We start from the raw sequence: 144,179 nt of genomic DNA, 5'->3' as shown, positions 1-144,179 counted from the left end.
AAAAATTAATAATTTTAGACTGCAAAATTTAAACAAAGCTACTTTAAATAAACTATTCGGGAGAATTTAAATTGGATACCGCATGTCAAATTGATGATGGTGAAAACTTCTAGGAAACCGATTTCACCTAGTTTCTCACTATGCTTTACTCATTTAGCTAATTCAACTTCATTTTCTCTGTTTGTTAGCAAATCGCCAATTTTTCCAAAAGCCTCTTTCGATAGTCAATCAGAACCTATTCTTGTTTATTATTTAACATGAGAGTATACAAATTAATAACGCAAGAACACAGTAAGACCTCGATTTTTAATGCTACACAGGTTCATACAAGTCTTTTGATCTCTATATTTACCTACGCTGAATTATCCAAGATCTATCCTATAATCCCCCCTTTTGGTAGCAAATCATAAGACTAAAATCATTTAATTAATGGCCAGTTAATTAAAAGCATTAGGCACAAAATAACTCAAACAAACATTAATGAAAACTACTTCAGATTAGCATCAAAGAGCAAGCATAGTTTGAAACTGGCTACATTGTTTTCCTAGAATTCAAAATTTTAGTTCATTCCGAAAATTAAATCCAACATAATAGATTTCACCATATTTTCTTCAATTTGGAGCATACGGAAAAGATCAACACTCGCCGCACCGTCGTCGCGCGTCATGAACACCCCAAACACCGCCGTTGTTCGCCGCCTTTCGATTCTAAAAAGATCGTATTTTTGCGTGCTTCCAACTCTCCTTTGCTGGCTGTGTGTGTATCTTCACAGTACCCCCAAAATAAAACCACAAGAAAGCTCCCAAAAAAGTAATTTTTCCCAGAAACTTTATGTGGTTTGGCCTCCCTTGTGTTTCTCCACAAGAAAAATCAATTCTTCCCTTTTTTTGTAAGATGCAGCTTTTTTCTCCAGCCCAGCGCACGCTTCCCCCCTCTTCCTTTCTTGCGCACCCCTCTCTCCCAAGGAAACCCTCCTTCCTTTGACTCTTCCTCTTTCCTTTCCTTTTCGCTTCCCTTTCTTTTCTTTTCTTCCCTTTCTTTTGTCTTTCCATTTTTTGTCTTTCTTTTCTAAAAACCCAGCGCCTCACCCTTCTGAGATGACCAGGCTGCATGGCTGGGTCACATCTCATTTTTTGATTTTTTTTTTCTTTTTTTTTTTTCAAAGGTACATGAACTGCCCTCCTCTTTCAAGCGCACTTTCGACCCTCTTACAGCTCGTAACTCTCAAAGCTTAAAACACAAAAGATGTAGAGCTCTTTTTTAGATTTTCCCAAAATTTTGAATCATCTTGATCGGAGCTCGGATGAGAAAGTTACGCTAAAATTACAAAGAATTGTCGAAATAATCCATAAAACGGCGTATGCTAACTTCACGTCTGATTTCGATCTTGATGCATCCATTATTTCGCAAAATTCAAAACATGAAAATTGTATAAAATTTTCTTATCTTTCTATGGCATCCTGAATCATCTGAATCAGAGGTTGGATGAAAGAGTTACACATAGATTAAAAAGTGTCGTTGGTTTTTGGCTTCCGATGGTTGCCCTATAAAAAAAATACCAAAATTTCATAAATTACTTAATAAAACTCAAATATTATAAATAGAACATAATGTTAAAATATTGAGAGTAATTAGGCATTTAAATACAAAATAAGATTCCCAATGCATGAATTAAAGCACCTAATTAAGCAATTTAAGCGCGTAATTAGGAGACTCAAAAATCACCTAGGAATACTTGAAAGACTTGATAAAAAGGGAGGAGGGGGAAGAAACCCATTTGCATTTGTTTGCACAAGCCATCTACAACCTACTTATATTTCCAAAGGAGCTGGGGACCATTGACCACGCGACCATTGCTTTCATGGCATAGGTAAAGGAGGGAGCTAACCTGGTCCCTAGAATTCTGGTAGAAACATTCCGATCTCTTAACAAATGTTGAACCAAGGGGCACGCTAGGTTGACTTGCTATGTGCCATTGTTGTATGTCTGGATAATGAGTCACTTGCTGTGTATTCAGGGGCACTTTCGTGCTTCCTTCTCAACAATCAGGATCCCTTTGGCAGAGTTTGAGGCAGCTCGGTTGGAAGAGCATGCTAGCAAGACTAAATGGAAGGACAGGCTGCAACATCTGGTTAACAAGGGGATCGTATGGCAAGCACCGTGGATGGACCAGTAGAAAGTGGTACACAGATGTGGAAACCTCCCTTGGGTCCCACTTTTAGGCCCCTGGGGAGGAATATCCTACGCACCCCTCATGTTTAAAAGATAGGTGGGTGCAATGCAGTTCACACCCATGACCCACAGGTTGGTAGATGCTCAATTCGCATACGAGGACATTGATAGCCAAAAGAAGGTTTGAGAGTTTGTTGAATCTTGGAGGCAAGTGCATGTGGTAGAATCCAACAATCAGAACTCTGGAGCCCAGGAAAGCTATGGACTATGGAGGTTTAATAGAGTAAATCCTCGGGTTAGGCAGATGACAAAAGCGCCGATAGCAAAGAAATGGCCAAAAGAAAGCATGCATCCTCCTGAAGGAAAGGTTATGAAAATAGCAACCAAAGAGCCGTCTCCAGAGCAAAGGAAAGAAAATCCAGCTGATCCTTGACACAAGTCAAACAAACGACAAAAGATCCAGAGCTTGCAGCTAGGGGAGGAAGTGGCAGTTCTGAGAAAGGAGAAACAAAAACTTTAGATGGTGCTTGGTCGAAAGACCTAACTGCTAAGGGAGTCTAAAGCGGAAATTGAAGAAAAATACATATAGGAACTAGAGGAATGGTATGACAAGCAGAGATACCATTATAAAAAATTGCTGGAAAAGCTAGAGCCTTACATCACAAAGGCCAATTACTAGGAAATCTGATACAAAGCATTAAAACAAAGGTAGACAATGTGGCAATCAGAAAGCCGGAACTAGCTTTAGAAGATTTGAACTGGCTTAATAGGATGGGACCAGGGAATCAGAATCCAGCATCCACTTAGACTATTCAGAAATTTTTTGTATTTTCTGCTAAAAATTGTATAAAAAGTTACAATGAAATGATGATGATTTTTTCCGAAACCTTGGTCAAGGCACATAAGGGTGCATAATTGTATGTGTTCATCCACACACTCATACGTACCTACATAAACATTCATTACATGCACTTTTCCTAAAAGATGCGGGTTTCATGTTCAGGGAACAAAAGGCGTGATTGAGATCCAGAAAAATTGAGACAAATACACACCCCTACAACACTCGTAGAAAAGCCAAAGCCATGCCAGAACAATCGGAAAGTTGTGTTTTGGGGATCAAGTAAGAGCAAAAGGAACTGAGCAATCAGATAAAAAGAATATTATACTTGTTGCTAAACAAAGGAAAGACAATCTAGGATCAGGATCATGAAGAAGAAACATATCCTATCCATCCGCCAGGCTTCACGCATGTTCATGGGCAGTCATCAGGACTGCCACCATTCATCTCGAAGAGACCACCGCCTGGTGTGCCCCTCTTTGTCCCAGCAATGACAATTCCAAGAATGGGAATGCCTGTGTCAGCAACGGCAGTTATGGGAACAAGCAAGACTGCGACAAAATATCGTTGCAATGAGCTTGAAGAGCAGTTAAGAGCCATAGAAGGGACCTGAGCCTCCAATTCCACAAAACCTTTAGATTATTTCTTAGTGCCCAATGTAGTGCTCCCTCCAAAGTTTAAAATTCCCAACTTTGAGAAGTTTGATGGGACTACATGCCCCTAGACCCACATGCGCATGTATTGCCAGTCCATGGATGCTTATGCTGATAATGAGAAATTGATGATACACTGCTTTTGGAGCAGTCTTACGGGAGCAGCGCCTAGATGGTATGTCCAACAAGACAAGGCCCGGATCCGCACGCGGGGGATTTTGTAGATGCTTTTGAGGCACAATACCACCATGTCTTGGTACTCGCTTCTGATAGAATGACCCTCTTCAAAATGGAGAAGAAGCTGACAGAAACTTTCAGAGAATATGCGTACCATTGGAGGGATGCGGTCATCCAAGTAGATCCCCCAGTGGGCGACCGGGAAGCAATCACATTGTTCATAGGGACGTTAAAAGATCCCTACCGTTCACACCTGGTAGGATCTACCCCCCACAACTTTATGGACATTGTGGCAGCGGAGGTCAGAGTGGAGGTCGATGTTAAGGTCGGACGGATAAAGGTTAGCAGTACCAATAGTGGCCCAAGCAAGAAATGGGTCAAAGGGAAGAAGGAAGAGGAGACCCATATGGTACAGGGGTCCATCAGGAACCAAAATCAGACAACCCCGACCCGCCACGTGGGCCCAAAGTGCTACTTTAGTGACGTCAGTGTATCTAATACCTTATTCATCAAATATAAACACACATACACAACGAAAATAAAATATAAAATCTTCAAATTATATTACCAGAGTTCTATCTATCTTTATACACCAATATATCCATTTTCACATAATTACATCCCATTAAACTAAATGCAAATAAAATCTCTATCTACACATTACCTACATAAAATTTACACCACTAGCCCAGCTCCTCTAGCCTGTTACACCCGATCTCTAGCATTCCCTGAAAAGACAGTTTGTAAAGTAGGGGTGAGACACAGCTTAGTAAAGAAAAGACTAAGTTAATGTTAGTGTGTAGCCAACTTGCATTTAGTGTCTAGAAAATAACCAGTTCACTAAGAAGATAAACACATTTATGAAAATATTCTTATTTTACACTCACACACAATTATCTGAGGATAGGAAAGATTACCTGCCAATACAAGTAGCTTCCCTCTGCTTTGGTACCATTACTGCTACCAGGGCACTCACCTTTCTCAATAAGCCCTCAAAGTTATCTTATTAATTAACCATATTCACATAAATTAACAGATATGCATATAAGACACTCCCTGTGACAAACACGTCATTTACTTCCCCATGGCACGGGTTGTGCGGCCCGAAGGCTGGACTATTGTCTTGGGGGATCCACCCAAACAAAAGTCATCTATACTCTCCGCTAACACACTATGCGGGTCTATGCATCTCCAACTACTTGTCTGATTGCCCTCACCCAGGGGGGGCATTCACCTCACTTAGGCAAATCGGACAAGGTCACCCTGCACCTCTCAGCACAGGTGTGGGCGCACACGGCCACATAACAAATCTCTAGAAATGGTATCTGTCGCGATGTCCCGAGAGCGCGTGTGCCCTGGGCGGCGAAATAAAAATCATGTTTTAAATTTTCAAGGAAAAATATGGACTGTTGGAGTCGCCACTAACCTTTTAGTGTGGTTAGAACACATGATTACTACCCCGTTAGGGGTAGAATGGGTCTACGTTTCCAGAATTAGGCTCGGGAGTTCGGTTACGCGAAGGGAAGGTACAAGTACCCCCTACGCACCCGTTCTTACAAACGGTACCTAATTAATTTGAAATTATCTCTAAGTTAATCTAATAAATCTTTAAATTACTCCTTCTTATGAATTTATAAATACATATGAAAAATAAATAAATAAATAAATATATACATATATATTCGCTCAGAGCTTAAAGGTACGTGAAGCCCAAAGGCTAATACCCCAGCATTAAAATCATAGGAATAATAATTAAGAAAATACACCCCCAATTTTTGAAATTGTATTGAATTTTTTATAGGAAAATACTAATATGGGAGGTTTTTAATATATGGTAATGGAGTAATAAGCCACACATACCTACTAAAATATTATGAATGTCAAAATAAGTAACTAGATACTATATATATTAATACTAAGAATACTTTCAAAATAAGTAACTAGATACTATATATATTAATACTAAGAATACTATAAAAAGTAATACTTTATATATTAAAAGGCTAGAAATGCCCTAATAGGTAATATTAGATGTCCTAAAGATACTATATTAAATAGTTCCCTATTTGTTAAAATTCTAAAAAAACAATACCCTAATAAGTACTACTAAGTATAAATATAGTAATAAGATTATACTAGATACCATAATAAGAATACCTTAACGCACCAAAATACCAAATGATATTATATATACTGTCATAATAAAAAATTATACTATAGTAGTAATCCACCACAATAATAGTGCAAAATCCACACGATGATAATCCAAAACCCTAAGTTTTAAACCTACAATTTGAATGTTGCCCATTTAAATAGCCAAAATCCTAAATATTCAATCTGCCATAATGATTAACATCCTTTTATATGAACATGATAAACTGTGAAGATATCAATACTAAATACTTTACAATGCTAATATATATATTCGTACACTAAACCTAAACACCAGCCATAAAGAACACTCATACATCAAAAATGAAAACCCTTCCTGAAAGACCTGAGTACGAACACTAATTACAAAGACAAACATAATAGTATATGCATAAAAAAGAAACATTGATAAAAATAAATAAAATTAAACGTGAAGATATATTAGAAGAACAAAAATCCTGCAACAAGAAAAATAGACTAGTTAATATTTACCATTGTGAAAATTTGAACATGAATATTAAGCACTAAAGATAATAATACTACATTACAAATCCTATGACAACAAAATTGAGGGATATATATACAATAGTTTAAACACGAATATTACATTAATTTTCCTTTCTAATTATCTGACAAGCTTACTAGTTAACAAATAAAATGAAATAGATGAATAAATAAAAACTTAACAAACTAATAATAGACAAAAATCCGTATGTGTTTAAATAGCATGATGTACTGATGGGAAAATAAAAGAAAAAAAAAACTAACTTTACGTACTGAAATCCACATCACACCAGTATACCTATGTACATATATTTATATATTTGTGTGTGCGTATGTATATAGACAATGTGCAGCAGAAAAAAAACAGAGGGAGGCAGGGGACTCACCGTGGGTTCTCGTGGAGATTCTGGAGAACAGGGGGCTGCCGGAGTTGCAGCAGAGACCGGGGATGGAAGTTGTTAGTCTCGGTGGGGCTTCAGGCTGTCGTGATGGGTGGCCGGAGTCGTAGCTGGTGCGTGGAGAGTGGTCGGGTTGCTGCTCTGGTGGTGGACCGCCAGCGACGGCGGTAGCGTGGCAGCAGATGGCTCTCGGTTGGTGCTGTTGGCTGCTGGTGTGGGGCGTCTCGGTTTCCTGTGGCTGTGTAGAGAAGCAGAGGAGGGCCTGGAGCAGAGATGGTTGCAGCAGGGCTAGGGCTGAGGTTACTCTGCTGGCTGTGGAGCTTGGCTGGAGCTGCGGTGGCCGTGGAGGACTGTGCTGCCGTGGAGGGCCGCTGCTAGTGTGGGGTTGATGGGAAGGAGAAGAGGGAGCAGAGGAAGGTCACCGGGGTCGTGAGGACTGGAGCAGCTGGTGCCGGCTCGCTGGCAAGGGAGTCCCTCAGGTGGAAGGAGAAGAAGAAGAAGAAGAAGAAGAATTGGTTTTTTTTTTTTGTTTTTGGCTCCCCTTGGCCTTTGTCTTTGGCTACCGGAGTTGCAGCAGAGACCGGGGATGGAAGTTGTTAGTCTTGGTGGGGCTTCAGGCTGTCGTGATGGGTGGCCGGAGTCGTAGCTGGTGCGTGGAGAGTGGTCGGGTTGCTGCTCTGGTGGTGGACCGCCGGCGACGGCGGTAGCGTGGCAGCAGATGGCTCTCGGTTGGTGTTGTTGGCTGCTGGTGTGGGGCGTCTCAGTTTCCTGTGGCTGTGCAGAGAAGCAGAGGAGGGCCTGGAGCAGAGATGGTTGCAGCAGGGCTGGGGCTGAGGTTACTGTGCTGGCCGTGGAGCTTGGCTGGAGCTGCGGTGGCCGTGGAGGACTGTGCTTCCGTGGAGGGCCGCTGCTGGTGTGAGGTTGATGGGAAGGTGAAGAGGGAGCAGAGGAAGGTCACCGGGGTCGTGAGGACTGGAACAGCTGGTGCCGGCTCGCTGGCAGGGGAGTCCCTCAGGTGGAAGGAGAAGAAGAAGAAGAAGAAGAAGAAGAAGAAGAAGAATTGGTTTTTTTTTTTTTTTTTTTTGGCTCCCCTTGGCCTCTGTCTTTGGGTTCGTGCGCCCCCCCCCCCCCCCCCCCCCCCCCATATAAAAAAAAAATTTGGAAAAACCCTAAAAAAACTTCCTTTTTTGATTTTATTTTATTATTATTTTTTTTTATGCTTTTATTCTTATGGTAATAATGAAAATAGAAATAATAATAATAATAATAATAATAATAATTATTATTATTATTATTATTATTATTATCATAATAATATAAGTATCAATAAGGTAATAATAATAATAATACTACTACTAATAGTAAATAATAATAAATAATTATAGTAAAAAAATAAAAATAAAAATAATAAAGATATTATTAGTAAAATAATAATAATAATAATAATAATAATAATAATAATAATAATAATAATAATAATAATAATAAAGTAATAATACAAATATTAAAAGAAGTAATTAATAATAATAATAATGATAATATTACTAATAAAGATACAGATAATAAAAATAATAATACCCAAAATAAGATACTAATGCTAATAATAATAATAAAAATAAAAAAAAAATAATAGCCAACTAATAATAATAATAATAATAATAATAATAATAATAATAATAATAATAGTATATCAAAAATAATAGTAGTAAAGTAATACTAATAATACTACTAGTAATAATAATTACAAGAAAGTAATAATAAAATAAAGATAAAAAATACTAATACTAATAATAGAAATAAAAATAATAAAATAAATAAAAATAATAGTGATAATAATAATAATAATAATAATAATAATAAGGTAATACTAAAAATAATGAAGAAAAGAATAGACCCTTTCTTCTATCTAGTTAGGGCAAAAATAGGGTGTCTACAGTACCGTACTCACAATTTAGATAATAGAAAATAGTGGTCCCTAGGGTTCCTAAAGCATATCATGCAATTTAGATAATAGAAAATACCATTTAAAATATTAATTCACATATATTCCCTGTTATTCCAAAACGTGACCCTTGGCCACAAAATACAACCTGGCTCAAATCCGTTTAAACAAAACCCTGGCCCTCGGCCATCAAATCAAAGTCCTGCATTTTTCACAAGCAGTTCTAGTATTTTTCATAACCATACCAGTATTTCTCAAACAATCCATTATTTCAAAATCCCAAATCTAGATATACAATAATCCATACAAATTAAATCATTTGCCACACAATTTTCCACATTTTAACATATCCATACAAACAACCAAACTTTCCACCGTTCGTTTCATTTCAAAAATATCATACCATATATCCTAGGTTTGTAAAATCCATTTCGAATGGTTAGTTTTCAAAATAACCTTTAAATTCCCAAATAAATAAATAAATTTATATAAACATAACAATTAAATTGATTCAAATTTCATAAAATTACTGACTTAACTTAATCCCCTTACCTGATTCCTGAAAAAATCAGATAACACCCCGGCTTACGCCTCAGGCATTCAAAAACCCCTGAAACCCTGAAATTCAAACTTCTCTACATTACTCATCACAATCCCTAGAATAATTTTTCTTAAAATTTCACTAAACTCTGAATACCCTAAATAGCCTAATAAAGCCTAAATTATAAAACTTACCCCCGATTTAGGATTGGTACCGCAGAGCTCCAATTCAAAAACCCGCTCTAGTTAGATTGTAGAGAATCTCCCTATGAATCTCCTGGAAATTTTCGTTCGTTAATTGGGCTTATAGTTTAAGAGAAATTGAGGTAAATTTGAGAATTGACCTTACCCCAGGAGATATGCCTACGCCGCTCCAACGACAGATCCTCTCCAGTAGAAGTGTTGGTGGCAGCGAGCAGAGCCCAATAGTATTTTTGAATTTCCAATCATCCGAATATCGGAAACAAGATGGAGGAGAGTGGGAGAGAGGAGACGGAGGAACAGAACGCTGTACAGTAAGGGGGCAGCGGCTCTCTGAATGTCAATCTTGAGATTGAAATCTCAAGATTGAATGGCTTCCCTTATCTATATGTTATATATTATTATTATTATATTATATTATTATTATATTATATTATTTAATTAATAATAATTATTATTTAATTAATTAAGTTTATTATTTATTTTTTTAAAATTTAAAATTTTATTTAATTTAATTTTTTTAAAAATAATTTTTTTTTAGGATCACTACAATTTCTATGTTGAACCAATGGTGAATCAGAAACTGCATGTGGGCGCAAGGCCCCAGTTCGCAGTTCCCCGACCAAGACCAACACCGATAAACGATCAAGTCCGGGAGGGAAATATACCCCAGAATACCAGGAGGATTGATTCGATCCCAATGCCTTATGCAGATTTATTTCCTTAATTGCGCGAAAGGGGAATGGTGACAACCGTACCAGCCATCCTTGTCACCAACCCACCCCCATGATGGTTTGATCCTAACGCCCATTGCGCGTACCACGAAAACTCTCTGGGTCACTCCATCGACCAATTCTGGGCGTTGAAATATAAAGTTCAGTCATTGAGAGATGCGGGGTGGCTCGCCTTTGATGACAAACCAACTAGGATCCAAGGAAACCCCTTGCCAAACCATGAGGGGGACCATGTCGGAATGATTGAGGCAAGAACCTGAGGGACGCAGGAAGTGAATCTGGATCAGATAACTTTGGACTAGATATACAAAGGGGGCTCAGGGAGGCAGACCTAATGGAATCAAAAATCACCTGCCCTGAGGGTGCACACTATAAGTGCTAAAGTCTTGTAAGAAGGACCGTCCAGGGCTGTAATACCTTCAAGATGTTTCTATACAAGATGATGGATGACAAAATTATAGAGGTCGGCTTTACTTAAAAATATGGGGAAGTCTTAACCATAGGAGACAAGGAACAAGAACATCCCCTATGCATGCGCTGACCTTGCATACCCTCGGCACAAGGAACCAACTATGTCCCTAAGGTGCCAACTCGGCTGATTATTTCAATGCCCCAGCCATTCCCTTACCAAAGCAACAAGGCGGTGCCCTGGAGGTATGATTGTAAGGCCCAGGGCGCGAAAGGTACAAACGATGCCACAAGGAAAACCCGCAGTGGCCGGGTATGCTCTCCAAAACAGTCAGAGAATCCGAGTACGGAACAAATGGGGGAGTCAAGCAGGAGTATTAAGAAGCCCGTACAGCAACAAGAGGCCGAAGAGTTGTTGAAGCTAATCAAATATAGCGAATACAGTGTGGTTGATCAATTGAACAAAATGTCGGCACACAATCCATTCTATATTTGCTTTTAAACTCAGAAGTCCATAAGGAGGCACTGCTAAAACTTCTTAACTAGGCATACATCCCTCAAAATATCAATGTAGAAAAATTCAGCCACATGATTGGGGGCTTGGCCATAACTAATTATGTTACTTTCAGTGATGAAGAAGTTCCGCTGAAAGGGAGAGGGCATAATCAGGCGCTGCATATATCAGTCAAATGCAGGGATCATATGATAGCGCGGGTGCTAATTGATAATGGATCATCCCTCAATGTCATGCCGATGGCCACTCTTCAGAAATTGTCAATGGATTCCTCATATGTCAAGCAGAATAATCTGGTAGTAAGAGCTTTTGACGGAACCCGTAGGGAGTCGATAAGGGCGATCGTGATTCCTATGCAAATCGGGCCAGTTATTTTTGACATCACATTCCAAGTTATAGACATCACACCATACTACAACTACTTGTTGGGAAGTCCATGGATCCATAACACCGGGGCGGTCGCATCTTCATTACATCAAAGGCTAAAGTTCATGGTAAGAAATCAGCTGGTCTACGTGTATGGCGAGACAGACGTAATGATAACTAAACCCACTTCCACTCCTTACGTGGAAACCATAGAAGAGGCGCTGGAAGACTTGTTCCGGGATTTTGAGATTGTGAATGCCACAACCATAGTAGAAGGATCTCCCATCCCTCGTCCCCGGATCTCCGCCGTAGCATGTATGATGGTGTTTGAGATGATTAAGTAGGGGTACCATCCGGAAAAGGGGCTCAGGAAGTACTTGTAGGGAGTCTGAAAGCCATTAATGCTCAAAAATGTAAAAGACAGATATGGTCTTGGCTACGTGCCCACAGTAGCAGACCGGAAAAAGAAAGCTGAAGAAAAGAATATGCAGAGGGTAGAGAGGCTTACTGGCGAGGCAAGTTCCAAGGGGGGTTTTGTTGTCCCATCCATCAACCAAACCTTCGTAAAAAGCAGCCAATCCAACCTAGAGGCAGAATTGCGACAATTAAGTATACCAGAATTTCTCACCAAGTAATTGACATTAACTTTGAAAACATAATTCTTGAAACTAAAGTTGAAGATCGAGAAATAAATTTATCCCCTGAAATGGAAAGAAAGTTAAAATCAGATGAAAAATCAACCCTGACCAGTAGTGACCCCACCGTCATGATCAATTTGGGGACCAAGGAAGAGTCCAAGCAAGTAAAAATTGGCGCACCACTAAAGGGTGAAGAAAGGAGCAAAATAATTGAGTTACTAAGAGAATACCGAGATGTGTTTGCCTGGTCGTACCAGGACATGCCAAGTCTATACATGGACTTGGTAACCCACAAGATTCCCCTTCATCCCGACTCAAAGCCGGTAAAGCAAAATCTGAGAAGAATGCAGTTGGAGATGTTGCTCAAAATAAACGAAGAGGTGCAGAAACAGTTCAAGGCAGGATTCTTGGAGGTGGCGCAATATCCTGAATGGATGGCCAACATTGTCCCAATAATAAAAAAAAAAAGGGCAAAGTACGAGTCTGCGTCGACTACCAAGATTTAAATAAAGCAAGCCCTAAAGATAATTTCCCACTCCCGCACATCGATGTGTTGGTGGACAATACTGTAGGGTATGCTTTATTTTCATTCATGGACGGATTTTCGGGAAACAACCAGATCAGGATGGCACCTGAGGACAAGGAAAAGACAACCGTCATCACACTATAGGGGACTTTCTACTATAGGGTCATGCCATTCGAACTAAAAAACGTTGGGGCCACTTACCAGAGGGCTATGGTAACCCACTTTCATGATTTAATGCACAAGGAGATTAAGGTTTACATCGATGACATGATTGTTAAGTTACTAAATGAGGGAGACCATGCAGTAAACTTGGAGAAATTATTCAGGAGACTCTGAAATTGCCAATTAAAGTTGAACCCTGAAAAATGCACCTTCGGAGCCACTTTTGGAAAACTATTAAGGTTTATAGTAAGCGAGAAGGGGATCGAGGTGGACCCTGACAAGGTTAAATCCATTCAAGAAATGCCTAGCCCAAAGTCCAAAAAAGAGGTACGAAGTTTCCTAGGTAGGCTCAACTACATTGCCTGGTTCATATCTCAACTGACCGCCACTTGTTAACCCATCTTCAAGTTGTTAAGAAAGAATTACCAAGAAAAGTGGAACGAAGAGTGCCAAGTGGCTTTCAAAAAGATAGAGGAGTACCTTTTGAACCCCCCAGTGCTGGTGCCCCCGATGCCCAGAAGGCCGCTGATTTTGTACCTAGTAGTCTCAGGAAATTCCATGGGTTGTATGTTAGGCCAACATGATGAGATGGGAAGAAAAGAAAGGGCCATTACCTAAGCAAGAAGTTCATGGATTATGAGTCTAAGTACTCCAACTTGGAAAAAACATGTTGTGCTTTGGTATGGGCGATCATTAAGTTGAGGCAATACACATTGTACTACTCCACCTAGCTGATTTCCAAAATGGAACCGATCAAGTACGTATTTGAAAAGCCCACAGTAACAAGATGAGTAGCACGATGGCAGATGTTGCTGACCGAGTACGACATTTCCTATGTCACCAGGAAAGCCATCAAGGGAAGTATCATTGCAGAATACCTAGCAGAGAGGGCGGTGGAGGACTACCAACCTATGGAGTTCGAGTTCCCAGGTCAGGACATTGACTCCATAACCCGAGAAGAAGAGGACCCCGAAAAATGGATGATTTTTTTTTTTTGACGTGGTAGTCAATGTTTGGGGACATGGAATAGGAGTCGTGCTCATATCACCAGAAGGGAAACATTATCCTATGGTTGCAAAGCTCGTCTTTCCTTGCACTAACAACATAGCAGAATACGAGGCATGTATATTGGGATTGCAGGTCACTATGGATCGGGGTATCAAGCGATTAATGGTAAGAGGAGACTCGACTTGGTCATTCACCAGCTGACTAGGGAATGTGAGACTCAGGATGCCAAGCTGATACCATATCACGAGTACATCCAAAATATGATCGAAGGGTTTGATAGTATCAATTTCTCCCACATGCCAAGAGAGAACAATGTGATTCCTGATGCGTTGGCTGCACTGGTAGCTTTGTTCAAGGTAGAAGAAGGAGTGGAGATTAAGCCTATTCAAATCAGAATATAGTTATAACCCGCCCACTGTACGGTGGTAGAAGAGGTCGATAGAAAGCCTGGTTTTATGATATCAAAACATACATCCAAAAAAGTGAGTACCCCAAAGGGGCAATCAGTAATGGTCGGAAGACATTCAGAAGGTTGGCCATGGGTTTCTTCTTGGATGGCGAAGTATTGTACAAAAGAAATCATGATATGACCCTCCTACGGTGCGTAGAAGCGTAGAAGGCCCAACGAATGCGTGAGGTCCACGAAGGAGTTTGCGGGACTCACACTGGGGGCCACTCATTGCATGAAAAATACTCAGGAACGGATACTACTGGATGACCATAGAGAGAGATTGCATTGATTACGCTTAGAAGTACCATAATTGCCAAGTCTACAGTGACCGAATACAAGTTCCACTAGCCCCACTTCATGCTCTTTCCGCACCATGACCTTTTTTAGCCTAGGGCATGGATGTGATCGAGCCAATAAGTCCAAAAGCCAATAATGGGCACCGTTTCATTTTTGTGGCAATTGATTATTTTACTAAATGGGTAGAGGCCGCCTTATTCCAGTGTCACACAAAACGTGGTAATTCATTTCATCAAAAGAGAGCTGATCTACCGATACAGAATCCCTAAAAGAATAATTATAGATAACACCAAGAACCTGAACAATGCAGTAATGACAAAGTTATGCAACCAGTTCAAGGTCAGGCACGACATTTCAGCTCTGTATAGGCTGCAAATGAATGGGGCAGTGGAAGCAGCCAACAAGAACATTAAGGACATCCTAGAGAAGATGACAGAAACTTACGAAGATTGGCATGACAAGCTTCCCTTTGCTCTGATGTCTTGTAGGACTACAGCCAGAACCTCCAAAGGTGCTACTCCTTTCTCTTTGGTGTACGGAATGGAGGTAGTGGTCCTAATAGAAGTTGAAATCCCGTCTCTGAGAGCCTTGAAAGAGGCAGAGCTGGCTGAGGCAAAATGGGTACAATCTCGATATGACTAGTTAAACTTAATTGAGGAAAAAAGGATGGTCGTCATAGCCCATGGACAATTGCATCAAAGAAGAATGATAAGAGCATTCAACCAGAAAATGCGGCCCTGACAGTTCTAGGAGGAGGACTTGGTGTTGAAGAAGATTTTACCAATCCACACAGACCCTCGCGGCAAGTGGACATCGAACTATGAAGGGCCTTGCATGGTGAAGAAGGCATTTTCAGGAGGGGCCCTACTGTTGCCAAATATGGACAGAACCGACCTTTTGCATCCTATTAATTCTGATGCTATAAAGAAGTATTATGTCTAATGGTTGTGCACATCCCTAAAGAAACTAATAAAAGGATCATATTGTTATTTCATGTGTTCTCTCTTTGCTCATCATTTCGATTAAATGACGGATGGCCATTTTTGGCTCGCCAGTTTCCCCTTAAAGAACCCAATGTCTTTTAGTCACTTGAAGAACCTTTTTGAGCTTTAAAATTAAACCATTTTCTTCAAAAATTCATTTCCCAAAAATCAAACTGAGTCGGGGTTTTTCAAGGGTTTGGCAAATCTTGTGAGACAACAATTGGCTACCAAAGTGATGGCAAGCCATCTTTTCTACTACCAACAAGAAGATCGAAGAAATCCCTTGCAAGCCCCCTTGAGCCTAAAAGAATTTAATTCTTAATTAACCCGTCAAATGATCACACCCCACACTGGGGCAGTTTTAAAAACATTAGTCCCAATTAAGCTCTCAATGAACATGATGCTCAAAAATCCTCCATAAAAGGGAAAGCAAAAAAAGAAGAAAATGCAGAAAAAGAAAAAGAAAGAGAATGAAAAGGGACATGCTTAAGATGTGATCTTTGATCAAGGATTACCCTTTTTAAGACCAGCAAAGTTTGAGCCATATTGTACCATTTTCTTCTCTAACCAATACCCTAAGCCTACATTATAGTCTAAATGAAAGTCTTGAACGAATTGGCACTCATTGTTGTCTCAAATGATTTATTAGACTCAATGTTGAGTCTGAACTACGTAATGACCTTATCTTGAAAAGGTACGTAGGCAGCTTGTTCAAAATTAACAAGTTCGGTCAATACCTAGCAGAAAACCCCAAACTGGGGCAGTAAACTTTACTAGGGGATGGGGTTTTGGAGCCTAAGTTTACTTTCCTTCTGGTAGCCCACAACCCTAAGCTTGCGCTTCGTCCCAAGTATTGAAGACCATCTAGAGGTCGAAAGATGAGCAAAGCCCCAAATGAACCTTGAGCAAACAATAGAACTAAGGGCACCACTCAGCCTCACAGCATCAAGAAGGGTCGGTTTCCTTTTGACAGAAACTGGGGTAGTTGCCGCAAAAGGGGAGAGTTAGTTTTCATAAGTTAATGTCGATACCATAAGGATAGGAAACGCTGGTATAAAATTTACCCTTTTCCTGGAACAATTTTTGAACATAGCAAAACAACTATATTGCATAACCTGATATCTTGATTTAGCACGTTAAGGACATAAATGCATAATCATTTTCATTATCATGAATCCCCCGTCTGTTAAAAAATCCAAAAAGAACAGGCAAAAGAGTCGAGAGTCCTATGTACCGGGGTAGTTTTTGGGCACCGGTGAGAACTTGAAGCATGTTTAGGATCAGTGATAAAGAAACTCTGGGGCAGATTTTGAGCACTTTCTGGGTTTGAAAATCACTGAAAGTACTGACTGCCGGACACTGGGGCATATTTTAAGCACCTTCTGAGTCTTGAAAATCACTAAAAGTATTAACAGACAGACACTAGGGCATATTTTGAGCACCTTTTGGGTCTTGAAAATCACTAAAAGTACTGAGAGCTAGGCACTGGGGCAAATTTTGAGCACCTGCTGAGTCTTGAACATCGCTGAAAGTACTAGAGGATAAACACTAAGGAAAATAACTGGGATGCAGCCTCAAGAACTTCACGCATCTTCATGCACTCCATGTATTCATGCATTTTAGGGAAGGCATTTGGGGACGCGTTATGCGACATGCATCCATGCATCCCAACATGCACACATGTAATAAAAAATCATGCATTCATACTTGTCTGGTAGGATAAAATTGTGAATAATCCTCTGGTGTTGTTGACTATCCGACGTTTGAAACTAGGGGAGCTGACCCATCTGGACATTGGTTTCTGAATTTCAGGTCAGGTGATTTAAAGACAGCCAAAGAACCTGGGAATTTGGCTCCCAATTTATCATCCTTAGTAGAGCAACCTCTTTCGAGACCTAGAATCCTACACTTGAATGCTTGTGGCCCAAGAGATCTCGGGATTTGGCTCTCAATTGATCATCCCCTAGTGGAGTAACTCTGAACCCTACACTTGAAAACATTTTCCAAAAAGAATCTCAGAATTTCACACCCGATTGATCGTCCCCAGTGAAGCAATATTTTAGGACATGAGCTTATTTTCCAAAGAGTCTCTGGATCTTGCACCCAATTGATCATCCTCAGTGGAGCGATTTCACAGGGACTTAGAGCCTTACCTTTGAGGACATTTTCCAAAGGATCTCGGGATTTTGATCCCGATTCATCATCCCCAGCAGGACAACTATGTTTCAAACCTAAAAAGACATTTTTCCAAAGAACCTCAGGGTAGCCTACACATAAATGATCATTTATCACTCATGGTTTGGCCCGAGATCCTCTTGTGATGCGCAAGCCCGGATTGAATATTTCGAGGCACGTTACCCTCTTGTGATGCGTAAGCCCGAATTGAATATTCTGAAGCATGTCATCCTCTCATGTGCTGCGCAAGCTCAGATTGAATAATCCGAGGCACTTTACCCTCTTGTGATATGCAAGCCCGAATTGAATATTCTGAGACACGTCATCCTCTCCTGTGGTGCGCAAGCCTAGATTGAATATTCTGAAGCACGTTACCCTTTTATGATGTGCAAGCTCGAAAAAAATATTCTGAGGCACGTCATCCTCTCCTGTGATGCGCCAGTTCGGATTGAACATTCCGAGGCACGTCATTTTCTCCTATGATGCGCAAGCCCGGATTAAATATTCCAAGGCACGTCATCCTCTTGTGATGCGCAAGCCCAGATTGAATATCTTGAGGCATGTCATCCCCTCTTGTGGTGCGCAAGCCCGGATTGAATATTCCAAGGCACGTTACCCTCTTATGATGCACAAGCCTGGATTGAATATTCTAAGGCACGTCATCCTCTCCTGTGATGCGCAAGCCCGGATTAAATATTCCAAGGCACGTCATCCTCTCCTGTTATGCCCAAGCTCAGATTGAATATTCAGAGGCACGTCATCCCCTCTTGTGGTGCGCAAGCTCGGATTGAATATTCTGAAGCACGTTACCCTCTTGTGATGCACAAGCCCAGATTGAATATTCCAAGGCACGTCATCCTCTCCTATGATGCGCAAGCCCGGATTGAATATTTCGAGGCACGTCATCCTCTCCTGTGATGTGCAATCCCGGATTGAATATTGCGAGGCACGTCATCCCCTCTTGTGGTATGCAAACCCGAATTGAATATTTCGAGGCACGTTACCCTCTTGTGATGTGCAAGTTCGGGTTGAATATTCCGAGACACCTCATCCTCTCCTGTGATGCGCAAGCCTGGATTGAATATTCCAAGGCACTTCATCCTTTCCTGTGATGCGCAAGCCCAGATTGAATATTCTGAGGCATGTCATCCCCTCTTGTGCTGCGCAAGCCCATATTGAATATTCTAAAGCACGTCATCCTCTTCTGTGATGCGCAAGATCAGACTGAATATTCCGAGGCACGTCATCCTCTCCTGTGATGCACAAGCCTGGATTGAATATTCTGAGGCATGTCATCCCCTCTTGTGGTGCGCAAGCCCAGATTGAATATTCCAAGGCATGTCGTCCTCTCCTGTGATGCGCAAGCCCGGAATGAATATTCCAAGGCACGTCACCCACTCTTTGTTACGCAAGCCCGGATTGAATATTCCGAGGCAGGTTACCCACTCTTTGTTGCGCAACTCTAGATTGAATATTCTGAGGCATGTCACCCACTCTTTGTTGCGCAAGCCCAGATTCAATATTCTGAGGGGCGTCCCTTTCTCCTCGATGCGCAAGCACGAGTTCAACATTTAGAGGTCTCCTCACCCGCGCAGCTCGAGTACCCATACCTGACGAGTGACATCTCTCTAACCTGAGTCCCTATATCGGATGCTGAACGCTAAACTTCACTAACTACAAATTATAAATATAAAAAACAAAAACCTTATGCACGCATTTCTACATTTCCATCACACTTTGTCCTTCCTTGGCTAGCAAATGCACCTGAAGGGACTGAATGTCAGAGCAGCCTGGTTAAAATTGGTGTCTTTATCTTTGTAGACTTGTTGCTTCAAATAACGTAGGAGAGTTCCAACCGTTACGTTGAAGCAACGAAGCCTACAAAGAGGGACAGCTGTTGACACCCCAATTTTAACCACGCTACCCTAAAGAAACCTAGCGAAATAGGAGTTGACTTTAAGCCCCGAATGACCCTGAGTTCTGAAAATTAAGGCCCTAACCTTTCACTCGAGTCCTCCTGATCTTAGTCGAGTCTCTCAAAAATGGTTTAAAGTTGAGTCACGCAAATGGCCGATCCAACATTTGTTTTTCTTCTTGAGCCAAGTGTTAGGTTTTGTAGTTGGCAAGTTTAATTAATTCCTTTTAGTTGCAAGATAATTCCCCCTTTTAAGGTATTAGGGTTTAGAGTCTTGGGAGTTTTTGATCCTGTCTAAGTCAAGTACCTCCAAATTAGTTGATCTCAAAAATAATTTTCTTTAATTGGAGTCCCCAAAGTTTTACAAAGTCATTTCGGGCTAGTCTTTAAAGTCCTTGGATTTTCGGATTATTGAAGTTGGCAATTTTAAACTCCAAGTCTCAAAGTCTAGCCAAGAATCTCCAAATTAAGAGGGGTCATTCCATTTCAAATTCTCTGTTCCTCTTAATAGGTTTGGGATTTCAAAATTCAAAACCCAAGATGTTGAGTAAAAGCCCTCATAACAAATTGAGTCATCTGTTAATTTCAAATTTTGGTCTCACCCTTTAAGGTCTGAATTTAGTCTTCTAAGAGCTAATTCAGTTGATTGAGTCCTTGTAAGTTTCCATAAGTTCAAAAACTTTGGAATTTGGAGTTAACTTATCAAAATCTTAATTCATTCTCAGATCGGGTCTTGTTCTTAAAAGATGGTTCCATTCGAGGACTAAAGTCATATCTTGTTTTATTTGACTGAAGTTGGTAAACTGCTTTGGTAAAGTTAAGTCAAAATGAATGGTCAAAATTGGTCAAAGGGACACGTGACTTGGGAATATGAACATTAGCACAGAGTGTACATGTGTGTATAGAAGCATGCAGGAATATAAACATGCCAAAGGAATAATGCAGGGGGCATATGAGATAATAAATGTTGCAAACACAAAAGAAAGTTCAAAAAGATAACGTAGGGAGTATACATCAGTACACACACATCATAAAGGAGATACAAAACAAAAATCAAAATAAAAATGTTGAGCCTAGCCCTGCCAGCCATCTGGAAGTATCCTCTCATCCTCCGCCAATTTCAACACTCCACCTGGAACCCCCAAAAACCCTCCTCTCTTCGGTCGCCACCTGGCCAAACCAAGAGTCAATTGCATACAAAAGAAAGAAGTAGGCAAGTCAGTTAACGAAGAGAATCATAGAATAAAAATAAAAAAATAAAATAAAAATAATGAGATACCAGGCCATCCATTCATGGGATGCCACCTGGGGGCACCCAAAAAACCCTCCATTCCTCATCTACCATTTGGACCTTCAGGGTCACCTACGCATAGGAAAAGGAGAATTGGTTAGCCGAGAATCTGCAAAATCAAATTAGGGAAAATCAGTCACATGTGTAGGAAAATTATTCCCTGACACAGTTGGTTGCAAGGGAATGAAATTGATGCCAAAGGCCCTCTCAGACTCCCTATAAATAGGGAGTCCCATTACTGTAGCAGGCAACCCCGAAGAGCTTAGAAAAACTCTGCAAAATTTAGGAAGAAATACCCCTCAGAGAGTAGAGAAACCTTGTTAAAATTGAGAGAAGTGAGGAGAAATTCATAAAAGGAGGGGACATTCTGCCAAGTTTAAAAAAGAGGGGAGCACAAATTTACTCTATGAAAATAGAGAGAGAGAGAGAGAGAGAGAGAGAGAGAGAGAGAGAGAGAGAGAGAGAGAGAGAGAGAGAGAAGGCATATAGAAACCTTGTGGGGAGTTGGGAGAGAGAGAAAGTTAGAGAGCAAAGAGAGACTCTGCCGAAGCAGAGGACATAAGGGAAGCGTGAGAATAGGTGCAAGCTCTGCACTGCTCAGTGCAGGGAATAGAGGATAAAACTCTGAAGAATCCAGAGCACACTGAGCAGAGGGAGTGGAATTCAAAGCACAAAGCTAGAGCACAGACACACACAGAGTTGGAAAAGAAGACTAAAGGAGAAAGAAAGAAGAGGTTCTAATCAAAACTCAAGCTCTCTGGAGGTCTAGACCCAGACCTGAACCAGTACCAGAATTGAAATCTGAACTCTCTGTGACCCAAACCCCTTTAACCTTCGCTCGGGTTATATCCAGGTCAAAGCCTCGAACCCGAACCCCTTTTAATTTAAAAACCCAGGAGGCCTGTTTTAAAAGTTAATCTGGGCCAGCCCACTTTTAAAGTCTCAAGAGGCCTTATTTTAAAATCTTATTGGGCCAGCCCGTTTTTAAAACCACTAGAGGCCCTGTTTCTAAAAATTCAAACTGGGCTGGCTAGTCTTTAAAACCACCAGGGGACCTGTTTTGAAAATTCAAATTGGGCCAGCCCATTTTTAAAGTCTCAAGAGGCCCTATTTTATAATTTTATTGGGCCGGCCCGTTTTTAAGACGACCAGGGGCCCTGTTTTGAAATTTCAAATAGGGTCGGCCCGTTTTTAAAATCTCAAGAGGCCCTGGTTTTAAAAGCTTGTTGGGCTGACCCGTTTTATAAATTTTGGCCTATTTGAAAAGACAACTCGCCTAGGCCCAAACTCACTCTCTAAAATGCTCGGGCCCAATCCACTTAAGGCCTACACGTGACCTGCACACGTGGCAAAGCCCATGTGGCTCACCCGTGGATGCCTGAGTTCACACAACTCATCCGGATTGACTCACATTAGTCAACCCTGGTTTGACATGCTCGACTCCTCGAGTCAAAGACAAGTTGACTTGTCTTCGGCCACACTCCTACAATCCAACCCTAACCTGCAAGTTGAATTCTAACCATAACTACAGCGAAACCCATATCAAAAGCATCAAAAAATCAACATTCAATTAGTATTGCACACATCACACACAAGAAAATGAAAGAAAAAGAGAGTCAAGGGAACCTTTAGCTCGAGTCCACGAAGGAGGTCACCATTTGAGCTTCGCTTTCAAATTCTCCCTTTCGTGACCATCTCAGAACGAGCAATCCAGGAACTGAGCTCGGCATCAACTTTAGGAGGGAGCAACCGAAACTTTGATCTAAAATCTTGGGGTTTCAGATCACCCACATCCATCCTACAGGCCTGCAAAGAGAGATCTAGAGAAGAGATAAGAAAGAGAAGCATAACGGGAGAGAAAAAAAAAATAAAGAGAAAAGAGATCCAGAGAAGAGATAAGAAAGAGAAGCAAAGTGAGAGAGGAGAGAAACTGAGAGAAGGGAGACAGAGAGGATGAAGAGGGAGTGAGGCATTGCTTCAAGTGAGCCAAGCCTCCAAAGGAACAGCAGGGAGTTCACCCAAAAAGCCTAAGGTTTCTAGGACTGGTTCGCAGGGAAGGAACGAGAGAGAAGGAGAGAAATAGAGAGGGTTTTCAGGGAAAGCAAAAAAATGAGAAAGATGATTTTTTTTTTTAGCTTAAATACGTTAAGCTCTCGAGCCTTAGGATGTAGACACGTGGCGAAGTTTGAGTCTATTAGATCAAGGTTGCGCATGAGATTCCCCCGCAGCCATTGGATCTCTAATCCTCACCAAAGGCTGAGATTGCCTCGCATTCAAAGCAATTAATGCCGCCTCCTCCCCCATAATGACGCCCTTGTGCGTGCCCCACTTAGGGATCAACACGAGGCCATTTAACCTGCCAACACCAAATGCACCAAACTGCTCTATTCACGGCCGTTGGATCAAGCGCTTCATCGATGGCTCAGATCAAAGGCCATCTCGCATGCACCCTCAGCCACTAACACGTGGTAGAGTCACCCTCAAGCATTTAAATGCCTGCGACCTTTCCCCCGAGCACACGCACTCCTCTGCATATGCATCCTCACCCCCTCATCACCACCGTTCACTCCGCGCACCCCAGTCGGCTACGATCTCGCCAGTATCGGTCCCATGACGTACTTAATCCTCATCGTTGGATCATTGACCTTTACCAATGGTTACGATTGGCCGTACTGACCGCCGGGTGACACCTGGAATCCACTCGAGTTCCGCGAGTTCATTGCAACCATTGATCCCCTCTGTACCTCACGTGCTCCCGACACGTGGCAAATCTGGTCCCTAGGCATTTAAAGCGTGCAGTTGTCATCTCCTGAAGCCAAAGCTCCCCTGCGCACTCCTCTCTCTCAACGCCACGTGGAGACACCAACTCCCTCGATCAAACCCTAGCTGTCGATCCTTACCTGAATCCACGCCTCAGATCATGGCCATGTAGCTCTTTCCCGCAAGCTACTAGATCTAATGCTCCATCAACGGCTCAAAACGCGCCCTACCAAAGACTCCCTAAAGACCCCTCTTGGCCCCCAACACGTGGTGAGTACGTCTTGCAGCATTGAATGCCCCTGTCAGCCCCGCTCATCTTAGTCGTTCTTGGTCTTTAGCATCAGCAGCCACAATCAAGCTACGTCAGAACATGTCAAGGGCAGCTGCGTGCGTTGACACGTGGCACCCCCATCTTGTCCCCTCATCAATGCTTGTCAACCCGTCCTCAGCCCTCGGATCCGCACTCCCCGCAGACACTCCAGATCATAACACATCAGCTATCCTAACTCACCCTGTCCGTCCGCTCGCATCATGCCACGTGGCGGTCTAGTTTTGACCCAAACCTTAAACCGGGTTGACCCGAGTTGACTGGTTCATGTCCCCGAACCAGTTGGGTCCATTAACCGGCATGTAGTCGGTCTTCTTTCAATAATTCATAATAAATTCAATAAAAACTCATAAAAATTTAGGAATAATTCATAAAAATCCCAGAAAAATAAGGAAATATTCCATAAATATTTTAAATTCTAGAGAAGACAATTCTAACACTTACATGCATGCATATGCATATACGCACCCACACTCATGCACTTTCATTCATGCATGTCCACATTTATGCATGCACACTCATACACACACTCACATGAATACCCCCTCATTTATACATACATTCCAATACTCACACACACATATGCATGCACTCAACACCCTCATGCACATACACTCACTTGGTCATGTATGTACATGCATGCACACTCACACACGTAAACATGCTTACATCCAACACATTCATATACTCAAGCATGTACACGCACACACATACTCACATATCCATGCACTCATGTATGTACACCGTAGTCATACGCACTTATTCACATACCCATGGCCATGCATTCATGCGCGTATGTATACTATACTCACACCACCCACATGCACGTACACATTCATGCACGCGCTCATCCATGCATGCACACACATCCATGCACATACTCACCCATGCACACACACGCTCATTCTCACTCATGCGCACACATACCTCATGCATCACTTGCACATCCCAACATACACCTAGACACGCACAACCCACGCAAAAGGTAACGTGTGTTAATTAATGGTCTCGACCAAGACCTTAAACTGGTTTTCCCTCCAGACCGTTCAGTGCTCAACCAGCTCCTCCCCCAAACCGGTTCGTGCCAGTTTTCTCCATTTCACTTGTTTATTATTTAGATATCCAAAAAATTCACAAAAACTCCATAAAAATTCAAAAAAGAAAACTCAGAAAATTCCTAAAAAAAATGTTTTGTTGACTTACCTTCCTGGTTTTTGTCTTAATTTTATTTGTACTATTTTGAAGTTCGGTAAAATTATTAAAAAATTACAAAAAATCAAAAAAAAATGTTAGAAAAATCACAAAAATATTTTTAAACCCTGAAGATCATTTCCATCCCGAACAAATTCCAAAAACCTCCCAGAATATTATTTTTCCTACTTAGAAAAACCTATGAGATTTCAAAATTCAGGAGAGTATTTTGTGCCTTATTTTCTCGATTTTCCTATCCCGATGATTGAAACAAAGGCCATGGACTCTTCGGAGTATTGGATGGCCTCGGTTTTGAGGAAATAACTATATAGTATTTTCATTCTTTTGATTTTTGGGAGGGAGTAATTTTGAATGGCTTATTGAATTTATTTTAGGATATTTTTTTATTAATTTGGTACTATTCATAAGAACGGGCGCGTAGTGAAACGCCCCGAACCCTTAAACCCAGGTCCGACGCGTTATACCTGATTATATCCTAATAAATCATAATCCATAACATACGCAGCAGAAAACATAATCATAATCTCCATATAACATCATACCAGAGTTTTCTAAAATCTATCTATAATCTATAATAAATTATCAATCACCCACATTTCCATAAATCTACATAACTCAAAAAACAATTCAGTATTTTTACAATCATTCCTTACTCAATAGCCTTAAAACATAAAGGCATAAAACATAAATATTTACGTTCCCCAAAATTAACATAGAAATATACCATTTTCTTTTTCTATTTCCCAATAATGTTATAAAAATCTCGAGCTTTCAAAGCTCGATCTCGAAGAAATCCTAAAAAAGATAAATTCATATTCGGGTGAGACACATCTCAGTAAGGGAAGAAACCATATATTAAAATAGTGTGTGGCCAACATGAGTTTATATATAACATAATATTTAATATTTGAAAAACTTTAACATAATTTTCAAAATCATTCCCTGATCCTAATCAAACACATGCAAATGTTTAACCCACGAGATTACCCGGGGATTTAGGTGATTACCCACCCATATAAGTAGCACCCCTCTGCTCTGATATTTTTGACAACCCAAAGATCGCAACTAAAGTATACCAGGGCACTCACCTTACTCAGTAAGCCCTCAAGTGATAAATTAATCTCGTACTCACACTGTTCAACAATAGCTTATCGGAAAAGGTCCTAAGGATAGGGAAATCTACCTGCCCATACAAGTAGGTTCCCTCTGCCCTAGTACGTTATGCAACTACTGTCACATCTGTAGCTACTAATGCACTTGCCTTACTCAGCAAGCCCTCAGGCGAAAGGTACGCCTCGCCCAATCGTAACATGTTCTACGTACATACATACTTCTAATATCATAATACATCATTCTTTTTTGTCATTATACATTCATGCACATTCATTCCTGTTCATAACTTAACTTTGCATTTCGTTTCACTTTAAGTGACTCTTTCCCATTTACATCATTTACCTTTGTCATTTCATCGTCATTTCATTGCATAACATTTCATTTCATTACTTCGTACTATAGCTGGTCTTTAGCCATCATTAGTTAGTCTACGTAGAAACGTGCTAGATCTGCTAACACAGCTCCGTTTAGCTGTCATCAGTTAGTCTACACAGAAGTGTGCTAGATCTACTAACATGGCTGTCTTTCAGCTATCGTACATTTACATGGTTGCATTTAACATACAAAGGCAACATTGTCCATATCAAATTTTATTTTCATTGTTTTACTTACTTAACCTGCATCTCATACATTTAACATATATTTGCACAGAATCTCATGCCACACAATTTAGTAATAAAATTCATGCACTGCATGTAAAATAAGTCAACCAACATTTAATATTTATATACTAAAAATACCTTTCATTTTTTATTTAATTATCCTGAAAATATTTCTCACTTTCATCAGTTCATTTTCGCATATACATATCTAATAAACAACCCTAAACTCGGAAAAAAAAATATATAATTTAAACAGTTGGCATTTTACCCATACTGAAACATATACACGTACATATAACACAATTTATTTTTTCATTAAATTCATAAAAATTCTGATTTAATATATATTTTTCCCCTTACCTAGTTTCTTGAACTACGCCAACAGGGACTCCGAAAAATACATGCGGCGCTCACCCGGACCCTAAAATTAAATTCCTAGTTCCAATAAATTATTCCTGAATAAAATATTATTTAAATATTTCCTAGGGCCATAATTCCTAAATAAATAATAATATCCTTAAATTTAGCCAAATTCTCAATTCCCACTCTCGCTTTGGAGTAGGGTTTAGAAAATCTCAATTAAAAAATTACCTATGCCAAAATGACGACGACGACGACGACTAGGACCCCCTGGTGGTGTCCGTTTGTCGATTTAACCACATATTAACGAGAAAATTGAGAAAATAGGAAAAAATTACCTTTCTCCAGGAGCAGTGCCTAAGCTGTTCCTATGAAAAATCTGTTCTAGTAGAAATGTCAGCAACGGAATCAGGATTCCAACAGCACCTTCCATTTCCCGATCCGTCGCAAACTCATTGAGTAATTGAGAGAAAGAGAGAGACGGAAACGAACGCAGGAAAATAAAATTCAGGGGGGGGTTGCGTGCTGCTTCTGATTTCTTTTTCTTTCTTCTTCTTCTTTGTTCTTTACTTATCTCTTCAGATTACTTTATATGTGTATATATATATATATATATATATATATATATATATGTATTCTCTTATTTCAATTAGGTTTTTTTTTTTTTTAATCCAATGTAAAAATATTTAATTTAATAACTAATTATTTAATTATTTAATTCATCTTAATTTAATTTAATTTCTTTATTTTTAATTTTTCTTCTTCTTTTTCCTACACCATTCCCTTTATTTATTTATCTATTATTTTATTTATATTTTTTTTTCAAATTATTTTAATCCTTTTAAATTTTCGGGTCTTTACACGTAGGGGGTGCTAATACCTTCCCCTAACATAACCGTACTCTCGAGCCCAACTCTGGTGATGCAAATCGATTCTACTCCTAACGAGGTAGCGATCAAGTGTTCTAATCACACTTCAAAAGGTTAGTGGCGATTCCATCATACATTGTTTTTTCACGAAAAATGCTTTTCAAAATACACATTCATTTTTTCCGGTTGGCAGCCGCACCCATTTGCCAAAGTGGTCTCTGGCAAGTCCGGGACGTCTCGACAACGGTTTAGTGAGTATTAGTAATGGTTCTAAATTAGTCGTCAAATCTACAGTTACTAATACTTATTAGTGACGAATTTGAAAACCGTCACTAATAATGAGTATTAGTGACGAAATGAAATCGTCACTAAAAGCCTAAGACCGTCATTATAAATTCTACATTTTCTTGATTCAAAATCATTACTAAAGTCCAAGTATTAGTAATTGTTTGAAAACCAACACTAATCTTCACGGGACCAGCTATTAGTGACGGTTTGAGAACCGTCACTAATGATGGACTATTAGTGACGATTTTGAACCATGACTAATACTTTGTTGTAATGTTATTAGTGACAGTTGTCAAACCGTCACTAATACTTTAAAATAAATCATTTTTTTATTTCATTCACTAATTCCTTTGAAAATCTATAAATTAATTACATTTTAGTATATATAAAATTAAGCCAGAATTACTAAAACATTCATAAATTATTCAAAATTAACATACAAATTGTTCAAAATTCAAGTACAAATTCAAATTAAATTACAAAAATTAATTTTGTTCAGATCACAAAAAATATAGGAAAAGTTCAAAGCTGCATCTGACTGTAGTATCTGACATCTGCTCTGGTGATTGTTAAGAAGAAGAATGCATGTAAATGGTATAATGACGCAGTACAAAGCAGTGGTTAGGTCCTAGGGAAATGGGATGACTTTGACACGATCCAAAAGTTGGGATTTTGACAACAACTAGTATTGCAAACATTTGCACACTCTAATCTTATGCACAAACTCATCCAATTTTAAACTCTTTCCTAAATACAATGGAGAGGATTAAAACCACCATCAAAATAATATAAATTAAAAAATTTTATAATAAAAATAAAATTTAATTATAATTATTTTATTTTATTATTATATTTTGAACTCTTTTTTAGTACTCCAAGAACAACACTATTTTACATGACAATGGAAAATGGTAAAAACATTCTCTTTTAACTACTTAACTTTTTCGAACTTCATGAATATTTTTTATTTTAATTATATTTTAGCTACCATAGTCATTCAATTTATATTTTAATTATAATAATATTATAAAATGAATGATTTAATCTAGATCAATCAATTATGAATATTAAAGCATAGTAGTAATTGGTTGTCACAATGACGGGAAATCCTAAAAATTGATCTTTTAATTTTATAATAATAATAATAATAATAATAATAATAATAATAATAATAGTGCATTAACAAAATACATTTTTATAGTAGTAATTGGTTGTCACAATAATTGAAAATCACAAATTTTGATCTTTTAATTTTTTGAAAATTAACAATCAAAAAATAGTAACATTAACAAACACATTTTTAGAATATATATTTTTTAGTGTAGAACAAAGTAAAATAGAAACGGAGAAACAAAAAATAATACCAAACAAATAGCGAACATTTAAATTCTTCAAAACAACCAGATATGTTACACAACAAGGCTATTAATCTATTCTTTTTATTCCTCTTTATCATTTGAGTGAATGAATTCGGAGAGAAATTTTATGAAGTTATTTTATTATCTAAAATTTATTTTTCTCTCTCGTTTTGCATTGTATAAAATGGTCAATAACCCGGGAAGTTATTTTTACAGTTTAAAATTGATGGTGAATATTTTTTATAAGTTCTTGGGAGTGGATGCGGACTGGTTAAGGACCAAGCGCTATGAATCCATTGTCACCCTCTCCATGACTTCTCATCCATCAATCTTAAGATCTGCATTATTTATTCCTAAAGCAATTTGAGAAAGGCACCAAACGTGATGAAGATTTTGATTGTGAAAAAAGAGTATGTCTGAAAGCAAAGGTTGGAGTTGTAGGCATCCATATACAGTGGTCATTGTTGGTGAGCTGACACCTCTCTGCAAACATGTTGAAAAGAGTATCTCTCAAAATGTTCAAATGAATAATGTTCAAGTTAAGACTAATCATTGTATGAAGAATGAGATAAAAGAGAAAGGAGCAGTTAAAGGGTACTCTAAACTATACCTCTTTATCTCATTTGGTCCCTCTACTATAGGGGCCATTAAAGTCAAGGATCCATCAATGTTCGATCACGCAAAATAAATTTTTTTTTTTATTTTATTTTTTGTATATAATCCGGGGATTCCAGTCACCATCACGCCACTTTGGATACTATGGTGCAGCATCAAACTTAGAGAGTGAAAGTCATACGTCCATTGACGTGCTCCTGACAATTCACCAGGATAAACTCTCAAGAAGGAATCAAACTCATGACATTGGGGTCACCAAAGTCACAAGTCTCCCTTACGACTTAAACCAACTCGACTGAGATAGAGTGCAAATGGATAATAATGAAAATTTGAGATAAACATAAACGAATATAAGAGAAAATTTTATTTTTAAAAAACTTTTTTAATATATTATTTCAATGAAAATTTGAGATAAACATAAACGAATATAAGAGAAAATTTTATTTTTAAAAAAACTTTTTTAATATATTATTTCATTTTTATTTTTTTATAATTTTTTAAAAAATTTATATATATGTAAGAGTGTGAGAAATAGATTTAAGGATCTATAATTTTTATATAGTATTATTATAAGAAAATTAAATGACTATTTTGAGGCACAAAAATCCATTTCTCCCCTTTAGAAATAGATTTAAGGATCTATATGTTTTAAAATTTATTATTACAATAAAAATAAAATGATTATCTTGAGGCACAAAAATCCATTTCTCCCACCAATTTCCACTTCTAAGAATGACAATTTGAGTTTTATTATTATTTCTTTTCATGATGATTTGAGTTTGATGGTAATTAATTTCAATTTGTAAGTCTCAAAATCATTCACATGTGTTTGTGAACTCACATGGCTAGTTTTGTTTTGGATAAAATGTAATATAAAACTGCATTAAATTTTATTTAAATTCAAAACTTGAAACACGTATTACTAAATACAATTTAAATTCTTTTTTATTCTAAGTAAATTCTCGTTCTTACATATTGATTTTTGCATACAAAATATTGCATCCACACTCTTAGGTAAGCGTCTTTTTTTGTTTTTTCAAAACTATCTTTTAGCATTTTTAGAAAACTTTTTAATTTCAGGGTTTTGAAATTTTTGTAAGTTAAAAATTAGGTTTTCCCCCACAAATTATTATATTACATAATGTCTTTCAATTTTTTTTTATTAGCACATGAATTACATTTGTAAAAAAAAATATATCCACTTTAATTACTTTAAATATAAGTTTTTAGTCAAATATATAGAATTAATTTTTTTTCTTTCAAACGATACTTTTTTTCTAAAGAAAAAAAAATATACTTAAATGGAACAGTTCTTCCACGTGCGTTTTGGAACACACCGATCACAAGTTATATTAATAATGCCTTGGGAGACCATTGAAATACTGTGCGACTCACATCGTTTCTTTCAAATATTTTTTATTTTTAATTTTATTTTAAAAAATAAGAGTCAAATAATTTTTACGACAGTCTCAATTAATTTCTTTTTTTGGCAGTTTATTTCTGATTTAAAAAAGCAATAGGGTGGAACTAGGCCTCAATGGATCTGGGCCTCCCCAATAAAATTTAGGCTTAAATGGGCCGCAGAGCAAGCCGAATCTGAAGTGAACATCTATTGGACCTGTGCAGTAGCCCATTCAAAATCTAACAAAGCATGGCCGGGCCAGACTCCAGTCATGTTACATAAACATATGCTTGGGTCACAAAAATTGGTCGAAACCGACGAATGATTCGTAACCTGTCCATTTAAACCTAATTTGACACAAGTTAATCCGTTTATAAATAGGATCAATGTGGACCCAACCCATTTATTAAACAGGTTATACGGGGGTCGGGTCGAGCCACCCAGTTTATGACCCGTTTAAAAATAAAATGGAGTTTTTTTAAAAAAAATTATATCATTTGATATGAAATATTTAAAAAAATCTAAAATAAATAAGTTATATTTTTAAAATAAATGATCTGTTTATGATCCGTTTATTAAACGGGTAGGTTTGAGTTTACATAATAGTCACGTGTTAATAAACAGTTCAATCCAAACCGAATCATTTAACTCCAATCCGTCCATGACTCGCCCGAATATGACCCGTTAACCCGTTTTGCCACCCCTATGTAGATGTGATTTGTTTTCTTTCATGTTCAAAGTAGTAAAACCTGCAAACAAAAACATACCGTTCATAATAATTTCATGTTCAAACATTGAAGAGCTTTTTCTCTATGATAATGCAGACAAAAGTAATGAGCATTTTGTATCCCTATGGTTATGGGTCCATCAAAGAATTTATTTATAATAAAAACTAAAATAGAAACTTATTTTCCATATATAAAGTACATGGAAACTAAAAACATATATATATATATATATATATATATATATAATTTTACTGCAATGCAATGAAAGTTTTTTGAAAATAAAAACTAGTGGCATGTAAAATTAAAAATTTTGTTCTTTAATTCACTATTCATTTTATTTCCTTTTTCATTTTTAGAAAAATGAATTCCTCCACGATTTCTTCTTTCTTTTTGTATGCCTTATTTGAAGCTTCGAAAATACTATTACGTTGTATTTGGAAGCATGAATTTTGGATTTTGAATTTAAATTTACACGAATTTAAAAAAAATCAATATAATTTTATATTACCATCTCATCCAAATCCAATACAAATTCAAATTCAAGATCTCTTCAAACGTAGGGTAGATAAGAAAAAAAAAATTAAAATGGAATTTACTTTTTTGTATTTGGTTATTGAGGGCAATGAAAAACGAACTAAAATACAGAATAAACAATAAATAAATAAATAAATAATTGGTTCTACATATCATTAACATTTGACTTTTCTTAATTTGTTATATTAGAATAAATTTTTATTTTTAATACTACTAGTGCGACGCACGTGGTATCATGTTTATTTTTTCTAATATTTTAAAACTAATTTAGAAAAATGAAAAAAATATTCATGGTTTTACTTTTTCCAATAAAAAATTAATAAAAATGAGTTCTTATGTCAAGATAATTACAAGATTATTACAATTGTCTCATAATTTTATGGAGTTGGATATTTATGTATTTGAAGAGAACATATTATACTACCTTAATTGGTTTATAATTTTAAGTGATGTCATCAAAAAAAATTTAGAGATTTTCTTGGTATTTATCAAGGTGGTGAATGGTGATAAGATATGTGACATATTTACTAAATTTTAACGAAATAATAAGATTTATTATTTAAACCTTTTTTTGTATATTTCCATAAAAGAAAAAATTTGAAGGTTTATAAATTCTATATATGATATTTTACAAATCTTTATCCAAAAATAACATGCCCCCCTAAATCACACTCTTCCACAAAATTTCTAATTGAATTCATAAATAATAGTCATAAATCAAACCAAATCTAAAAAATTGATCCTTAATGTAGAAGACAATACTATGTTTGATCCTAAGTTCCTAGTTGCTTATTACTCTAATAATTTACTTCCTTCTTGTGAATCTCTCTTTTAAGAAGTTCAGACAATGTTAATATTCAATATTCTATCTACATTAAAAAAAAAAGTTGTATTTAGGGCAAGATGGTTGTACGAGAAGAGAGGATTGTATTGTTCTTGTAATTTATACAAGAAGATAATAAAGTTTTATCGTTTGCTCCCATGGATGTAAGCATTATCGAACCACATAATTCTTTGTGTCTTTGTGATTGTTATTGTTTTCATTAATTTGTTGTGGTTGTGGATTCTTCCATATTTTCATTATTAGAGTGTTGCAGTGTGTGTTTGATTCTTTACATATAAATATATATTATGATGCGCATATTTGGGGGTTTTATATAATAAATTGGTATTAGAGCATTGTTATAATGGCCTCTGCATCTTTATCTATGAAATTTGACATTGTCGGGTTTGATAGATGGTTGTAAGAGAAGAGAGGATTTTATTGTTCTTATAATTTGTACAAGAAGATAGTGAATCTTTATTGTTTGCTCTCGTAGATGTAGGCATTGCCGAACCACATAATTCCTTGTGTCTTTGTGATTGTTATTGCTTTCATTAATTTGTTGTGGTTGTGGATTGTTCTGTATTTTCATCATTAGAGTGTTCCAGTGTGTGTTTGATTCTTTACATATAAATATACATTCCACTGCGTATATTTGGGGGTTTTACACGATAAATTGGTATCAGAGCATTGTTGTAATGGTCTCTGCATCTTCATCTGCGAAATTTGACGTTGTCAAGTTTGATGGAACCGAAAATTTCGATTTGTGGCAGAGAAGGGTGAAGGATCTTTTGGTGCAGCAAGGCATGGTGAATGCCTTATATGGAATTCAACCGGAAGGCATGGATGAAACAACTTGGAATGAGTTGGAGGCAAAGGTAGTATCAACCATCCATCTGTGTTTGGTTGATGACATATTCACGTCATGGATGAGGATTCTCCGATAGTAGTTTGGCATAAACTAGAAAGCCAGTATATGTCTAGTCTTTATCGAACAAACTCTTTCTTAAGCAAAGGTTGTATTAGCTTAATATGGTGAAGGGTTTGGATTTGAACCAACATATCAACACATTCAATAAAATTGTGAGCGATTTGATACGTGTTGATGTAAAGTTCGAGGAGGAAGACAAGGTGCTAATGCTATTAAATTCCCTACCTGCGTCTCACACTTATGAGAACTTGGTTACCACTTTGACATGGGGCAAAGAAAACTTGAATTTGGAAGATGTGACAAGCGCATTGCTCAGTTTTCATCGTAAAAAAATAGTCATCAATGAAGTTTCACGTGGTGAAGGGCTTATAGTGAAGAATGACCAAGAACGTGGATGACGTAAGTCTTGGAGCGGATCTTGGTTGCAGTCCGTGAATGAAGAGGAAGGACATGAAGTGTTTTAGGTATAGTAAAATTGGGCACATAAGAACGAAATGCCTGAAGTGGAAGAAATAGAATGCAAAAAATCAGTAGGGTTCATCAAAATCTGCAAATGTAGTAGAAGGAGACTCAAGGAGCAGTGATGGTGATATGCTATGTGTTTCATAGGGTTCAGAGTGCCTCATGGATTATTCTTGGATCCTAGATACCGGTTGCTCTTATCACATGACAACAAATAGAAAATGATTCAACACTTACACATTAATTAATACTTGTTGTGTTTTGATGGAAAATGATATTTCATGAAAAATACTCGGCATTAGTAATATCAGAATCAAAATGTATGATCGTGTTGTGAGAACCATATGTGATGTAAGGCATGTACCGGGTCTAAGGAAGAATGTAATTTCATTGAACACTTTAGACTATAACGGGTATAGTTATAAGTCTAAAAGTGGGGAAATGAAAGTGTGTGAAGGTGACACAATAGTGATGAAAGGAGAAAAGGTAGCGGGAAATATCTATGCACTGCAGGGTAATACGATTGTAGGTGGAGCTGCTGCTGTAGAATCTAAGTCATACTTTCTATGGCGTATACGGTTAAGACATATGGGTGAATACATGTATTTAGATGTTTAGGAACCAATCAGGATAACATCATGGGGCAGACATATGTTTTTTGTGGGTTTATCAAGAAAGGTCTTGGTATATCTCATGTGGCACAAACCTAATGTGTTTCCTAGGTTTAACTTGTGGTTGAGGTGGAGAACTAGACCGAGAGAGAGAGATCCTCAAGTCAGACATTAGGACAATGTACGTTGGTTTTTTTCAAGGAGTTTTTTTAGCAGGGCATGTTACTTGCAGGGCTTGAAAGGAACTCCTTGGTGAAGTTAGTGAGTATGGCGTGTTTATCGTGTGACTGATCGCCAAAGGTATCATTAAATGGGAGAGTTGCAGGTGAATTGTGAAAAAGTTTTTCTATACTTGGTTGTGAGTGGATGTCCATTGGTACACTATTCTAGTGAATGAGGATCTAGGATTGATGTTATGTCTGGATAGTACATATTTTTTGGGTATAAAAAAAGTGGATACAAGCTGGGTGATCCTGTGGCAAACAAAGGGGTGATCAAGGACATGACTTTTTGTGAAAAAGCCATGGGGCAATGTACTCTGGTAAAAGAAGAGAAACAAATTTCAAAAAACTAAGACAGTAGTAAACATGTGGTTTAGCTAAAGTTAGATACTCAAGGCAGAAATGCGGGGAGTTCTATCTCGAGTCAATAATATCACAATAGAAATGAGCATTTGATGCAAGTGGAGCTACAGACTCAGGGTAGAGATGAAATTGTTCATATTGTAGGGAGTTTTAGCTCAGAAGACCAGCAGGATCACGGTGGGCCCATGTGCACTATCAAACCACCACTGAGGTATAAATTTAGCATTCTGGAGTTTTATGCATTCATTACTACTAGCAGCGAGGTTCCTACTATTTTTCAAGTTATCGTGCACAACAAAGGGAAAAATAGATGGATAAGTGTTATGGTGGAGGAAATAGAGGTATTGCATATGAACTAGGTGTGGGAGTTGGTGAGGCTTCCAGTGTGGAAGAGGGTGATAGGATGCAATGGAGTGATGTATCTATTGTGTGTGAATGACGTGTTATTGGCTGGGAAGGCTTTGACTGAGGCTTATTAATTGGAAACTCTGTTGAAATTTTTTGACATGAATGTGTTGGGTACGGCCAAAAAATGTCTTGATTTGAAGATTCACATAGATAGAGCTACAGGGAGATTGGTGTTATCTTAGGGTGGTTTTATGAATAGAACCGCAGGGAGACTTTGTTTGCCATCTCAAGAGGATTTTTTGGAGAAATGTCTACCATTCGGATATGTCAAAGGTCCCCCATGATGATGCAATTGGGTGTTACAACAAGCAACAGAGTGGACCACCAGTTGTGAGATTTATTGAAGACAATACGGAAGGCTTTGGTGATAGAAGGATTGCAGCAGATTTTGTGTTTACTTTTGTGGAAATGCCTTATTAGAAGCCTAGGGTGAAGTCTTTGGGTGTAACATCTACAACTAAATCAGGGTTGATGGTAGAAGCTGAAGCTGCCATCGGCAAGCTCAAGCGGCGTTGCTTGGACTTGGAGTTTGTCTCCAGTTGATAGACGGGAGGCGGTCCCAACCTAACGTCTCAAGTTGAAGGTGGAGCAGTGGGTTCATGTTTTTGGTTTCTCCTAATATATTCTCCAAGGTAGAGATTGTTGTGAAATGTGACTCACATTACAAAGAGAAAACATGAATAAAATCAGGGTGCAGCTAAGCAAACCGTGGTACCCCTGTAACCATTGATGATTTGGGGCAATACCTTAATGAATTTTAATTCTGTGTGAAATTGTCAATGGTTTGGCTCAAGACACCCAACGCAGATTTCAAATTTTGAATGGGGAACGTTAATATGGTTGAGGTCTAGAGGGAAAACCTCCAGGAACTCTATTTATATGTCTTATTAGATGTATTTAGGGTAATATGGTTGTAAGAGAAGAGAAGATTGTATTGTTCTTGTAATTTACACAAGATAGTGCATCTTTGACGTTTGCTCCCGTGGATGTAGGCATTGTTGAATCACGTAATTCCTTGTGCCTTTGTGATTGTTATTGCTTTCGTTAATTTGCTATGACTGTGGATTGTTTTGTATTTTCATTATTAGAGTGTTGCATTGTGTGCTTTATTCTTTACATATAAATATACATTAAGATGTGCATATTTGGGAGCTTTACACAATACAATATATATAATAAAAAAAATTAAACACTTTTTTGTTTCTCTCTCATTTTTTCAAATCCATTCTCTCTCTCTCTCTCTCTCTCTCTCTCTCTCTCTCTCTCTCTCTCTCTCTCTCTCTTCCCTCTTCACCGTGACCACCCTTTTTGATATATACATTGATTCCTTAGGGCAAAACCAAGGATAATATCATGACATAATACCATAATTTTTCTAACTTAGGCATTCTACATAGACTTAAGCTTTGAGCCATAGTCCAATAATAATATGCTTGGTGAAAATATGTGGAGTAATTTTCTATTGTTTTTAATTTGTGTAAAATTTTATGATCCATATGTAGTTGTTATATTTTTATGTTTGATTGATGTTTTAGTTTAATAATTTTATGTTTGGTTAAGTTGGATTTACTGTTTTTGTATAGTTGCATGTTTGATTTCTTATTTAATTTAGATTAGTTTTTGGATTTATTGTCATTAAAGGATTTAAAAGATATTAAATGATAAAAAAGAATACGAAAAAGGTAGATTGAAGTGCTAATGGGCATTTCCACCTCAAACCTTGCAGAAGAAATCCCAATCATTGAGAACCAATAGCTCTGATACTAATTGTTGTGTTTTGATTCCCACCAACAAGCACCTGGTTCATATACCAATTGCTATGAAAAGAAACTAGAACCTAAAACCACTTGTTGATATTCGCAAATACACAGCGAAAGCACACTCTCACTCGCTCACGAATCAAACAAACAACTAATGCATGCACTCGATGATGAACTATACGAACCTAGAAATCACTCAACAATGAGAATCAGTAAAAGCAACAATCAAAACACAAAAATTTACATGGTGTGGCAATTTGCCTACGTCCACAGGAGCAGTGACTATTTTCACTATGAATAAAGCTTGCACCAAGCTTAATCCCATGTAGGGTTACATAATAATGTTTATATAATAATCTAATGCGTACACAAGACCTATATTTGATCTAAAATACTTCTGTAGTAATCCCCCAGAGGAAATCCCTCCGATTAGCCCAATTCACTGATCTCAAATTCGAGAATTTGTGACATTTACGAGTGAAACCGTCAATGGTTTAAAGCCCAGAAAGTTGCCTTCGTTGCACTGCCTAAAACTGTCAATAGTTACTCCCAAATCGTCGATAGTTTGCCCTCTATGGCTGCATTTTGCATCTTTTTCTTGATCCTCACTTCACAGTGCTTTCTCCTAGTACATGCGTTCCACACAGAATATGAGCCACATCCCCAACATAGTTCATATAAGGCCTTCACCATACCTTGCTGCACTAAGAGATCTTTGACTCTTCTCTACAACAAACCAAAATTTTCGGTTTCATCAAACTTGACAACATCAAATTTTGCAGAAGAAGTTCCAAAGACCATTACAACAATGGTCTTATACCAATTTGTTGTATAAAATTGAATGCATAACGGAATAAGCAATCACACAAATGCAGCACTCAATAATGAATAATATAGAAATGACAATCATAATGACTGCAATGAAAGCATAGAAACAATACGAGGAATTACATGGTTGGGCAATGCCTACATCCACGAGAGCAATTAGTAATATTTCTTACTATCTTGTGTCAAAGACATTAACAACATTACAAATACATCAAAAACAATGTATATATAAAGTTCCCAAAGGCTTTCCCTCTAAACCCCAACCAACTTAACATCCCTCTTTCAAGATTTGAGAATCTGCGCTGTGTTTTGAAGCCAAACCATCAACGGTTTCAGAGAGAATGTAAATTCATTCAAACACTGCCTCAAACCGTCAACGGTTAGGGGGTTGCCTTCGACGGTTTCCCCTACTGCATGTTGATTTCCTCTATGTTTTCCCCTTGTGCATGTTTTCCACTCAGTATGTGAGCCACATATCACAACATCTTCTTATATTTTTTTTTATTTTTAACCTTTATAAATTGCTAAAAAATCATAAAAATGCAAAAAATTCCTGAAAAATATCAAAAAAATTTTAGAAGGGTTTTGATTCTATGTTTAAGGTTTTAAAAGTGTTTGTAACCGATTTTCATCCTAATTTGAGTGAGAAGATCAAGAAATGTATGAAAACCAAGTCTTCATGGCCTCAGATACCTGAGTTAGTGCACATTTATCTATTTGTAAATGTTTGGATGAGCGAATTAAGTCAAATTTCAGTGGAATGACACCCTTGTGAGGTTTTCTAAGGCTCATGATTGTTTGAATTGCTATGAGGACTCAATGACATGTGATTCTATCTTATTATGATATGAACGTGACTTGTTGGGTGAAATCATGATTGAATCTCTGTTTGAATGTTGAATGGTTTGAATGAATGAAAATATAAAAGTTACAAATACTAATTAATGAATCCAACAATGGATGACATAGGGAGACACAATAACACTCCCTATTGGTTTTTTTAAGATGAAGGAATTATTACATTCTAAATTAGAATACTATAGGAATGCGAGGTGGAATAATATCTAAAGGTAAGGTAACTTTAATAAAGTGAAGGAAAACAATTATGGATTGGTGATTATATGAAACTTAGTAAGTACCATCCATAGAACGATTGTGTAGGGAGTGCTAGTACCTTCCTTTAACATAAATGTACTCCCAATGTTGGAATTTTGGTTCATAGACCTTTTGTAGTGACCTAAAAAATAATAACATTTTAATAATAATAAGAGGGAGGAAAATGGAACAGAAATAGAAGGAGGCCGTAGACTTCGTCGACGAATGTGGAGCGTTCATCGACTATATTGCATTTTGGGGATAATTTTAATTTTAGAAAATTGTCAGGACTCGTCAACAAATGCAGGGGTTCGTCGACGAGTGTAGAAGAAAATTTGTCGAAGAATACAGGGTTTCATCATCAAGAAAATACCGAGCGAGGTTTTTGGCTACTCTAAATTTCGACGACGAATACAAGGTCTCGTCGACGAATTTAATGAAGGACTCATCGATGAGGTGACGTGTCTTGACCTATAAATAGCTAAAAATCTGATTTTTTAACTCTCCTCTCTCTCTCTCTCCTACGTCTCTTTCTCCCTTCTCTCTTCATTTCTGGCCCCACCGGTCGTCGAACTGAAAGATTTGAGGCTACCACAATGCTTCTGGCGAAGTTCTCTACACATATGCCGAAGCGGATCATTGGGGAAACAAAGTTGGATTACATCCCAAATTCAGGGTGAGGCCATTTAGCCTGTTTTTGGTCTTATGACGGTTATAAGAAATGATGTAGGCGCTGAAATACTGATATTTAGTTCTGGAAAATATTATTTTTAGGGTGTTTTGTAGGAGGCCCGGCGGGAGTTAGGCTAGCCATAGGGGCTTTCTAGTAGTCAGGTAAGGGAAATATGTTATGCTAGGCATTTTTAAAATATTATGCAGTTTATTAAATGATGAAAATTATATATTACAGTATTGTGTGGCTTGTGAATATGATTACAGTACGGAGATATGTTTTACGATATTTTAGTAATCTGATTTTATGATATTTCAGTATTCTGATTTTACTATATTTTAGTACTATAATCTTTTGAATCCTAGTACCATGATTACACAAATATCAGTATCATGGTTATGCAGTTTTAGTATTATGATTATGCTGATGACAATGTTAAGATTATACAGTTCTCAATATTACGTATGAACTACAGTTACAGTTTATGCAGCATCATGGTTATTTTAATACTTCAGAATCATGGTAAATCAGATATATATATATATATATATATATATATATATATATATATTATATGATATCAGACCCTGTTGGACTTGCAGTTACAGAGCACGGTACCGTTGCTACAGATACTATGTTACTTATGAGTGCAACCACCTATTTAGATAATACGTGGTAAGATCAATCACCTAGGCCCTTGAAGAGGTTAGGCTCCCCATCCAGATATGGGTTGAGGTGGGCAGATTGACCGATGGAGTACAGTGATTTATTTCTGGTTGGCAAGTCAGGGTAAATCCCACCTATGGGCCGCACAACCCTGTCATGAAGGGGTAAGTCATGACACACAGATAGCCACAGGAAACATTTTCAATTATTATTATTATTATTATTATTATTATTATTATTATTACTATTATTATTATTACGCATTTACAGTTTTACAAAAATAGGGAATATACCTATGTATAATAGAAGTATTTTGATTAGTAACCTACAATACTGTTATGTTAAGCAACATGGAAAGGGAGGTGTATTTTATCACTTATACTTTGTTTATATATTCAGTTAGACATGTTTATTTGATAATAGATTTCATGATATAGTAGCTCATTTGCCACACCCTAGTAATAACATATTTCGTCTTACTGAACGTTTGCTCATCCCAGTGTTGAATTATTTTTCAGGTGATCCAGGTAGGCAAGCGGACTAGGCTCGCAAATAGAGGAGCTTCAATAGTGCCCTATCAAAGAGTGAGTATATTTTAGGAGTGTTTATGTATAAACCCTACTAGTTGAGGGTATTTTTGGAAAACAAATATGTGTACATATTTTGGGAAACATGTAGCACTCTGATATTGATTTTGTACTGTGTATATGTTTTTATATGGTTATGTGTATGTGATTTATGCTTCTCGCTGCTTAGGTTTATGGTTGGGTTTATTCCCAACATGGTATCATAGCATGTAGAATATTATAGTATTAAACCCCCCCCCCCCCCCATTTTATTAAGCAAGTCATTACACCTTTGACCATTGTTTATTTGGACCCTAGGGGTAGCTAGTTAGCCAAATTGATTGGTAGTAATTAAAAAGGTATTCTAGCCTTACTTAAAATAAAGTAGATTAGTGGCAACTTCGTTGACATGTTATTGACCCATATCTCACCTCAAAAAATATCCAACTTTTCATTTTGAGTTTCTCCACTTATGTTGAGGTGGTTCAAAGATCCACCCTAGCAAAGGTGAGCCTTTGAAACATGTTAAAAATGTCAGTTTCACTCTTACCTCCTTATCTTTTTGGGGATTGAGCAGTTCCTCCATCTGCTTCCTCTAATGCTTCTTTATGGGTATTATTTTCCTTTTGTTCTCACTAAGAATTTGCTTTTGAATTCATTTTCTTCTTTCTTCAATCATTCCCATGTGTGTCTAAAATCTATGATTCTTTGTAGCCAAAAACAATCTATTCTTGAAAAAGTATAGATTTCCAGTCAAATCTTCGATGATTCTTGTAGAGACCCAAACCTGTGTAAGCTAGATTCGTCGACGAAGGGTCACATTCGTCAACGAAGTCCTTCAGAGCCTCGTCGATGAAATTCAGAGCCTCGTTGACGAGCAAATATCAAGCGGATCAGAGAAATATCCACATCTTGAACTCGGCGATTAAGGGATGGCCCCATCGACGAGCTGTGTCGCTGATTCGTCGATGAAGATGTCGCCTCGTCGACGAATTGGACTTGGTCAAAGGCCCTATAAATATCCAAATTGAGTTGCTTAAGAGTTAAGTTTCTCCCAAAAGCTCTCTCTCTCTCTCTCTCTCTCTCTCTCTCTCTCTCTCTCTCTCTCTCTCTCTCTCTCTCTCTCTCTCTCTCTCTCTCTCTCTCTAACCTGTGAACCTCTCTCTCTTTCTCTCTAAGATTCTTCGCCGTTCGTCGACCGTTTCCAAAAATGGAGGGTACTACGTAGATCAGAAGAGAAAACTCTACAATTTTAGTGGATCGGATCATCGTTTCGGAGATTTTCGGGTCTTTCCCAAAAATCGAGGTAGGGATCTGATCTTAGTTTTGATTGGATATATGGATAGTAGTAGAAAATATAGTAAAGTTATGTTTTGTGGTTTTAGGTTTTCGGGATTTTGGGTTGTCGGTTTGAATTGTTTCCGAACTTAGTTTTGTTTCGAGCTTAAGGTAAAGAGAATTTGATTAAAACAGCATTTTTGGAAAAACCCAACCGCTAAAAAAGCTAGTTTATGTTATTATGTAAGATTTAACTGCTTATTTGCTAAATTCTACCGAGTAGAAATGTCGGTTTTACGATTGTGCGGTTTTTGGTAAAAACGAGGATTTCGGCATATGATCTCCAAACTTTACAAAAAATCATTTATTTGTATTTATATTATAATAGGAGATGCTCGAATCCTTTACTTATTCATTTAAATGACATTTACTGGATTTCTATCATTTAGCGGGTTTTGGGGTTAAATTTGTGTGATATATGTTGAAATGGAAATGTATGATTTTTCTATACTATTGATATAGATTATGGGAACGGAGTTCCAATTTTTTATAATGAGAATGTGAAAAACGGAGGCTGGTGATACACCGAGCTGAATTAATAAACAAAAAGGGGTCAACTGAGTGGAAAGGCGCTGGTTTGAACCCAATGTGATTATCTGAATTAGTGAAAACTGGAATTGCACAGGTTACTATTTTGCTATAAATTGTATATATGATACTAGAACCACAGTTGGTGACTAAAAGAGGTTGAAAGAAACTTCAGTAAAAGGGGTTGAAAAATACTCCAGTTCGAGGGTTGAAATAAACTCCTAGGGCTAGGTACCGATGCTGGTAGTGCAACCATACATGTGTAAAATCAGTATGGATATATTAGATGGTCAACCTGTAAGGAGTTAGTAAGCTGCTGGTAAAAATAAACCAAGGGGCGGTCGGATCATAAAAGATGCTTGGCTTTGTCTGCATGAACAGGACACTGTCAGAGGCAATTAGTGCACAACCCGTGCCACGGGGTAAACAGGAAAATTGTCCTACCAAGCTAGAGGTGTTCTAATAATCATATGCATGATTTAAATATTTGATGTGTAGATAAATGTTATATGATACAGTATTATAAACATATGTTTCAAATGTATGAGTTCGTATGAAATTGTGCATATATGTAGTCACACACTGTTGTAACTCTTTCTTCCTTACTGAGAGGTGTCTCACCCTATCATACAACCTTTGTTTTCAGGTCCATCAGTATGTTGGTCCTAGTAGTTAAAGGGATTGGGAAGATTATTTTTTGTTAGCTTACGTAAGCATTTGAATCTTGTATTAAACCTAGATGAAAGTCCTTTTTGGAGGGTTGTAATAACAAGATTTATTCTATGTCTGGTTTTATGTAATTGTGAATGTATTAGTAAACTCTGGTATAAGAATGATAGAAATCCCAATGGATGTTTATGTTTTTTCGCAACATTTACATCGAAATTATGTATGATTTATTCCCATATGTCCCTGTTTAGGGCGGGTTGTTTACGTATCTTGTAGGTATTTGGTATAAGTAAGTGACACGTGGATCCATATAAAGGGTTGGGTCGTTACAGTTGGTGTTAGAGCAAAGCCAGTCGAAAGTATGATTTGATTAATGCTGCCTGGTTAAGGACATGTTCAGGACTTAGGAGTTGCTAGTTCTATAGTCTAGAATATACCTAAGTTTATGACAAGGATAAGACCTTGGGTTTTTCTTTGTATATCTGGAGACGAAAATTCATCGATAGACTTCCGTGTTTTTATGGATCAGTTGAAAAGTTCAGAAAGTCACGGTAATCCATTAACATTTTTGTTTCCTAGTAGAAGGGTGAAATTCAAGTTCGAATGATATTGTCAAATTAATGGAGTACGTCAATATTAAGAATATGAATTTAAGGGATTAAGTCTATAATATAATAGTAGTAGTGACAAGTAGGCTATTACTTTCTAATGGATTCTCGTAAATGTTTTCAGGATGGAATCCAGGGATATCACTGCCAACGTAGGTGATAGTAGTAGTGAGGGTGCTGACCCCGAAGCTGGTAATGACTCTACTAGTGTATTGCGTGACTTCGCATAGCAGCTTATGGCTGAGGTAGTGCGGACAAATAGGGGGCAGGATCGTCCTACGACGGAGTTGGGTTGCTCCATTAAGCAGTTCACCAGGTTGAAGCCCTCTGCTTTTGTGGGTAGTGCAAATCCAGTTCGTGTAGAGAATTGGATCCAGGAGATCGAGAAGATCCTTGATGTGTTGAACTGCACTAAGAGGTAGAAAGTCACCTTCGCCATGTTCAAGTTGGCAGGGGAGGCTGAGAGGTGGTGGGTGTTTGTAAAGCAAACGGAAGAGCACCGACTGATACCAATAGCATTGACGTGGGCCTGATTCAAAGAGCTCTTCTTTGATTGTTATTTTCTGGCCACAATCAAAAACGCGAAAATGGAGGAATTCATGAATCTGATGCAGGGATCATTCATAGTGAAGCGGTACGCTGCCAAATTCCAAGAGCTATCTCAATTTGCTCCATTCGTGATTCCTAATGAAGTGAAGAAGACTTGGAAGTTTTAGAGGGGTCGGAGAAGCAAGATCCGTAAGCAGATGACAATCTTACAGTTGTCGAACTTTGCTACGTTGGTTGATAAAGCCACGGTAGCAGAGGAGTGCTTGCTAGAGGATGCAGAGGTTCAGGTTACGAAGAAGAGGCTAGCGCCTCCTAATTCTTCGTCTGGGGCAAGACAAGGTAAGTGGAAGAAGAACGGTGGTGGTAAGTCTCAGAATATCGCTCATGTTCAACGTTACTCTTTATGTGATAAGAAACACCATGGCTAGTGTTGGTTATCTACGGGGGCCTGTATGCAGTGTGGTAGACAAGGACATCAGATGAGAGACTCTCAGATGTAGAGGAATAGTGGAGCTTTGCAGTAGCAATACAGAGGGAATGCTCAGACACAGCGTGGCGGTCCGCAAGGGAGTACGGCCCAGGCTAGGGTATATTCTCTAACTCCTGGTGACGTAGTCACAGGTATCATTTACATGCTTTCTCATAAAGTTGTAGTATTATTTGATTCTAAGGCAACACATTCTTTTATTTCCCGAGGTTTTGTTAAATTGTGTGGATTAGAAGTGCAATTGTTAGATTATGAACTGGTGGTGGCTACACCGTCTGGATCTATGGTCGAGTGTAGTAAGGTAGTTCGAGACTTCTCGATTGAAATACAAGGGAGGATACTACCAGTTGATTTTTTGGTGTACGACATGTATGGCCTTGATATCATCCTAGGGATGGATTGATTGTTTGCCAGTTATGCCAGTATTGATTGCCACAGGAGGGAGGTGTTGTTCAGATCGCCAAGAAAGCAGGAATTCCAGTTCCTTGGATCGTGTGTGCATGCTACACCAAGTATCCTTTCTACTATGCAAGCGAGGAGGATACTTCTTAGGAGGTACCAAGGATATCTGGCTTTTGTGAAAGACAAGCCAGCAGAAGAACGGGAATTAGAGATGATTACTGTGGTACGCGAATTCCCTGACGTGTTTCTAGAGGACTTACCAGGATTACCTCTGGATCATGAAGTGAAGTTTGCTATTGAGTTAGCTCCTGGTACAGCGCCAATATCGAAAGCTCCATATCGAATGGCTTCAGCCAAATTAAGAGAATTGAAGGAACAGCTTCAAGAGCTGCTTGACAAGGGGTACATTCGACCTAGTGTTTCTCCTTGGGGAGTATCGGTGTTATTTGTGAAAAAGAAGGATGGGTCGATGAGGATGTGCACCGACTACCGAGAACTAAATAAGGTGATGATAAAGAACAAGTATCCGCTACCCAGGATCGATGATTTGTTTGATCAACTTCAGGGCACGCAAGTCTTCTCTAAAATTGACCTACGGTATAGGTATCACCAGCTAAAGGTAAAAGCGGAGGACATCTCGAAAACTGCATTTCGAACTCAGTATGGCCATTTTGAATTTATGGTTATTCCTTTTGGCTTGACTAATGCACCTGCAGCATTTATGGATTTGATGAACAAGGTCTTCCATGAATATCTACACCGTTCGTTGTGGTATTTATTGATGATATCCTAGTGTATTCTAGGAGTGCTACAGAACATGAAGTTCATTTGAGGCTAGTATTGCAAATGCTTAGGGATAAGAGGTTGTATGTTAAACTAAAGAAGTGCGAGTTCTGGCTTGAACAGATTACATTTCTAGGGCACGTGGTGTCTAAGGTATATCCATGGACCCGAGTAAGATAGAAGCAGTAGTGGACTGAGTGAGACCGAAGGATGTTCAAGAGGTCAGAAGTTTTCTGGGTCTTGTAGGTTACTACCGTCGGTTTGTTGAAGGGTTCTCCAGTTTGGCAGGTCGTTTGACGAAACTCATGCGAAAGAACGTAAGATATGATTGGACGGATGAATGTGAGCTGAGTTTCCAGGAGCTGAAACGGCGACTGGTCACTGCTCCAGTTCTGACTCTTCCATCTAGTGATGGTAGTTTTGTTATATATAGTGATGCTTCAAAAAAGGGTCTTGGCTGTGTTCTAATGCAGCAAGGCAAAGTAGTTGCTTACGCTTCTCGTCAACTCAAAGAATACGAGAAGAACTACCCGACACATGATTTGGAATTAGCAGCGGTAGTGTTTGCACTGAAAATTTGGAGGCACTACTTGTACAGTGAAAGGTGTAAGATTTTTACCAACCATAAAAGTCTTAAATACTTTTTCACCCAGAATGAGCTCAACATGAGATAACACAGGTAGCTTGAGTTAATTAAAGACTACGACTGTACTATTAGCTATCACCCAAGAAATGTTAATGTGGTAGCTGATGCTCTAAGTCAGAAATCATTTGATGCAACAGTCTCAGCAGTGCAAGTTCAGCATCAGATTTGTATGGACCTTGAGAGGTTGAGTTTGGAGGTAGTAGGAAGAAACCATCAAGTTTTCCTTACTAGCTTAGTGGTACAATTGACTTTGTAGGAGAGGATCCGTGCGGCGCAGAAGGAGGATCCTGAGTTGGTTGAGGTTATGGAAGGAGTTCAGAAGGGGTTAAAACCGGAATTCAGTATCGCTGGTTATGGGGTATTGAGATTTCGCGGCAGGGTTTGTGTACCAAATGATGTTGTGATTAAACGAGTCATTCTAGAGGAGGCACACCGTTCACTTTACACTGTGCATCTTAGTAGTACGAAAATGTACCAGGATTTGAGGGAATCTTTCTGGTGGTCTAATATGAAAAGAGAGATTGCCCGATTTGTAGAACAGTTCGTGACATGTCAACAGATCATAGCAGAACATCAGAAGCCAGCAGGACCACTTCAACCACTCAACATCCCTGAGTGGAAGTGGGAACATGTCTCAATGGATTTTGTGACGAGTTTACCTACGGCGATGCATGGGCAGAATGTCATATGGGTTATAGTAGATCGGTTGACGAAGACTGCACATTTCATTCCAATCAGAGTCAGCTACTCTCTGAATAGGCTGGCATAACTTTATGTGCACAAGGTGGTACGACTTCATGGTGTCCCTGTATCTATTGTTTCATATCGGGATCCACATTTTACATCTTATTTCTGGAAGAGTTTACAGAATTCCTTGGGTTCGCGATTGACGTTCAGTACATCTTTTAACCCACAAATAGATGGACAGTCGGAGAGGACCGTTCAGACGTTAGAGGATATGTTGTGGGCTTGTATACTAGATTTTGGTGATAGTTGGATACAATATCTACCATTTATTGAATTTGCATATAACAACAGTTACCAGGAGAGCATAAAGATAACACCTTATGAGGCTTTGTATGGTTGTCGGTATCGAACTCCGTGTACTGGGATCAGGTAGGTGAGTGGTAGATACTAGGTCAGGAAATGGTGATTAAGGAAAGAATTAAAGCAGCTCAAAGTCGACAGAAGAGTTATGCTGATACTCATCGATGAGATTTGGAATTTGAGGTAGGAGATATGGTATTCCTGAGAATCGCTCCGATGAAAGGGGTGATAAGATTCGGGAAGAAGGGGAAGTTAAGTCCTCAGTATGTCGGGCCTTTTGAAATCCTTGAAAGGATAGGTTCGGTTGCTTATCGAGTAACTTTACCTCTAGCATTATCCAGAGTCCATGATATATTTCACATGTCTGTACTGAGGAAGTGCGTACCAGATCATCACATGTACTGAGTTATGAACCTCTAGAGATCAGTGATACCTTATCATATGAGGAAGTACCAGTGCAGATATTGAATCGGAAGGTGCAGCAGTTACAGACTAAGGAAATACTTCTTTTAAAGGTATTATGGCATAACCATACAGTAGAAGAAGCTTTATAGGAACTAGAATCTGAAATACGCCCGAAGTATCCACAGTTATTTGATAGTACGTAGTTATATAGTAGTGTAAGTGGTATAGTTTGAATGATGTGATCATTGGGAGAGTCTTGTTTATGTATGTAATCTTCCGATGTATCTTTTGTGAAACCACGGTATTCCTCTGCCATATATGAGGGTATGTAATGAATTTAGGCCAAAATCACTTTGTAGGTGACGGTCAACCCTTTTATAAAGCGATGTTATAAGAAAAGATTATGTGAGCAATTGTTAAATTTCGATGACGAAATTCTTATAAGGAGGGGAGAATGTAGAGACCCAAACCTGTATATGCTAGATTCGTTGACGAAGGGTCACATTCATCAACGAAGTCCTTCAGAGCCTCACCGACGAAATTCAGAGCCTCGTTGACGAGCAAATACCAAGCGAATAAGAGAAATATCCGAAACTTGAACTCTGCAACAAAGGGATGGCCTCGTCGACGAGCTGTGTGGCTGATTCGTCAACGAAGACGCTGCCTCGTCGACGAATTGGACTTGGTCAAAGGCCCTATAAATATCCAAATTGAGTTGCTTAAGAGTTAAGTTTCTCCCAAAAGCTCTCTCTCTCTCTCTCTCTAACCTGCGAATCTCTCTCTCTCTAAGATTCTTCGTTATTCGTCGTCTGTTTCCAAAAACGGAGGGTACTGCGTGGATCAGAAGAGAAAACTCTACAATTTTAGTGGATCGGATCGTTGTTTCAGAGATTTTTGGGTCTTTTCCAAAAATCGAGGTAGGGATCTGATTCGTAGTTTTGATTGGATATTTGGATAGTAGTAGAAAATATAGTAAGGTTATGTTTTGTGGTTTTAGGTTTTCGGGATTCTAGGTTATCAGTTTGAATCGTTTCTGAACGTAGTTTCCTTTCGAGCTTAAGATAAGGGGAATTTGATTACAATAGCATTTTTGGAAAAACCCAACCGCTAAAAAAGCTAGTTTATGTTATTATGTATGATTTAACTACTTATTTGCTAAATTCTACCAAGTAGAAATGCTGGTTTTATGATTTTACGATTTTTGGTAAAAACAAGGATTTCGGCATATGATCTCCAAACTTTACAAAAAATCATTTATTTGTATTTATACTATAATAGGAGATGCTCGAATCCTTTACTTATTCATTTAAATGATATTTACTGGATTTCTATCATTTAGCGGGTTTTAGGATTAAATTTGTGTGATATATGTTGAAATGGAAATGTATAAATTTTTTATACTATTGATATAAATTATGGGAACGGAGTTCCAATTTGTTATACTAAGAATGTGAAAAATGGAGGCCAGTGATACACTGAGTTGAATCAATAAACAAAAAGGGTACACTGAGTGGAAAGGCGTTGGTTTGAACCTAATGTGATTATCTGAATTTGTGAAAAATACTGGAATTGCACAGGTTCCTGTTTTTCTATAAATTGTATATATGATACTGGAACCACAGGTTACTCTAGTTCGGGGGTTGAAATAAACTCCTAAGGCTAGGTACCGATGCTGGCAGTGCAACCATACATGTGAAAAATCAGTATGGGTATATTAGATGGTCGACCTGCGAGGAGTTAGTAAGTTGCTGGTAAAAATAAACCAGGGGGCGGTTGGATCATAAAAGATGCTCGGCTTTGTCTGCACGAACAGGACACTGTCAGAGGCAATAAGTGCACAACCCGTGCCACAGGGTAAATAGGCAAATTGTCCTACCAAGCTGGAGGTGTTTTAATAATCATATGCATGATTTAAATATTTGATGTGCAGATAAATGTTATATGATACAGTATTATAAACAAATGTTTCAAATGTATGAGTTCGTATGAAAATGTGCATATATGCAATCACACACTGTTGTAACTCTTTCTTCCTTACTGAGAGGTGTCTCACCCTATCATACAACCTTTGTTTTCAGGTCCATCAGTACGTCAGTCCTAGTAGCTAAAGAGACTGGGAAGATTATTTTTGGTTAGCTTACGTAAGAATTTGAATCTTGTATTAAACCTAGATGAAAGTCCTTTTTGGAGGGTTGTAATAACAAGATTTATTCTATGTCTTATTTTATGTAATTGTGGATGTATTAGTAAACTCTGATATAATAATGATAGAAATCCCAATGAATGTTTATGTTTTTCCGCAACATTTACATCGAAATTATGTATGATTTATACCCGTATGTCCCTATTTAGGGTAGGTTGTTTACGTATCTTGAACAGGTACAGGTATTTGGTATAAGAGAGTGACACTTGGGTCCATATAAAGGGTCGAGTTGTTACAATTCTTCCTTAAAGTCTCCTTATTCTATTATCGCGTTTCTGCCTCTTCTATATTTACCTTACAATTGTTTTCTAGATGTCCTATGAAGCCACAATTGTAGTAGATTTTGTTAACCTTCTCATATTTGAAGTTGATCCATTTAAAATCCTCTTGATTTCTTCTTAGATTGGTTCATCAATACTAACCTTACCCTTTAATATCATTCTAAGTTTCTTAGTATGATCTCCTTTTACTATGTCTCTAATAATGACATTTCCCAATTGATTCCAAACCATTTGTGCCACTCTTAAATCATAAAAACCTTGAGGAAGTCCTTCTACTTTGACCTAAATTGCCAATTTATCAAAAACAACTTCATTTGTTGATAGTGAGGGTGGCATCCTGCGAATCACAAGAAGAGCTCCCTAAATAGTTCAAGGTCCATCATTTAGTGCTCTTCCCTAATCACTTTGCTTCTCAAATTTAAATAGTACATGTAGCTTCCCAATTAAAGTAGCTACTATTTCTATGTCACCCTCCAAGTTCTAGATTTGATGTAAATTTTGATCAACTTTAGTAGCTAACGGTTTCCACTCATTGATGATCTTCCCAATAGTAGCATATTTCCATTCTCCAGTTATTTCCCATTCAAACAAGTGGTCTATTTCAATAATTACTCCCTTTCAATAGGAGAGAACAAGCTTATTTCTCATCTCCTCACATATCCTCTCTATTTCTTCTATCTTTCTCTCCGTAAGGTTTAAACATAAGCAAGCCTAACCAGATGGTCTAGCTATCTATATTAATCCTCTTAGATCCCCATTCCAAATGAAGAATCAAGGGCCATAAAACAAGAAATATATTGTAAATTGATGAAAATCTTGGAAAATATGTCATTAATATACTAGTTTATGAAAATAATAAAACACTACGATTTACTATAAGAAAGATTTAGAATATCAATACTAGACCTTGATTTAATCTTTTTTTGAAAAAAAAAAATCATCATTTCTTGTTCCTGGATTTGGGTATGCTACTATACTTAAATGATTGTTGTCGTTCATATTGCTCTTTGGATGTCCCAATAGCTCTTTCTTCTTCTTGGTGGACTGAAGTGTGGCCTACTATGATTATTACTTCGGAGTTGTTGACCCTAGGGGTCATTCTCGGTTTTGATAATGACAAATACTCAAGTATTTGATGGCTATCTAGTTTGTGTGTAGGTTTATATTAGCAAATCAATTGACGGCATATGAAGTAAAGCCTGAAGACCCTGAAGATTATTTTATGTTGTAATTAATTTTATTATTCAATTCGGGTCTGTAATAGTAATTGTAGGAAAAAGGTTTGTAATAATCTCTGCGTATCATGCATATAGGTTTATTGTAAGCTCAAGACCTTAAAAAGATCTTAGGGATCACCCTTCAGTCGACCGACGCCGAATTTTTTTTGGTGTCCTCATAGACCCTAGAAAGACCTTAGGTCCTTACACAAATGTACAAAATAGTCCCCATAATCACTTATAATATCAAGGAAACAAATTGAAGTGTAAATAGACTTAATAAGAAAAAATGTGAGAGGTCGAGCGACCGAACCCGTTGTGTTCAAAACACTTCGGGTGCCCGAACGGTTGAGAAGTCAATGGGTTGACTTGGTTTCGGGCGACCGAACCAAATATGAACGTTCCGTCTACGGGCGACCAAATCCCTGACCTGACACTTTTTCACCAACCTGGGCGCCCGAACTTAGTGTTCAAAATAGCCTCGGGCGACCGATCACTTGACTTCGATTAACCAAATCATAGTCCAGGTGACTGAAACGTGCACAAAATGATTTTTGCCTTGGTTCAGCCAACCAAACTCAAACTCGGGCACCCGAAGGTTCAAAAGCTATTTTTTTCACTGAGTCTATTTGGGCGACCGAACCATGGTTCAGCCACCCGAAAACTCTCGGTTGTTTTTTTTTTTATCAAATTTAAAAAAGGGTTAAACGGGGATAATATTTTTAAATGGTTTTTAAAAAATACTAATAATTACCCTCATGTCCTTAACGGTCATAATTTACCCTACTTCTATATATAGGGCCTCATTTGTGCAAATTAGTAAGAGATTAGTGAAAATCATTAGTCAAAATCCTCTCAATCTCAAAAAGCTTATTTTGCCCAATTTTCTTCAAATCCCCTCATACACTCATTATAACGACCTGCTTAATTAATTGATTTTTTATTTTATTTTATACAATAACATTCTACATGCTCTGGTACTATACTAGGGGTAAACCCAATCATTAACCTAAGCAGCGGGAAGCAGAAATCATATAAACATAACCATAAACCATTATATACAATACAATACCAGAGTGCTAGCATGTTTTCCAAAATACACATAGATCACCGTTCCCAAAATATCCCTAACTATGCTGGAATATACAAAAATCTTTCACAATACTCACTTCACTGACATTGCACTACTAAAGCCCCTCTATCTGCGAGCCTGGTCTGCTCGCCCACCTGGATCACCTGAAAAATGATTCAACACTGGGATGAGCCAACGCTCAGTAAGACGAAATATGCTATTACTAGTGTGTGGCAAATGAGCTACTATATCATGAAAATCTGTTTCATATAATCATGTATAACTGGATATGTAAGTAAAGTACAAGTAATAAAATACACCACCCTTTCCACGTTGCTTAACATAACCGTATTGTAGGTTACTATTCAAAATACTTCTAATGTACATAAGTATATTCCCTGTTTCTGTAAATCTGTACATACGTAATAGTAACTGAAAATTTTTTCTGTGGATAACTGTGTGTTATGATTTAACCCCTCATGATAGGGTTGTGCGGCCTGTAGGCGGGATTTACCCTGGCTGACCAACCAGGAATAAATCACTATACTCCATCGGTCTGATCTACCCACCTCAACCCATATCTGATGGGGAGCCTATCCACATCAAGGGCCTAGGTGATCGACCTACTACCACGTATTATCTAAATAAGTGGTTGTACTCATAACATAACATAATATCTGTAGCAACGGTACCATGCTCTGTAACTGCATAGTCCAACAGGGTCTGACACTATATAATATATCTCTATATCCACTATCTAATTTACCTTGATTCTGAAATAATCGTAATAATCATGATATTGCATAAACTGTACTATAATTTATATATCATAATACTGAGAACTGCATAATCATAACACTGATAACTGCATAATCATAGTATTGAGATTCATAAAATCATGGTACTAAAATACGTAAAATCATTGTACTAAAATACGTAAAACATATCTCCTTACTAGATTCATATTCTCAAGCCACACCATACTTTAATACATAATTTTCATAATTTAATAAACTGTATAATATTTTAAAACAACCTAACATAGCATATTTCCCTTACCTAACTACAAAAAAGCCCTTATGATTTACTAGCCTAACACCCGCAGGGCCTCCTACATAACACCCTGAAAATAATATTTTCCAGAATAGAATATCAGTATTTCTTCACCTATATCATTTCTTATAATTGTCATATGGCCAAAAATGAACTAAAAGGCCTTACCCTGAATTTGGGATGAAATCCAACTTCATTTCACCAACGATTCGCTCCGACAGACTTGTAGAGAATTTCACCAGGAGCATCGTGGTGGCTTCGGATCATCGATCCAGCGTCTAGCGAAGCCGAAAACAAAGAGCGAAATGAGAGGATCTGTAGGAGAGAGAGAGCGGCGTTGAAAATGGATAAAAATTTGGTTTTTAGCTATTTATAGGGCCAGATTCGTGGACGAGACACGTCACCTCGTCGACGAGTCCTTTATTAAATTCATCGACGAAACTCTGTATTCGTCGACGAAATTTAGAGCAGTCCATTCCTTGCTCGGTAGTTTTTCGTCGACAAAATCTTGCCTTCGTCAACGAAACCCTGTATTCGTCAACGAAATTCCTTATGCACTCGTCAACGAACCACTATATTCGTCGACGAATCCAAGCAATTCCTTGAAATTATTATTATTATTATTATCTCCAAAATACGATGTCGTCGACAAACGCTCAACGTTCGTCGACGAAGTCTACTGTTTCCTTCTGTTCCTGTTTCCATTTTCCTCCCTCTTTATTATTAAAATAATATTATTCTCCGGGTCACTACACTCATTCCTTTGATAAATTCTAGTATTGTGAGAGTGCTTATTATGCTATTGCCTTGTCATTGATTGCTTAATACTCTTAACATTGTGCTTGACTGCTTGTTGATTTTTTGAGAGTTAAGCAAGGTTTATCCCACATATTTTATTTGATAAATCTAATGTTGGGAAAAACCTAGTAGCTTGAAGGTCTTTACATTGTCATTGCAAGATTCCTATAACTATATTTTTTGTGTGAAAAATATTTTACAAGGTATAATTTTTTTTAAACAACTCTTTATGCTTATTTCATTGAGGAAAATATTTTGAGTTGGTTTGAATGTTTGATTAGCATTTTTGAAACCTTAATCCATTATTGAGATTTGTTATACTGTGTTTCAAAGAAATAGTTTGTTAGAACACTCTTGAGCATATTTGTATTAATACTTTGTTGAGTGTTTGCTTGCACAAAATCACATCACTGAACTTACAATTCTTATATTGTTGATGTGTGGTTGGTTGATTATCATTGGTACATATCTGCTTGATTGAGAAACATAATCATTGTACCTTGTTTGTATTGTGAAATCTGTTATATTCTAGGCATGGCCTGAGGAGGAGGTAACCAGCCCATAAGGATTGTTAGGGCCTTCTCTGCCCCGTAAGGAGAATTTGTAAAGGTTGAGATCAGCCCTGTGCTAATTGACCTAGTTATTTAAGTGTCGTTCCATCCGTTAAGTGAGCTTATAGTTTAATCCTTGTACGGGTGTGCCAAGGCGGGGACGTAGGCAGGATTGGTTAAACCCCGATATCATATTCAGTGTCAAGTTTACATTTCCTGCATTATATTCTGCTTTGTGCTTGATTTAAATTTCCTATCTGATTGGCACAAAATTACTTTTTGGTTGAGAAATACTGAAATTGTGGTGCTTGTTCTAAAAATTGTTTAATATATCATATGTGCAATTTTATATACATTTAGACTGTCCCTAAGTTGCATAATACTACTGCTGGATTAATTGAACTTAGGAGGAAATATTTTAATCTCCAATTCACCCCCTATGATTACATCAAAGCTAATAGGAGTTAAGATCATGCCTTGCTTTTCCGAATAATGAAGCAAAAGAAGACTCTTTATTATTCCAATTCCTTCACATTAAATGCTTAATTTCTTCTAATGTCCTCTTGTTGAAGCACTAACGATGAGAATTAATGCATTTACTTTGTAAATTTATTTGAATCCGCTGAAAACTAATATATTCCTCAATCAATTTAATCTCCTTATTTGATTTACTCTTACCTATCCAAAATCCTTCTTGTGATTCTTGATTTGAAGGTTTAGTATCTATTCACTTAGAAATCCAAACCTTGTCATTTTGTAAATTTTCCTTAGATGATGACAAGTCAGGTTGAACTCTTTCCTTATTTGAACAATTGAACCCACAAACTGCCATTTTTAGCACATGTTTAAAATGTGCACTTATACATATGAGTTCTCTTCTTTTTTTTTTTTCCATTTAATTAAAGTCAAATTCGGAAAATTATATTAGGAATCCATATATCTATTTTCTAAATTTTAAATATATTAAAAATAGTTTTTTTTTATATGTCTGGTATTAATAACCAGTGTCATCAGATTCTTGGCCGACTCCAAACGAATCCCAGCCGAAAACCAATGTCCCAAGCGGAAGAAGAAGAAGAAGAGGTGGGGAAGCTAGCCATCCGGTTAGCGAGCGCTACGGTTCTTCCGTTGGTGCTGAAGTCGGCGCTTGAGCTCAACGTCATCGACATCGTATGCGACGCCGGTGCCGGCGTATTCCTCTCATCCTCAGAGATTGCGGCCCGGCTTCCCACCCGGAACCCCGACGCCCCAATCCTCCTGGACCGCATGCTTGCTCTTCTCGCCACCCACTCCATCCTCCACTGCTCTCTCAGGACCGTCGTTAACGGGGAAGTTGAGAGATCGTATGGCGCCGGACCCATCTGCAAGTTCCTCAAAAGGAACAAAGATGGTGGATCTGTGGCTCCGTTGTTTCTCTTGCACCATGATAAGATCTTCATGGAGAGCTGGTATATTGTTTACTTCCGCACTATCAATATCCTACTATTTGCTTCTTGTTTGCCTCAGGGCTTTCAATCTGAGTCTGAATTTCTTTTTATCTAATTGTTACAAGTAAGCAGGATTTTATTAGTAGGAGCATTCAATGTCTAATTTGGGGGTTTATAGTTTTTAAAATTTATTTTTCTAAGATTGTCGTTATTTTTAATTTTTAATTTTTTGTTTCTTGTTTGCTTTTGATTTTGATTTCTTTTTTTTTTCTTCATTTTTGTTTTTGGTTAGGATTGGTTAAAAGTTCACCAGCTGGGCTGCGCGACTGGGCAGCTCTTCTCCCATCCTTAAACCCCTCTTCCACTCCATTTCAGGGGTTTAAACTTGACGATTCTAATATGCCAGTTATTCTCCAGCAAATTGTAGAAAGTTAAACTTGGCATTTCCAGTATAACGTGTCATGGTCAAACTATTTCTTAGAAGATTGTACAGATTTATTTATTTATTTATTTTTGGTTTCAAAAGCGAAATTAATACTGGGAAAATGGGAATGTGGTATTATATATATGCATATAACAGATAGGTAATTATATAATTAATAATTGCAGTGTCAATATTGTTCCTGTGCAGGTATCACTTAAATGATGTAATCCTAGAAGGAGGAATTCCTTTCAACAGGGCCTATGGAATGACCGCATTTGAATACCCAGCAACAGATCCAAGGTTCAACCGAGTGTTCAACCAGGCCATGTCAAATCACACAACCTTGATCATGAAAAAGATACTTGACGCTTACAGAGGGTTTGAAGAACTCAAGGTGCTGGTTGATGTGGGTGGAGGCATTGGAGTTACCCTTAACCTCATAACTTCCAAGTATCCCCACATTAAGGGCATTAATTTTGACTTGCCTCATGTTTTAGTAGATGCACCCTCATATCCAGGTACTAAAAATGGTATAGATGTACAGATTTTTAGAGTATAATAAATGTATGCCTTTCAATTTTTACCTCATCTCTCTCTTTATTGATATCAGAGTTCCAATTTGATTTCATTTTTTTCTAGTTGCTCCAAGAACAAACATATAAAAACCCATTTTAGAGAAATATGTTTACGGGGCAAAAGGTATATTGTGGTGCAGGTGTAGAGCATGTTGGTGGAGATATGTTCGTAAGTGTTCCAAAAGGAGATGCTATTTTCATGAAGGTGAGATATAATGCTGGTTTTTATATATAGGAGGAAAGTTTATATCAGAGTAATCTCTTTTAAAACAAGATCCGGCCCTAATTATGCATGACCATGCACTTAATTGTAACCCAACCCTTATTGTTATTCTCCTTGTGCCTTTTCTAACAGTTGTCCCTTTCATTTGGGAATGAAATTTGCAGTGGATACTTCACGATTGGAGCGATGAGCTTTGCTTGACACTTCTCAAAAACTGTTGGAAAGCTCTTCCTGACTCGGGAAAGGTAATTATTGTGGAATCACTTCTTCCTGTAGCTCCTGACTGCAGTGTCTCCTCGAACATTGTTTTCCAGCAAGATTTATTCATGTTAGCCCAAAACCCAGGTGGGAAAGAGAGGACCCAAAAGGGGTTTGAAGCTTTGGCAATAAAATCTGGATTTTCTTGTTGTGAAGTTATATGTTGTGCTTACAACAGCTGGGTTATAGAGTTCCACAAAAGACTGGATTCCTAGCTAGGTTCTTTCGGAATCGGGATATACAGCAACAACAAACTACTAAACCTTAAATTGGGATATGCTTTCCCAATTTTCTTGAGTCTTGCTTGTGCCTATGTATTCTACTATAGCTCATGCTTATGTGTTAAAATGGGTTGCCTAGGAATAATGCGATATTGTATTTAAGTGTGTGTTGAATCTTCTTCTTTCACTGGCCTGCCAAAAATTCCAGCTATTAATATTTGAAACTTTTACCAAGTAATGTCTCAAACTTTAACCACACTAGAAGTCCTCAAGGGAACTGCATTATTGTTTTCGAGCAAGATTTATTCATGTTAGCCCAAAACCCAGGTGGGAAAGAGAGGACCCAGAAGGGGTTTGAAGCTTTGGCAATAAAATCTGGATTTTCTGGTTGTGAAGTTATATGTTGTACTTACAACAGCTGGGTTATAGAGTTCCACAAAAGACTGGATTCCTAGCTAGGTTCTTTAGGAATCAGGATATACAACAACAACAACAAACTACTAAACCTTAAATTCCGGTAGGTAGGTTCTTTTGGGATATGCTTTTCCAATTTTCTCGAGTCATGCTTATGTGTTACCGCCTAGAAATAATGCGATATTGTATTTAAGTGTATGTTGAATCTTCTTCTTTTGCTTGCCTACCAAAAATTCCAGCTATTAATATTTGAAACTCTTACCAAGTAGTGTCTCAAACTTTAACCACACTAGAAGTCCTCAATGGAACTGCATTATTGTTTTCGAGCAAGATTTATTCATGTTAGCCCAAAACCCAGGTGGGAAAGAGAGGACCCAGAAGGGGTTTGACGCTTTGGCAATAAAATCTGGATTTTCTGGTTGTGAAGTTATATGTTGTGCTTACAACAGCTGGGTTATAGAGTTCCACAAAAGACTGGATTCCTAGCTAGGTTCTTTCGGAATCAGGATATACAACAACAACAACAAACTACTAAACCTTAAATTCTGGTAGGTAGGTTCTTTTGGGATATGCTTTTCCAATTTTCTCGAGTCATGCTTATGTGTTAAAATGGGTAGCCTAGGAATAATGCGATATTGTATTTAAGTGTATGTTGAATCTTCTTCTTTTGCTTGCCAACCAAAAATTCCAGCTATTAATATTTTAAACTTTTACCAAGTAATGTCTCAAACTTTAACCACACTAGAAGTCCTCAATGGAACTGCATTATTGTTTTCGAGCAAGATTTATTCATGTTAGCCCAAAACCCAGGTGGGAAAGAGAGGACCCAGAAGGGGTTTGAAGCTTTGGCAATAAAGTCTGGATTTTCTGGTTGTGAAGTTATATGTTGTGCTTACAACAGCTAGGTTATAGAGTTCCACAAAAGACTGGATTCCTAGCTAGGTTCTTTCGGAATCGGGATATACAACAACAACAACAAACTACTAAACCTTAAATTCTAGTAGGTAGGTTCTTTTGGGATATGCTTTTCCAATTTTCTCGAGTCATGCGTATGTGTTAAAATGGGTAGCCTAGGAATAATGCGATATTGTATTTAAGTGTGTGTTGAATCTTCTTCTTTTGCTTGCCAACCAAAAATTCCAGCTATTAATATTTTAAACTTTTACCAAGTAATGTCTCAAACTTTAACCACACTAGAAGTCCTCAAGGGAACTGCATTATTGTTTTCGAGCAAGATTTATTCATGTTAGCCCAAAACCCACGTGGGAAAGAGAGGACCCAGAAGGGGTTTGAAGCTTTGGCAATAAAGTCTGGATTTTCTGGTTGTGAAGTTATATGTTGTGCTTACAACAGCTGGGTTATAGAGTTCCACAAAAGACTGGATTCCTAGCTAGGTTCTTTCGGAATCGGGATATACAACAACAACAACAACAAACTACTAAACCTTAAATTCTAGTAGGTAGGTTCTTTTGGGATATGCTTTTCCAATTTTCTTGAGTCATGCATATGTGTTAAAATGGGTAGCCTAGGAATAATGCGATATTGTATTTAAGTGTATGTTGAATCTTCTTCTTTTGCTTGCCAACCAAAAATTCCAGCTATTAATATTTTAAACTTTTACCAAGTAATGTCTCAAACTTTAACCACACTAGAAGTCCTCAAGGGAACTGCATTATTGTTTTCGAGCAAGATTTATTCATGTTAGCCCAAAACCCAGGTGGGAAAGAGAGGATCCAGAAGGGGTTTGAAGCTTTGGCAATAAAATCTGGATTTTCTGGCTGTGAAGTTATATGTTGTGCTTACAACAGCTGGGTTATAGAGTTCCACAAAAGACTGGATTCCTAGCTAGGTTCTTTCGGAATCGGGATATACAGCAACAACAACAAACTACTAAACCTTAAATTCTAGTAGGTAGGTTCTTTTGGGATATGCTTTTCAATTTTCTCGAGTCATGCTTATGTGTTAAAATGGGTAGCCTAGGAATAATGCGATATTGTATTTAAGTGTATGTTGAATCTTCTTCTTTTGCTTGCCTACCAAAAATTCCAGCTATTAATATTTGAAACTTTTACCAAGTAATGTCTCATACTTCAACCAGTAAAAGTCCTCAAGGGAACTGCATTTATCGTTTTCTTTATGGTAGTGACACATTTTTTTGTATAAACTATAAAAACCTTATTGACATAGGAATAGAAATTGTATGAACTAAGGTAGCCTAAGTGAATTCTATCAATTTTTTTTTCTTTTTATTGGGATTGCAAATGAAAAGAATATATTTTACTTAGAATATTAGAGGCAAAGTTAAACTTGATGATGAAGAAATAAATAATATTTATAAATTTCGATACCTTGGATCCATTATGCAAGTTGAAGGAAAAATTGAAGATAATGTAATGCATAGAATTAAAACAGGTTAGGAAAAATAGAGAAGTATTTGAAGTGTGCTATGTAATCGTAGAATACCCTTAAAATTAAAAAGAAAGTTTTATAGGATAGTTATAGTACCAACTATGCTATATGGATCAAATGGTTGGGTAATGAAGGAATAGAATATTCAAAAAGTAAAAGTTGGCAAAATGAGAATGCTTAGATGGATAAGTAATATAACATTAAAGATAAATTAATGAATGAACATATTCGCGGTAAGTTAGGTGTAGTTCCTATAAAAGATAACATAAAGGAGGGATAATTCAGATGGTATGGGCACTTGCAATGTAGGTCACATAGTACGCCAGTAAGGAAGTGTGAGTTAGTTATTGTGGGGGGCAATAGAAAAGGTAAGGATAGACCTAAAATAAGTTGGGAGGAAATAATGAGTAAGGATTTAATATCTCTGTCAAAAAAAATGGTTTATGATCGTATAAATTGACGGAAAAAGATTTATATAGCTAACCCCACCAAGTGGGACTTAAGATTTGGTTTTATTGTTGTTGTTGTATTGCAAAAGTATCATTTGGGACTTGGAAGATAATAGGAAAAATCCAAAAAAAAAAAAAAAAACCACACAAGATTTTGTTCTTTTCTTGTTTGGGAAAGAGTAAAAAAGATTGTCAAATATATGGTTGTTGGTAGCAACCTAAGAGGTTCAATAAATTTAGTTTATATACAATTTTTAATTTTGAGTTTAAAATTTTCAAACTAGATAATGCACTAAACTAACCATAAAGCAATTTAAAGATAAATTAGTAAGACAATACCATAGCTCATGCTCAGTTAATTAAAGAACATAACTATTTTATATCATTAATTTAATTTTTTTTTCTTAATTTTAGTCCAATTTAAGTTTTCATTCTTAGATTTGTTTATAACAAAAAAATATCATGAAAAATTAATCTTTCTTATTATTCTTCTATTTTCTTTAATAAAAAATATTTAATCCAAATAGAGTTTAAAAGAGCATTTATAATATAAATTGGAAGCAATAATGATATTTCGTGTTCAATTTTCCTAGTCAAATTTGACTATATTTAAATTAGATTTGTGATTTTGTCTATTTGATTTGTATACATCTTATTTATTGAGTTCATGTATAATGAAGGGTCATTTGTGCCTATAAATAAACCTCTATGGCAATGACACTTCATACCGATCTCCTCACATCATACTAATCATGTCATCCTCTTTTCAAATTTATTATCTACAATCCAAGTCTAGAAAGTTTGACAACAACAAAAAAAAAAAGTGTTTTCTATGGAATTTTGACTTCCATTTGTGCAAAAGCGAGAGAATAACAAGATTCAAATAAGGCTATTGTATCCTAAGGGAGACAGTCAACAAGAATTTTGTTGTATCGATTTATGGATTAAGTTAAAAACTACAAATGTCTTGAGTCTCCTTAAAAAGAGTGAGATATTCATATCTCAACCTAATTATGAATCTTGTTTATATTTAACTTTTTGTTTATTTTATTGTTATATTCCCAATAATTTTAAAGATATTTATATATGGAGCCTATAATTGGAAAAATCCAATAAAAATATTGTAAATCTCAACAAGCACGTTCGATTTAAAGGGACCCACTTCAAGAGATGGAAAGGTAAGGTATTTTTCTACCTTAGTTTTACTAAAGGTTGCCTATATCCTCATCAAGAAGCATCCAAACAAAATTAATACTAACAATATGAATGAAGATGAGTTGGTCGAGCACCATAAGATGGACAATATGAAAAAGATGTAGATATTATCTTTAAAATTGACTTGTCAATCATACTTACGCAAATAAAATTTGGAAGGCTTTGCAAAGTATGATGCCAAAGAGGAAGAAGACGCAAAGAAACATGTAGTTTTACTAAAGGTTGCCTATAAACATGTAGTTCATAAAGGTAAATTTAATTACTTTCAAACATAATACTTTGCCCAACAGTCATTTTCCTAAAAACCCTTAATTTTAGTTTAAGAAAAACATATGAAAAATAATGATTGTCCTCAAAAAATTAATAAAGCCACAATAATTAAAAGAATAGAAACCAAAGACCCCCTTGTAATCAAAACAAACAAAATAACAATGTTTGTTTTGTTTGTGAAAAAAGTGGACATATTGCTAACTTTGCAGATTTAAAAAACATGGACCTAATCCTCAAACAAATATAACCGTGGAACCATTTGTGCCAAAGATAACTAACATAAATATGGTCCATAATATTAAAGGGTGATGGACAAATTTAGGTACTAATAGACATGTCTACTATGATAAAACACAATTCAAAGGTGTATACTCCTTTTAAAAAGCCTAAAACTATCATGCGAGATGATTCACATTGTAAAGACCCAAAAAATATATTAATAAAAATAATTGAAAAAGGAAGATTTCTGGTTTGGTGAAGACCAAACTGTCGACAGTTTGGTGAAGGGCACAGAAAACCATCGACGGTTTTCTTTTTGCCACAGGTCGGTAACAGGTAAAACGGTAAAAAAAGGCGGGTTAAGAGCCCAAACCGACGATGGTTTTGTGAGAGGTGTGGAAAACTGTCGATAGTTTTCTCTGCAGTGTAGATTATAAGGAAGTCGTGCAAGTGTTATTTTGTTAAACAAACAGAAATTTCTCTCTCTCTCTCTCTCTCTTTCTCTCTCTCTCTCTCACACACACACAGACAAACCCTACGAAGCTCTCCTCCTTCTCTCTTTGATTTCGACTTCATTCTAACATGAATTAATAATCCAGAACCACTACGAGGTTCGTGGGATGATTCTTTACAAATTAACCGGAGCAGATCGTTGAGTTGGAGTTCCAGGGTACCACTCCAAAAATGAGGTAAGGGTGTTAAATATTGGTTTTATTGGTAATTTGGAGTGTTTGGAGCCTAGGAAATGTTACATGATAAATATTCTAGGAGTTGAATTGATTAATTTGGGAAAAATGTAATTTCATGGTTTTGAGCTTTGAACACTGTGGGACGTGGATTTATGGTTGTTAAGCAGACCTCTCAGTAAGTCAGGTAAGGGGAATAAATTATAACAGCTATTTTGGGAAATGAATTGTTGATTTAAAGTATGTGAAAATGAAATATGATATTTTACATGTGGTTATTATATTATGAATATCAAGTGAAAAATTGTGTGGCATATAGAAATATGAAATGATTGTTTAATACTAGGAATTTGATTGAAATTGAAATATGTGAACTGTACTGAGAAATGAGATTATGATATGAATATATCAAAATATTTTATACAGATATGAGGAAATGGAAACCCAGTAATATTTGCATATATTTAAGTATGATGATACGAGGTTTATATTCTGAATCGATGAAATGAAAAGCATAAATATTTTTTTATTGGAAAATGATGAAATATGTTATACAAACATATTTTTTACAGTGATATGATAAAATATGAGATACGAATGTGTTTTCATTGAAAGAATGATATATGTGATAGAAAGATATGTTGGTATAAAAATATTTATATGGAAATATTGAAGTTGAATACCATATCTTTCAAGGATCCATCATCAGATTCATTAATTAGGCTTTAGTGTTTTCATCTTTTCACATGTTCAAACCATTTTGAAATTCAAATAAGAAATCAAGCATTACTTCACAAGTAGGTTTCAATGTATTATAGCAAAATGATAACACATATTATTGGGGGCATGTATGTAATTCAAACCAATACAAATTTCTCTAAACCAACCTCCTAAGAGTGTCATTCGACTACATGTTGGCACAAATCAATCACTCTAGCAATCACTAATACATGAATGCACACAAAACAAGGTATCAAGTGCCACATAGGCTCGATTTTCATACATTCTTTGACTCTCATACTCCAATTAGGCTTATAATGGGCTCAAAATACTTAGTGAACCTAAAAAAGCATAATAAAAACCCCTATAGAAAATTTTTGGTATTTTTCAAGAAATTTTGGGAATTTTTATGATTTTGTAACAATTTATAAAGGCTAAAAATATGATAAAATAAAATAAAAATTAATTAAAAATATTTGAAATGAATAAAACTAGCCTTAAAATCCCTAAAAACTACAAAGGTCCCCCCTAAAATTAATAAATAATAAATCAAATGAAAACCCAAGAGGGAAAAAATTTTAAATTGGAAATAATTGAATAAAAAGAAAAATAATTAATTAATTTAGAACATAGCTTTAAAATTAAAAATATTTTTTTCTTGACTTCCCCCTAATTTTTCATAATTTTTTAAAATTAAAAATATTTTCTATTGATTTTTTAAGTTTAAAATAAAATTATCAAATTAAATAAATAAATAAATAAAGGAAAGACCGGTCAACTAGTCAGCCCAAAACGGTCGACTGATCTAGCAAATAGGTTTAGGAGCGGCCCGTGTGCGGCATGTGGGAGGAGATGCCAGAATTCTAAAATGGAAAAAGCTCGTTTTAGCCTCGTTTTTCATCCTCTTCATGCCTAACCACCACCATTCTTCCCCTTCGACCCTAAGAACATTTTCCGATCAAAAATAGTGCCTAAAACCTACCCAAAATAGGTTGTCATCATCTTAGCCAGCTATCTCTAGCAACCATAGCAATAACAAAATTCTGAGCTTTTCGAAACTTGTTTCCTACATTTTATTTTTTGCTTATTCTGATTCTCCAAACTTGTTGTTGGCCTAACAAGACTTTTCGACTCTTATTTTGATGATAACAAATCAAGGTAATTTGATATGTTTCCAATTTCAAATGTTTCAGGAATCAAACGGTAGAAAGCCCAAGTTCAAGCAAATGAAATAAGAAAGTGGTTCAAAGCTAAGCTCAAAGGATGTTAAAGTTCAAAGATTGACATATTCTCTGAAAGCTTAAAGTTTGACAAAATATTATGAAGTTCAAAGTATGTTTAAAGCTCAAATAAAGGACTCAAAGTAAGGACATGCATGAAAACTCCAAGAGTTGAAGAATATAGAGTTTTAAGGAAGTTTTCATGTAAGTACTTCAAGTAAAACTCAATATAAAAAGTATTGAAGCTCTTTAAGGACAAATTAAAAATCTTAAGAAACCATTTTTAAAGACCTTGAAATATAATTTCCAAAGTTATAAATAATGAAGGTCTCAAATGAATAGAGTTTTCAAAGTCAAATCTTTAAAAACCAATATTTTTGAAAGCTCAGTCGCCTGCCCAACATTCTCAGGCAACTGACCATTTTTGTGTTTTTTAAGAACAGGCAGACAGAAAGGTGTTAGGCGCCTGATGGTAGCCTAAGAGGCATCTGCCTTGTCATCTGAGGTGCCTGCCTATGTTTTGACAGGCAACTACATGTATTCTGATTTTCAAAAATAACTAAGACAGGCGCCTGACTAGTCGTGCTAGGCGATTGCCACTCGAGGGAATTTTAAATATTGCCAACGGGAAAATTTTTAAAATTGGTTTCTTGGGTTCCAATCTTTTTGTAAACTTGACCAACACTCCAAATAAACTTGGGGAGTAAGGAATTAACTTTTTAAACTCTATAAATGGCCCCCAAGACTAGGATTTTAATCACCAAAAAAAAAATTCAGCAATCTAATACTCTCAAGTGCTTTCAACTCTCAAAGGCTTTCTTGCACACATCTTGCTACTTACTCAACTGAGTTGTTGCTAATCATCTCACATGAAATTATGCTTTAAAGTCTGAATCTTTCGATCAAAGGAAGATTAATCCAATGATAGAATTTCATTGAGCTTCAATTTCTTTATATTGAATTTACATTGAAGTATATTATACTGATTGTTGTACTAACCTACTCTATTTGAGAGTGTATCTTGTACACAAGTTCTCTTCTTTTTGTTTCTTGTTTCTTGATGGTTTAGGGTTGTTGGATCGTTGTAACCAAGCATGAGGTATTGCTTGGAGAGGGATCTCTACCTGTAAAAGAGGGAATTGTAAAAGGTTTGCTCCACCCAGAAAGGATTGTCTAGTGGAATACTTTGGTGATATTGGCCAAAGGCGAGAACATAGGTTGGGGATAAGCCAAACCTCGTAAAAATCTCGATATTCTTCTTTCCCTACTCTTTATTTTCAACACCTTTATATGTTGTATTGTATTGTATGCTAAGTGCAAGCTGCAGAGAAGAAAAGTAAAATTAAAAAGAAGACTCTTAATAAAAAGAAACTATGTTTTGATTAACACTTTGCGAAAACCCAAAAAGGAGTACGTTGGTTAATTGTTTGCGGAAATCTTAATTAAGAGAGAGCAAATAATTTCATTCAAATATAGGACTTGCAATTACTCACAGGGCTACTAACAAAGCAAAAATTCTCAAAAGCTAAAATTCCGCAAGTGCCGCAAATTGTGGTTGATTGGGTATTTTTGATTGGTTAATTTGAATTATTAATTGATTGATTGTTTGGTTAAGTTTTTTTTCTTTTAACTTGTGGGGTGTTTCGTTTTGGTTTGTGAATTTATTGAGTTAAGAAAGTTGTGCGTTTGATAAAAAAAAGTAATTTAAGAATCCATAAGAGGAACTAAAATTTTAATAACCCAATTCACCCCCTCCCCCCTCATGGGATAACTACTTCACTTTCACTTGCTCTCTTTTTTTTTATTTTTTAACCTTTTTATTTATTCATGCACATAAAAATCATGCTTTAAAACTCTCTCTCTCTCTCTCTCTCTCTCTCTCTCTCTCTCTCTCTCTCTCCAACCACCTATTTTCTCCCTTTCTCTGCCTTTTTATAGCTATTCTTGGCCTCTTTCAACCCTAAACACATAGGGCATCAAAACTCAAGGTTTTGTATTATTTTTCATGTCAATATCCTAGATTGGCCCACCCTTGAATTATAAACACCCTTAACCATGCTCTAATGGATAATTGTGTGCAATCAAACCCTTTGAATCATAACTTTAGCACAGTATTTGCAAAAAATGGATTGCGGCTTTATCTCATGCATGAAAGAAGCTATAAAAACCTCAACTTTAGCATGTCATTCAAGGGTTTTGCAATATAATCATATATGCGTATTTTAAACTCATGAATTGTGCAAAGAAGTTTGAGAATTGGAGATTTACCTTGCTATTTTTGAGCTTTTGGTCTCTTTGACCTCTGAATGAGTTTTTCCTTCTCTTAGCTTGAATTTCAATTTCTAAGTTTCAAAGTTTTCCTCCTCTCTCTCTCTCTCTTACCCCCCCCCCCCTTTTCTGCGGTAAACGTTCACTCTAATTCCTTTGTGAATCCCCCTACAAAAGCTATAATTTTTTATTTATAAAGAAGTAAGAGAGCTCTCACACTAAACTTCTAATTTAAAAAATGCCCTTTTAGATTAAGAAAACTTCTTCTTTGTCCTAAATGAGGTTTTTGGTAGTAAGAGAAAGTTCTCCCAACAGTAGGAGCTTATCCTTATCGATCTACGATAACTTCTCAATTAACTTAATTAAGGTTTAAAAAGTGCAATTGAAGGTTCAAGTTTGAAATTTATAAAGAAAGACTTAGAGAAAAGGGAGAGAAACTATTGACTTGTTGAGTCTGATCCCTATTTTGATGCTGACAAAACACCAGTATTTTATGTGTGCATTTAGTGTGTGAACATGTTTTCATTTCAACATGAACATAAGATACCGAAAAATGGATGCCAGCAGAAACATAAAGTTCACACTCTCCTAATGAATTCCATGGAAAATAAAGAGCAAAAGAAGAAGACATTTCGATTCTACTTGTATTACATTTAATTTTTGTTATTTTGGTTAATAATAATGCATGCATCTGCATGATATGGATAAAATGCTCAGAATGACCATAGACAGACCCTAGGGACCAACACTCTTCACAAAAAACTTTTTTCTTAACTAAATTCATACAAAAAGGTTTAAATTGGTTATAGTCAAAATCAGGGCAAAAACAAAGTCTTAGGTCGACCAAAGGTTGACCAAAGTTGGGCTTTTAGGCTTAATTCAAAAGCCTCGGTCAACCGAACCAGCCCTGAGTCAAAAGTTTGACTGTCTCGGTCAACTGAAACCTTGGCAATATAAATGCCACGGTCGACCATTCTGAAATGAACGTATCGTGCACGGTTGACCAAATTAGAACGTGTTTGACCCCCAACTATTCAGCCGACCATTTGAGTAGTTCAAATTAGCCACGGTCGACCAAACCATAGGAATGGTCAACCGACCTTGTCTTGGTCGACCGAACCTACAAAGGGTTCGGAATCGCCCTGAGACTGTCAACAAAGTCCTCAGTTCAAAATTGTCACGATCGACCGAACTCAGTAAAGTGGTCGACCGAACCTTGAATATAGTCAACCGAACCTCTCGGATTGGAAATTTTTTTGAGGGCTAAAATGTCATTAATTTTTTAATTAAATTTTTCCAAAATATCGAGCATGTCCCCAATGGTCATAATTTTAAAAAAAAGTTATAAATACCCCTTCATTACTTCATATTAGTAAGTTTGATTAACTCCAAATTTCTTTCTAATCATTTGTTGATCAAAGTTTCCCCAAACCAATTTTTATTGTTAAAATCGTTCTTTTGGGGTAAAAATTTTTAAGCGAAACTCTCCAACTTTCTTCCACTCTTTCATTTCAAAATTATTCTTGAAGAGAGTATATTTATTTTTTGGGCATTTATCCTTGTATCTCACATGCACTTACTCTCACGTAGGTTTTATCTTGAAAATCCTTTTTGAGAGTAGCCTTAAGATTTCTTCCGATTATTTTTCCTTGATAAGCATTTTTGGAAGAAATCCTTTATTGCACAAATATTTTTTTTGAGGTTGAACTCCAAATTCTCCAAACATTTTTATTGGCAAAAATCTTTGTTGGAGAACATAATAATCATTTTGATATTTTCAAATGTTTTATTTGTGCATTAACTATTTGAAAAAAATATATATCATTACTTTATTAAGCATATTTCATATCATATTAAATAGTGCATTGCAGAGCTTAAACGTGTACATCTTTACTTGTATTTTCAGAAGCATTATCTTGTACAAAAAATTTTTTATTGTATCAGTTAAGTTCAACCTGGAATTGAAATGGGGAGTTTCAGCCCCGTAAATGAGACCGGTTGGGTTCAATTCGGTAAATTGAATTGGAAAATCTCAATCCCGTAAGTGAGACAAGTTGAGTTCAGCCTTGTAGTTGAGTTGGGGTTTACCTTACCCCGTGAGGAAAGGTTGTAACGGTTTCTACTCCGCCCGTTGAAGTGAGCAAAGATAGTGTAATCCTTGGAGAGTATGCCCAAGGCGAGGGCATAAGTTGGTTTGGTCGAATCTCGATAACAAATATCATGTGTCTCTCTCACTATCTTATTTACTTTCTACACTTTAGATCATATGTGTATGTTTGTTTATTTACTGTTATAATTATTTGCATGCACACATTTAAGTTAAATGAGATATGTTACGCGTGTATGTTTAAATGTATAGTTTCATTATTTTTTCATACATGCTATAATACTGAATGAGATATGAACTTTGGTGAATCGGTGTAAATGTTTAAATTAGTCGAAATATTTTTAAAACCCAATTCACCCTCCTCTTGGAATCACATCAATTCCAACAAAAACTTCAATCAAACTCTCCTTTTCTCCAATTAATTTCAATCCACATAAAATTAGGTGTCTACAATATCTATGATATATTATTCCCATGTTTGTTTGAGTATAGGAATCTAACATGGCGGAAATTTTGAATGTTAATTAAATATATTAATTATATTAAAATAAAATTAGTTTTTATTATAAAAAATTAAAATTTTAAATAGGAAAAAATAAAATGGAAATTTTGAATGTTAATTTAGCATAAATATTAGTTATTTTGTTAATTAGAAATATTAAAAATTTTAATCACAAATATTAATGAAAATTTTCAATCAATTTTTTAATTAGACAATATTTGAAATGTCTATTATAAGTGTTAATATTTATGTTAATTAAAATTTATAATTTATTAAATAAAAGTAATATCATTATTGTTTTATAAAAAATTAGCACAATAGTTCATATTTATAAACTATATTGCTCTTAATTATTTTAGTTAATTGATTATATGTGTTAAATTATATTTATAATTGTTATAAATTTTAAGATGTAAATTTAATTAAGTAAATATTCTTATCCCCAGATTCTCAAATAATATCATAAAAAATTCTCATTAATTAAATCTATTGTATGATTTTTTAAAAATAAACAATGCTAATCTCTTTTAAGATTTAATAAAAGATGCTAACAACATCTCACAAGATTTTAAACATTTATAATTTTAACCGAAAAAAAAAATCAAATACTTTTAACTTCACTAAATATTTAATTTTTGCGGTATTTATACCTTTTTATTATTTTACAATCAAGCTCATCGCTGTTCCAAAAATTAAATAGATTAATTAATTAAATTTGTTTTTGGAAAAAATGTTCCTCTTATTTTGGTCCTTCTGCGAGAAAAGTCTGGAGAGAGAGAGAGAGAGAGAGAGAGAGAGAGAGATGGCAGCAGCGGAGGCTCCGAGGATTTTATGGGACGAGAGGCAGCAAAGATTTGAAACGGAAGACAAGAAAGCGTACTTGCAGTACGAGCTTAAAGATGGAGGCAAGGTCATGGATATTGTCCATACCTTCGTCCCTTCCACCAAGAGGCGTTTAGGGTTGGCTTCTCACCTGTGTGATTGTGCCTTCAATCACGCCAAATCTCATTCTATGTCTGTCATCCCCACCTGCTCCTACGTTTCAGTGAGTTCATTCCTTTTCTTCTTCTTGTTTTCCCCGTTACTGGGATTTCAAATTTTCTTAATCCTTTCTTTTCCCACGCACACGCGCAATCGCATGTATGATGGATTTTTGGTCTTGATGATGGATCTTCTTTTTTTTTTTTTGGGGGATTTCAGTGCGTTATCTTGCATTTCGTTATCTATATGGCTTGTTAATTTGAGGCTGTGTTTGTTTTATTTTGTTTTTTTTTTTTTATTTTACTTTGACACTGAGCATTGAAAGTTAATCCCTTCTTTTTTGGAGGTGTGGGGGTCGGGAGGGGTGAAAGTGAAACAATATTAATTTTAACACACAGAATCAATGCAGTTAGATTAATAGATGCAATCAATAATTATTTCAGCGAGAACATTATAATGTTAATGCCCTTGTTCTTCATATGGTTGTGGATGGATTATTGGCCTCCTATAATACTTGGCATCCCGCCCTTTATTTTTATTTTATTTTATTTTATTTTTTTGAAATCAATGAACATGTGTGCCTTTATGAAGGTGAAATTAAATCACATCATCATAATAACATTATTGGAAGAAAAGGGATGGGATAAAATAATTATAGAAAGAGTAAGTGAAAAGAAAACACTGATGTTTTATGTTACTGTTTCATGCATGTTTATGCTTTGAGTATCAATAAAAAGTAAATTGTTGAGATTTTTTTTTTTTTTTTCTGAATTATGGTGATAAGTATGAGGGGAGAAATTTTAAGTGTTGAAAATTTGGGCAGGTGGGACTTTTCTTTCTTTCTTTTTTTTTTCTTTGTTGATTTGACAAATGGTCTGGTTGCATAAGGAATCCATATGTACCACTTAGAACCCACCTTAAGACTTTGTATTTATAACTAATTTTTTTTGTTAAAGATGAATCCAAAACAAAATCCATTTGTAGTAAACCTTGATAACTTCTTAAAAAGTGTAGCAACAATATTTCAGGTTTTTACCAATTAAATCAACAATTGTGTTGTGGGTCCAATGGTTTCATCCAGGCCCAATTCAGCTGCAATCTAGATGCTTGAAGTCAGCTTGCTTTGCCCAAAATTGAGGTAACGATATTTTATTTTTAAATTGATGGTTATGTGATGTACAAGAGAAATATTTTTGGATAGATGTTATTTTCTCTGAGAGGTAAAACGAACCTTCAGAGCAAAAAGGGGCAGGCAATAAGCATATGGAAGGTACAGAGAAGCTAATGAATAACCTATCAAAACACAAACACAAGCATCCAACACGACACATCTAATCTTAACAATTCGAAACATGACGCGGCAAGGGCACAATAATAAAAATTTATCATCTATATTTTTATATATTACTGTGTTAATTACACATTTTTTAATCCAAATAATGATTCTTTAAAAAAATTGTAGTCAAGCATCGTTGAATTTGCATCTAATGTTGATAACTTGATAAATATGGTCTTTTTGATTTTCAGATTCTTTATTGATTGATGCAATTTTTATTTTTATTTTTTTGGAATTGTGATTGATACAAGCTACAAATTCGCTAATTAAGACAATATATCTTTTTTTAAAATGTAGAAATCTCTAAAAATTTTATAATATCACAAGAAGTACATGGCCCCTAAGATTTTTATTATTTTTCTCACAATAATACCCAATGTGTCATTTAAGTGTCAAACACTTCGTATTGGTTGTGTGCCTAACATGTCTCAATAAATAAAATAAGTTCAACATGTTTGAGAAGTGACCGATGCGTTTTGGGGCCATGTTAGAAAAGTGTCAACGTCTGACATGTGCCAAATACTTGTTTAAGTTTCAGTGCTTTTGGAGTGAATAGCAAAACAACGCTAAGGGGCTGTTTGGTTCACGACATCTTTCTAGATTTTCAAAAGGCGATGTTCATGGCATCTCATTCCATGTTTGTTTGAGCATGAGAAGAGCATGAGAATTGCGAGAATGTTTACATTCCTGAGAATGAAAATATTCCCACAAAGCATGGGCATCTGGTTCCCATCCTCCCCCATAGGTAAGTTTAATGGGAATCATACTTTTTGGACCAAATTGCCTTCACTATCTTGGTGGATTAGAAAATGCTCCTATAGTATTATATTATTATATTTAAAAATAATAAATTATTAATAAAATGAAAGTAATATTATCATTCTGTTATAATAATTTAATACAATGATTAATATTTTGACACTATATTGCCCTAAATTATTTCAAATAATTGATTATTTAAGTATTGAATTTTTTAAATTCATAATGTTAAAAAATTATATGACATTGATTTAGTTATGTATTCTTAGTTGGTTTGTGTTGAAAATATAACTATTTTTTTTATATATTGTTACGCTCATGTTATGGTTTTAATGGTCATCTTCTTGAAATGATTCCTATGTTGAACCAAACATTCACATAAAAATTCTCTATGCACTCATCGGAATCTTATTACATGAACCAAAAAACAATATTCGTTGGAGGCAAGCATCCATTCCTAGGAATGAAATTCCTAGAATGGCATTCTATGGGAATATTTTTTTATGCTGCAGCCAAACGCTCTCTAAAGGAAGTAGGATGTCGACACTTTAACCTTGAGAGTGGTTATAACTTCAAAAAGAAATCCTTTAGTTCACATAGTAGTTCTTAAAATATCCTCCTTGATCTTCCATTACACCTAAAGAAACACAGCTTTTTCTCGGACAAGTACAACTACAAAAGTGCACACATCCCCCTCCCTGAGAGATTGCCACCAAATGATGCTACAATGTCCCTCTTATGGTAAAATGCTTATGATCACTCAAGTAGTTGTGTAGTTGGCCTGCTGACAATTTATTCCTCTTAGCAAATTATAAAATGTTTATAAATGGCATTTCATTTGGATTTCCTTATTTTAATATGCCAAACTTAAAAAAAGTGTTTAATTTCTTTACTTCTCTATGCATTCAAGCCACCCTTGTGGGAGTAGACTACATAATGCAATCTTTTTCTTCCAAAACCAAAGTTGATCAGTGAGGACTATCAGCCTACTTTCCTAATGGAAGAATGTTTACCTTAATTTTTATCTACCTAAATGAATTGTCTTTATTGAATTTTTTTGGATTTCAGAATGAAAATTATCATTTCTGAGCTGGCATAGTGATTGGAGGTGAGGATAGTTTGATTTTGGCAGTTCTTTCTTTGTTTTTTGATGTATACATGAGAGCATGTCCTTAGAGAAACGACTTCTTTAACTGACTTTTATTCAAGGAGTTAAATTTTAGCTTGATAGAAATTTTAAGTTCTGATTTACAGAAATTTTGACTGAAATTTTTGTTTCAAGTTTGATTTGAAGCAATGTTTTAAAAGGCGTAGGCGTAAGGCGAGGCGTTTTAGCCCTCAAAAGGCGAGGCATAAGTCTTAAGGCGTTGGGGCATAAGCCTTTTGGGAATTTGTTTTTTAAGATAAAAATTTGTTAAATAAATTATATATATATTTAAAATAAAGTAAAAATTAAGAAAATCACAAATATAATGTGAAAAAAGAAAAACTAGATGTACTTCGCAAAATACTTGTTGGTCATTCAAAAATTGCTAACTTGAATACACAACAACAACAATAAAACCAAGCCTTAGTCCCACTAGGTTGTATCAGCTATATGAATCTTTTTCCGCCAATTTATGCAATCATGGACCATTTCTTTTGATAGATTCAAGGATATTAATACAGCTGTAAGGAAGAGTGACTTAGTTACTGTGAGTGGTAGTAGAAGGGGTAGGGGTAGACCTAAAATAACTTGGGAGACGAGATAGCTATATCATTACAAAGTTCAAACTATTTTCATGACTAAAGATACAAGTCTAGTTATTTTGGAAAGGTGGAGATTCAAGAGTTTTAGACATAAACTCATATTATGACATTCCTTTTGTACAAATATATAGTTAAAATTTTTTAACCAATTCTAACTTGAGAATCACACACCCAAAATGCGTAAGCCTCAACTAAAAAGACGCAAAAGGCGTGCTTTTTGCAAAAATGCGTAAGCCTCAGCATGTAATGCATTAGCCTTTTTGGAATAGATTGAGCCTCAAAACGTTTTAAGCATGCCTTGCCTCAAGGCGAGCCTCGATTGAGCCTTTTATGGCACTGATTTGAAGGTAGAAAGTTGTAGTAAATTATGGAAATTGTGCATGGAACTTGGGAAACCTTATTAGGAATGACTATGCTTAGTTGTACAATTTAGAAAATGTATCTTTGATAAAAATGTCATTTAGGTATACAAATTATCCATTGCTAGACATGCAAAGAAGTAGAGACTGAAAAAATTCAAATCACTATAATAACATTAACACTCATACATTCATATGATCATCCCAAATCATTATCAAAAAACAGCAGGAAAGATCATTCATATGTTCCATTCAACAAGAATTTCTTGGTGGTCCAAAGTCATAGTACATGCTCCTACTATTACAGATTTTGAGATGGAACATTATATTTTTCACAATTTTACCCATTTAATATAATTTCTAAAATATTTATTTAAATATCATCATAAAAAAAAATTATTTCTTTAAATAACTTCTCTGTTGAAATGTCACTATCATTTATTTAAATAATTTCACTATCATTATAGTTTTGTTGCAAAATTACTACTGTAATATATGTAAATATCATTATAATTTGGTTTAAGTTAACTCCGAACCACATATATAAACATAGTATTTAAGTTAACTCCTAACCACATATATAAACATAGTATTTAAGTTAACTCCTAACCACATATATAAACATAGTATCTTTGTCTTATTGTAAAGAAATTAGCCAAAATAATTTTAAAGTTCCAGCAGAACTGTCCCAATTCTGTTGGAATTTAAGAAATTTAAACCAACTAAAATTTCATCCAAAATTCTGCTGAAATGACCTTTATGTTTTCTTTTCAAAGTCCTCCAAATTCAAAATTGCGACTGAAATTTAAAATATTTTGGCAAAATTTTATTCCTTGTTTTTGCTAGTTAATGGTGTATGAATGATGAGAGTCAATATTGTTTCCTCATGAGCTTCCTAGTAAAGTATTAGATTTATTGCAAGAATTGTAACTAGCTGTACATGCATCAGATATTTTTGATAAATATATAGTTTTGAGTGATAAACATGTAATGTTTTATAGCTTTTATAATACATTAATATTCTGAGGAATCTGATTTTAACTTTCACTACTTGTGAGTTTGCTTTATTACTCAATAAAACAAACTCAAAAGACAAATTTATGTCCGAAGTAACTAAATGCATTTAACTGCATGCCATTTCTGGATGTGTAGTGTCATGTGTGATTATACAATGCCTTTAAAATTGAATAGAAATTTATAAGACAGCTATAAGACCCACCTTATTGTAATTTGTAAGGACGAGAATATTAAGCCACTGAGAAATAATGCATCCCAAAAGTAAATATAGCAGAAATGAAAATGTGGAGATGAGAATCTTAAAAAGGATGAGTTGTTCTAAGAGATAAGGTAAGGAATGAAAACCTTCCAAATGTGCTTAGTTAATTAGTTTTTTATTATGTAAGTTTAGTTTGCTTGTAGTAGGACTATGTGTTTTGCTGTCTTGTTTGTAATATTTCTTTATTTTTAGGAGTATCTTTGTAATTTTATGTAGTTTTAGGGGTATATGTGAAACTTCTTGTGTTATTGGCTTTCTTATAAGTAGTGCGAAAGCCATGTAGGAGTTGGTTATTTGTTGAATTTGAATTAAATGTATCACCTTCCTCTTCTTCTTCTTCCTTCTTCTTCCCCTTTCTCTCTTCAATTTCTTCTAGTTTCTCCCTTGGCGGCTGATCGTTGATCCTGTTCTGCATAATTTGGTACCAGAGCCCAACCACAACTTCCATTCTTCAGTTTTCAGTCCCCCATTTTCCTTTCAGTCATTCTTCTTCTTTTCCTTCTTCCCCCTTCCTCCTTTCTCTGTTCTGTTTGGTCTAGTCAGTCTATTTCTGTTCTTCTCCAATGCTCTGCCCTTTCTTTAAATTCTGTCTCTGTCTTCTGTTCTGTCCAGCACATTAACCCCTCTACTAAACCCCTCTTTCTTCTCTTCTTTATATTTGCCTCTTCTAAACTCCTCTTTCTTCTCTCCTTCTTTATATATTCCTCTCCATTAATATTCTAATACCGGAATTTCTAATGCTCTCTCTTTCTCTCTCTCATTTTTTGTCCTTGCTTCTCTTTCTTTTCAACTGTTTCTGATTTCTCTCTCTCTCTCTCTCTCTCTCTCTCTGCAACTTCTTTGAAAAATTACAGTCTTGCCCGTTGATTTCAAGCACCACTTTCCAGACACCATCCTGCAAGACCACTACCACCATCAAACATAGATTCCTCCGGAAGGTCCCTTTCCAAAATTTAATGTTCATCTGATGAGAAGGGTTGGCCTACATGCCACCTGAGAGTTTTCCAGCCAACCCCCTTCGATTATCAAAGATCTTGGGATTATTTCTGCACTACACTTTCACCACCATTGCAATCCGCACCCCTTGATCTACCTCTGCCTGAACTTCCATGGCCGAAACTCACTGCCAGCAACTCATGCACCCCAAACTCCAGTGATGCGCATGTAGAACTTTCCTCCCCTTAATTCTTTAACTTTGAACCAAAAAGGAATTGCTTCCCGCCACTGTATTATGATTTTTTTTCCTACAAAAACGTGAAATTTCATGAAGCTATTTGATACAAAGGTTGATTATTTGAGCTTGTTACACATTTTGAAGGATTTATCGGCCCTGCCAACATCCAATCAGACCAAATAACTGCTTGTCCAGTAGGATACAAACACATGGTAAATGCCTTGGAGAGTATCACTAATGCTTTGTTAAGCGTAACAATCAAAGTTGCTGCCTAAGCTAAGAGCCTCATGGATTTTCCTATCAAACAGGAAAGTGGTATAGCTGCTGTCCCTCATACTATTTTTTTTTTTTTGCATGGAGGCTGAAATGATCATTTGAGTAAGGGAATTAGTCTACAAGTCTGTGATTTTAAAGGTGATTCTTCTCATGAATTTGATGATTGGGTGTATTGTTTGGAGTACTATTTCTGATGGTATGACATGAATGAGGCTAGAGAGTTGTATTTGGCTGATACAAAATTGAAAGAAGTTGCTCATTTTTGGTAAATAAACAATGGGAAACATTTTGGAGGAAATTTGGTGAGATTACAACATGGTATGAGGAGAACGAGCCATGCGGGAGCAATTTGTACCTTCTTATTACCAGCAGCGTGTTCATCTCCAACTCTTTGGTTTGAAGCAAGAAGAAAAGATAATGACAGAGCACACTAGTGGGTTCTGTCATTTGGCTATTCATGCTGACAATGGGAAGAGGATGTGATGATATCATGATAGCTTTCTAGAGGAAAGGTTTGAAGCCAGCTATTGCCTCCAAGCTTTCTGCATGCCATCTCATTAAAGTTGGGGATGCAGTACAGGTTGCCACTCAGACTGAGGAGAATATGTAGCGTAATCCTCCTAGAGCTACATCAGCCTGTTTGTTTGAGAAGAGTTAATGGAGTTGTACAATAGAAGAAGATTGAGCAATTGGGTTAAAGAAATTCATACTATACCCTTTGGAAGGGTCTTTAGCATTTCAGAACAATTTGTTAGGTTCAAGTGTTCAACCATCAGCCAAGTGCTTCAAATGTCAATGTGATGATGATGATGGTGAATGATTATGGCATCCAAGTGGTTGAAGCCGAAACAGAAATCCCAAGTGACTTGGATGATGATGGCAATGTGAAAATCTGTTTAATGCTTCGAAATATGCTCTCTTTGACAGGCCGAAAAGAAAGAAGATTGTAGAAGTAGCTTTGTGGTACAAATTTAGTTTCTGAAGAAGCTATGTGGAGGTAAGTTTGGGATTTCTTTAATAGTTTTCTATGAACTAGCCATTGCATTCTTGAAAATGGAGGGCATGTCCCCGAAGTTTTGAAATCATCTTTTAAAACTGGTATGTTTATGTTTTTAAATTTTTGCATATATGTGGAATTGAAAATTTTGGTTCATTTTCTTCAAGAAAACTGTGACCTCCCAATGGTATTGTATTTCTTCTTATTTTGGTACACATAGGTTGAGAGTATCAACGTATTGTTAGATTTGAAGGGTTTAAATGTTTCTTCCTCATCTTTTGGGTCCAAACACCCACTCCTCTCTCTCTCTCTCTCTCTCTCTGGCGCGCATGCCGGCACACACACACACAGGAGTGTGGAAAGGGAATATGAAACTTTTGAACTTAGAAACTGCACTTTTTGAAATAGCAGTCCTTCTACCCAACCCACTGCCAGAGGTAAATGCTAAACGTCATAAAGTTTGATGCTTCCTGTTTTATTTTATTTTTTATTGTGTAATTGCAGTAGATTGCTTTCTTTTTATTGTGCATTCATTCTAATGGATGACTCAGCCAAAATGGTCAAATCACACGCTGAATCATGTTCAATATGGTAGCTTTCTTGTTTCATCATTATCATCTGCGTTATTTCTACATGCCTTTATTACTGCATCTCTTTTTGTTGCCTGAGGCATTACTTTGGACTGAGGTGATGTCCTCCTTTGGCAGGACACCTTCCTTCAACGGAACCCATCTTGGAACGCTGTCTTGTACTCGAATACCAAATCTAGTGTCTAGCCTTTGTACGTTGTACCACTGAACGTCTTGAAAGTGGAAACCCAAGCACAAGTTTCTTGGGCCTGGTCGCGTTGCTATAAATTATTCTGTACTGTATGGCGATAAGTTTCCCCACAACATTTCTTTTGACGGATGAAACTATTCAGTATTGTTAACAGAGTAATTATAACTATTTGTTTCCTATGTTACTGGTTCTATAGTTGTGCATTATATTTTGGTTATATGATTTATTTAATCAAAATTAAGTATACCTGTATTTAAAAAATAAAAAATAAAAATCTTTTAACAGGATTGGTCAACCAAATTAAATGTTTTTGACCTGTTTAGAATTTAAAAGTATCGAGGAAGTAAAGAAAAATAGGAAGATATTTATTTTTTTATGTTTAGTTAAGACAATACAACAAAAATAAGCCTTAATCCTACTAGTTGGGATTGGTTATATAAATCATTTTTTGTCAATTTATGGGATTATAGATAATTTTTTTTTATAAATTCAAGAATATTAAATTCTTACTCACTATCTCTTTCCAAGTTATTTTAGGTTTATCTCTATCCCTTTTACTGCCCCTCATAGTAACTCACTTTTCCTCATAGGTGCACTATGTGGCTTATGTTGCAAATGTCCTTACATCTAAGTCGTTTCTTCTTTATGTTTTTAAGAGTTACACCTAACTTATCATGAATATGTTAAATTCCTTAATTTATCTTTTAATGTTATATCACATTCATCTAAGTTTTCTCATCTCAGTAACTTTTAATTTTTGGATATTATGTTTTTTTGTCATCCAACATTTTGTTCCATATATCATAACTGGTCTTATAGCTATCCTATAAAATTTTTCTTTCAATTTTAAGGGTATTCTAAAATCACAAAGCACACTTGAAGCATTTATCCATTTTACCCAACCTGCTTTAATTCTATGCATTATATCATCTTGAATTTCTCGTTCAGCTTGCATAATAGATCCAAGGTATCGAAATTTACAAGTGTTATTTATTTTTTCATCATCAAGTTTAACTGTCTCCAATATTCCTCCTATCATTACTAAAATTACATTTCATATATTCTGTGTTATTTCTACTTATCCTAAAGCCTCTAAATTCTAAAGTTTCTCTCCATAATTCTAACTCGGACTCTATTCCGTCCCTAGTTTCGTCAATTAATACAATATCATCTGCAAATAACATATACCATGGAACCTCCTTTTAAATATTTTGGTTCATCACTAAAGCAAAAAGATAATGACTCAAAGCAAATCCTTGATATACACCTCTGGTGATTAGAAATTCTTTAGTTTTTTCTTCTATAGTCCTTATACTAGTTATTTCTCCATCGTACATATCTTTAATAATATCGGTATGCCTACTACATACACCCTTTATTTCTAAAACCCACCATAGAACATTCCTAGGTGATCATATGTTTTCTCAAGGTCAATAAATGTCATATGCAAGTCTCTTTTCTTTTTCCTAAACTTTTCTATTAATTTTCTTAAAAGATAAATAGCTTCTGTGGTAGATCTTTTTGGCATAAAATCAAATTGATTTTTTGAAACCTTCATTTCTAACCTTAATTTTTGTTCAATTACCCTTTCTCATAATTTCATTATATGACTCATAAGTTTAATTCCATGGTAGTTATTACAATTTTGAATATCTCCTTTATTTTTGTATATAGGTATTAAAGTATTTTTCATTCATTCATTTGGCATTTTCGTAATTTTTACAATTGTTTTAAATTTATTAGTTAACCATATAATTCTGTTATCGCCTAAGCATTTCCAAATTTCAATAGAGATGTTATCAAGTCCCATAACTTTCTTATTTTTTATTTTTATTTTTAGTGCATACTTAACTTCAACTCTAATTGTACGAATAAATCTCATACTTTTAGTTTTTTCCTCATTTGACAATTTTAAATTTAAGTCTTCTATTTGATTTTCATTAAACAACTAACTAAAGTAATTTCGTCATCTTTCTTTAATATCTTCGTCTTTAACCAAGACAATATCATCTTGACTTTTATACATTTTACATTTCCTAAGTCTTTACTCTTCCTTTATCTAACTTTAGCAAGTTTAAATATATCTCTTTACCCTTCTTTTATACCTAATTTATCATACAAACTATTAAATAATCTATATTTAACTTCACTAGCTTCTTGCCTCCTTATATTTTTCAAAGTTATCTCTGTTTCTACATTTTTATCACGTTTTATACCAAATTCTCTTTATCTTTATGATTTTTTATACATCTTTATCCCACCACCAATTCTCTTTATAATTCGAGAATCTTCCCCTTGATTTAGTTAAAATCTCTTTTACTATCTTTTTAATAGAACTAGCTAATATATTCCAAAGAGTATTTGTATTTATCTCAACCTCTATGGTTCAATTCCCATCTTTGATCATTTTATCTTTAAATTTTATTATATTTTCTCATTTTAGGTTCTACCATCTAGTTCTCTTACATTGGTTTTTTTTATCATTTTTCTTTCATTTTTTAATACATACATCTAATATTGTGTGGTTAGGCTTTCACCTGGAATAACTTTACAATCTTTATATGATAAACGATCTACCCTCCTAGTTAAAAAAAAAAATCTATTTGACTTCTATTTTGTCCACTTTTGAAAGTCATTAAGTGTTCTTTTCTCTTCTTAAAGCAAATATTCATTATACTAAAATTATGACATAACAAAGTTTAAGATCATCTCCCCCAGACTCATTTTTGTCTCCGTTTCCATATCTTTTATGTATTCTATCATAATTTTTATTATCTCTTTCAACGTGTCCATTCAAATATCCTCCTATAAATAGTTTTTCAGTCCTTAGTATGCCTAGTATAATACTATCTATATCTTACCAAAATTGTCTCTTAAGATTTTCTGCTAAGCCGACTTGAGGAGCATAAGCACTAATGATATTTATTATCTCTTGTCCTAATACCATCTTAATTTTTATAATTCTATCCCCTACTCTAGTTATATCCATAACGCTATCTTTTAAGTTTTTGTCTATAATAATGTCTACTTCATTCTTATGTTTTTCTTTTCCAGCATACCAAAGTTTAAATTCCGATTTATTAATTTCTCTAGTTTTCTCCCCCACATACTTAGTTTCTTGAAGGCAAATTATATTAATTTTTCTTCTAATCATTGTATCCACAATTTCCGTATTTTAACTCATAAGTGTCCCTATATTCCATGTTACTAATCTAATCCTAATTTCCTGAACTAATGTCTTTACCTACCCACGTCTAGAATGAAGCAAGAGCCCTCGCATATTTGACACCATACCCGAGCGTTGACACAACACGTCATTTCGGGGCGATGACTTAGCCTACCCTCGCCCACTTTTCGCTACATTCGGGTAGTTCAAGTGCAACGCGTCGCTTGTAGAGAACACCCCAGCAAATATTCGGTAAGAATTCATATTATAGTGATCTGACAAATTTTACGCTGACTGTCAGTGACCTAACGTAACCCTCCTCCTTTACCCAGGCTTGAGATCAACTGTGTGTGAAAAAAATTAGGACATTAAGTGCATCACATACGGAATTTTTAATTATCAAGAAAAGGTGAATTAAAAAAAAAAATCATAACCAATGGAATAAAATTTTGATATTGAATATTCTTAACATTAATCTTTTAAATGTTTAATCATCTAATTATAAAATTTGTATTCTTAATAACATTTGATGTAGAGAGAAATACAATGAAAAATAATTTTTTTCCTTTCAAAATCAAACAAGACACTTGGCGACCATTGTTAAATAATAACAAATCTCCTGGAGACCATCTATTTTAGCAATCTATTAAAAAAAAATGGAATTTCCACCTAGAAAAATATATTAACTTTCAATTTTCTTCCTCCATTTGCCCAAACTTCAACGTTAACGCGTACTTGTTCGGTTCCAATCAAAGCAAGTCTCGTTTACAGCCTCTAAAAAGATAAAATCAAGTAACACAAATGATGCAACATGGAAATTAGTTCCTTGATTTCAAGCCATAATCATTATCTATTTACATCATTTAATGATTCAGAAAACAATGCAATGGACACGAATATCACACAGAACCCAAAGATCACCCATGAAAAAGCACAAGAACAGCATATTCAACCATGAACTCAACAACAGAATGCTGCTAAACCCGGCAATTAATTATACATCTGGAATGCAGTGATTTGGGAAACTATAAATTTCCAGGTGATGCATTATTTACAGGGGATTTGACGACATCCTCTACCACACCAGATGTCAGCCAGGTACAAAATAATCCATCTTTTCCACAGGGAGATTCAGAACCGATGTATCCACCTGCACAACAGAAGGAAGGAGAGTAAGGGCTTGAAAAACAGTATTCCTTTTTCATATCTAGATTTTCATATTCAACACCTAGAAATAAATATATAATCAAATTCCTTTGTTATATGCAACAAGATGAATGGGGGAAAGAGAAAGATGAGGGGCAAAGAATGAGAGAAGCATCCCTTTGTTCTTCACCACAACATAATGTTCAGTATTTTGGAATGGAATATAAAATTGTAAGGGGGGAGAGTAATTAATTCTATTCCATTTCATTCCTACACTGGCCTAAGCAAAATGAGGAAATTGATGAAGGCATGAGGGAATTGGCATCAGAAGGCTCCTTTGAATCCATGAAACAAATATTTGACTGATTACGGGGTGGTCAAATGTAGTCAAATGCAACTCAAAGATCTTCTCAAACACCACCGGTCTATTAATTAGATGGCCAGTGACATTGAGTTAACAGGTTGTGCTAAGAACATAAAAAAAAAATTAGAAAATATATATATATTATTTTCTTTCTCACTTTTCTCCACATGGTTGCACCCAAAATTGTGGCCTGCTAGAGGGAGAAGAGACGCTAAAAGCAATGATACCGTACTGCTGCTTCAGTGGAAGCACTGTTAATATATATATATATTTTCAAAAAGAGCAGCTCGGAACACAAAAGCTCCCACATTGTTAATATCATTAGTTTTTATATTTATTAATTACTGTTATCTGTGTCATTATTATGGTCCAGTCAAGTGTGTTGTTTCCTAAGTTAAGCATATCATTTACAAAGTTCATTTATGAGTCTAGTTTTGGAGTCATTTGTGAGGTCTTTTTAGTCTAGAGAAATCGATACGAAAATTAGCAGAAATCATTTTCCTAGCCACATTCAATGCCCAAAGTTTTCATGTGCTTGTTATGTTAGCCAGATATTGAAGAGACAGTACAGAATTTTCCCCTTCCATCTGCTTATCAATTCTGATGTCAAAATTTTCCCGAGAACATGTGAGTGTTGGTTAAAAATTCACCTGGCACCTTCCACGGCCTACACTGCTGCGTGGATTTCTACAGAAAGTTGATATATTTCTACAATCAATTCTAGTCTGTCAGAAAGTTGACAGATTCTCCAGTGTCTATCCTCCACACATGCCTGCATCAACTTGGCATCAGAGCAGGCTCTTCTTTGGATAATTTTTTAGGTGGCTGCTAGGGGCAAAAGAGGAAGCTGCAGCCAACAAGCCAGGACTCGCGCAACTGTTGAGATGTTGCATAATCTACAAGAGCAAATTGAAAACCTTACGGAGCTTGTTCTTCACACATATAATCAAGAAATAGAAGGGGACTGGATCATGAACATGTAAAGGAAATCAAAGTTGAACCCAATCAGTTTTCGGACAATGAAAGTGATGATTCCAGCAACGGAAATAGTTCTGGACTCAGTATGCATGTTCAGCACAACAAAAGACATGAAAAGCGAAGGATCAAATGCTACAAGCTCTTCAAAACTCTAAAGAATATGGCATTAAGGTACACAATGTAGAGTTTGATGGTGACATGGAACCTGATAAATTCCAGAACAGGATGAACAGCATAGAGAGCTGTTGTGAGTACAAAGGTATTCCGAAGATTGAAGGATCAAGCTGGTGGCTGCAAAATTGAGAGGAGTTGCTTCTACTTGATGTAGGCATTGCCACAATGATTGTAGTAACCCGAACAAAAAAAAAAAATATCTCGGAGGAGATATTTTTAGATTACTTAAGGACTAAGTTATGTTTATTATATAACTCTCTCTCTCTCTCTCTCTTTAAGATCTCGGGCAGCTCGTTGCCCAAATTAACGATCCAATGTTACTACGTGGATTAGTGGGTGAATCTCTACAAGTCCTACGGAGTAGAATCTCAATTTGCGGATTTCCGGGTTTTTATCCCGAAGTTGAGGTAAGGGTTGAAACGAGCCTCGTGACTATAAGATCTGTACTAAATAGGGTGATGTTGACGTATGGTCTTTCGGTTTTAGGATTTGGGAATCTGTGTGGCTGTTTCGAGCCGTTTGGAGTCATGTTTCAATATTCGGGAACAGGTAAGGGGATTTGTTTATTTCAGTTATTTTTAAAATCTGATCCGGTAGAACTATACATTATGTTTATACGGATGTTTTAGTTACTTGTTTGGAAAATTTCACTGGGTGAGATTGCCGATTTTTCAAGTGTGCAATTTTCGAGAAAATTAGGGTTTCAGGTATCATCTCTATTTCTTTTGGAAAATTGTTTATTTGAATAAAACTAAAGTATAAAGATGACCGTACCTTTATTCTATGTTAAACTGTATTTCCAGATCAATTATCATATGATTGTTTACTTATCCAAATAGGTGTGGCAAGAGAGGATATTTTCCGATGATCGAGTTGTGATGTGTTTGAAATGAAATATAGAAACTGAAGTTCCAAACTATTTTCAAGAATGGGGGTTACTAACATGTCGGTTTCATTATTGTGGGGTCAATAATGACATGCCGGTTTGATTCCGTGTGGTCGAAACATTTCAAATTAATACCGTGGGGTCGTAAGACATGCCGAGTTAATACCGATGGTCATAAATTGCCGGTTTATGCCGAAAAGTGTGAAAACACTAGATTTGTGCTGATTCAATACTGTGGGTCAATAATAACATGCCAGTTTGCCAGATTATGGTTACTAAAATGCCAGTTCAATACCGTGGGGTCAATAATGACATACCGATTTGCCGGATAATATCAAGAGTTGTGGAATGCCGGTTCAATACCATGGGTCAATAATGACATGCCGGTTTGCCGGATTATGATTACTAAAATGCCGGTTCAATACCGTGGGGTCAATAATGACATGTCGGTTTTCCGAATTATACCGATGATTGTGAAATATACTGGAACTGTTTATGAAAATACTGGAAATGCGAAATGCTTTGTTTCTTATTGGAATAACACTCGTGTGCCCACACATTGATATAATCTGATTCTCCCTTACCAAGAAGTGTCTCACCCTAATCATACAAATCTATTTCAGGTCCTTTAGGTAGCCGAACCTAGTGTTCTAGAAGGTTCTAGAGTGTAGTATTCTGTTAGTTTTTGTAAGTACTATTGTGAGTATTGAACTGTAGTCTGGACATCATTTTGGATTATGTTGGATACCTTGGGTTGATGTTTTGTATTATGACAGACTTAGTACTTTGGTATGAATGAATGTAATAGGTTGGAAAATGTTCCGCTGCGTTATTCATGTGAATAGTGGTTGTGAGTAGGGTTTCCGCGAGCCCTATGGGGTTGGACCCTCATATTTATTGGTATCATAGATGTTTATATGATACAGATATAGGTTAGGTTCTCAGATCACACCCTGGGGCCCACTTTCGGGGTTCGGGGCGTGACAATGATCATGAACATAGAGGTAGAAAGTCAATCAAATAACGAAACAGAATGAAAGAGAAGCTCAAAGCACAATTCCTACCACAGGAATATGAGCAAAGTTCGTACCAGAAAATGTAAAATCTTAGGCAGCACAGAAAAAGAGCGCAAACACGGAGGAGCTTCATCAATTGACAGAGTAATCTTGCTACAAGCCAATACATCAATGGTCTTCAACTAGAAATTCATGATCAAGTAAGCTTGCAAGACCTAAGGACGAGTATGTTTCAAAAAGCCAGGAGGAGGAAGGACCAAAATATGTTGGTGCAGAAGAGGCTCACTACAAGATGGGCATGAATGTAACTTGGAAGAAGAAGGGATTGAAGGTGACGAGGAGGTGAATTAATAGTTGTTTGAAGGTCCTTTCTTCGCCTTCATCTATAAGTGGTGAAGATTGGTTACAAGAGAACATTTTTCACACATGCTGCACATCAGGTGGGAATATTGCAATTTAATAGTTGAGGGTGGCAGCAATTCGAATCCAGTAGCACAAGAAATGGTCAAGTTGAAACAAGACTGAGAAACACCCAATGATCACCACATCCTTTGGTTCTACAAAGAAAATGAGGTATTTGTGTTAAGATTTTTGGAATGTCTTTAAATTGGCAATTCATTTGAAGATTAATTTGGCACAATGTAGAGCTAGCCACATCTTACTTGGTCAGCCATGGCAATATGATTGAAAGACTGCCTCATCATGGTGATACAAATACTTACTCTATTTTAATGGTAAAAAGATGAAGCTTTATGTTATTTACACATGAAAGAAACTGAATCATAGGCATGCAAAGTAGGTGGCCTTTTTGCAAGAATATACCATCATATTGTGCTAAAAGGCTGGTTCGCAGAACAAGGTGGCAGATGCACTGAGTAGGAGAGTATGTTTGCTGGTGACCATGTCTAACTAGGGCTTTGCAACTTGGATGACTGAAAAATCAGTTTTGCGGACAAGGGAACTGACTGAATGGCCTTCACAACTGACCACCAAACTGATCAAAACGGTCGATTGGTAGTGCTGAAAACAGAACCAACCAAATAGTCCTACAATGCTGCAACTACAACAACTGCAAATGCAAAATTGCCCTCTATGCTGGATATGAATTGATGAGAGGTTCATTTCTTTTTGAACCTTATACACATGTTATTAATTGATAAGACCATCTTGTTTAACTTCAAAACATACTAACATCATCTGGTTCAAAAAGAATCATATCCAAGGTCTTCTTTTATTCTTAATATTAAATAAAAAAATAAAATAAAACACACACACACACACACACACAGAGAAGGCTGCAAAGATGAAGATAACTTGTGAATCTGGTCCAAGACTAGGCCATTGAGAATTGATTCACTGAATTGAGTGAGGAGCAAAGTTGACAGAGGAGAAGGTCGATCTGTATGACTGAGAGTCTAACCGCATGAGGAGGAGCTTGACTGAGCCGAGTCATCTAAGACTCTAAAGAGGCTATTGAGGTTGAAGACTAAGTGAAACAAAAACAAAGTGAGACTATGAATGAGACTCAAGTCCCAAGGGGCGAGTAGCTACTGCGGCAACCAGCAAGGAGACAAGGACTCTGAATGACGAAGCAACAGGAAGTGGAAGTTAGATCCTAGAGATGCTAGATCGGTCAGGTCGATGGAAGCAGCTGGTGGTCTGACCACAATCTTTGTTCTTTTGGAAGTGCCGATGATGTTTGATGAGGTTGAATCATCATGGTAGGAAAGACATGTTGAGAAGATGGGCTTGCCGGAGATTCTTGATCCTTTGGAAAAGGGACGTGAACATCGCCATTCTTCATAGTTTTATAGACTGGATCATGGAGAATGACTAGCTTGGGGATCTGACACAGCTGCTCATACTTGGTAACCCAAGATTCTAGAAGGAGCTTGATAAGCTCTTCTCTGGGAAGAGTGAAAAGAAAAAGCACTGAATCACTTAAGTGTTTAGCCCTAACCTTCTGAACCACTCCTACCTAAATCAAAAAACTGCCACCCAATTCTTAGAAATGGTGATCTTAAGACCTGAAAATTTCTTGAAAATTTTTCAGTAGGGTGAGAACCTTCCAAAATTTCACAAGAGCCTTTGACAAAAAGAAGGGTGCAATTAGCACGCTGAAGATGGAACACTACAATCTCCTCCCTACCCACCTTAAGGCCCTAAATGACATTAAACCCTGAGCATGGTTAATCATCCTACCCAACACATCCACAACTCACATAAACAAAAATTAAAAAAAAATAAAAAATAAAAAATTGGAGGGAAAGGGATCCCCTTATCTCAACCCCTGCGAGGCATTAAACTGCTCCCTTAGTCGACTATTCAAGATGACATCCATCAAGATAAACATCCTTAAACCCACTTCCTCCAAACCCCTTTTTAGCCAACAGGCCCAACACCTTCTCCAAGAAAACTACTCACCACGTCATAAGCTTTTCCAAAGTCCAATTTGAGCAAAACTCCCCTCCTACTCCTCACATCCTCCACCACTTAACTGGCAACCAAAACATCTACAATCTTTCTATCCTCAATGAGAGCAGATTAGTCCAGAGCAAGGTCTTAAATTTAGATTTCGACTCGAATTTCAAGGCTCCAAAAGTATGGACATTTTGACAAAAAAATTTTTGGTTGTCAATTTCAATTTCAATTTGAAAAAATAATGGAAATCAGTAATAAAGCATGGAATTCTTTTATGAAACTTTAGAAATGATTAATAGACATAATAATGTAAGTTTTAGAACTAATATATTACAAGTTAAATACATCTATGTTGTGTATTAGGTGGAAAATTTGTAATATACTGTGTATCATATATATTCAATTAATACAAATGAAATTCATAAATCATTTAAATATTATTTACAATACAAATAATGATAATTTAGATATAAATGGTTAAATAAAATGTTGTAAGTTTATTTTTTCACATAATTTCAAAAGTCCTCATAATAATCTTTTGTTTTGATAAAAATAAATAAAATAAATTAAGAGAGAAATTTCACTTCACTAAATCTCTCATTTGAATTTCGAGAAAATTTCATTATATAGTTAAAATTTCAACAAGTTTCGTTAAAAATTTGAGATTTCGATAAATTTTGGATGATTTATTGAGATCTTGATGGAAATTATGTAGATGGAAATCAACTGCCATTTCGATTTCGACGGTGGCGGAAACCAGAAATTTCAATGGAAATTTCAACAATTTCATGGAAATTTAAGACCATAGTCTAGAGGAACTGTACCAACAACACCTTCTGCAGCCTCTTATACAACCTTAGCCAGGATTTTATAAATACTTGCATCCAGCCCGATTAGTCAAAAGTCTCTCACCCTCTCAAGAGTGCTCCTTCGGATTAAGTGCAGTATTAGTGGAATTCACATTCTTCCCCAGCACCTAATTCCTATGAAACTCATTAAAAAATTCAAAATATCCTCCCGAATCACCTCCCAACTATCCTCAAAAAAGTCTTAGTAAAACCATTTAGGCCTGAGGTCTTACCTCTTTCCATTTCAAACACTGCAACCCAAGCCTCATCAACGTCGAACTTCAAACCAAAATATAAGGTTTTCACCAATAGACTCCAATCAAATTCTCTATCACCATCCTGTTCATGCAACTCTCAATGTAAAACCTTATACAGAAATCCATAATTGAGTCCCCAATTTGTTGAGTCCCACACCACACTTCCTACATCTAACTCCAACTGCTTAATAAGGTTCTTCCCCATCCTCCCATGCCCACCTCATTGAACAACTCGGTGTTACAATCCCCCTCCTTCTCCCAACTACACCTACATTTCCACCTCCAATTTACACCTTCTTCAAAAAGGATCAAATCCAAATCATGACTATACTGGTATCCTCTTCATCAGCCAAACCACACTCCTTCCCATCCATCCAAGAACTCAATATCATCTAGAATCAAATTCTTCTTCTCTTTTAAATTGCCAAAAAAAAACATTTTTATTTCACAATTGCAACTTGTTTTTCCCTAGTCCATTTGGTAGTGAGCCATGTTCTAGACCCACAGCCTTACGTTAAAACCAAGGTTATGTTTGGTTCATGGAATGGAATTCAGTGACAATGAAATAGAAATTGTATAGGGGTATAACAATTTATAAGAAAGTCACTAAAACAAGTCTATGTTATTCCACTAAAAAAAAAGTCTATGTTATTCCACTCAACATGAAATATGATAGGAATAGACTATTCCAATGGTGAAATTTAGAAATAATCATTTATTACCTATTGAAGGTTATAGCTTAAAAAAAAAAATTTGCATTTTTCATTTTCTTAATGATGATTGATGACAACATTTTTTCATTTTGTTAAGTATCAAATTCATATTCTATGACTATTCCATTTCTAGGAATAGATATTACATGAACCCAAATTAACATAAATGTGATATAAGTGACGATATAACATACACAAAGACAGTCAAATAAACAAATAAATAAATAAACCATTAATGTTTGATAAGCGCTGCACAGGCAAGAACTTGAGAATCAATTGTAAGTGAATAACCTCAAATTCTCAAGTCAACAAAACAAACTTTTATGGAAGCTAACACTTGTGCATACATATGCACCAAATCCTGAAGTCCTATGAGCATGCAAAATATGCACCCTGTATACGCATCATGTGCAATAAATCCTGAAGAGGGAATATTGTCTCAGACTAGGGTGGTGACTTGAAATTTTAGGTGGGGGTGGGAGGGATTGAGGGTGGAAATTTTCAGGAGACCTATAAGCCAAACTAGAATTCATGCAACAATTTAAGGAAAAAAAAATTAAAATAGTAAAAAAGGTATGCAAGTTAGAAAACCGGAAAGATACACCATAGTACTGAAATTATTCCATATTACCAAGGAATCTTGTGAATAATTCATGCTCATAGAAAAGGAGCATAATTCAGGAATTTTCTAAAAAAAGGAAAAAAATTAGGAAGATTTTTCAAAATATAGTTTTCCTCACAATGGCTTGCAACTAGCAAGACAAATCCAAACTGAAATTCACATACCTCTTCAAATGGAACAAAGACAAAAGGTTTCAAACCCCTCCTGTGAGAAACTGCAGGCACGTCTGGGTTGTGTGTTTCATCCTCCTGCCACCCTTCAACCACTCCAAGCATGTCATCATCAGGGCTATTAACTTCATTGTCATTCACACCACTTGTAACAAGTGAAAGGAGATCCATCCGATTGTTAGCCCCTGCACAGGTTCCTCTCAACCTGTTAATGGAAGCAAATCAGTAAATAGGCTCATCAAAGCAATGCCCTCACAATTGGGGACAATATGGAAATTTTACCCACAGCCACAGTACTTAATACTTTTGACACATTAGCTAAGTTCAGTGAAACTAGCTGCCTGCCAAAACTGTCAGAGAATGGAATAATTGACTATTTAATTTTTTAAGCATTGTGCAATACTCAACTTTTTTTTAATTATCTTGTGTTCTATCTCAAGAGCTAAAAGCTTAATTCAATTGACTAATTAATCTCTAAATCAATTACCAAAAACGTGTTTCCTTTACAACAAGTCCAATGAATATGCATATTAAAGTGTTTGGGATATAATAAACATATTATTTTTATTTAATTAATTGTATTATTTTACAAAAAAAGTTTTAATTGGTTCCAATAATTTTATTTTATTTTTTAATTCAATATTACAAGAAATTAGCATTGCGGTTTTGGAGGCAAGAGGGAGCATCTTGCTCTGCTTTTATAAACATAATTATATTTAAAGTAATGCAATAATATTATATATTGTGATATAATAAGAATAGTATTATATTGAAGTATGTGCATGGGTAGACTCGCAAAGAAGCCCTAGCGGGCTTACGACCACCATTGAACCTCTCTCCTTGCCTCACAGCCTTCTTCGTTGGACATCTCAGGTAGGCCTGGCAAAACGGGCGGGCCGGCCGGGTTTGGGCGGGTCACCAACGGGTCGGGTCATAAACGGGCCGGATCATAAACAGGTCGATGTTAAACGGATTACACACATGCCAACCCTAACCCGCCCGTTTATTAAACGGGCGGGTAACGGGTCACCCATTTAAAAATATATAATTTACTTATTTTAATTTTTTTTTAATTTCATATAAAATAACATTTTTTTTTAAAAAAATACTGCATTATATTTATTAATTTCTAAATAAAAGAACATAAAATGTAAAAAATAATACATCAATACATTTTAAAAAAAATATAAAATAAAATAAAATAAAACACACGGAGTCAGTCAAGTGGTATGTCCGTCTGTGGAGCTAGGGGAGACGACGACAGTCACCGTGGTCCGCGGAGTCTGAGGAGACAATGACTCGAACTACTCAAGGACAAGGTGTGGAGTGGATCGTTCGCAGGCTCACAACACCGGCAGGTCCGACAAGTAGCAGCGCACCAAAGGAGAGGAGAGGAGACTCAGGCGAGGACAAGTCGGGGCTGTCCGGCACATTGCAGTGCACCAGATCCAGAGGAGAGGAGAGGAGACTCAGAAGAGGACAGGTCGGGGCCGTCCGGCACGTTGCAATGCACCAAATCCAGAGGAGAGGAGAATTAGGAGTCAAGAAAGGAGAGGAATCGAGGATTGAGAATGAGATTTGAGAGAGTGAGAGTTGAGACTTGAGAGGTCAGAGATGAGGAGAGGCTAAGAGCTTGAGAGCCACGGCGCGAGTTAGAGCCCTTAGGGTTTTTTTGTGTTGACTGAGAGTCTAAGACTCTGAGAATTGCTGAAGCCTGAAGGCATGTGCAGTGTGCGTGAGCGAGTCGTGACTGTGAAGCTGACAGCCTGGCATAATGCATTAAGGATCCAAAATAACAAGTCACCAGCCGGGTGACCTGCCCAAACCCAAAGAACCCGTTTATAAACGAGTTAACCCGTGACCCGCCCAAATATTAAATGGGTTAACTTCTTTAACCCGAACCCGTTTTAAACTGGCGGATCCGGGTGACCCGACGGGTCATGACCCGTTTTGCCAGGCCTAATCTCAGGCTTGCTGGATGGTGACATTGACTCGGCTCGAAGCATCTGTCGAAGCAGCCTAATCTCTGTCAAAGGGTTGAATCGAAGCTCTTCTCTTAGTTCTCTCTAGAAGGCTCAAAGTGTGTTGAGTCTTTGCTCAATGATGGGTCTCTTCTCTCTCTCGAACAAAACAACTCTTTTACTCTTTCACAAACTCGACTGTGGATGTGCCAGCAGTAGATGATGTTAAAGTACTCGGTGCGGATCAAAGGTAAATTCTTCAATCTGAGTTTAGGGAAGGAGGGGGGATTACTTTATTGTGCATGCTCAAGAACAACATCACTCGAAATAGATGGGTTCAACTCTCTAACTACGGAGCTTCATTGAGGAAATTCATAAGGGAAATCTTCATTGCTGGATGGTGAATAGATGGATGAGGGTGAGGAAGCTCTTGGAGCTAGGGATGAGAGGGAAATGGAAGAACTTTTCAGTGTTTATTCCCGGAGGTGCAAATGGAATTGGATGGTGAGGCTTTGAGAATGAATTCTGCGAGTTCGCAAGGAAATTCATCATGATCTTGAAGGAGCAGTTGTAGCAAGTTCTTCAGCTCCCAGGTACAGTCAGGTGGTGTTGGAAGGGAATGCAGGCAAGGCTGCATAAGTCATACAATATCAGAAAAATTATGCCTTAGGTGTGGGGGGAGACTTGTGATTGACGGATCCTAGAGTGACGGATCCAGAAAACAACACTGCTCGTTAGGAGGGAAAAATCCATGCGGTGAAAGTGCATGGGGTTCTGGTGGTCACAGCGAGTGTCACAGAGGCAGCTAGGGTTACAATCAGGGAAGACAAAGAGTACAAAGGTTGGGCTGGGATGTCTGGTTCTCATCTTGGTTGATAGTCTATTAGGTTTCTTTTCTTTATTTGTCCTGTTATAAATTAGAGATCTGGGTCAGTCATGGTTTACTTCATTCTATGGTCCTCCTAGGCCTGCCCTTCGTTCTGTTTTCTGGGAAAAGTTGTATGCAGTGTTCAGATTTTGTTCTAGTAGATGGATTGTAGGGGACGATTTTAATGTAGTAATATTTCCAGGGAAAAAGAAAGGGCGGGGGTAGGTTTACCTTGAGCATTCAGAATATTGTACATTCATCAAATCAAGGATCATGGGTAGAGGGATATCCCCATGGACAATGCTATTTTCTCTTGGGCATGTGGGTGGAGGTAGATCAGTGGCTAGTGGTCTAGATAGATTCTTGTTTTGCAGTGTGAGTGGGAGGATGATTTCTGTATTCTTTCCCAAACATCTTTATCTAAACCAGTAATCAGACCACTTTCAAGTTTTGATAGAATCTAGCAAGGTAAAGTGGGGTCCTACTCCCTTCAAGTTTGAGAATATGTGATTGGATCATAAGTCTTTTCATTCTTTGATTTGGAATTCTTGGGATGAGGTGTCCATTAGATGTTGGGAAGGTTGTAAGACTAAAAAAACTCAAAACATTAAAAGGGAGTTTTGAAAAAGTAGAACGTGGAAGCTTTTGGAGGTAATAGGGTTAGGAAATCTAACATCTTACCTATGATTGATTAGCTGGATAAAAAAGGATGATAGGATTTTAACAAAGATGGAGGAGGCCAAGTGGGTTTCATTGAAAAATAAGCCGCAAGGGTGAATTTTAGGGAGATGAGTTGGTGGTAAAAGATTAAATTTAAATGGGTTAGCGAAGTGAGTATGATACCAAGTTTTTCCATAGACTGGCTAATAGTAAGATGAGAAAAAATTTATTGAGGAAATTGGAGTTTAAAGGAGTAGTTTCTTCTGATCCTTGATTGATTGCAAATGAGATCACTGAATTTTATTCCAATTTATTTATGGAGGAGGCTGAAAGTAGACTAATGTAGAGGGGTTGGAGTCGAGCCCTATTTCTAGAGTAGGAGTGGAGCACTATTTCTAGTAATCAGATCAGATGGTTAGAAAGACCTTTTGAGGAGAATCAGGAGATGGGAGTTAGCGATGCAGTGTTTGGGACGGCAGGGATAAGGCTCCAGGTCCAAATGGTTTTACTATGGCCTCATTTCAGGATCATTGGGATTTGGTTAAGGTTGGTCTGTTGAAGGTCTTCAATGAATTAGGAAAAAGCATTAATTCTACTTCCATTACTTTAGTGCCTAAAAGTGATCAAGCTTCAAGAGTTGCCGATTCTACAAAATTGTTGCAAAAGTGCATGCAAGTAGGTTTAGTAAAGTGCTAGATGATACTATTTATAAGCCCCAAAGAACTTCTGATGGGAGAAGATAGATCGTGGATGCTATTTTAGGGGCTAATGAAGTAGTAGAGGATATTCATAGGAGGATTAAGAAGGGGATTTTGAAAAGTCTTATGATAGGGTTCGGAATTTATTGGGTTCGCTGGAATTTCTTAGGTGAAATTTTTGCCAAAAAGGGTTTTAGGGAGAGGTGGCAGGTCTGGATGAGGGGGTGTTTGTCTAATGCTTTGTTCTTGCTCACTATTAGATGAGGAGCCTAAGGAGTGGTTTACAGATTCAAGAGTGGGGATTTTTATCACTTTTTTTGTTTGTTCTAGTTGTTGATACTTTGAGTAGGCTTGATAGGGCTGTGGATAAAAGTTATGTGAAGAGGATTGAGGTGGGTAGTGAGGGGGTAGCTGTGTCTCATCTTCAGTATGCAAATGATACTATTTTTCTCTTTGATAATCAAGAGTCTTTTTTGAATGTTCTCAAAATTCTACAGACTGTAAGTTTTCTGGTTTAAAAGTAAATTTAGATAAGAGTGGGATTGGTACTATTAATCTTAGTAGTGTCAGGTAGTTGGAGTAAGCTATCATAGCTTGAGTGGCCCTGTCTTATTTAGGAGCTCCACCTTCTTCTTCTTTTCCGCAGGGGGAGCTGGGGCTCTGTTAGCTTTTGAAATATGTAGTGGAGAGCGTGTCTAAGCACTTGGACGGGTGGAAAGGTACTTTATTTTCTCAAGGTGGTCATATCACTCTTATCCAGGCTCATCTCTTTAGTACCCCTCTATTTTTTGTTCTTTTTTAGAATTCCGGTTGGGGTAGCTGGGAAAATTGAGAAAGTATGAGAGATTTCCTATGGTCAAGGGTATGGGAGAAGAGAGATGATTTGGTTAGTTGAGACTTGGGAGGATGTGTGTAAATCTAGGGTGGAGGATGGTTTGTGTCTTGGAAATTTGGTGTCTAAAATTACTGCCTTACTGGGTAAATGGCTGTGGTGTTTTCCTTTAGAGGAGAATTCTCCTTGGCAATTGGCATACAGTTATAAAAAGTAAATTTAGCTTACATTCTAATGGGCAGGACACTAATTGAAGTTTAAGATGTTCTATGGAGAGTGCTATCCAAAAAAATAAAAAAAGATGTTCTATGGAGAGTCCTTGGAAAAGTATTGCTCAGATTTATCCTTTGAATATTCCATATATAATAAAATATGTTGTGGGGACGAGTCTTGGATTCTCTTCCGGGAAGATGTTTGGCTGGGCAAATTATGCACTTTCCATTTCATTACCTTGTAAGTGCATAATAACATCATTACTTCCTTCTTTAATTCAAATGGGCCCACTTCTTGGGATTTTCACTTTCGTAGGCTTATAATTATAGGGAGTTGGAGAAACTATTTCTTTTGTAGTGTCTGTTGAAGGGCTGGCATTTCTCGTGTGAGAGAGAGTCGAAGTTGGGGCTTGGATTCCTCAGGTTTCTATCATTCAAAATAGTTTTTTGAGCAATCTTTTTAATCCTTTCCCCTTCATCGTTTCATTTGGAAATCCAAAGTCCCCTCTAAGATCAAGGTGTTTGCTTGGTTGGTTGTTCTTATTTAACACCAACAATATGCTGCAGAGTAGGAGGCCATTGAAGGCATTATCTCCAGATGTTTTTTTCTTGTGTAGTTGTGTTTTTATATCTCAGAACCTGCTTTGCATCTATTTTTACATTGCCCTTTCTCTTGGGGGATCTGGAATAACTTGTTCACTGTTTTGAGGGAAAATTGGGTTTGCCCAGGTTTAGTAGAGAAATTGTTACATCTCTCTTCAACTTTTGGGAAGAGTGGTGATCATTTGGTCTTGTGGACTTGTAGCATCTTTGCAGTTTTATGGGAAATTTGGATGGAAAGGAATGCGCATGTTTTTCTGGAAAGAGGAATTTGGGTACTTTGCTTTGGGATAGAATTCATAACTTTGATATATAAAGGGGTACGATTTTAAAGTGGTGCCTTTCACATATATTCAAAGAGATCGTACGGCAGTTTTATTTTGATTGTTGTCTAGTCTGTTTTGGTTTCTTCTCTTTAGAGGAGGATCCGTTCCTCCTCTTTGTACATTACTTCCTCTTCAATGAATATATCTTCTTTTTCTATCCAAAAAAAAAATTAATAAGAGAGAGTGTATGTACGTATATTTATGTGAATGTTTAGGTATGTATGTGTGTGTGTGTGTGTGTGTGTATGCATGTACATGTGAATATATGTATAGCTATATGCATGTATGCATATGAACAAAGTAATGCATATGTATGTATGTCTAAGCACACATACATGCATACATCATGCACGCATGCATACTGTACTTATCTATGCATGCATGCATGGATGTTTGTGCTATGTATAGATATATACTTGTATATATATATATATGCATGATTAGGGGCAAGATTGGGATTTTAAAATGTCAAAACATTTGGAATCAGAACTTGAGTTAGGGGTATGAAAGCGAGAGTAAAATTTCATTGTAGAATGTGAACTAGAACAAAATTCTTGCAAATCAAAGCATCAAGCGTAGGAATCAAAATTAACCATTCTGAATCCAATTTCTAGACCCAATTCCAAATTACCTAACAGCATAATTAATTTTCTCTTCACTTATATCCATTTCTCCTCGACTACATTGAGTGTATGTGTAAGACAACTTCTGGCATCATGAAGGTTTAAGTCCATGTTTAATAATTTTATAGCATGTGAACATCAAAACATTTGCGTCAGATAATGTAATACCTTAAGCGGATCCTCAACACAGTAGGTCGCATGCCTGGATACAAGAGAGCAGCATCAATCTGAAAATGCATTAGAAATGTTGAATGTCTTCCCCAATGTCAATCGCATATTGGTCACTAAAGAGAAGTGTAAAAAAACATCTTAAGAAAGTAAGAATCGTTTGGTATCACTATCAAAAATTATGAAAATGAAAACTAGAAATGAAAACCAGAAATGTAAACTAAACCAGAAACAAAAACTAAAAGCTGAAAACTAGCAACTTGGTTAATATTTCTAAAATTAAAACAAATTAAAAACTTGAATGAACAAATGCTCATTTTTGTCTTTTAATCAAATAACAATTAAAAAGAATAATTAAAATAGTATAACTACAAAAAGAATACAAAGTAAAATATAATATAATAAAATAAAATTTCTAATTATTTTTTACTTAATTATTTTATTCCAAATCATTGATTAGTGCTACAAAAACAATCATATTGTATATGATAATTGAAAATTAGTAAATATAATTATTAAATGACTTATTATTTTTACAAAAAAAAAATTAGAAAATTTATGGACATTCTTATTTAATTAAATTTTAATTTGGTCATATTAATTTTATTTTAATAAAAATATATATAAATAAAATGATTCAATAAAAAAAGTTTATTCTGAATATTAAAGCATTCTAACATCAGGTATGTCACATTACCACTTCACCTAAAAGCTTAAGTTGTTAGGTTGTAGGTCAACAATGTATATCAAGGTCTAACAATTCCCCGCATGTGCATTCCGACAGCACATTGAGACTTGAGAGATAAATACAGAATAAATAACACCCATGATTGAGAATACAATAATTTTTTGAACACCACACAATAAACGAGGGCAACGAAACTAGAACCTAGGAGCTCCTAGTAATCAGCTACCATGTTTGATTACCACCTCGCCTAAAAGCTTAAACTGTTAGGTTGTGGGCCAACAATGTAAATCAAGCTTTAACAAGGTAAATAACTAGAAAACGACAACAAAAAGAATAAAAAATAAAAAATAAACTAGCAATGTAAACAAATGTGTTTTCATAATCATTTTCTTGACTGTACAGAAATGAAAACAACACACAAAAATGATACCAAACAAACTCTTAGCTTCCAAATTAAATTTAGCAATTGCAGGTAGCATACGGAATCCAAACTGCTCAGGTATCTGGCAAAGAAGTGGAATCTGACCTTGTCATCAGACACTGTGTAATGGCCACCGAAAACACAGTCTGCTTTAGATGCACGAAAATTCATAAATTTTGCCACATCCTTAACTTTTTGAGAAGAATTCTACGCAACACAAATAAAGAAAGAATACAGTTAGTAAAAAGATACCTTTTCAGTTTTTTTTTTTTTTTTTATATGCACTAACTGGTTACAAGACATAACCTTGTAAAGAAACCTCCCAGAAGGATAAAATCTCATGTAACGGAAATAGCAGACCTGCAAAGGCAAAAGAAAGAAAATACAACAATAGCAAAATGAGAACTGGCAAATAACTTGCAGTTCCTTTATTCCTCTTCACCAATCTTCTACTTCTTTTTGCCACAACCTAATAACAACAATCATAAAAAACAGTGATCATTGCAAGTACATGGATAATATTTAAGACAACCACGTTTCTTGGATATCTGATACGCCTTCCATCCATATCTCATTCTAAACCCTAAAAAAAATTAAAAGGCATATATGATGCAAAAACACAATAAAATGGGCATATATAAATCGACTAAGTCTTTTGAATGTCTTTACCAAACATATTTGGGATCAGCAACATGAATCCATTTAGGGCTCTTTCCTTTGCTCATCTTCTGAATAAGTCTTAATATATACAACTCCAAATTCAATACCAAATAAAAGGTAAAAGAATGTGGCACCAAGCTTTTTGAGAAAAGACACGATGGCCAACTATTTAGCATACTAAGTCAGTTGTTAGGAGATAAGAATCTTAATCAAGAATTTAGATTTTACAAGTTCCTTAAAAATAAATACAGTTAAAGGCCAAAAGCAATTGAATTTGTGCAGCTAAAGAAGTCTAGTTCATTTATTGATAAATTAAAAGTGAAGCCCCAAGGGCCTTTCATAATAAATGAAGAGCTTCATTAAGAAAGAGAAGTTCAAAGAAGAGGATAAGGTACCCACTTAGAAGAAATAAAACCGATCAAAATGAAAAACATAAAATAGAGTAAAGCCTTCTGATGTTTCTGCGAATCAGCTAAAGGCACTCCTCTAAAAGCTCCAAGTAAAAAACTAAAGAAAGAAAGACATATTACCCTAAAAAAGAGTAGTCAACGCTTCTGCACATATTGCTCCAATCAAATACTAAAAACAGCAGTGGAAAATAAAAAAGGGGAAAAAAAATTCACAGCAACCTGCCATTATATTACTCCATCCAAAACCCCTTCAAACCCAAAGAACCCACCCCTCCCCCCCAAAGCAAACAAGAAAAAAGGAAAAAAAAAAATTGGGCACACCCACTAGAAGCTTAAACTATAAAAAATGAAATTCCAAATGCACCAAGTAACAAAACAATGCAAAAATGTGGTCATTGACAGGGGGTGTTGCCCAACCCAAGGGTCTTCCATCACAAGATGATAAGTTTTAGATTGACTTTGTCTTCTGTTATTTCCTGAACTTCTACTTGTCATTGGGTAATGTTGACATACACTGATTTTTAAAAAATAATATTAAAAATAGCATCTCTTTAGTGAAAGAACTAAGATGATGTCTTCCTCTCGGTGTCCCTGCATTTTGAACCCTCGAACATGGCATCACATCTCCCGACCTTCCTCCCATTCCCCCTTCTAAGCATGGTTTTAAATAAAGGCTGCGACCGTTACGTAACGCCGTCACATAAAGGTTTTTTGGGTTACCGATACCGTTACACACCGCGAAATCGGTGGGAAGAAAAATCACGGCCGTAGCGGCTGTTACGGACTGCGACCGTTACGTAAAGGCCGCTACAGCCGTTACATAACCGCTACAGGACTCTTACACCAAAAAAATATTTTATTTTTTACTTTTTCTTCTCACTTTTTCTCTCTCTTTCATATATCATTCTCAATATACCAAGTGGCAAGAGGGGGAAAAGATTATAATGAGGATGACAATGATACAAAATTTACTTTTTCTTTAAATACTCACAATAGATGCATTAATTAACAATTTCAAAATACTAACTTGTTAGGAATTTTTTTTTTTAATAATATTAGTAATGTGATATTTATGTTCTTTATTTTTCAAATTCAACCTTTTTTCTTTTCTAGCTATTTTATATTTATATTATTCATATGTCTTATGTGTCTAATAGATTAATGGAGTGTATAATGTATTTTATTTTATTAATTCGTTTAGCACACATAAGAATTTATCACAGATAAGAACAATGAGAAGTATAAATACGCACACACACGTAATTTTCTATCAATGATGGTTTAAAACAAATGTAAACTTGTTGCCCTTACCAAATAACTTAGTTACTCGAATTAAAGGGTCCAAAATACACTAAAACCCTTTCTAAGAATGGCCAAAAGCTTAAAACATGCAAGTACGCTAATATGCACAAGGTTGTGCGTGCTTCAAAAAAATTCACGGCCGTTACACCCGCTTCCCGTTATGTAACATCCGCTACTCCTACTTCCCGTTACACCTGTTACCATTACGTTACGCTACCCGCTACCACGATTTAAAACCATGCTTCTAACCCTTCTCTGTGCTGAAAAGACTTTCTTCCTTTCTTGAAGCCATACCTTCATCCTACCCGCCTATCCTTGTCATAAAACCGAGCCCTACCTGCCACCCCTGGTACTTCAACTCTCCTTCATGACCTCCAGGAGAGTCTCATTACCATAAAATGATTGCAGATGCCTCGCAGCACTCGGAACTCCATCCCCAACTTCCAGAAAGGTCGCAAGCACTTGTCAAGCTTCATGAGAGCTCTGATAATTCAGTTATTCAGTCTCCTAACTCGAACACTCATCCCCATTAGCCAAAGTGGTCACATGCTACTATCCTGCATTGCCCTCTGCCACCATTCCTATTTACCTTCTTCCCCCCTTCATTTTTTGGCTAGCCACAGCCTCCTCACAGGTGATTGTTAAGGGGGCGGGAGAGTTTTCTACCTTCAAAACTGACAGGAAAGTGGTTTTTGTAATTCATTTGGATTCAGTGACCTATCACATTACGTAATATGCAAGTAATCACGTTTCTTATATCGTTTTGGAGGAGGACCTTGTTTGGGTCCTAAAGATACTAGGGAGTGTTATATGAGGTCAATGAAGGGACTGCCTGTGGAACCAGATTCAAAAAGGCAGGGAGCAGTGTGGATCTGACGATTCTTGAAAATGGTAGAGGCAGGTTAATATGCCTGTAGAAAGACTACAGCAAGTTTATTCCTGATGTTCGCATCCCTGAAGGTGATCAAAAGAAGGGGTGGAGGGCCTTTCTCGCTGCCCTCTTGGAATTCTCATCGACCACGGTTGAGATTTCCAAATCTAACAGTGGGAGCTGGAGGTGCTCGGACTGTGAATCATCGAACGTCAGGCCAGAGGAAAAGACCGAGAGGAGAAGTGTGTTCCAGAGGCTTTCGCAGAATATCTCTTATGCCAATGTAATCAGAGGAGGTTCAGTGACAAGGACAGATTCAGGAAAGACAACAATATGCAACCACAGGATTTGGGGGGATTTTCTGCCTACTAGACTTCCTAATACCATGCGAGAAAATCATAGTCCCATGCCATTCGGGCAGAAGAAGACAGAAGTTATATGGATCATTAAAAATAAGGGCCCAAATGCTAAGAGCCCAAAATCAGAACTGCAGCAACCAAGGCCTGTGTTTGAGATGGAGGAGGGTCGATTATAACAAGCTAAACCAGAAGTGGTAGCTGGGCAGAGACCAGAGGACAGTATGATACCAGAAGAACCAGTGGAAGAGTGCTATGTTAAAGAGGATTACACAATAAGCAAAATCCAATATCTCAATTGCGAAAAAGTTGATCCTTCAACAGAAGCTCCTACAGAGACGATGAACATGCTTTCAGAAGAGGATATGGAAGACGATACGCTCTATGATTCAAAAGAGATTGGTAACATCTGCAATTCAGAGAAGGAGCTTTTGGTTGATCAGATTGATCAGACGAGAACTGAATTTGAAAATGATGGTCTGAATCAGTTGTTTGAAGCTTTCAATGGAGATCTTCAAGAGGATGGGAAAGAAAAGAAGGTAATTCCGGAATCGAGTTCGCAGCAAATGGAAAGTGTAAGCCATCACCCAGATGCAGATATTGCACAAGCAGGTATAAATTCTTCTAAGCATAACTGTGACCAGGTGAAAGCTTTAAATAATGTGGGATCTTTGTTTGTGGACTCTGGCCATGGGTTCAGTCCTTACCTTGTAACTGAGTCAGTTGCTCCTTTTTGCGGCGCCGCAGGGCGGGGTGGGGGCGGGGGGAGATGGGGTTGGTCAGGAATCATACTGGGAAATTTATTTTTTCTTTTGGAGGACCCATGTACATCTAAAAGCAGCAAAGGCATTCTTCGCCTTCCTACCCAACCTATGCGATGGCTATGCCCTCTCTAGTAACTCCTTGCCATAGGGAGGCTGTGATTTCAGCTCTAAGAGAGGTGAGAGAGACTGCCTAGACCTGCAAAATCTCCTTGGAGACATGAGATTGGAATTGGTAGACCCTGTTGGGAACATGGTTTGGTTGGGTTTGAATCCTAGTATGTATCAGAGAAGGAAGAAGAAAGTCCAAAAGGAGCTAAAGAATTTGGCATTGCCAACTAATTATGAGGGTGGAAAAGGTTTTGGGAAACCCAACCTTAGCATCCCATTCATTCTGCTAGAGGTAATATATATTAATTATATATTATGGATCACCCCTTGTCAGATCTAGACTCCAAACAGAAACTACAGCCATTTACTGATTTACTAATCAAACCAGTGTTTTAGCACCACCTGACCCAAACCCAAGTAATTCTCTCACTTGGCAAACGCTTCACCAACAAACAAGATAGTCTCTAGCATTATACCCCCACCACAACGACAAGATCTGAATCAAGGTAATGTAAACCATCTAAAGAAAAAAAAGCTTCCCTCAAACATCTAGCCTTTTAAAACTGTTTTGAACCACAGGATCCCCAAACTGACCTAGGATTACCACCTAATGAGACACCTAAATAAGTAAGGCCAGCCAAAAATAGCATAACCTGCCAAATAAATGAGGGACAAAAATCAGAACTTGGATTGATCGCTGCAAGATCAATCTACACCACATTGATTTTCAAACCAGAAATCCACCCAAACACCTGAAAATGGTAAGCACATTGAAGAAACTATGAACATAAAAAAAAAAAAATTTTTTTTAAAAGTAACAGCTGCGAATTGTAAATAAGATGGTATAACCTCCTCAGAACCTGCCTCAATGCCTTTCACTAGACCTCTCTCAGCTACCCAACTCACCAATCTACTCAAAACATCTGTGCTACAAGGATGAAAAGAGAAGGGAGCAAAGGATCTCCTTGCCTAATTCTTTTAAAGGATTTAAACCAAGATTTTGGCTATCCATTAATGATTACTGTAGACGCTGTCAAAGTTAAAACGCTCATTAACCCACTACCTCCACCTCAACAAAACCAGTCCTCGCCGAAACCCAATCAAAAAAAATTCCAGCTAACCCACACACCTTCTCAAATCAAATTTGAAAAACAAACTATTTCTTACCTTTCTTCCTAGCATCCCCCACCATCACAAATTAGCCACCAATGCACATACAAGATTTGACAACCCTCAAAGAAAAGCACTGTATGACATGGAAACTGTCTTCCAAAACAACATTACACCTACCTAAAAGAACGTTCGCTAGGTCATGTACGCACTATTCACCAAATTAATACATCCAATTCCTAACCTTAAGGAACCTGTATTTCCTCGGCACTAGCATAATCAAAATTAAATGCATATTCCTTCTCATAAAAAACCTCTCGATAGATCATTCTTAACACTCTCAAATCTTAACACTCCTGAAGAAAGCCATGATAAGGCCATCTGGCCTTGAGCTTTTGAGCATTCTTCTGTTTCCATTTCAAACACCTGCTCTTCAATTCTCATCCTCCTCAAATGGTCTCTCTAGCCACTTAGCTCCATACCCAGTAGTAGAAAACCAATCTGAACCCAGTATCCAAGCCCTAGAAGGATCCTCCTCAGCATGCAACTCTTTTGGAAAATCAAGTTGTCGTTGCCACATTAAGCCCAGAATCCTAATAACCTTCATCAATCTCCAATTGTTTAATGTAATTCCCTTGTCCTAGCAGTCACCACTTATGAGAAAGCCTAGTGTTACATCCATCATCCTTGATCAACCTCAACCTAGTTGTCTATCTCCAACTAATAAAGTCATCTCTTAAAAAAATAAGCACCTCATCAAAGTCATTATTCCTTGACTTACTGAACCCCTCTAGCTGCCTCAATATCAGAGCTTAGCCCTCCAACAGCTTATCCTGAACACTACATCCTGACCACCAATTCTTAGTCAAATCACCAAATTTATGATAAGATAACCACACATTTTCAAATCTAAAAGAAGGACCTTCAACAAATCTGACAAGAACCAAAATAATAGGACAATTATAAGAAAAAATATGCAACACCTCCTGACTGACTAAGCTTTGGAAAACTATCCTCCAAATCAGTAGAAACTAAGGGCCCGTTTAGTTGTGGGAACAGACATCATTTTCCATTTTTAGTGTTCCAAACAAATACAAAACAGCAAGCCTGTGAGGAGATCATCCACATCTTTCTAACTGAAGGATGGATGGTCAAAGTACCAAATTCAAAAGTCCTTCTGTCAATAATTTCCAAAGACTAACTCCCATGATTGTTCAATTGCATAGTCATATCAGCAAATCACTACTGAATGAATGTTTAGATCAAAATGCCTACCAAAACAACCATTCTCAAAAATCAATGCAAAAAAATAGTCTCACTTATGCTACAAGGAGAAACATAACTATATTATTACTCAATCATTTCTACAGGATTTTTCCAGACTGCTACTACCTAGATTATGCAAGGAATGTAAGGATATATAACCCTACATGTTTTAAGCACCATTTCACAAGAAGAGGAAAAAAATATACCAGGTGCACTGGATTGGTAATCTTCCATTCTGCAACTCCAGCTCGAATATAGGTGTTCCTACTCACATAAAGACCTGACATATGAAAGACAAAAATTAATTTAACAGAAATTGCACAAAACTTGAAATTTAATTATTATGGAAAATATGATAGTAAGAAACATGGAATCCAAAATCTAATTCATATGGTTAGAGAAATTGACAAATTCTATCTAAAACAATGAGTTCTTTAATTCGAGTGATTTTCACCACATTGGACATACAGATGCATACGCAAGGTTGTTAGAATCGGGATCCTGCATAGGATTGTTGAGGGAGGTCTGCAGAATTGGATTGTAGATCAAGATCATAAGTGTCAAGCATTGATATACATTGTTCACCCGCAGCCTAACAATTCAAACAGTTTAGGTTAAGTGGTTGCTTAACATGGTATCAGAACCAGGTTACAAGGAGGTCTTGGGTTCTATTATTGTTGCCTGCATTTATCATCTGTGAAAAAATTACGATGCTCCCAGTGGGGGACGTAGCTTCTTTTTTTTTTTTGCCTCTCTAGTCTCTACATGAAATCAGGTTGCATGTGCATGGAGTGCTAAGGCTTGATATATACACTGTTTGCCCACAACCTAACAACATAAGCTTTTAGATAAAATGCCTACATAACAGTAAGATTCTAGTTGTTATATAAAACAAGCATAAACAAATTTTGACAGAAAAATGGGTAAATAACATAGTAACTCCTTGGAGTTTGGTCAAATTGGACATTGCTCCAAAATTTTTGTTCCTTGGCACTAAACTCCATGAAGTTCCAAAAAATTGCGATGTCATCCCTGAGCTTATTTGGCCGTTAAAAGGACTCACTGTAGTCACCCCATTCGACCAGAACTTGAGCCCACAATTCCATATTCCATTTTTTACCCCTCATATGTTTTCCAATCCCACAGAGAAATATATAGAGAGAAAGAAGGAGATGGCGGGGTAAAGGGTGGGCTAAGGTGGCAGTTAAAGCAAAGAACTAGGAATAAGAGCCGACAAAGGGATGGATCAACTTCTTGACATGTCAGGATACAAGGTCCAGTCATCGGAGATGGCAGATGTAGCCAAGAAGCTAGAACAACTGGAGATGGTGATGGGCACAGCTCAGCAAGATGGGATTTTCTCACATTTCCAACGACACCGTCCATAACATGCTTTCTAAGCTCAACTTTCCTAAGAACAAAACGCCTTCTATGATTATCGAAGACCAACGAATTGATGTCCCCCAACATCGCTCCAGTGGAGTTGTCCACCAGTGAAAATCAAGAACCCCAATATCACTGCAGTCATCTCTATAACGAACAGGTCTAAGTTGTATCATCTCAGTGTGATTCCAGCAATGCCCATTATAACAAGAAAAATTAGCAGCAGCAAGCAAAGATCTTCATTTGGATATAATTCCTATAACTCAACCTTCAATTTTCTGTCACATTCAAGTAGCTCATGTGCGTCCTCATCACTACAATTGCCCTCTCAATGATTTTCGAGATGGCAGACGCTAGAAAAGGTGGAACCAGGTACTCGCCATGATGGTTTAGATCTTTCCGTAGCGCCAACGCTTCCTCTTTTTCTCTAGGGAGAAACTCCTAAACTCCACAGCAGCTTTGACAAGATCCACTTTCCGATTAACCTGATTAAGCGTTCATGGCCGTCTCAAATGCTGATTCTATCTCCATCTTCTCCATCACCACTCCTACCTCAAAAGTCCCACCTACAAATTTTTATCTTCTCTATCAGACAATTTAGTTTTTCCCTTCCCGCAACTAAATTTTGTGAGTAAAATTTTATGAACTCACTTTGAGCTTGCTGGAGAGCATCTTCCAGTTGCTGGTGCTCAAGACCATAACAAAGGCGCCTCACCATGCCCATAAAAGCTCCAAAGAAAACATGAATTTCTACCATGAGAGTTCACATTTGACATTTGGCTCAACTCACACTACAAGTTTGATGCCATCAAAGAACTAGGAAGCCCACAAGTTTTATGAGCACATCAAGTTTTGATCAAAAGTGGACCAGAATTCAGAACTTGTGCATGGCTGAACTACAACTACGCCTCCAAGAGAGAACAACAAGTCTGACATCCTGAATGCCCCCAAGGCATGGCAATCTAGTTCAAGCCTTCAAGGTCACAATCTGGTTTTGTATGAACAGCATCCACTCTCATGTCACCGAAGAATTTGGGGTAATGAACCAAGCCATTAATGGCCAACTGGAGAGTTCATCTCCCCCCCCCCCCTCTCTCCTGAGATTGTAAAACACAGGAAAAGATACAAGGGGCAAAAAGGGAAATTGGGTTTGTCAGCTCACATGCTGGACAACTGTGAATCCTTTAAATGGCCAAATGGGCTCAGGAATGACATTGCAATTCAAGGAGTTAAATGCCACTAAATAAAATTTAGGGAGTAATGTGTAATTTGGCCAAGTTCAGGGAGTCACTATGTAATTTATCACTGCCACCACCACCCCCCCCCCCTCCAAAAAAAAAAAAAAAACTAAGTGCTCCGCAAGAAGAAATATGAAGAAAAAGAAAGGTGGTTAAAAGAAAATTGGAGAGGGGGAGGGAGTTAAAAGCAAGAAAATGGATTGAGAACATTAGAAAAACCCCAAACTGGACAAACTTGTTATTCAAAGCAAATTTTTATAAACAAAAAAGGAACATCTCAATCACTATTCTCTACAATCAAACCAGGAAAAGAAATTGCATACAAGAGGGAAGAACAAGAAGTAACGGTGGCAAAACGGGCTCACAGGCCAGGTTCGGGCAGGTCATAAACGGGTAGGGATTAAAGAGGTTCAGGTTGACCCATTTATTAACAGGTGACTAATGTGTAAACCCTCACCTGCCCGTTTAATAAACGGGTCACCCATTTAAAAATATAATTTATTTATTTTAAAATTTTTTCATGAATTTTTTTAAGAAAAGATTATGAAATAGAAATAAATGCATAATGAAAAAGAAATATAAAAAGGGTTGTCAAGCATGCCATTAATCAAAAACATGCCTCCAATGGAAATATGGAATGGTTACAAACTTAAAATGAACAAACTTACAAACAAAAACATGCGTTCACAGTTCACACACGCGCACACATTGACACAGAGATTAGTCTGATTAAAGATTTAGAGACAGGGAAAAAGGAAGAGGCAAGAAGAACTCCTTGTAGACTTGGAGGACGTGGATCGCCATGCTGCTGGCGGTGGAGAGCTTCTTGTGGCAGACATGGAACCATAGACTCTGAGATCGCGTTAGGGTCTCTCTCTCTTGGCTAACGGCGGCTGCAGACTGCGCAATTAGCTCGTAACTGGTTCACTGGTTGTGCCTTAGCGCCAATTGGCAATTGCCAATGGCCCGATTGCTTGTCACTGTCGCCGTCGCCGAACAGGGTTTGGGGGAAATGGTTGCGCCTTAGCACCGATTGGCCTGACTGGTATTCTGGTACTGGTAGTCTAGTAGGATTTTCTGGGCAGGGTAGTGGTGCCACTGCCGAGTGCCGAGCACGAGCCGCAACTGCGCGAGAAAATGAGACTCACACCTTTTAAAGGCTTCCAGTCTGCGGAGGTGCCCCAGAATCACAATGCCAATCATCTCTTTTCTGCTAAAGAAAGTTCAGGTACAGCCTCAAATCACAGCGTCTGCGAGCGCCGAGTGGAGTGGGAGTGGCCAAGTGGGTATTGTCACATTGTGTAGGTCAGCTGGCCCAGGGTAATGGGTTATGGCTACAGGGTAGGGTTAGGTTATATATATATTAAGATAAACAGGTCACCCAACAGGTACCCAACCCGAACCCACCCAACCCATCTATTAAACAGGTCAGGTTTGGGTTGACTCGTTTATAAATGAGTCATCTTGTATTAAACCCAAACCCGATTCAAATAGGCGGGTCACGGGTCACCCGTCGGGTTTCAACCCATTTTGCCACCCCTAACCAGAAAAATGAAGAGGTGATGAAAAAAAACAAAAGAAGATAAAGAAAATAGAAAGAGATGTGAAACAGCAAGGAGAAGAGGATACTTAAAAATATATGAGATGCTCAGTACTGCTCTACTGATATGGTCTTAGACAATTAGACTTGCTAGAAGAAGAAGAAAAAGAAGGAGAAGGATAGGAGAGGACCTACCTATATGAAGTTGGAAGTTACCACAACATTCAATCAAATATAGTGGTGCTATCCTCTGCTGGACAAATCAAATGCTCTATTGCTTAACATTTAGGAGAAAAAAACGTCAATCTCCAGGCTCCTAGCTTTCATGCAAATTTGAATGCTATTAGGCCAATTGGACCAAATTCAAATTGTGGGCAGCCTTCAAAATAGTACACATTGGGCCTTGTGGTTAAAAGCCCAAAAATGAAAAAGTCCCTATTGTGTTTAACTAGGATCAATAGGATTCCAAGTGGGATTGCAGTCCTATGATTCTTTCAATCCCATTACAATCACACCACAATCCTTACTGATTCTCATTCCATATGTGATATGGATCGATTACCTAAATCTAGGCATATGATCATATGATCTAGTCACAATTCTAACCACCATGTATGCATTGAATGCCTTTTTGATGGCATAGACACCCATTTAAGTATATTTCCTTTTGAGGTGAACAAGTGAAGGCTGCTTGTTCCCCTGTCAAATAGGCTACAACTCAACCATTGCTTGTTAATTTCTATTAGCTTGATTCTTATTATATCGTTTGTCGCGACGTGACAAAGATTTGACCGTCTAGAGGAAACATAGATCGGATGGTGGATATTGAGCCACGTCGCCCACTAAACCCTTGGTCCACAACATGCCACGTGTCATCGCACGGTGGTGACACGTGGCCTATTATCCTCGGATATAAAACCATTTTTTTTCATTTTTTTCAATCTCCTCTCTTTCTCCAATTCTCTCCCCTCTCTCTCGATCCTTCTCTTCTCTGTTCTCTCTGTCTGTTCCCCTTCTCCTTTCTCCTATGCTCTCTTTGCTCCTCTATGTTCTCTCTATTCTCCATGCTTCATAGTTCCACAAAGCCCTCTGCTATGCTCTCATACCCACAAGGCTCCTCCTCTCACTCTCTATTTAGGGCTTTGGATCTGCGAGGGTCCCTCTCTCATATCTGCAATGCTCTCAGACCCATAAGGCTCCCTCTCTCACTCTCTTGATAGGGTTTCAGATCCACGAGGATCCCTCTAGATCTTACCTCTAGACCCTATTGCTTGTTTCTAATCTCTCTAATCTCACCTATTGTTTTTTTTTCTTGTAGGTTTGATCTATACGAAGAAAGGGGCTCTCGAAATCCCTCAGATCTGATCCCTAGAACCCAAGATGAGTGCCTTTTCTCTATGCTTTTCATTTTTGCTTAGATTGAGTAGTCTGGATTTGTGTTCTAGGTTAGATCTGTGTTCTGAGTTGAGTCTGATTCTGTGTTCTAAGTTGAGCATGGTTTTGTGTTCTGGGTCAAGTTGGGTTCTAGGTGAGTCAACTCACTTCGAACCCTGTGGATTGGATTCGGGGTGACTCGGGTGAGTCAACTCACTAGGTCTCCTGGGGTACTTGGGCCTCGTTTGGTATGTGTGAGCTCAAACCCCTGTTGGGCCTGACTTGAATGGGTCAGGTTAGGCTCTGGTTTAGGGCTTGGTTAGGTCTTGTTGGGCCGGAGTCTTTTAACACCGTGGGCTTTTGAAAACAGTGGGTTGGGCTTGGGACTTATGTAAAAAAAAAGCGGGCTTGGGCTTTAAAAAAAAAGGCTAGCTTATTTTAAAAAATGGGTTTCTAGGCTTGTTATTAAAACTGAAAAGCTTTTGGGCTTTTAAATACGGGGCCTTGGGCTTCTTTTAAATTTGGAGGGATATTGGGCTTTTTAAATATTGGGCCTTGGTTGGGCCTTGGACACCTTTTAAAACTGGGGGGCTTTTGGGCTTTTCAGTACTGGGCCACAGGTTTGTTTTAAAAGGGATGGGCTTCTAAGCTTAATTTAAAAGGAAGGGCTATTGGGCTTCTGGGTTTATTTTAAAAAGGATTGGGCTTCTGGGCTTATTTCAGAGTGGGGCTTCTAGGATTAGGTTAGCTTGTGGGTCTGGGGACTTGGACAATTGGCTTGAGGGTTAGATCAGTAAGTGGGCTCACCGGTTGAGGTGTGTCAGTAGGCTCTGCGTGCCTACCTACATGGGAGGTGTTCCCTTCCTTTTTCTAACTAAGTACTTATAATGTTTATAACTATGGAAGAAGAAAACCAAAAACAGCCATACTAACCTTGTGTCTTCTACTCCTTCAGGTCTTCTTATCCCTGCATTCTCCTCTTTATGTGCTCTTACTCCTCTGCTTGGGTTGTTCTTTGGGCTAGACTTATGTCCCCTCTGGTTGGTAGGGAAGCCTTCGAGTTGCAGGGCAATGGGCTTCGCAATCCTCTTCTGTCAGAGGGGTAGGATTTCACCCTTCTTTTCTCTAGGGTTTTACCCTCGAGACTTCACTAGCCAATCCTCTCTCTCTGATTTCTCTCTTTTTTCATGTCCTCTACCCTCTGTGAAGGCCCCTAATTATAGGGTTGGGGCCTCAGCCAAGATAGGCAATAGACTGAACCTTCCTTTTCCAGTAGCTTCCTTTTATACAATTTTTGCACGTGCTTTCCTTTCTATAGCAAGAAATCTCATCCTTCTTGCGATTTGTGCCGATTCCCTTTCTTTATGGGTCCTTGGGTGAAGAGTGGGATGGGATACATGTCAATCTTAAGATTTTCTCCAATTAATTACAGAATCACTCAAATTTTGCTCCCTTTACTGCTTGATTTCTTTCTATTTTTGGATGCAGGTACCCACGAAGATGCTTTGGGATATTTTGTGCAGTGTGCGGAATTTTTGTTTTGCCCCCCTGTATTTTAAGTATTTCTTCGGTGATGTATTTCCATGCATCGTATTCCCCTGTATTCCTACCCTTGTATTCATTTCCCTGTATTTTCTTTATTCCAGATGTATTTTCTGTATTTTGGCCTTTATGTATTTGTAAAAAAATGAAAATGAATAAAAAAATGTTATTTAAAAAAGGGCCCGTTTAAAATCGGGTGTCTACATCCTTCATCTATTGAAAGCAAGGTAGAATTTAAATAGAATTCAGCAGAAATTTCCAAGGTCTATCACTTTAAACAAAACTTTCAATATAAGCATACCGGGATAAATACTCTATGGAAAGTACAAAACCAACATATACATATTACATTCAATGATTTAACAAGTAAAATTTGTACAAGATCCTCTTACCATCAGTACGGATTCTTGGTCTTAAAAGCCACATTTTTCTCCATGAACACTCATATTTTGACTGTAAAATCTTATAATTTTCCACTACTCCAGCCAACTGCACAAAGGTGATCATAATTTTAATCTTGAATCATTAACATACATAAGCAATAAAGAGTCCATAAACAATACAGGATTCACCTGCCAAGCCTTTAAGCATGCATAGCGCCAAAACACAGGGTTACGGATTGTATATCTCCACTTTCGACAAACACAAGATGCCCTCCCTAAATCATATGGAGACATTTTTGCAAAGACCTGCATAAGATTATGCATTATGGTGATTTACAATATATATATATATATATATATATATATACCTACAAATGGGAGTGTTTTTCTAAGGAAGATCATCCATTCTGTTCAATAATGATGTTGCACAACATGTCTAGGCAAAACATAATAAACAACATTCGCATTTTTTCAGCCATAGGGTTTCCTATAATAGGATAGGAGACAAACACTACATTACATATCTCAGTCAAAAGAAAATTACCCAATAATAGTTCCAGTAAGCATAGTTTTAAGAGCAGAGATCTCAAAATGACCTTGACCCTTCAGAATTTTTTTCAATGAAGCGGGTCCACATTCTTCGGGTGAGCTGCTTCTATTTTTTAAAAGCTAAAGCAAGGTACAAGGCATTTGGTAACTTACTTTTTGAGTTTTTAAAAAATAAACTATCACCACTGTCAGAAAGTTTTTAAAAGCCAAGAATTATAAGCTTTCAAAAGAAAATGCTAATTTTCTTCAATGAATTGTCCTATTATATGGATATCATTATCTAATTTTTTTTTTTTGATCAGTAAATGATAAATTATATTGATCAAATGGATATGTACAGAAACTCTGGCATACCCGAGAGGAAGGAAGCAAAACTTCCATTGACAAAATGAACACTATTACATCAAAACCTGGGAATTCCCAAGGCAAAAACCATCAACTAACTAAAAATAATCAAAACCAAAACTAAAATGCAATAAAAAATATCTTAGAACTCAAATCATCACTAGACAGAAAGCCATAAAAATGATGGATATCCAAACCAGGAGGAATCAAGGCGCAACACCCTCCAACAAGAAAAGCCACATGTCGAAGAGAAGCATGAAATCTTTAAGTAGCCCTCCAGCTTGAAGTGGACTATCAACTTGGTTAGTACACCATCCACAATGAGAAAGAAGACCAGGCCCAAGATGAAGACTAACTTCAAGACATCAAGAAACTCCAACCTCCTCAGAGTATTCCGAAAACCCAATGAGATAAGAAAGAAAAAGAAAATAAAAGGAATGAAAATGGGAAGAAAGAAAGGGGAAATCAGGAAACAACTCTCTTTTTTTTTTTTTTTTTTGTGTCCGAGTTTACTACCAATTGTTAATCAAACGCCAATCCAAAAGAGAACAAGTCCCTTCAACCAAGAATCCAATAGCAGCACCTCATACTGAATAAGACCCCAACACTTCATCTAACAAACTGACCTTCACTGTTCACACCAGAGTCCAGCAGCTCAAAGCAGATCTTCCATATTGAACATGATCCACTAAAAATGAGACACCAACTTCCAGCACAACCAGATTAAAACTGCAACCCAACACAGCGACATCAACAGAGGATAATACATTCAGCCTTGTATTAAACCTGAAACTAGGAACTTAAGAATCCTTCTTCACAACCCCAGAGACATAGTAGCCTGGAGAGTCATTACAGATCAACAGAGCACAGCATAACTCAACCAAAATAAACATCAAAAAATCAGCAGATTAGGCAAGCAGGCTGAGCCAAAGTAAAGCAGGCAGTAAGCATCAACCACTGGAGACACCTAAAACAGAAACTATTACTCCAGCCCCTACAGTAGGCCAACTCCTGAATATTCCTACCATTACAACTCAAAACCATTCCTAAAATCAGAAAAGATCACTCACATTCTGCTGGTTCCCAGGTTTTTACAAACCTGGGAAATCTGTCGAATACAGTTCTGTATGTATGCATTTGAATGACTCGAACAATGGCTTCTAAAGGGGTAACCTTACCTTCAAATATCTTCTTATTTCTGAAGTGCCATAAATAATACACTGTGGCAGCAAAACAAACTTTTTTAGCCACTGATTGAACCCCCGTACCTCTAGCTTCTTTATGCATCCATTTTAGAGAAGCCTTAAGTGTGGTTAAAGCTCTTGTGATGCCCAACCAACTCCTCAGGTGACCCCAAACTGCCGCTGAAAAAGTGCATTTAAAAAAGAGATGGTCTATTGTTTCCTCCTCCCTATTACAAAAGCAACAAGAATGGTTAATCCCTTCCACATGAATATTGTCAGTAGTAGCTAGTCTACCTTTTGCACCAAGCCAGAGAATAAAGGAGTGTTTCGGAGTGCAACCATTCATCCATACAACATTAAACCACGGAACCTTACTTCCTTTCCTTCACCAGAAATGATAGACTTCTGAACACGAGATTTTGTCACCAATCACCCATTTCCTTAACTGAAAGTCGGCTTCTTGTTGGTCTCTGCAATGTAGCAGTACATTATTCTTAAGTTCAATGATCATCTTAAACAAAGGAGAGTCCTCATGTTTAGAAGAAGCCTCCCAAATGTTACAGCCTCTCAAATAATTCTGATTTATCCATTTCACCCATAGAGAATCTTTTTTATCATGAATATTCCACAACGCTTTAATAAGGATAGCTTTATTCCATGTTTTGAGATCAAAAACTCCCAATCCCCCTTCGTCTTTTGGTAAACACACATCCTTCCAGGCCACTAAGGGTCTCTTTCTATCACCCCATAAAAACACCCTACACAGCTTAATAATGTACTCTCTGACAGATCTGGGAATGGGAAAAATTGAGAGCCAAAAGCACTAACTGAATTGATTAACTCTAATTTCCCAGCATAGGAGATAGAATTCTTCGGCCAAGCACCAATATTATTGGATATCTTACTAATTAGTGAAGAATAATGCATTGCATTCAACCTAGTTGATGCTAGAGGGATGCCCAAATAACGAAAGGGGAATTCACCACGAGAAAAACCAGTTAGCTCCATAATTTCATCAAGATCATTATCTCTAATACCTGCAGTAAAAATATTGAATTTCAGTTTATTAGCTTCAAGACCAGAACACTCTGAGAATTTCCTCAAGCAGTCCATGATCAACCGAACCGAGGAAATATCCCCCCTCGAAAACAAAACCAAATCATCTGCGAAGGCTAGGTGAGAAATCTTCAATTCCTGACATTTTGGGTGGAAGTGAAATTCAGGGTAAGCTTCCAGAGATTTTAACAATCTAGAAAGGTATTCCATGCAAATTACAAATAAAATAGGGGAAAGAGGATCCCCTTGTCTGAGTCCCTTTTTGCCTTCAAAAAATCCATAGCAACTCCCATTTAGAGCTATAGAGAAGGATGTTGAAGTAATGCACTGCATAACCCAATTAATCATTCTTTCATGAAAATTTAGTTGTTCAAGCATCTCCTTGAGAAATTTCCAAGAAATAGAATCATAAGCTTTCTTTAAATCTATCTTCAACATGCATCTAGGAGATATTCTCTTCCGAGCATATTTTCTAACCAATTCCTGCACAAGGTATATATTCTCAATCATGCTCCTTTATCCCACAAATGCAGACTGCGCAGGGTTCACAATTTGGCCAAGGCAAGGAGAAATTCTATTGGCAATGATTTTAGATATAGCTTTGAAAATTACATTGCAACATGATATAGGTCTGAAATCTTGGACTGAGGAGGCATGAGAAGATTTTGGAATAAGGGCAATAGCTGTATGGTTTAATTGTTTAAGCAAGTTACCATTCCTGAAAAATTCTTGCACTGCACGTGTGACCTCCTTACCAAGAATACCCCAAGATTTCTTAAAGAAACACGAAGTAAATCCATCTGGACCTGGAGATTTTTCATTTCCAATACCGAAGATGGCATTTTTAATCTCCTCTTCTGTAATAGGAAGAATCATCTGCTGAGCTAGTTCATTACTTAGGGATTGGCATTGGCCAATAATTTGGGGATCCACAGGAGTGCATTCAACCTCAGTCCCAAGGAGATTCTTATAATAATTAATGAATTCCTCTGCCACTTGATCCTGGGAAGTAGTAGGATCCCCATTATCTTTGATAAGTGAAACAATATGATTTCTTTTTACATGCCTCCTCATCAAAGAATGAAAAAAGGAGGTATTTTTGTCACTGTTCATTTGATACTTAATTTTCGCCTGCTGACTTAAGAAACTCCTGTTTGCTTCAGCTAGCTTCATGGCCCTGTCCCTCTTTATCTCAGCTTGCATCTGGAACCCCAAGTCCTCAGGAGAGTTGTGTAATTTTTCTTGAAGTTCCAACAGCTCTTCATTAGCTTTTTCTGCTCTTGTAGAAATATGAGAAAAGTGTAGTGCATTCAAATTCTTTAGAGGGGACTTCATGGCCTGCAATTTCTTCACCAGCCGAAACATTTTACATCCTCTGAATTTAATTCCCCACCCTTTTTTAACAGTCTCCATAAAGTCATAGTGATCTGTCCACATGTTGAAGAATTTAAATGGCCTTCTCCCCATGCCATTACTATCAAACAAAGAAACCAGACAGTTAGAGTGATCTGACAATATACCTGGAAGCTGAAAGTTAGCATGAACACCCAAATTAGTCTGGTTCCATTCATTATTAACCAACACTCTATCGAGCTGGCACCAAGTCTTCCCATTTGACCAAGTTAGAAAGCAGCCAGAAGAATTAATATCCATTAATCCAGTTTCCATAAAGCACTCTCTGATATCCCTAGTTTCATATGCTGTAACAGGAACACCATTCAATTTCTCATCTGAGTTTAGCACATTATTAAAATCACCCATGACAATCCAAGGATGACAGCAATCCATACCAGTTTGAACAAGGTTCCTCCACAACTCTCTTCTGTTGACTATAGTGTGAAAGCCATACACAAAACTAACTCGAAAATCATTTAAAGTAGTTAGACATTTAACACTGCAATGAATTACCTGAGCACTGTACTCAATAGCTTGAAGTTGAATCTTTTGAGGGTTCCATAGCACCAAAATTCTCCCTGCTCTATGAAGACTGAAATTATTTATTTGATGCCAATGCTGAAAATAACTCTCAAAAGACAAAATAAGCTTTGAACTTCCTCGAAAAATATTTTGATCATGAAAGACAAAATGGGGGAGCTGCACACAGCAAAGGGGCGCTGCGCCCAGCCGAGCACAGGGAAAAACTAAAAGAAAAAACCCTCTGTTGAGCTTCTTCCTCTTCTCCTTCTTCTTCTTCTTCACGATCTTCATCAGATTATCAAGAGTATTCATACTCAGTTTGGTTTCTAAGAGACCCAAAACATCTACTTTATTCTTCCGAATGAAGTCCAGTACTCCATTCTGCTTCAGAGCCTTATTAAAGCCTCTGATATTCCAAAATGCCATCTTCATTTTCCACATTGGGGAAGAAGGTCCCCGTCCCTTTTAGGCTTCCAAACTTGTTCTCCTCTTTGTCTTATGGTGGCCCCTACACTCATAGATCTTTTTTTTATTCTCCTTACAATACCTGAACCACCTGCATTTTGTGTCTTGGCCAGAGTTTTTTGGTACTCTGTTCTAGATAGATTAGCATGTTGTCCCTCAAGTCCAGAGCTTTGATCTTGGGCTATTTCCTTTCCTTTATTCTTTTTGTTGTCCCTCAAATCAGCTTCAGTATCAACCAGTTTTTCTTTACCTTTAGAAGATTTGCTCTTACCATCATCATCAGTTTTCATTGCATCAGATCCATCTCCACCCTTCTTATTGTTTTTAATTTCCTTGTCTAGTACTGCATTAACTGGGATATTATTTATCTCTTTTATCTGCATCATTTTTGGGTTATTTGTAAAGACTTGAATCCATGTTTCTTCCTTTGATTCCTTTGCATTATTTGTAAAGACTTGAATCCATGCACATGCACAGGACAGCCTAAAACTTTTATAATTGCATGGAACATGGCGCAATATAGCACCTGCTATGACATCAAAACTACGTGCTATACAATACTGAGTTTATAGAACTGAATAAAGTAATGGTGAAACAGAATTTGTTTTCTGATGAGTATATAAAGTTTCAATCAAATGCAACCAGCTTTGAGCAGGAGATAAATAGTTACAAAACTAAATTTATTTTCTGTATAATTACATGCAAACATTGCTCTTCGCTATTCCAAGTAGCATTGTTAACACTCATCTTGTGTCAGCTCCACAAGCCTCAACTCATAATGCACAATCCTAAATGTGATACAATTTCCATTCTAGAACATTAAAGTTATTGAACAAAAAATATTTTGCTATCTATTTTGTTATTCTTTCTTTGCAACACAAGTATATAAAAATTATGGATTGAAACCTAAAAATAATGATAATTTGTAGGACAAAGAAGAGGCAATAGCACATCACAGTGTGCAGTTAGTAAAGAAAAAAACATTGGTGCGTGCCTTGCATAGACAGAATTCATACTGTAAATATTAAACCAGTATGCATTTGTTAGATTTATTCTCTTACATCTAAAGTAGCATACCAGATGCCAACTAAGTAACTCAAATGATTTTAACAAAATGATCCCACATTCATGACAACATTGATTTTTTTTACACCCTAATCACCCAATAATATCAGAGTCAGTTGCTGCCCTATAACACCTCTCTCTTTCTCCCCCACAAAACCCAAAAGCTAAAAGCTCCAGATTGTTCGCTGGTCAATATAACAGAATATTTGAGCCACAGGTCCTCAGAAGCTGTGGAACAAATAACAATTAAAGCATAGGTTGATGTAAAGAAGATGCAATCCAATTTTCATACTTTTCATGAGAACATAACATTCTTTCTTAGAGGAGTGAAATGGGAAAAAAAAAAGGAAAAAGGACAATTGAATTAAAATTACCAGCTAACAAATTTCCATCATGATAATAAGAAGTTGAATTATAATTAGTAGCTAAAAATTTGACTTCACGATAACAAGTATTTTCCAACAGCATAGATTATTACAATGAGTTCACACGTATCAAGTTCATAAAAACAATACCTCGAAGAGCAACTCATCAGGCAAGCACCTGTGTATGAGTGCTGGATCAACAAATGGTTTACTACTTGTGCTTCCAAAAGGCGCAACAGGTCTAATTCTAACTCCATAAAGATCTGGAAAAGTAAACTCCCAAATACAGTAAGAAACACTCAAGTTCTAGTTTCCAAAAAACATTAAATTTCACATATAAAACGACCACGCAATAGGGCATAAAAACGCATAGAGTGTAGGAAATAAAATTTTAAGAAAATTATTTTAAAAAAAAAAAAGACGCCAACACACAATAGGAACATTACCAAGCCAGGGTCTTTTCGTAATAAAAAGCTCCGGTTTCCTCAGCCGCAAAACGGATTCGAGTTCGGCTGGAATTGATAAGCCAAAATCTGTTACAAAGTGGTAATTGGTTTAAATCATAATAAGCACACTCAAAACGACAACATGTGCTGCCAGAAATAATGTAAAAAGAAAATTGTCTACAAGATTGGCCTATCAGCAGGAATTCATATCTAACTTTGCAGAACTTTGAATCCCAGAAAAATAATCGCATTTGTTGAATATATATTGATACCCAGATGGTAAACTCCCATGAACCTATCAACTTCATGAAAATACCAGCGGGGTTTCAAACAAAAAGTGCATAATCCCTTTTCATAGGTTTCCCCGAGAATCCAGGCGATGAAAGGATGAATCTGTACGAGGAAATATTGATGGATTCGTAGAAATGGGCGGGCAGGTTTTGCAATTCAGAGATTTACCTGAATTCATGGATTTGTCGAAGCTAACATCTCCAATGTTCTCCGGAAGATTTGGGACTTGGGAATGGTAAGAAGATTAAGAAAACGCGAACACCAGCTGCGAGGAGACCGGCCAATGAAATGGCGCGCCTATGGGGTCATCAAGCGGGTGCGATTTAAGGTGATGTGGGTTTTAATTTTTGAATGGAAAACATTTTTTTATTTTTTTTTAAATTACAGAAATATAAATATCTTATTTTTTTTATTTTATAACATTTGTTTAAAAAATTATAAACTAAAAAATATTTTGATACTATTTACTTATAGAAAATAACTTTATTTTTTATTTTTTAAGTAATTATAAGGACATCACCCTAGTTGTTTTTTAAATTTTTAAAAATTTGTTTAGGAAAATTAGAAAATATCTTTTCATTATTTTATAAATTTTTATTTCTTATTCAAGTTGGAAAAAATTGAAAAACGGGTGTGATTTTGTAATTTTTTTAAAATCAAAAATAAAAAAATAAAATTTACTTTTCAAAACTAAACAAATTCTTTATTTATTGTCTATGGTTTTAATACAAATCTTCAAAAACTAAAAAATATGTTGCATTTTTTTAATCATTTGAGAAATTAAAATTGAAAAAAAATAATAATTTTCCACAATTAAATGACCCTTAAATTTTATAAATTTTAAATTTTATAAATTTATGTGTTAAAAAATTAGAAAATTATGGAACCTTTACTTATAAGTTCTTTTTTTCCTTCATTATTTTAAATTCCCTATATATATTATATATTATGTATATAATTTTTTATGTCAAAGGTCCACCATACTTAGTAAAAGAATAAATCTAACTAGAGGTATTTGATCTTCACTTGAACTTGGTCAATAATAATCCCATATATTGTTAGCTTTTAGCTAACAATAGTAATTAAACACAATTGTAACTACCATATACCAAGTTTGGTACATCCATTTTTCATTTCTAACTAAACTATAATCGCTATTCATATATATCCTCTTCACTGACTATATATAATGAGTTCTTTAACAATAGGGAGACATGAGGATCAAATAAGAGAAAGGATGATGGAATAGAAAAAAAAAAAAAAAAAAAGGAAAGATTTATTGAAAGAAGAATTATGAAGAAAGGTGTCTATAAAATGTTTTTTTGCTACTGGTATTTTTTTGCTCTAAGCAAATTTGTGTATCCAAACTTCTTTCCTTAACTCGAAATTACTTCTGAAGGGCACGTAATTATTGGATATAGGATGCACGGCGAAATAAGTAGAACACAATAAGTAAATGAAACACAACTAAAAAAATAAGAAACAACAAGAATTAACATGAGAATTAACGAGGTTCGACAAAACCTACATCCACGGAATCAATTGGCATAAGAATTTCACTAAGAAATTTGTGAGTACACACTACACTTCACACTGATCTCTCTTTTGTCTCAAAATATGCCTAGAACAACATATTTATTGACCCCTTGGAGGTTTCCGTCCAATTACCCAACCACTCCAACGTTCCAATTCAAAATTCAAATTCTTTCTCATAGCCTAGATGCTCTCGTCGACAAGAACAGGGCACTCATTGACAAGACACAGAAGACCACTCGTCGACTAGTATGGCCACTCGTAGACAAGTTTTCAGATTTCTGATTTCCTACTCTCGGTATCTCAGAGCCTCTGAACTCTTGGATCTCTCGATATCTACTTGTCGACGAGTCCCTGTTGTGCAGCACCACTTACTCCATATGTTTTTCTTCTTCCTTTGTTTATGAGCCCTAAGTATAAGAACCACACATACAAATACAACAATCTTCACCTTAACGATTATATGCCCCTTAGGAGAATCCAAAAAACATATCTGACTGCTCCACCTTGAACTTTGAACGCTCAGTTGGGTTTGTCTCCCTTCTATCACTTATAGACATAGAGTAATTTCAAGTGATGCTTGAAATTTTCACTAGTGACCGACTTTGTCAAAATATTCGCTGCATTTTCAGACGTGTGAACCTTCTCCAATACAAGCTCACCTGAAGTAATCAACTCTTGAACCTTATGGAACCTCGCATCAATATGTTTGGTTCTAGCATGATACACTTGATTCTTCGCTACATAAATAGCACTCTGACTGTCACAATGCAACACAACCCCGTCTTGCTATAAGCCCAACTCTTTGACCAAACTGGTAAGTCATAAGGCTTCCTTTACAGTTTCGGCAACTGTCATATACTCAGTTTCAGTTGTAGACAATGCTACCAGAGATTGAACCATGGATCTCCAACATATAGGTCCTCCTACAAGGGTAAAGACATAACCCGTTGTAGACCTTCTGTCATCCATATCCCCTGCATAATTAGCATCTACAAACCCCATAACTGAAGGACTACCCTGTTGCTTGCTGAACATGATGTCATAATTCGATGTACCTCATAAGTATCTAAAATCCACTTGATGGCTTCCCAATGTTGTCTTCTTGGATTAGAGAGAAACTTACTCACCACACTTATAGCATGTGCCAAATCTGGTCTCATACACACCATGGCGTACATTAAACTCCCCATGGTGCTAGCGTAGGAGACCTTTGACATGTCTCAGATATCCTCATCCGTACTTAGGTAATCTGCAGTAGACAACTTAAAATGACTCGTTAGAGGTGCACACACCGGCTTTACATCAGTCATGCTAAATCTCTTAAACACCTTATGCACATAACCGCCCTGAGATAGTCATAACCTCCCTGCAGTTTTGTCCTAGAGAATCTTCATCACAAGTATCTTCTTGGCTGAACCAAGATCTTTCATGTCAAACTCTTTATGCAACAGTCCTTTTAATTGATTTACCTCAGTTAAATCTTTTGCAACTATCAACATGCCATCGACGTACAATAACAAGAAAATAAGAGAACCATCATTAAGCTTGTTCACATATACCCAGCAATCATACTCACACTTTTTTGTAGCCAATCTTGATCATGTAGGAATCAAATCTTTTATACCATTGCCTTGGAGACTGTGTTAACCCGTAAAGAGATTTTTTCAACTTGTAAACTAAGTTTTCTTTCCCTGGTTCACTGAATCCCTCTGGCTGTAAATCCGTTCCTCCAAGTCACCATGAAGAAACGACGTATTCACATCCATTTGTTCCAAATAAAGATCATAATGGGCTACCAACCTCAACATTATCCTAATAAAAGTATGTCGGACCACAGGTGAAAATATCTCATCATAGTTTATTCCCTTATTTTGTGAATACCCTTTTGCATTAACTGTGCCTTGAATTTTTCTCCTTCATTTTATGAAATTACTTCCTTCTTCCTATATACCCATTTGTAACCTAACGGTCTCTTTCTATCTGGAAGCTCCACCAAATCCCAAGTTTGATTCTTATGTAGTGATTCTATCTCCTAAATCATTACACCCATCCATCTATCTTTCTCCTCGCGTGCACTGCCTCTTGAAACGTAGTTAGATCATTGCAATTGGTTAGAAAAGCATAAGACATTAACCCTTCAAACCCATACCTTGGTGGTGGTCTGATAGTGTATCTGGATCTCCGTATGGGAAGATTGTAAACTTGTTGGTTTTCCGAGTTGGAACTCCCTGCAACTAATGAACCATGATCATTGACGTTGCCCTGAGCTTCCAACTCTACCTGCACAACATGTTCATCATTGTCCCAACTTTTTGACTCCTATTTTTGTTCATCACAATCTTGAGTACGCTTCACCATAACCTTCTCATCAAATACTATATCTCTACTGATCACCACCTTGTTTTCCACTGAATCCCACAACTTGTACTAGGGGTGAGTATAATTCGAGGAAAACCTAATTAACCGACCGAAATTGGTCGGTTTGGTTTGGTTAAAAAATTCAATTCGATCGGTTCGATTATGCTTTCCAATATTTTGGTGAATCGGGTTTCGGTTCGGTGAATAGAGAATATTAATTCTGTTAACCGATTAACCGATTTATGAATTAATTAAATTTTAAATATAAATTAGTAAATTAAAATCCGATTATTCAGTTATTCCCTCTCATACTCTCAGTCTCACACTCTCACTGCTCTCAGAAGTTAGAACTCATAAGGCCCTCACTGCCTTTCTCTCGCTCACCCAAGCTCGGTCCTCTGCACCACCAGGCACCATCTTCACACGATGCCTTCGTCTGTGTCCATCACCATCGCCGTCGCCATCGTCGTCGCTGGCCATCATCACCAACACAGTCATTGCTCTTTGAAGTCGGAAGGCCCTCACTGAGTCACTGCCTCTCTCTCTCTCACCCGAGCTCACTGCTCCGCACCACCATCTTCACGCACTGCCATCGCCTGCACCCATTGCCATTGCCATCACCAGCCATCGTCACCAGCACACAAGCTCCCTTTCATTCTCATTTTTCTTCTCTCGTGCACAGACCAGTTCACCGAGAACCACCCCCGACTCCTCCTTATCGGTGTCAAGCTCACTCGAGCTCAATCGTCTCCCTGACCACCTCTCCTCCACATCAGTCTAGAATCTGGATACACCTTCCCGGCTTCCCCCCCTTCCCTTATTTCTCGGTTAAATTCGGTTAACCAAATTACCCAAAAAATAAATTTGGTCGGGTTCAGTTCGGTGAGGCCCAACAGTTCGGTTCGTTCGGTTAGTAGTATTATTTAACCAAAATTTTTGGTTAATTTGGTTAATTAACCGAATTTGGCCGAACCGACCGTTTGCTCACCCATAACTTGTACCCCTTCACACCCTTATGATATCCCAAAAAGATGCAACGCCAAGATTTTGGGTCAAGCTTAGACCTTTCCTCACTAGACACATGAACGTAGGTTGGACACTCGAATACCTTCAATTCGGAGTAGTCTACTACATTTCTTGTCCATACCTCTTCAGTCACTTTACCTTCTAGTGATGCCCTTAGTGATCGATTTATCAAAAAACAAGTCATACTAACTACCTCAGCTCAGAATTTCTTCGGTAGCCCTGCATTTAATTTGAGACACCGAGCTATTTCAGTAAGAGTCTGGTTCATCATTTCAGTCACACCATTTTGCTGAGGTGTCCAGCGAATGGTAAAGTGTCTCTTAATGCCCTACTGCTCACAAAACTTTGTAAACTGAGAATTAGTATACTCAGTCCCATTGTCTGACCTCGGATATTTGATTCTCCTCCCCGTCTAGTTTTCCACTTCAACTTTCCACAACTTGAACTTGGCAAACGTATTAGACTTGTGCCGCATGAAGTATACCTAGACTTTTCATGAATAATCGTCAACAAAACTCATATAATACACATGTCCTCCTCTTGATGCTACTCTAACCAAACCCTAAACATCGGAATGCACATAATCAAGAATACATTTCGTCTTGTGAACAGCTGACTTGAATTTTGCCCTATTTTGTTTTCCAAGAACACAAATCTTGCAAAAGTCCAGCTGACATGATTTCATACTTTTCAAGAGTTTCCTCTTCTATAGTTCCTTTATACCATGTTCCTCCACATGCCCAAGACGCATATGCCATAAGGCGGTCTCATTAGATTCAGTATCTACGGCTGCAGCTCCACCCACAATAGTAATCCCCTGCAATGTGTAGATATTCCCATATAGCTTTTACCCTTTCATCACCGTCAGATTATCTTTCCATATTTTTATAACCCTACCTTCAGAATTATAATTAAAATCATTAAAATCCAAGGTGCCAAGTGTTATCAAACTCTTCCTTAACTCCGGTATATGTATTACATTGCTCAAGGTTCTCATAGCACCATCAAACATTTTTATCTTAACATTTCCTATGCCAATGATCTTATAAGAAACATTATTACCCATAAGAACTAAACTTTAATTTACTAACCTGTAGGTGTTGAACCACTCCTTGTTTGGAGTCATATGGTAAGAACATGCTTAGTCAAGTATTCATGAGTCCGTAAGGTTATCCGACCCTAGGAAATCGAAAGAACATCACCATCACTGCAAACTGAATCTCTTTCTTGAACTGCATTCGCTAATTTTGAAATCTCCTTATACTTTTTAGCATTTCCTTTCTTCTAATCCGGACACTCCAATTTCACATGCCCCTTTTAACACCGGATATCCTTTTTCTTCTTCGATTGACTATGGGATTTTTGACTTTACCCACTTTTAAACTTTCCTTTGTCATGCTCATTGTTACCTTTCACCACAAGTCTTTCTCTTTCATCACATATTTTTAGCCTTTGATGAAAATTGAATAAGGCACTTGTCACCTCTTCTAAATCAAGAGTCTCTTTTCCCCATGTAAGAGTGAAACTAGATTTTCATAGGTATGAGTTGATGGTAAGAAGTTTAGTAACATCAAAGTCTTATCATCTTCATCAAACTTAACATCAACCCGCATCAAATCGCTTATGATCTGATTAAAGGCATTGATATGTTGATCTAAGTTTGAACCTTCAACCATCTTAAGCCAATAAAGATGCTGCTTAGGAAAAAGTTTATCATTGAGTGATTTGGACATGTACTGGCTTTCTAACTTTCGCCATACAGCTATTGGAGAATCCTCCTCCATCACATGATAGAGCACTTCGTCGGCCAAACACAAGCGTATTGTAGAAGTGGCATTTGCTTCCAATTCTTTCCAAGTTGCATCATCCATTCCATCCGGTTGAACATGTTGACTTTTTGAGTCTCATCCCTGTTTTGATGCTGACAAAGTACATGTTTCTTATGTGTGTTTCTTAGCATGTGAATAGGTCAATTAATTCAACACACACATAAGGAAACAAATATGGAAGCTTGCAGGACTTAAAGCCTATACAATTAGGCGCATTCCATGAAGTTAGAAGAGTAAATAAGAAGACATATTTGATTTTATTTGAACTGCATTTAAGTTTTTAATATTATTTAGTCTGTAATAATGTATGCATCTGCATGATATAGTTGAATGCTTAGATGGTCATAGTTTGACCTTAGGAGACCTTACCTTTCAAAGACAAATTTTTTTCTAAAAGATTAAAATCATACAAAAGGTTTAAAAATAATTAAGGGTCAAATTTGAATTTTTGAAACCTTAAAATAGGTCAATGTATTTTTGTCAAACCTTAGGGTATGTTAGTATTTTTTACTCCTCCAAAAAATTGTGTTTGTAGACACCACCCTAACACACAAAGTGAGGGAATTAGGACCTTTTAAAAATTACTTTGGTTAATTAAACTAAGTATTGTAATTTAATCTCGCATGTTTAATTTTAATTGGTGTAGATTTTTAAAATTTATAAAACCTTTTTATTTAAATGCTATAATAAGAAATTATAAAAAATTATTTAAATTTTAAAATAAAAAATTAACTAATATTTGTATATTTAACTTATGAAAATTGTAATTATAATATAATTTTGTGTGCCCTATATTATTAAAATATTATTTGTTTCTACTAGTAGAATATAAAAAGAGTTTTAATATAAATTGTGATTAATTTTGTATGCCTTATTGTGTTACTATCACAAACTTATATGATAATGAGAAAAGTATTGACTTGTGTCAAGGGTACCATAACCGATGGTATGTTCTATTCATCAAAAGGTGATTGCAAACTTATTGGCTATTCAAATAGTGATTGGGGAAGAGATTTTGATGAAATAAAAAAATACGACTGGATTCACATTCTTCATGGGAGATACAACATTTACATGGTCATAAAAAAAGAAACCCATCGTAACGCTGTCATCATGTGAAGCTGAGTATGTTGTTGCCAACTCAACTGTTTGTCATGGTATATCGATCATGAATGTACTGAAGTATCTGAGATTTCTTCAAAATGACCCCACAGAAGTCTACATCGACAATCGATCAGCGATTGCACTTGCAAAGAATCCAGTATTCCATGAAAGAAGCAAGATATTGATACTCAATATCATTTTATCAGGGAGCATGTCAAGAAGAAAGAAATGAAATTGATATCTTGCAGAACGTATGATTAGATTGTTGACATTTTCACGAAACTACTCAAGCATGATATTTTTGCAATAATGAAGACAATGCTTGAAATGACAAAACCAGAAGAGTCAAGTTTAAGGGGGTATGTTGAAAATTAAACTTGACTAGAGTCGTCGACAGCCGCATCAACCAGCCGCTTCTATTGACATTGGAGATCAGCGGCCACCAACTCTTCACCAACTTCAGCCCACCATTGTTGATTATAATCTTCACTTATCGTCAGATGCTTTGTTATAAATAGATATGCGTGTGTGTGTAATGTAATGTGTGGTGTAGAGAGAGACATTAACTAGTGAGAAGAGAGATTAGTGTATTTTGAATTCCTCTGTAATTTTTCAGATTGAAATCAATTGAGTGTTTATTTTGCAAAATTGAGTGTAATCTTCACTGAGTTTCAATTACAATCAGTGATTGAGGGAGTCACCTCCACCCATCAATTCCCATTCCTAAATCCCTTTTCGACTCCCCTCTTCCCTCTTCCTTCTTCCCTCTTGGCCTCTTCTCTTCCCTCTTCGAGAGCTCGAGTGATCAAGTGCTAGTCTTTGACTTTTGCTCTTCCCTTTTGGCCTCTTCCCTTCCCTCTTCAAGTGATCGAAATTCGAGTCTTTAGCTCTTGCTCTTCCCTTCGTTCGTAGAAATGCAGAATAGCAATTCCCTCTTCGCTTCCCTCTTCGAGACCTCCAGTTGCACAGAACCGTTCATATTCCTATGTGCAAACCAAAATCTGGGATGGATCTAGCGCAAAAGGAGCATAAAACACGAAACTGTCGGGATGGGCAATGACTACAAGCTACTTTTGATTTACCTAATAGGTGATGTCGAACTTGTCGTACATGAAATGCATAATGATGCAAGTCTTGCCCACAGATTGGTCCCATAAGAAGACGAGCTTGTATTTTGCAAAAGCAGAGACCGGAGCCATGGATTAGATCTACCAGAAAACAAGAGAGAGACAAATCGGACTGGTGAGTGACTAGAATTGCTGTGGCAGGTAACGATCTACTCTCTGACGAGGTAATTTCTGATTCAATTGATCTTTTTGTAGATTGAGAGGGGGGGACTCTACATCAATCATATTTTATTTTTCATAATGAATTTTAATTTTATTTAGTTAAATTTGATTAACTGAATTATCTAAAAATTCAATTCAATCAGGTACGGTTCGGTTAAAACAATCAATTCGGTTGGTTCGATTAGGGATTGAGGATTAACCGAAAATTTTGATTAATTCGTTAAATTAGCCAAATTTGGCCGATCATTTGCACATCCCAAATCCGAGGATCCACGGTGAGAAAATGTTGCCAACCAATTTCGTCTACCCTCGGGAGAACGAGTCTACACTGCATCCAAACACTCCGTAGCGCCTGCCTTTGCCACGTGTAAGTAAACAAAAGCCCCTGTCCTTGCCGCGGACAGCGACCCGCAAAATCCTAAAGGCGGTTAGAACGTCCTATTACACCAGTACCCTTATACAAAAAAAAACTACAATACCAACCTCCTCTTCAGTAGAAAAATACGCCGAGGATATCTATGTAATTCAGTCATCGCCGGACTTTCTCTGTCCCAAGACTTCAACAATGACTGTCTATTTTTCTTGTCTTTCCCTTGCAGGACAGGTTGTGGAATACTTGGAAGGGCGGGGGAGAGGGAGTGACGGAGATATGTGCGATTCGAAGGTTGAGACGATCTCCAGACTTGTTCAATGGAGGATCGAGAACTTTGGGCCTTGCTCTTACAAGAAGTCTGACCCCTTCAAGATCGGTCTTTGGAACTGGTAATTGTTGAATTCTCTCCATTTCTGTTTCTGTCTCTAAATCCAACTCTTTTCTTTGTATATTTCTGTTTTGGTGAGTTTGATATTAGGATCGAACTAGCCAGGCACTTGTCTGTGGAGAAGAATCGGCATATGCACATAAAGCTATTCCCGGAACCATCGAGAATGTCCAAGGAGCAGCCTCCGATTGCAAGTTTCATTCTTCGAGTGAATACAGGACCTGGTCGCAAACCGTACATCTCCCCGAGTATGCTTCGTAATTACTGCAGTTTTCTTTTATTTTACTTTGTCAGTAAGGAACTGCTTAATTAGCTTCTCGGCTTTGTGGATTTTCCCCCATTTTAGCTGAATTCAGTGTATTTTTTGGCTTTAAAGCATCACAATTATGTTTCTTTCTCTCTTGGTAATTTCGTGTTATGTTCAATGATCTTATAATTTGCTCGTGCTGCCTTGGGAGTATGGAGTTGGAATTTTGGATTTGACTTTGTGTGGAATTACACAAAATTCGATATAATTTTGTATTGCATTTTTTCCAAAATCCACACATTCCAAATTGATGGTTCAAACCCCATGCTCCCAATGCTGTGTGTACTATGTGTAAATTGGATGTACAGTGTGTAAGTTGGACACAATCTACATGAAAGAAGTGAACTAGAGAGTCTTGTAGAGGTCCAAAAATTTGTTTGTATCGAAAAAATCAAGTGAAAAATAATAAATAAAAAAAATAAAGCGGAATATTGAACTTAATGCTGGCAAAATTAGCAGAGGGGCAGGATAAGGTGGATTAAATGATAATCATTCAAACCTGAGCAAAACCTACTTAGATTTTGCTTTTCAATTGAATTCTTGAACCTGATCCCAACTAGCTAGTTAACTGCAAGTCTGCTCATAGTCTGATCAAAAGACAGTGCTGCACAGAACTTCTGCCTGCCAACACATGGAATGATGTTGTTTCCACATTGCAAACTATTTATTCTGCAGTCCTCACTAAAGGAGTGGACTGACTAAATCATGTTCCTGACTCCTTGGTCTGTCTTTATTCCGGCAACAGGTTTCTCTAGGTACTATTTTCTTTTCAATGAGAGTTTATATATGATGTAAAATGAGGGGCACAATGTTACAACAGGCAGCAGCAGGAGGTTCTCTTTAGTGCATGCAGTAATCTGCTGATTGTTGCTTGCACTAAGTACAAGTAAAACAAAGAAAATGCCAAAGCAAGGGCAAATTGATTAATTTATGCATAGATCACATTATGTTTCTTATAACGATTCCCAAAAAAATTTCCTCTTTTCTTATGATTGTTTCCAGAAGATTTTTGTATCTTATATTCCTATTTGTTCAGTCTAAGCATTTACATATACTAGTAAATATGTTAAAGTGGTAATTTAACAATATATACCTAAAATATTAAGAATTATAAAATATAAAGTGGTAATACAATAATATATATCTAGATTTATTAAGAATTATAAAATATTTTTATATTTTATAATTCTTAATATTTTAGGTATATATTGTTAAATTACCACTTTACCTAAAAGCTTAAATTGTTAGAATGTGGGCCAATAATGTAGATCAAGCCTTTACACTCATTGGCACATGCAACCCAATAGCACGTGGAGAGATACACACATGATAGATAACACTCATTATAGGGAGTACAAAAATTTTTTAAACACCACATAATAAACAGGACCTTCTAATAATTAACTCTAATACCATGTTAAATTACCACTTTACCTAAAAGCTTTAGCTATTAAGCTATGGGTACACAATGTATATCAAGCCTTTGACAAATTAATAAAGTTTATATATATTTAAAACAAATTAATAATGTATTGTTGAAATTTAGTTTACAAATATTATAGCATAAATATTTAAAGTTATTTATGAAAAATTATCTTTTGTTTAGAACTATAAAATACAAACATAGACACGAGATACTGGATGACACCACGTAGATACTGAGACAAGAAAATTATTTAAATATATAGGATATTATATTATAGGAATGCTCTAAATAAAATTATGCAAAATATTAAATTTTAGTGTTGATATATCATTGTCGATAAAAAAAGTTAATAAATACATATAATTTTTATTATGATTTAAAAAAAAAATCTCAATAGATGACTTTTTCTAGTGAGAATATTAATAAATTTATTGTGATTTTTAATTGTGATTTTCCTACCTCTAATCTCTATAATAATTTCTTTTCTATTTACTTGACGATCAAAATGGGTCTTTAAATTTCAAATTTTATTATTCAATCATTTTTTTTCTAAATTTTTTTTTTCCAGAAGTTATATTAATATTTATCTAAATGATGTTAGATGCTTCACAATAAATTTTCCAAGACTTAGTGGAATTTACTTATTTTATTTTAGATATAATTCTTCTTTATTATTTAGAGTACTGTAGCATTATTTATTTTTAGCTAAAATCAATTTTTTAGGTTCAAATCCTCGAACCTATTTAAAATAAAAACTTTAAATGCAAATTTATTTATTTTTTCTTGAATTTAATTTTTTCTTTAAGTGCTTTGTTTTACTTTTAAAAGATACTGATATTTTTAGTTTACAAAATTATTTACCTTATACGTACTTATATATGATTTGTATATATATTGTTAGTTTATTTATTTTGCCCGACTGAAATTTTTTAGGTTTAAAATGTTTAACTAGTCCAAAATAGATTTTATGAATGTAATTTTATCTAATTTTGATTGAAATTACTTTCTTTTAGGAAAATTTTGTCTTATTTTTAAAATTTAAGGATATTTTTCATAAATTATTTATCTTAATTGTACTTCTATTGATTTACAGTATAGATATAGATGTAGATATGTATATATAGTGTTAGTTTATTTTATCTTTTAACCAAATGAAAGTTTTTTTTCTTTTTAACACTCAAGCAATAACATATAGTCATTCTAAATGTGTTTTTATTTAATTTTGGTTTAATTACTTTATATTACATAAATTTTATTTCTTTTGGAAAATATCTAGTCTTAGTTTCAAATATAATGATATTTTTGTGCACAAAATGATTTACGCTATTTACACTTTTATATATAGTATAAAAATGTATTTCTTTTAGGAATTTTTAGTTTTAAAAGGTTAAGATACTTTTATCCACAAATTAATTTACATTATTCCTACTTCTATATATAGTGTAGAAATTTACTTATATTAGAAAATTTTTGTGCCACTTAAAATACCAGAATAATTTTGTCCACAAAAATGATTTACATTATTTGTACTTTTTTTTTAACATAGTATAGATTTGTTTTATAGGCAATTAGTCAGCTCAAGATTGACATATGTAAATCTGATAATGAACCAAGTTTGTTTTAGTTCTCTATAGCTACTATTTGAGTTGGGCCCAATTTCACTTCTTAAAAACAAACAATTGAGCGGGTTGTAGCAGGCATACTGCACCAGAGACATCATAACCTTCAGCATGGATAACCAATGGATTGATAATGGCTGAAGGAAAAGCCATTTACTCCATGATCTAGTGCCACCGCGCTCCTAGCCCTCATAATACATGCCACACCCCCTCCCCCCCCCCCCCCCCCCGGGGGCCCGAAATTTCTTGATGAGCTCTGCCCATTGGCCACATCAGTCATGCCCTTGAGTGTTTTTTTTTTTTTTTTCAATATTCTATAATATGAATGTAGTTGATAATTTTTTTTTTTTTTAAAGAAGGGCGAGACCTCCATTAATTTATTGATAAACCCTCACTTTTGGCAGAAGAATACCGTGGTTACAAGATATTTGAAGGGAGAAACAAAAGACAAACCTTTAAAGGCCTCCCAAATAACAACATCAACATCCAGCCAAAATAAGATTACAAAACCAATCAAATCAAAATAAAATAAGGACCTACAAAACAAATATCACGCAACAAAACAAACAAAAGATAAATAACATAAAACATAGACCAAAACCAACATGAAATGCACAATTGATTTGTGCATGAATTATGCACATATTTTAACTGGTGCATAATTTTAACTAACAGATCCTGGTCATGTGTATCCTCATTTTAGCAAAATGGATGCATCTTCGTGTGCTTGTGTCGATATCATGTCGTATCCATTAACATGTCGATATTGGCACATTTAGTATCAAAGCCACCCTAGAGGGACTGTTATGTGGGTGGATCCTATACAGATTTGTAGGTCCGACACAAGCGTGAGCCACCCTGACAAGGGCATTATAGATCAAACTGGAAAGTTTGTCAGAGTCCTACATTGGACGTGAACTAGGGAGATCCTGGTCTGTTTAGTCTTCAAGAATTTTATTGGGCAAAACCACAAGCTCAATGGACCAAAGTGCACAATATCTCCTTGGAGTTGGGCCGAGACCATTACATTACTGACATGGGACACAATGCAACATGACACCAACATGGTGATGCAGTGATTTTGGGAAAATGAGGATACAATGCGGCTGGGTTATGTTACTTAATTAGTAGAAAAGTATAAATATTTAGGTATGTTTTTCCTTTTAGATGACAAATATTGAGGCAAATTTAATTTAAAATGAACATCATTCATGCATAATTATGAACTGCATAATCATTAATTACATTCATATTAGAGGACTCAAGAAACAGTCTTCATCTACTGAAAAATCATCAAGGCTTCCAAGCTAAATACCAAAACATTTGTCCAAGTATAAATCTTTCATCAGAAAATAAAGAACGCAAACAAATATCATCCATTTATTACAAAGAAACAAACAAATGAAAGAAAGTTGAGCAACTAAGCAAGAGAGCAGCGAGGCAGTGACCCCTCTCATAAGTTCCATAATCATCCATCATTCATTTTAGAACAAATAGACAAAATGGGCACTGACCATTGGCAAATTCCCGAACTGACAGTCTGGCTGGGGGTGGGGTGTGGAGAAATGGAGAGAGAGGAGTAGGAAAGGAGGAAGGGAAAGAGGAGGGAATGGAGTGGAATCCATGGAGTTACCGCTGGGCTCAAAGTCAAATGAAGTAGGAAGAACCTTCGTCCTTTGAAAGTTCAAGGCTGGGAGGTCCAGCAAAGCAGCAAGAAGGCAGGAAGAGGCACACGCTAGACAATTGGAGGCTAGCGCTAGGGCTTTGAGTCTTTGTATCCCTCTGCTCTCTCTATCTCTGCGTGCCGGAGACATGTTCAGGATGTCCAAAAATGTTTCTGAAAATATAAATGCTGAAATTAATTTCTGACACGTGTTAGACATGTACCCTGCCATGTCGAGAGTGAGTCAGTGTCCAACATATGTTAAATATTGACATTTTAGCCCCTTATAGGTGTCATGTTTCCCGGTTTTGATTTATTGGCTTGTTAATATTTTGATAATTTTTTTGATTGGTTTTTGTTAAAACATGATATATGTTTTTGGCCCACAATCTAACAACTTAAGCTTTTAGTAAATTAGTAATCTAACATGGTATTGGAGCTGGTTACCAAGAGGTCCTGGGTTCTAATCTTGTTGCTTGCGTTGATTGCATGGTGTTTAAAAAAATTATTGTATTCCCTATAATGGGTGTTATTTAGCCTTTGTTTATCTCTTCTCATGTTATCAGGCTGCACATGCAGGTGATTGTTAAATACATTGTTGGTCTGTAACCTAACAGCTTAAGATTTTAGGTAAAGTCGTAATCTATCACCTCTAATTGCTGGTCGCTATGAATCATATGAAAACAACCACTTTATCTAAAAGCTTAAACTGTTAGGCTGTGGGCTGACAATGTATGTCAAGCTTTAACAAATAATTTTTTGGGTCTATCCTTAGAAGTGGATGGGCAAATTGTTGAGACAAGGGTTGCTGAGTTAAACATTAGTGGTTTTTATGATTGCCATTTTTTGTACTTTTTGTACTTTCGCAATATAGTTATCCCTGCGCACTGAAAATAAGAGGATAGAGAGATAGAAGTCAAGTTGGATTTTGCATTGACCACTTTTACATGGGTTACAGCAGAAAACAATTTTTTTTTATCTACCTGGCCAATGAAAATCTCAATATGACGCATATGTACTGTGTTTACATAGTATGCAGTTGTATATGGATCATGGATGTCCACTGACACCTTCATGCTGCAGTTCACGAGAGACTGCTTAGGACCAGTGAAGACTTTCTCTGGCCCATTGATTCTACCTTTCTTGGTCGCTTCATTATTGATGTTGAGTTTCTGGACCTGAAGATCTGCCCATTGAATGTGAGTTGCTTAAGAAAATCATCATAAACGTGGCATGATGGTGATATTAAAATGTCGATTTTGAACAATTTATGGTTTTTTCCATACTGTGCTCTAAAATGCAAGGCAAATTTGCTTTAGAAAAAAATATAAAGCACCTTTCTGGCCGCAAATGCATGACAAAAAGTTTCATTGCAAGCTACAACAAATTGTCTCGCATTAGAAATTTATTAAATATCTAATAACAATGTTTTCCTTACATTTCTATGAAGCAAATTCCCGGAAAAAAATATGTTGTAAAGTGACATGCCTAGCAACAGCATGCTTGCTCCTAGGACTATATAGCGGTTACTTATGCATCTTTAAACACCAACTGTGGTTGGCTGGTGATTGTTAAGCTTATGTTTAGTTTGCCTGTTAAATCTCAGGGTGGGGAAGCTAGTTCTATATGGCCCAGTGATGGAATGATGCAATCCCTAGCGACCCAAAGTACTCTTCAATGCCTGTCTCGCATGCTGAATGAATCCATCCATTCTGATGTCACCATTAACACGACTGATGGCACTCTAAAAGCTCATAAAGCCGTTTTGTCTGCAAGCTCTCCCGTGTTTGAAAGCATGTTCCTCCATGACCTTAAGGAGAAAGAGTCGTCCACAATTATCATAGAAGACATGTCTTTAGAAGCTTGCGCAGCCCTTCTTAATTACTTATATGGAACTATAAAACAAGAGGATTTCTGGAAGCATCGGCTTGCATTGCTGGCTGCAGCAAACAAGTATGGCATTTCAAACCTAAAAGATTCATGCGAGGAAAACCTCCTGGAAGACATCAACTCTAGTAATGCCCTTGAGAGGCTGCAGGTGGCCTGGCTTTACCAGCTGAACAAGCTAAAGAAAGGATGCCTAATGTACTTGTTTGATTTTGGCAAGATCTACGATCTTAGAGAAGAAATTAATAATTTTTTCAGGCAAGCAGACAGGGAGCTGATGCTGGAAATGTTTCAGGAGTTGCTTACGGTTTGGAAGCCAACATAGATCATTAGTATTCTGTGTGGGCGGTTAATGCGGCATTCTGCCCTGCTTTTGTCAATCTCTGGAGGTTGTAGAGGATCAGAAATATGCTGTATAAATTTCCTTTGTGCTGTTTAAAAGTGGTTTCAGTTGGAGTGCTCAGTATTTGTACTGTTTGAAAGAGACACGAAGGCTCATGTACAGGGGGTCGAGCAGTTTGCTTTATAATCACCTTCCTTACCTTACTTCGAAGCCCAGATGGCAGGACCCATATATTAAAATGGTGATCAAAGGAGGACAAAATTGATATGGTTGTTCAAATTGGCTGCTGTATTATTATTATTATTATTATTATAAGGGGAAAAAATTGAGCAGTTCCATTTATTCAAGGGCAAATGTTGGATATTTCTGATCATGTGGCGCGGGTGTAGGGTTAGAACAGTCGAAAACATCACTTGAGACACACGGTTGGGATCCCCGTAGTGGATAATGATCCTTTCCTTGTGTCACTAGAGCAAATAAACTGTTTGAAACATAAAGATTCCAAGAGGCAAAATTTTGAAAGAATATTCATCAAGATTTGTAAGTCATTAAGCTTGAATGATCATAACATGCAAAAAAAATTTTTATCCTTCCATGGGAAAATTGCGAAGGTTAGAAACCAGAGCAAATAAACTGTTGCTTATTTGAGCCAAAGTTTAATTTTAGCCTTGTTAGGTGTTTGCTCCGAATCTTACTCGTTAACTTTTAGCCTTGCTTGGTGTCGCGCCCCTCGGGGTTCATAGGAAGGTGTTCGTTTCGAATCTTAATTGTTATATTTATAACTTGTGTCATTCGATTATTATTTTTACTATAACCTGTTGCTTGTCTATAAGTAGGCAAGCCATGTGACTTTCTTAGATTCACACAACAATGGGGAAGAGTCTAGAGCCTTATTTATTTATTTTTTACAAAAAAGAAATTTGATTCATAGTCTCTCTAACCATCCATTCATCCCAAACTTATTCTACTACCATTCTCTCTTACTTCCTCTCATCATTCCTTGATTAATTCTTTGCATCTTCCCACCACCATACGTCATGATCAAATTCAGTCAACCTTTTATCATACTTTTCAATTTACATGCATGCTTGATATGTTATGTTAGTGTGAGGGGCAGTAGAAGGAGTAGGAGTAGACCTAAAATAACTTGAGAGGAGATAGTGAGTAAAGATTTAATATCCTTGAATCTATCAAAAGAAATGGTCCATGATCATATAAATTAGCGAAAAAGGATTCATATAGTCGACCCCACTTAGTGGGACTAAGGCTTAGTGTTGTTGTTGTTGTGTTATGTTAGTGCATGTTTCGTATTGGGTTCAATGACAGTTATGTGTTTATGTGTTGTTCGTGGATGCGCAGCGAAAGCATTTTTCACACATGACTTAATCAACGAACAACTAATGCAATCACTCAATGATAAACAATACTAAAGAAGCACACATTCAGTAATGAGAAGAATGAAAGCATAATCAAAAGACATAAGATTTATGTGGTTTGACAATTTTTCTATGTCCACGAGAGCAACAACTATGATTCTCATTATGAACAATGTCAAGCTTACATTAGGGTTACAAAACATTGACTATATATGAACCCTAAACATACATGAACCTAAGAATCCTATCTAAACCATCCCTATAATGATCCTCAAAGGAAAAATCTCCGTCCTACC

At 36.6% G+C, this 144,179-nt stretch overlaps 4 protein-coding genes across 11 annotated transcripts; 3 read left to right on the top strand and 1 right to left on the bottom strand.

Moving 5' to 3' along the window:
• The first annotated feature begins 58,212 nt into the window (after positions 1-58,212).
• On the top strand, positions 58,213-77,048 carry LOC131161953 (caffeic acid 3-O-methyltransferase-like). Of its 6 annotated transcripts, none has more exons than XM_058118011.1 (6): positions 58,237-58,705; positions 59,316-59,626; positions 59,824-59,888; positions 60,071-60,151; positions 65,961-66,050; positions 77,009-77,048. In XM_058118011.1, exons 1-5 carry the CDS (start codon positions 58,242-58,244, stop codon positions 66,015-66,017), a joined length of 978 nt encoding a protein of 325 aa, XP_057973994.1. In that variant the 5' UTR covers positions 58,237-58,241; the 3' UTR covers positions 66,018-66,050; positions 77,009-77,048. The 6 variants fall into 6 exon arrangements, with proteins under 6 accessions (XP_057973993.1, XP_057973990.1, XP_057973994.1 ...); XM_058118009.1 differs by lacking the exon at positions 77,009-77,048 and adding an exon at positions 69,057-69,386; XM_058118008.1 differs by lacking the exon at positions 77,009-77,048 and adding an exon at positions 67,961-69,386.
• On the top strand, positions 73,589-82,730 carry LOC131161954 (acetyltransferase At1g77540). The gene is made up of 2 exons (XM_058118014.1): positions 73,589-73,909; positions 82,479-82,730. The coding sequence occupies exons 1-2, from the start codon at positions 73,595-73,597 to the stop codon at positions 82,545-82,547; spliced, it is 384 nt and encodes a 127-aa protein (XP_057973997.1). The 5' UTR covers positions 73,589-73,594; the 3' UTR covers positions 82,548-82,730.
• A 3,786-nt stretch (positions 82,731-86,516) lies between these two features.
• LOC131161952 (F-box protein 7) lies at positions 86,517-125,697 on the bottom strand. 2 transcript variants are annotated; one of them, XM_058118006.1, is made up of 11 exons: positions 125,528-125,697; positions 125,069-125,155; positions 124,773-124,885; positions 117,866-117,982; positions 117,686-117,782; positions 110,423-110,496; positions 103,676-103,729; positions 103,475-103,576; positions 102,261-102,319; positions 95,307-95,517; positions 86,517-86,867 (listed from the first exon to the last, which is right to left on the bottom strand). In XM_058118006.1, exons 1-11 carry the CDS (start codon positions 125,535-125,537, stop codon positions 86,808-86,810), a joined length of 984 nt encoding a protein of 327 aa, XP_057973989.1. In that variant the 5' UTR covers positions 125,538-125,697; the 3' UTR covers positions 86,517-86,807. The 2 variants fall into 2 exon arrangements, with proteins under 2 accessions (XP_057973989.1, XP_057973988.1); XM_058118005.1 differs by having other exon boundaries at positions 125,069-125,158; positions 125,528-125,667.
• A 9,265-nt stretch (positions 125,698-134,962) lies between these two features.
• Positions 134,963-142,786, top strand: LOC131161463 (BTB/POZ domain-containing protein At1g21780). Of its 2 annotated transcripts, none has more exons than XM_058117241.1 (4): positions 134,963-135,263; positions 135,368-135,510; positions 141,361-141,476; positions 141,884-142,786. In XM_058117241.1, the coding sequence occupies exons 1-4, from the start codon at positions 135,067-135,069 to the stop codon at positions 142,487-142,489; spliced, it is 1,062 nt and encodes a 353-aa protein (XP_057973224.1). In that variant the 5' UTR covers positions 134,963-135,066; the 3' UTR covers positions 142,490-142,786. The 2 variants fall into 2 exon arrangements, with proteins under 2 accessions (XP_057973224.1, XP_057973223.1); XM_058117240.1 differs by having other exon boundaries at positions 134,999-135,263; positions 135,353-135,510.
• The last annotated feature ends 1,393 nt before the right edge of the window (positions 142,787-144,179 follow it).

This window comes from Malania oleifera, chromosome 8, assembly GCF_029873635.1.
Source record: "Malania oleifera isolate guangnan ecotype guangnan chromosome 8, ASM2987363v1, whole genome shotgun sequence".
NCBI classification, from domain to species: Eukaryota; Viridiplantae; Streptophyta; class Magnoliopsida; order Santalales; family Ximeniaceae; genus Malania; species Malania oleifera.
The sequence above is the reverse complement of the archived record's forward strand: the minus strand, read 5'-3'. Positions and strand labels throughout refer to the sequence as shown.

What these genes read in the sequence shown, in the direction of transcription:
- LOC131161463 (XM_058117240.1), top strand. Translation starts at nt 135,067, where the DNA reads ATGACTGTCTATTTTTCTTGTCTTTCCCTTGCAGGACAGGTTGTGGAA. An exon ending in AAGATCGGTCTTTGGAACTG is followed by an intron (nt 135,264 to 135,352) that starts GTAATTGTTGAA and finishes GTTTGATATTAG; the next exon opens with GATCGAACTAGCCAGGCACT. An exon ending in CAAACCGTACATCTCCCCGA is followed by an intron (nt 135,511 to 141,360) that starts GTATGCTTCGTA and finishes TTCATGCTGCAG; the next exon opens with TTCACGAGAGACTGCTTAGG.
- LOC131161952 (XM_058118005.1), bottom strand. An exon ending in TACGAAAAGACCCTGGCTTG is followed by an intron (nt 124,886 to 125,068) that starts GTAATGTTCCTA and finishes TTACTTTTCCAG; the next exon opens with ATCTTTATGGAGTTAGAATT. An exon ending in TCTTTGTTCCATTTGAAGAG is followed by an intron (nt 86,868 to 95,306) that starts GTATGTGAATTT and finishes TCTGTTGTGCAG; the next exon opens with GTGGATACATCGGTTCTGAA.
- LOC131161953 (XM_058118007.1), top strand. Translation starts at nt 58,242, where the DNA reads ATGTCTGGTATTAATAACCAGTGTCATCAGATTCTTGGCCGACTCCAA. An exon ending in AGATGCACCCTCATATCCAG is followed by an intron (nt 59,627 to 59,823) that starts GTACTAAAAATG and finishes ATTGTGGTGCAG; the next exon opens with GTGTAGAGCATGTTGGTGGA. An exon ending in GAGATGCTATTTTCATGAAG is followed by an intron (nt 59,889 to 60,070) that starts GTGAGATATAAT and finishes TGAAATTTGCAG; the next exon opens with TGGATACTTCACGATTGGAG.
- LOC131161954 (XM_058118014.1), top strand. Translation starts at nt 73,595, where the DNA reads ATGTTCCTCTTATTTTGGTCCTTCTGCGAGAAAAGTCTGGAGAGAGAG. An exon ending in CCACCTGCTCCTACGTTTCA is followed by an intron (nt 73,910 to 82,478) that starts GTGAGTTCATTC and finishes CTCCTTTGGCAG; the next exon opens with GACACCTTCCTTCAACGGAA.